The sequence below is a fragment of the Staurois parvus genome, unplaced genomic scaffold, assembly GCF_062004578.1.
Source record: "Staurois parvus isolate SC_StPar_1 unplaced genomic scaffold, SC_StPar_1.0 ptg000420l, whole genome shotgun sequence".
Lineage (NCBI taxonomy): Eukaryota > Metazoa > Chordata > Amphibia > Anura > Ranidae > Staurois > Staurois parvus.
Window position 1 is genome coordinate 1,944,471 of NW_028318216.1, and position 144,179 is coordinate 2,088,649.

The 144,179-nt window shown below is 42.1% G+C and overlaps 3 protein-coding genes across 3 annotated transcripts; 2 read left to right on the plus strand and 1 right to left on the minus strand.

Annotated features, from left to right (window-relative positions):
- The first annotated feature begins 20,905 nt into the window (after nt 1-20,905).
- On the plus strand, nt 20,906-57,502 carry LOC149454702 (prenylcysteine oxidase 1-like). Its single transcript, XM_089687188.1, has 6 exons — nt 20,906-21,140; nt 26,035-26,241; nt 27,861-28,035; nt 45,470-45,681; nt 46,581-46,733; nt 53,263-57,502. Exons 1-6 carry the CDS (start codon nt 21,059-21,061, stop codon nt 53,922-53,924), a joined length of 1,491 nt encoding a protein of 496 aa, XP_089543314.1. The 5' UTR covers nt 20,906-21,058; the 3' UTR covers nt 53,925-57,502.
- An 8,749-nt stretch (nt 57,503-66,251) lies between these two features.
- Nucleotides 66,252-74,657, minus strand: SNRPG (small nuclear ribonucleoprotein polypeptide G). The gene is made up of 4 exons (XM_089687189.1): nt 74,523-74,657; nt 72,306-72,328; nt 67,710-67,831; nt 66,252-66,428 (listed from the first exon to the last, which is right to left on the minus strand). Exons 1-4 carry the CDS (start codon nt 74,552-74,554, stop codon nt 66,378-66,380), a joined length of 228 nt encoding a protein of 75 aa, XP_089543315.1. The 5' UTR covers nt 74,555-74,657; the 3' UTR covers nt 66,252-66,377.
- A 321-nt stretch (nt 74,658-74,978) lies between these two features.
- On the plus strand, nt 74,979-89,923 carry TIMCC (TIM double twin CX3C motif chaperone). The gene is made up of 3 exons (XM_089687190.1): nt 74,979-75,125; nt 86,399-86,539; nt 89,265-89,923. Exons 1-3 carry the CDS (start codon nt 75,039-75,041, stop codon nt 89,460-89,462), a joined length of 426 nt encoding a protein of 141 aa, XP_089543316.1. The 5' UTR covers nt 74,979-75,038; the 3' UTR covers nt 89,463-89,923.
- Nucleotides 89,924-144,179: the final 54,256 nt, after the last annotated feature.

The window sequence follows — 144,179 nt, forward strand, 5'->3', positions numbered from 1 at the left end:
TTCAGCTATTGAGAGAGGTTGAGATGTGAAGGGCAGACAATGAATTGCCCTCTGCAGGCTCTGTAGTCCAAACTCTGTACGGGCAGGTAAAATATGCTACGTGTGGCCATTGTTCACCAGACAGCAGCATTAACTTTCACATCATAGATACTGCAGTCTTGTCTTCAAAGTGCTCTAGGAATTGTTAGGACACTGACTGTATTGTTTGAACATGTACAATGGAAATGTACTTCACTGTGCAGTAAGCCAAACTTTTATTTTTTGCATAGAGACAAAAGAGAGAGATGAACACATAGAAAAACCACGAGGGCCGATTCACACCATGCCCGCAAAGTGCACCCCAAATACACACGCAAATGCAGTGTGTTTACCAAGCAATCTGGTTACAGTGTGTTTTAAAAAAAAATGAATGGGCTGGGATCACACAGGAACTGCAGAGTGTTCCTGTGCATATCGCATGCAGTTTTTGGTGTAAACCGACACTGAACTAATGAAGTGAGTTTAAATGAGGATGAAAAAAAAGAGGGAAAGAGAAAATGAGAGAGAGGGAGAAAGTGGGAAGGGGAGATAAATGGAAAGAGAAAAAGAGATGATGGAGAGAATGAAAGAGAGAATGAGATAGAAGTAATAAGAATTTAAGTGACAGAGGCAGAAAGAGGAGTAAAGAGCAAGAAAGGAAGAGAGAGGAAGAAAGAAAAGAGAATGATAAAGGAAAGGGAGAAAAAGAGAGGGGAGAGTAATTATTTCACTCGGCAGATGTGAATAACCAAAGGTTGTAATATATTCATGCAAGGGTTTATACATTCTACACTGGGGTACCTCAAGACTTTGCATACTTTTAAAGGGTGCTGTGGCAGAAAAAAGGTTGAAAAACACTGGGATAAAGGTTCTATTCACACTAGAGTGGACAGCTGCCAGAAGGCTTTACTTGTCTGGCAGCTGTTCACTCCCAGCTGCGGTAGGGGCAGTGTGGTGTGCGATTTAGTGCATCACACGGCTACCTTTTTTTGTTTTGGACCAACTTTATTTGAAATTCAAATTAACACATTTTTCATGGGGCTGTACAGCAGCTTGATGCACTGCTGTACAGTGCCATGAAATTCTGTACAGTGCGCATTTTATTGCAGCACAGTTCCGGTGCTATGTTGCAGTGTGAATGGGACACACAGGAAACAATTGTTTTCTGTGTGCCCTTGCAGTGACAGGCATTTTATAATGTAGTAAAACATCTGTCACCAAACAATGTGTGAATTAGCCTTTGCACTGTGTCCCTGGGGAAAGCACTTGCCATGTCACCCTGAGCGGGTGATTCAGTAAACTAAGATGGCCTGGGCCGGGATCTGCTTACATGTATTAAAAATAATTGTAGAGGTACAGTTAGGTCACGGGTGTCAAACTGGCTGTCCTCCAGCTGTTGCCAAACTACAAGTCCCATGAGGCATTGCAAAATTGACAGTTACAAGCATGACTCCCAAAGGCAGAGGCATGATGGACTTGTAGTTTCACAATGGCTGGAGAGCCACCAGTTTGACCCCCCTGAGTTAGGTCCATATACAGTATATTTGGACACGGGCCCACTTTTCTTACTTTTGGCTCTGTATGCCACCAGAATAAATTAAAACAATTCAAATGAATTTGAAGTGCAGACCTTAAGCTTTAATTCAAGGGGTTGATCATAAATATCAAGTATAAATTTTAGGAACTGCAACCATTTTTATACACAGTCCCTCCATTTTCAGGGGTTCAATTGAAATTGGACAAATGAATATAATGATAAATAAAATGTTCATTTTTAATATTTTGTTGAGAATCCTTTACTGACAATGGCTGCCTGAAGTCTGGAATCCATGGACATTACCAAAGAATGGGTTTCCTCCTTTCTGATGCTTTGCCAGGCTCTAACTGCAGCTGTCTTGTCAGTTGTTTGTGGGTCTTTCTGCCTTTAGATTTGCCTTCAGCAAGTGAAATGCATGCTCAATTGGGTTGAGATCAGGTGATTGACTTTGCCATTGCAGAATATTCCACTTCTTTTCCTCCAAAAGCTCCTGGGTTGCTTTTGCAGTGTGTTTTGGATCATAGTCCATCTGTACTATGACGTGCCGTCCAATCAACTTTGCTGTATTTGGGTGAATCTGGGCTGACAGTATATCTGTAAACACTGCAGAATTCACCCAGCTGCTTCTGTCACATTATCAATAAACACCAATGACCCAGTGCCACTAGAAGCAATGCATGCCCATGCCCTCACACTGCCATGTTTTACAGATGACGTTGTGTGCTGTGGATCATGAGCTGTTCCAAGCCTTCTCCACACTTTTTTCTTCCCGCCATTCTGGTACAGATTAATCTTAGTTTCATCCAAAGAATGCTTTTCCAGAACTGGTGTGGCTTTTTTAGATGTTTTTTGTCAAAATCTAATCTGGCTTTTCTATTCTTCAGGCTTATGAATGGTTTGCACCTTGTGGTGAACCCTCTGTATTTACTCTCCTGAAGTCTTGTCTTGATTGTAGACATTGACAATGATATGCCCACCTCTTGGAGAGGGTCCATAGAGAGGATCCTGCGATCATCCACCACTGTTGTCTTCCGTGGACATCTATGTCCTTTTATGTTGCTGGGTTCACAAGTGCGTTCTTCTTTCCACAGAATGTACCAAACCGTTGATTTGGCCACTCTTAATATTGCTGCTATCTCTCTGATGGATTTGTTTAGTTTTTGAAGCCTTACAATGGCCTGTTTCACTTGCATGGGCAGCTCCTTTGAACGCATGATGTAGGTTCACAGCAATAGATTCCAAATGCAAATACAACACTTAGAATCAACTCCAGACCTTTTACCTGCTTAATTGATGACGAAATAATGCAGTAGCCCACACCTGGCCATGAAACAGCTTTTGATTCAATTGTCCAATTACTTTTGGTTCCTTGAAAAAGGGGGATGGCTACTCTTAAGAGGTCCTAAACCTTTCCTCCAATTTGGATGTACATACCCTCAAATTAAACCTAAGAGTGTGCACTTTCAGCCCATATCCATTATATAACTATAGCTTGAATAATTTTTGGTAAATACCTGAAAAAAACTATTGTTACGCCTGTGTCCAAATATATATGGACCTAACCGTATGTCAAAATGTGGACAGTTTCTCCAAGATTTCTTAACTACCCTCTCAATATGATCTGAAATAACTTGGAGTATCTTTGTATGTGGTGGGAGTATCTTGGAGTCTGGTGTAAGTAGTGGGGGGCCCCAGGTCAACTTTTGCATTGGGGCCCACAAGCTTCAAGTTACACCTCTGCAGTTAACCATAGGGACTGCAATCTTTTAGAAGCTCTCAACTCTTCTGCACCCATCCTCAGCCCTACCTTGTTCTCCATAGTTTGGAGTACATGAAAAATCCAGCAAAGGAGAGATAATTGACCAGTATAGATATGTAGACCTCAGAACATGGGTGCATGCCTTTCTGCTATATTGGGTGGCCTAAACCTTAAATGGTTTTTCCATTTTTGCAGCCATTATAAGATAACACCTACTTTATATGTTACTTGTATTGTTGTATGTGAGTATTAAAGGACTGAGTTGTGGTTTTCTTTGCTATGGGCTTTTGTATTATATATTTTTAAAAACAGAATATTCAGTGCTGCATGGTTTCTTGCAGAGTCAGATGTTTTGGTGTAGCGTTCAGTGCTGCGATAATGAAACTGCTTCTAGGCAGAATGTGTGCAACTGTATAGAGCGCTCCACATGCCACTAGCTCAAGCCCAAATTCTGACCACCAATGAGCTGGAGAGGTCTCAGGTGAGTTCTGAAATTTACTGGCTTTTTAGCACCTTCTATTATTATCCCTAGATCAGTCAAATTATTGCAGTGCTTCCAGTATTCCACCAGATGGCAGCAAATCACCACTGTTAAAGGAGAACTCCAGCATACAGTATGAATTGGCTTTAGCATTATTATTATTATTATTATTATACAGTATTTATAAAGCGCCAATAGTTCACTCAGCGCTGTACATTACAAAGGGGGACAGAACATGTGACAGAACAATACCAATACAATGCAAAACATGAGGGGATTGAGGGCCCTGCTCTTTCGAGCTTACAATCTAGGAGGGAGGGGATAGTGGTACAGGAGGAGATAGCTGTGGGGGATGGAGTGGTAGGAAGAATGGAGGAGGTCGGCAAGTTAGCAGGGGGTGGGGTAGGCTTCCCTGAAGAGATGGGTTTTCAGGGTGCGCCTAAAGGAGAGGAGAGTAGGTGATAATCTGATGGGTTGGGTCAGGGAGTTCCAGAGGATGGGTGACACCCTGGAGAAGTCCTGGAGGCAGGCATGGGAGGAGGAGACCAGGGAACTAGAGATAAGGAGGTCTTGTGAGGAGCGGAGTGTGCGTGCTGGATGGTACTTGGATATTAGGTCAGTGATGTAGTTCGGGGCAGTATGGTGGACAGCTTTGTACGTCAGTGTTAGGATTTTGAATTTGATCCGTTGCGCAATTGGAAGCCAGTGGAGGGATTGGCAAAGGGGGGTGGCGGAAACGGAGCCCAACCCCTCTCAACCCCCCACCTCACCCCCTCAGTCTCTGCCCGAATCACACACCCACCGCGCGACACACCAGACTGGACGTCGCTCCACTTCCCCAAACCGAACCTCTCCAAAACCGAGTTTCTTGTCTTCCCCAAAGCCCGTGCAGACTGCACCTCCACAACATCGCCAAAATCCGCACGTTCCCAACCCCAGAAACCACCAAACAGCTCATCCACTCCCTCATCATATCACGACTCGATTACTGCAATTATCACTGTGAAGATTTACAATAAATGTTGATGTAAATATTTAAGGAAAGTGATGTAGCACAGAGCAAACATCAGTCACTTTTCAATGCACTTGTACCGTCCAGGAGACTGGAACACTTTGGCAGACTTAAAAAAAAAAAAATTCAGCCTCATGCTGTTATAGAACCTAAAGCTGAATTCCTGGTGTGGATTTATGGCATAGTCATATTGGTCCAGCTTGAACCGATGTAAGTATACATATGCCATAATTGCCTTGGAAGTGGTGAGTCACTAGTAGTTGCTGCTGTCTTCTGGGTCCCGTTTTGAGCAGCTGCCCTGCTGCATAGTAACCACAGGGAGTCACTTGCGCAGCACAGGCTTCATTCACAGACATGCTTGGCAGATTGGACGAAATGGTCGCTGATGGCACAATCTCCACTTCATCCAATCAGAAAATGCTTTGCACTCATTGAGACATGCAATGCGTTTTGTGAATGGCATGCGTGTTGAATGAGTGACTCCCTATGGTTACTATACAGCAGGGCAGCTATTTTACACTAGACCTGGAAGACAGCTGTAGTAGCAGCGGTAGTACTACAAAGATTCTCCACTTCCACAGCGGTCCCACAGCATATGCATGCTTAAATTGGTTTAAATTTCATCCACGTAAGTATGCAATGAAATCCATACCTGGAATTCAGCTTTACAATTCTGTGATTTTCCAATGCAGAGTAAAGAAAATAGTTTAGTTTAATTCAGCCCTCCCCAGCACATATTCTTATCTTACTTTTGTTCCCCTGCTGCTCTGTACAGCTATTGAGTGGGCAGGAAAGCTGTTTATCAGCTATAGAAGGGGTAGGGGATTAAAGCAAATCCTAAATGGGCAGAGCACAGATCGGTTGGAGTCGCACCAAGTAGTTCCAACACTACTTTTGGTAATTTTGGGTGCAACTTGCATACACATCTGTGCATGCAGTCGCACAAATGTCTTACAAGTCGCACTGACATGCGACTTTGAAATTGTGCAAATTTAAGGTCATATTCAGTGTCAATCCGGGATTATGGATTTTTATCAAAGTTCATATACAGTACATAACTCTGGATGTGCTTACATATAAAATTGATGTAAAATTAAACCTTGAATGTGCTTTATAAGAAATGATGAAAGCTCAAGGTAATGAAAGTAATCACCCCAGAAAAGCTCAAATACCAATGATTTGAGGCAATCAGCAAAAAAAAGCAAAAGAAATTCAGAATTTGGGGTCTTCATGGATGCATTGTGTGGTGTGATGTAATGTGAAAAAAATATATCTACTGGAAGAAATACATTCGTATAGAAATACATCATACAGTAGTCTGCTTAAATAGGCAATCTGGCGCCCACAGGCACTGTGTACATTCCCGTGCGCATTCCACGCACAAACATGAACCTGGTCACCATTCTATGGGACATGCCATGTGCATACGCATTCCTGCATGCCAGACAGTCTCACAGAAATTTCCAGACAGGCACCTAGGAAGATGGAACAAAGTACTAAATGAAGTGAATACTGGAAAAAAGTGATACTTTTTCTTTTAGGGCCAGTTCACACTACATGCATTTCAGTTGCTTTTTTTCTGTATCAAAAATGCACAGAAAGTAGGTTATATGGCTATAAATGTCATAGTTCACATCATTGCTTGGGCAGCACAGTGGCTAAATGGTTAGCACTTCCACCTGGTAGTACTAAGGTCGTTAGTTAGAATCCCAGCCACAGCACCTCCTGCCTGGAGTTTGCATGTTCTCCCTGTGCCTGTGTGGTTTCCTCCGGGAACTCCGGTTTCCTCCCACACTCCAAAGACATGCTGGTAGGTTAATTGGATCCTGTCTAAATTGGCCCTAGTATGTGTATATATGAATGTGAGTTAGGGACCTTAGATTGTATGCCCCTATGTGAATGTATAATATATATATGTAAAGTGATGCGTAAATTGACAACGCTACATAAGTACCTGGAATAAATAAATAATTGCTTGCAGTTTCAGTGCGTTCCAGTTGCAGAAAAAAAAGTATAACAAGCTGCATTTTTCCTGCACAGAACTATACTGGAACGCGGTAGAACGCACCAAAAACGCACTGGAACACATGTCCCTATTTTAATTGAAGAAAAGGAGTGTAAAAAATGAATCAAAAATGCACTGGAGTGTGTCAAAAATGCGCATGCAGAAATGCATCCGGAACACATCTGGACTGCGTTTCTAGGGTGTGAACCGGCCCTAAGTGTATGTATAGCTAAAAAAAAGTTTATTAACTGGATGGAGAGAAATGTCTGTATCCCAATCACTTCCTGTCCTGGAGGAAATTTCCCCAAACTGAGGAGAATTTCTCCCAAAAGTTGCCACTGACTCAGGTGTCCCAATTGAAGGTACAATATTACCAACTTTGGTCTGATGGCACCTCAGAATTTCTGGATTTCCCTTCACTTTCTGTATCTGAGACAATGGTTACTAGATAAAAAAGGGAGAGTAAATCTACTTAGCCAAGACACTTTACAAATACATTCCTCACATCTCTCGTGTCCAATATGGATCTGTAAGCCATGATAGCAATGGCTTTACTAAAGAAAAACCCATATGAATTTGAATTCTGCTGATGATTTTAGCAATCGCCTACATCCACACAGTTGGTTACGCACAAATAAGAAGGTCTGATGGAAACAATGTCAATATAGTTCTAGGAAACAATAAAAATGTAAACAAAAACATTCTGAAACGCTTATCTGCTGGTTTGAACATCATCTTTCAAAAACAATGGAGGAACAATCTTGATTGTAAGAGATGCAGATCAAATATTGATATATCAATTTTGACAGACAATCAGTGTAAGGAAAACAAACAATTAACACTTAATATGATTTTAACATGCTGTAAAATTGCCATGAATTAGAACCAGCAGTTTTGGTACTTATGTGTGCAGTCATCCACTCAGCTTAAACTTTTCCACAATCTTTGTCATGTATTTACTTTATTATTTAGGTATTCTGTTATGGTATAATGGGTGATAATGGGGTGTATAATCCAATGACTTTACTGCCACTTTAAAGTATAGCTGAAAGTAGAACTATAGGCAAAACTTTTATTTTTCATTTGGGATAGAGCAAGGGACGGTTATAAATTTTTTTCACCATCTGTGTTCTATTACGGAGATTTTCCTTCTCTTCCTGTCCCATAGCCTAACAGGAAGTGAAAGGAATTCCTGCAAATTAACCACTTACTGCCCGCCTGCATAGTACTGTGGACCGGCAGCAGCCCTCCCCGGTCATTCGTTGCAAGAGATGTTTGTCAGCAGGTCCCTGCTGTGACGATTGTGCGCAAGAGAGACATGGACACTGTATGCGACAGCCATCTTGTTAAGGTCTCAGCAATGTTCATTTACAATAGTCTCTCCTTTCCTTCCTCCTCTTGAAATGGAATTTGTAGCTGTAAGTTGTAACAGACTTCAAAAGGGCCTCTTATCTTAAATAAAACACAGATAGAAGAAGCTCCAAGAGCTGTAAACCGCTAATTAGGCTTGGCAGGATGTCTGTATGGCAAAGACACTTTCCTCTGCCCGATCATAAAACAATAACTGTCAGCCATGACCTGTTAGGCAATTAGGGCTCTAGGATGCAGAGTGTGCCATAAAACGTCCATTCTACATGTCACAATTTCACATACAATTAAAAAAATTCAACAGGAACTGGGCACATTAATATTAGGTATATATTTGGAAAGGTAATTTTGTGTTGAGTCAAATGAGGTCATACGTGACTATGTTAGCACATAGGAAGGGGAAGAAAGCAGTCTCTTCCCTCCTGGGTAACAAGGGTACGCTGTGTTTGGTATCCCTGGGTTTGAAATATAATTCTGAATATTAATCTGCCAGTTGCTAGAATACCACCTGCACCTACTGGAAGTTATTAATATTAGTATGAAACTGCAGTTGGGACTTGGTCATTAACTTGGTGGCAGCCTAGCACCCATCCCCAAACTGGATGATTGGTCATTTGTTCTCAGGCGACACCCCTTTAATACCATAGAAAACGACTGATAGGCCTGGAGGAGAAAGCTCTCATTTAACATCAATCAGGAAATATCTTAATGGACTCAAGAGCCAAGGCAAGAATTTTGTTCGGACACTTGGACTCTGCTTAAACCAAAGACATTGAAAGTATTCTGCCTTCATAACTGCTTTCTTTTATTTCTCTGTTGCATTACTGTTCTCTTTATGTCTTTGTAACATCTTTTTCTGTGAATATTTTAATTGCATCATTTTGACCTTTTTAGTAATAAACCCTATTTTGAAAAGTGTTGAAACGGTCTTTAAAGCTTTTAATGCAAAGTAAAGAATCCCTGTCTCTTGAAGAGTGCTACTGTATGTAATAACCCTCTGAATATACCTGTCTATGGTGACAGTGTGTATTACAGACATTTATGCTAATATCATAGTGTTACTGCTAAGATTTGTGAGTTTCCTCCTTCTCTGTAAAAAGTTGGTGGTGGCAGTGTGAAGGGTTAATTGCGTAATTAACCTAACCCAGTAACAATCATTCTCAGGCAGCTGGCACATAGATTGTGGTTCCGCGAGCTGGAAAATCTTTGTGCAGGGCGCAGCTGACAGTTGCATTGTTAAGCAAGTGACAGTGCGGTGTGAGATTGGCTGGTCTTTCGGCCACAAGCTGGTGAGAAGGGCAGGGGTCGGACGCGTTCTGTCACACCTGCCAATGATTTTTGGCCGGGACACTGCTGATCCCATGCATCGTATGCAGAAGCAGAGCTGTGCCTGTATTTGTAAATACAGGCATATAATCTAGCTCGATCTTCTCTCCCTGGAACCTTTTCGTTCCAGGGCGAGAAGAAAGACACCACATAGAAGTAAAAGCAACACATTTGCACCAACACATCAGTTAGACACATTTTAACCCCTTGATTGCTATTTTTAACCCTTTGATCATCCCTTCACCCAGCAGCTCTGAGGAAGAAGGGATCTCCCTTTGAAACGCATCAGCCTTTTATGAGAGTCTGCCTGTCAGTGGGATTCGCATGCTACTTGATCTCCTGTGATCTTGGATACTATACGCTTTTTATATTACTACGTTTGTGAGTACACATTTTATTTTAATAAACTCTTATTGCTGAGCCAGTGCCATTAATACAGTGTCAGTGTATAGTTTTTTTCCCTGATCACTCTATTACTGGCACTAGTGCCGTTAGATAGTGCTAGGGTCAGTTAGCGCCCCACCCAGCAGGGTCAGCTAGCACTAGCTTGCCTGCACACTATCTCACTCATGCTAATGGTTGCTAATCAAGGCCATTACTAGTATAGTGTTTGTATGGATCAATATATTGATCACGAACAGAACTATACTAGTGCCCCCTTCATATTAGTGTCCCCAAAAATGCAGTGGTAGCAGGATCAGCTTGTTTGCTCCCAGTATTTGCGTTTAGCCCCTCCACACTCCCACCCCCAAAAAGAAGTGCAGTGTCAGTGTCATTTCTGATCACTGTCACCTGTGATACATTGCACACAAAACCACAACATTAGCAGAATTAGGCCCGATTCCTGCTATCATAACAGGGAAATTTTATTGGGAGCAGTTCAAGCTGACAGTCAGGTGCCCTTTTTCCCGTGAGTTGCACTGGGTACCTGTAAATTTAGAGCCCAAAATGTCCCAAAAGAGGTACAGTAGTGAAGAGGTCTACAGGATTCTGAGGATGCTAGATGACAGCAAAGGAGAAGCCTCTCTGACAGAATCCTCCTCAGAATATGAACCTGTAGAAAGCAGCGGCACCCTGACAGGTAGCTCGAAGATGGAGAAGAGGTCCCTGTTAAGAACAGGCGTACCCAACCCCATATAGCTGAAGTGCTAGAAATGCATATGCAGCATGGAGCCAGTACTAGTGCCACACTACCTTTTGGTGAACTGGCATTTCACATACCAGCACTGCAGTATCACTTGGTGACATGGTGAGTCCCATAATTGCAGTGCAAGCTTGTGCAGTGGCTAGCAAAAGTAGCATCCTCCAGCCACTACGAATTCAAACAAAGTCCCGAAGAGCCCACAGTGTCCTTCCAGGCATACTTGCAAATCCTGATTGGTAGCCAACAGATTCTGCAGCACTTGTACTTCCTCCATTTACTGCCCAGCCCAGAATTCAGGTGGAAAAAGCAAATCTAACTACTCCCCTTGATTTTTTAGCTGTATTTCATCTGTATAATTTGATTGTGGGCCAAAGCAATTTATACACACAACAATATATCTCCGCCAACCCAAATTCAGCTCTTGCCAGACCAATCACATGGAAACCTTTTGTGGTTTCTAAATTTAAAGTTTTCTTGGGGCTATTCCTCAACATGAGCATTACAAAAAAGAACGAGTTGCGGTTGCCCATGTTCTCTGCTGCCATGGTCAGGAACAGATATGAGACGATAATGCATTTCATGCATTTCAGTGATAACACACTCTGTCGTCCTTGGGGTGACCCTGAAAATGACCAGCTACACAAAATTCGGCCCCTCATAAACCACCTCACTGAGAAATTTGCAGATGTGTATACGTCCCAGCAAAACATCTGTGTGGATGAGTCCCTCATTCATTTTACTGGCCACCTTGTATTCAAACAGTACCTCCCCAGCAAGCGTGCCAGATATGGGGTCAAACTGTATATGCTCTGTGAGTGGCCCATAGACTATACATGTAATTTTAGGGTTTATGAGGGAAAAGACAATGAAGTAGAGCCCCCGACTGCCCAGACTACATGGGGAGCAGTGGCAACATAGTATGGGTCTTGGTGTCATCTTTGCTCCGCAAGGGGTACCACTTATATGTGGACGTCTTTAAAAGCATGCCACTGTTTAGACATTTATACAATCTTAGAATTTGGCTTATGTGGTACCATGCAACCTATTTGCCGGGGCTTCCCTATTGAACTGTAAACTTAGGGGGAGAAAGCCTGCTTGAGAAATGATGAATTGCTTGCAGTGAAGTTGAAGGATAAATGGGATGTTTTTGTAATGTCTTCCATTCACACAGACATGATAGCCCAAATTAGCACAGCATCTGGTGTTGTTGAGAAACCCCTCCATGATTATAACCTTAACATAGGAGGGGTGGACTTCAATGACCAAATAATGAATCCATACCTAGTTTCCCAGCAAAGTTCGAAACTCGTACAAAAAGGTGTCTTTTTTATTTAAATTGGCTATATATAATGCTTTTGTAATTTACAAAACAACTGGATGAAGTGGATCCTTACTAAAATTTCAAGAAGAGATCATCATGGCCCTTTTGTATCCAGAAGGTGCTGTGGCCCAATCTCCAAATCCAGATGCAGTGAGCCGGATGCATGAGAGGCATTTTCCAGAAGTCCTTTCTGGTATCCCAACTCAAAGGTCACCCCAAAGAAGATGTTGTGTCTGTAGCAGGCATGGAATAAGACGCGAGACTCGCTTTTTTTATCCCTCCTGTCCTGACCAACCTGGTCTCTGCATCAAGGACTGCTTCCATCACTACCACACACTAGTGGAGTATTAGTATAGGGTACAGCACAGCCCAGTCTAGGGCACATTTTCACAATTCTCACACAAGGGTCACTAAAGATATTAGTTAGTCAGGAAACTATCAGATTTTGGGAAACCCTAAACTTGGAGGCTGTTCTGCTACAAAAAAAGTTACAAAAAAAAGTAAAAAAAAACAACCATGAAAATATAAAAAAAAGTGTAGTTTTATTGAGTTAATGTTCTATTCTTACTGTGTTTTATTGTTAACTGTTGTTTGCTTTCCAAGAACGTCAATCAGCTGCAGCACTGATCTGTTTTTTTCTGACAGCAACAGGGTGTTGCTCTCAGAATATATGTGTGTGCAGCGTTGCAGGAGGAGATTTCTCATCCACAATTAAAAAAAGAATGTACAGTGCTCAGCATAAATTAGTACACCGCTTTTGAAAAGTAAGATTTTAATCAATATTTCAATGAACACAAGAACAATTTCCAAAGTTTTAAAAAAAACTGAGTTCTATAGAACGTTTGTTTAGCTCATTACATAAAAGTAAGGTTAAAATTATAACTTAGATTACATAATGTTCAGTTTTACTCAAATTAACTTATGAAGAATTAATACACCCATGCCCCACAACAAAAGCTACTACATCTAGTATTTTGTATGACTTCCATGATTTGTAAGGACAGTACCAAGCCTTCTAGGCATAGAATGAACAAATTGGTGACATATTGCAACATCTATCTTTTTCCATTCTTCAAGAATGACCTCTTTTAGAGCCTGGATGCTGGATGGAGAGTGATGCTCAACTTGCCCCTTTAGAATTCCCCATAGGTGTACGATTGGGTTTGGATCAGAAGACATACTTGGCCACTGAATCACATTCACCGTGTGCTTTTTCAGAAATGCAACTAGATGTGTGTTTTGGATTTTGGAGTGATGGTAGCATCTTTTCTTTCAACATAGAGCAGTACATCTGTGAAGTCATGATACCATCAATGAAATGCAGCTCCCCGACACCAGCAGCACTGCAGGCCCACAGGAGGACACTGCCATCACAATGTTTCACTGTAGGCACCATGCATTTTTCTTGGTACTCCTCACCTTTGCGACACCATACAGTTTTGAAGTCATCAATTTGCAAAAATATTTTTCTTGATCTCATCACTCCAGAGTACAGAGTCCCAGTAGTCTTCTTCTTTTTCAGTATGGGCTTTAGTAGAGGCTTCCATCGTGCAAGACACCCATGCATGTCATTCCTCTTCAGTGTACGCCGTATTGTGTCACGGGAAACAATCTCCCCAGTTTGGCTTTCTATTTCATTAGCTAACTGCAGTGAACTTGCATGGCGATTTTCTTCAACCCTTCTCATAAGATTCTCCTGTCGAGGTGTTTAACTTCCGTGGACATCCTGGACGTCTCTGTGAGATGGTCACAATTCCGTCTTTGGTAAGTCTCCTAAGACTTTCATTGGGGTGTATTCATGTTTGCAACATGGTCTTGAATTTGTTAGGATTACCAAATCTTGTTTGCAATCAATGGCCCATATTTGTGGGAGTATTTTGTAGTATAGTGTCCCAAAGAAAATGTTGATTCTGAAAGGAAAGGTTTCCAGACAAATCTGTTGGGGTGTACTGTATATGCGCAAACATACATATATATTCCCAACAAGGACCAGTGACATACTGGTATGTCACTGGACTTTGAGTGGTTATACCAGGAAGATTACTGCAGCTGCAGGCATCATCCTGGTATTGTTTTTTTCAGCCAGAGGTCATGTAAAAGCACTCCTAGAGGCTAATTAGCCTGTTCTCGGGCTATTCCGTCTCACCGGGGAACTCTAGAATGCAGCTGGCAGTTCTGCCTGTTGACCATAGAGCTGATCAGAGACCGGAACGGCTCCAATCATCTCTACAGTCTAAAAAAACAGAAACTACGAGCATTTCATCACTTCGGTTTCACAGGATATAAACAGTGCCATTTTTAAATTGGGAAAGTATCTGATCACACTAGTCATGGAGTGATCAGATGCTTTAAGGGCAGAGAAGAGATCTAGAGTCTAATAGACCCCAGATTTCTCAGAAAATAGTACCTGTCACTGCCTATTGCTATTGCAGGGGATATTTATAAATTCCAAATAACAATAAATATAAAGAAAGCAAAATAAATAATAATAAAAAAAATATTAAAGAACCCCCGCCCCCCTATGCTCACGCGCGAAGGCGAATCCAGCATCAGTCTCATGGTGGTATGTAAACAGCAATTGCAGCATGCATGTGAGGTATCGCGGTGAACGTCAGATTGAGGGCAGTAATTCTAGCATTAGACCTACTGTGTAAATCTAAAGTGGTAACCAGTGAAGGCTTTTAAAGCGCCGCCTCTGGATGTTAAAAATGTACGTAGTTTGTTGCCATTGCACGGGCGTGTGCAGTTTTAAAGCATGTCATGTTTAGTATCCATTTACTCAGCGTAACATCATCTTTTATATTTTACAAAAAAAATTGGCAATATATTGTGTTTTTGTGCATTAAAATTGCGTTTGAAAAATTGCTGCACAAATACTGTGTGACATAAAAAAATGTCAATAACCACCATTTTATTCTATAGGGCATTTGCTTTAAAAAATATAATGTTTGGGAGTGTAAAGCAATTTTCTAGCAAAAAAATACTGTTTTTCCATCTGAAAAAAATGGGTCAGAAAAGGCTTCATCTTCAAGTGGTTAGAAGAGCGGGGGATTTGTGCCATAGGCTTCTAATGTTGGGAATACAATGCCAGGACATTTCAAACACCCCCCAAATGACCCCTTTTTGGAAAGCAGACACCCCAAAGGTATTTGCTGAGAGGCATGTTGAGTGTATGGAAGATTTTATTTTTTGCCAAACGTTTTTGAAAAATGACAATTATTCTTTTTTACACAAAGTTGTTGCTTTGTGTATGGGAATATGTGGTATCCCCATACTCAGAAGAAGCAGAATTATTGTTTTGGGGTGTAATTCCACATATATCCATGGTATGTGTGAGCAATGTAACATTTAAGTGAACTTGTGGCAAAAACTAAAATCTTCCATGGACTCAACATGTCTCTGAGCAAAAGCTTGGGGTGCCTACTTCCTGAAAAGGGGTCTTTTTTTTTTGGGTGGGGGGGTTGCGCTATCCTGGCATTTCAGGGCTTCTGAATTTGTGATAGAACTGAGTGTCTACTTTCCAAAAAGGGGTCATTTGGGGGATTTTGTACTCCCCTGACATTTTAGCACCTCAAGAAATGTGGCAGTCACAAAGTAAAAGCTGCGTAAATTCCAATATATATATCACAGTTTGTAGACGCTAAAACCAATTAATATACACGTATTGGGATATTTTTTTTACCAAACACATGTATATCATTATACATTTTGGCCTATATTTATGACTAAATTTTAGTTAATTGGATATTTTTAATAAACTGGTATATATATTGGAATTTACGCAGCCTTTACTTTGTGACTGCCACAATTCTTGAGGTGCTAAAATGCCAGGGAAGTACTAAAATCCCCCAAATGATCCCTTTTTGGAAAGTAGACACACCAAGGAATTTGCTGAGAGGCATGCTGAGCCCATGGAAGATTTTATTTTTTGTCACAAGTTTTTTAAAAAAATGACAAAAATAGTTGCCTTTTTTATTTTACACAAAAGTTGTCACTTAAATATGTGTGATAGTAGATATATTGCTCACACATGCCTTGGGTATATGTGGAATTACACCCCAAAATACATTATGCTGCTTCTCCTAAGTAAGGGGATACCACACGTGAGACTTTTTGGGAGCCTAGCTGTGTAATTTTCTCAGTTCTATCACAATTTCAGAAGCCCTGAAATGCCAGGATAGCACAACCCGCCCCCCCCAAAAAAGACCCCTTTTCAGAAAGTAGACACCCCAAGCAGATTTGCCGGTCCATCGTTCTGATCTCAGCTGTCCGCACTAACTGGGATGCTCTTCCCTCAAGGGAATTTATGCTTCTCTCTTTAGACTTTCATAAGGCTTTTGATAGCCTAATTTCGGAGTATTTGTTTACTACCTTACAGGCCTTTGGATTTGGTCCTCCGTAACATCTCCAAAATAGGTCCGTTCCTAACCCCGGAAACTACTAAGCAACTCATTCGCTCCCTTGTCATATCACGACTTGACTACTGTAACTCCCTCCTCACCGGCCTACCTCACCACAGGCTATCCCCACTTCAGTTGATCCTGAATACTGCGGCCAGACTCATCCACCTTACAAACCGCTCCGTATCCGCCACCCCCCTCTGCCAATCCCTCCACTGGCTCCCGGCTGCCCAACGGATCAAATTCAAAATGCTAACACTGACATACAAAGCTGTCCATAACACTGCCCCAAACTACATCACCGACCTGATATCCGAATACCACCCAAAACGTACTCTCCGCTCCTCACAAGACCTCCTTTTTAGTTCCCTGGTCTCCTTCTCCCCTGCCCACTTCCAGGACTTCTCCAGGGCTTCCCCCATCCTTTGGAACTCCCTACCCCAATCCATCAGACTTTCACCTACTCTCCTCTCCTTTAGACGCACCCTGAAAACCCACCTCTTCAGGGAAGCCTACCCCACCCTCAGCTAATTGCCGATCTTCTCCACTCTTTCTACCACTCCATCCCCCACAGCTATCCCTCCCGTACCACTATCCCCTCCCTCCTAGATTGTAAGCTCCAAGGAGCAGGGCTCTCGAACCCCTTGTGTATTGCATTGTATTGTTATTGTACTGTCTTGTGTATTGTCTCCCATTGTAATTTACAGCGCTGAACGAACTGTAAGCACTATATAAATACTGTGTAATAATAATGTAATAATAATATGTTTCTTGCTTTATTGCATTTATTATATGATACTCCCTCGGCTCAAGTTTTCATTAGAGGTTATAGATCCCCTGTGTTCCCAATTCAACGCAGCACTAGACAGGGTTGTCCACTTTCCCCATTGCTTTTTGCCCTGGCGATCGAACCCTTAGCTATGGCAATCTGTTCCCATCCTCAAATCTATGACAACCGTTGTGGACAACAGGAACATAAATGTGCTCTCTTTGCTGACGATATCCTTATGTATATTACCTCCCCTTCAATCACTGTACCTAACTTACTGTCTCTGTTGCAACAGTTTTCTGCTCTTACTGGGCTGTCCCTGAACTCCCAGAAAACGACAGCCCTTAACATTTCCTTACCTGTTTCTGTATTTTCAATGGGCAAATAACTCTTTACCCTATTTAGGAATCCACTTAGCCACTTAAAAAAACTTAAAGATGATCTTCACTGTTGGAATGACTACTTGTCCTGGTTTGGCAGAGTCAACTGGATTAGAATTAAATTTTTGCCCCGATTGCTACAGTATATTAACTTAGAACCCTGCCGATACCAATTCAGAGACGGGAGCTGGAGCATCTACAAGCTGAGGTTCTCCGCTTTGTTTGGAACAATAGAAGACCTCGGATATACAAAAGACATTATATGCCTCTAAACTGCGAGGTGGGATTGGCCTTCCTAATCTTCATGCGTATTTCGAAGCTGCTCAAATTTTTCAGCTGGCCTACACCACTGCTAAGGGACCTACCCCTTTCTGGGTTTCAATCGAAGCTCTTTCCTGCCACCCCCTAGCAGTCGGCTCATTACTTTGGCTTCCTAATCGATCACGCCCTACTTTGTCACATTCATTGACAGTCTGGGACAGAGTACACCATCACAAATCATTAGCATCTCCACCTACACCTTTGGCTCCAAACTTTTGTATCCCTGAATCTGTACCTGGTTTAGTACTTGCCCCTTTTTAATGGTGGATCAATAAAGGATTGTTGTGGATAGGTGACTACCTTAAGGGTGACCGAATACAATTTTTACAGTATTTTAAAGATAAGTTGCAAATGCCTGCTGTCGAAATCTTCAGATATAATCAGATGGTTTCATTTATTCGCTCAAAGCTTACTTTATTGGATGAACCACTCTTACTTACTAATTTAGAACTCTGTCAGAATAGGGATTTCCCTAGAGGCCACGTCTCCATAGTGTATGCTTTCCTCACTGATCCAAACTGTAAGCTTCCCTAAGCTTTTTTTCTCTTTTTTTTTTTAAGATTTTTATTTCATATTACACTATGACCAAAGTAGTATAATGTTACCATATTAACATTGTACTATTTGGGGAAGTGACCAGTATTTTTTTACACAATTTGATTGCTTATAGCAAAGAATTTCTTTGCTATAAGCAAGCATTTAACTGAATGAAATCGATTCAGGTTTTTTTGTTGTGATTAGCTGTGATTGGCCACGGCTAATCACATGACACAGATGGGCTGTGATTGGCCCAGCCTGTGCATGTGATCATTGTGACCATTCCAAACAAAGGAAGCTATCCATTGTTTACAACTGTCATGTGACCTTCTGTGATTGGTCACATGCTACTGGCAACAGGCCAGTACACAGATCTGTCATCAGCTGTGTCCGAGGTACACAGCCAGTGACAGATCTCAAATAAATAAAATATAGATGCCGCGCTCTATCAAGACCTATTACCTGTATATAGTATAAAAACTGTATTTACATTAAATCTCTAATAGCTGCATGATCTCTTATGTGTAACCATACATGATTGTAATGCCAATCAATACCCAAACATGTGTTGATAATAATGAATAAATGAAAAAAATATATATCAAAATTGGTGATAATAAAAAAAACCCCACAAACAATAAAAGTCTGTGTGCAAAATTATTCAAATTTGTGTCCTTCGATGATTAAATAAATAATCCAATTAATAAATAAATATCAAAAATAAAAATTGAAAAATATGGAAAATAAATAAAAGGTAAAAATTCAATGAATTTTGTGCAAAAACGCAAAACAAACTTGGTGCAGAGTTCAGCAGGGATGAAATATCTGTGTGCTCTCCTTCCAATCAGCCTGAGGTGGGATTTTTTTTTTGCTTTCACTTTCAATGACAATGCTAAACAGGACAAATAGAGAGTGTGAATCTCATTAACGAGGGCACAGACAGCAATAAAAAAACTGACAGGGATTCTAATCTACCTACACTCTATCCAAAACTAAAAAAGGTTTTGCCTTTAACCACTTACCTGCCGCCCTATAGCAGATGTACTGCTACAGGGCGGCTTTGCTGGGCAAAATTGTGTAAATATACGTGATTTTACATTTCTGGGTAAGGGGTGCGCACACCGTCCTTCCTGCGCTGCTATTGGCTCCTGAGGATGTCAATCACCGGCCAGGACTCAGTGATTGTCAGTAAAGCTGAGAGGGGAGAGATCTGTGTGTAAACAACACAGATCTCTCTCCTGTCAGAATAGACCTGCTGTTTTCTATCGCTCTGCACAGCAGAGCGATAGAAAGCAGCAGGTCTGCTTAGTAAAACACAACACAGTGCACAATAAAATCACTCCCTAACACAGTTAACATTTTCATGGCCCCACATGTTAACCCCTTTCCTGCCCAGTGTCATTAGTACAGTGTCAGTGCTTTTTATTAGCAGTGGTCACTGTATTGGTGTCACTGGAGATGTCGGTGGCAGTCAGTTCCCCCCAGTGTCAGATTGCTTGCCGCAGTCCTGCTATGAGTCGCTGATTGCCGCTTTTTTAATATATAAAAAAAACAAACTAAAAATTCCAGTATATATCCCGCCATTTGTAGACGCTATAACTTTCATGCAAACCAATTAATTTACACGTATTGGGATTTTTGTTAGCAAAGACATGTTGCAGAATACATTTTGGCCTAAATTTATGATGAAATTTGATTTTTTTTATTGGATATGTTTTATAGCAAAAATTTTAAAATATTGTTTTTTTCAAAATTGTCAGTCTTTTTTGTTTATAGTGCAAAAAATAAAAAACACAGAGGTGATCAAATACCACCAAAAGAAAGCTCTATTTGTGGGGGAAAAAAATCATTTATGTAGTGTTGCATGACCGCGCAATTGTCAGATAAAGTAACGCAGCGCCGTATCACTAAAACTGGCCTGGTCAGCAACGGGAGTAAATCCTCTGGAGGGAAAGTGGTTAATTATACTTGAAGGCAAAACTTTTTTTTTTTAAATAGAGTGTGGAGTGGAGAGGGATTAGAGGACCTTTTAGTTCTCATTGCTGTCTGTGTCAACTAGGATGATTCACCCTCTTTGACTTTACCATTATAATCAAATGCAAAGGAAATCCCAGTAATAGAGAAGGAATCTTCCAATGGGGACACTAGTTCTCATGACCTGGGGTTCCCTAAGGGAGTTCCTTAATTTGCAGGGATTTCCTTTCACTTCCTGTTTTGGATATTGGACAGGAAGTGAAGGTAAATCTCCCTTATGGGGCACAGATGGCAAAATCAAAACTGAGGGGTTTTAACCCTCCTGTACTTTATCCAAAAATAAAAGAAAAAACCATTTCTAGCTGTAGCTGTACTAGAATGGAGCAATCATCAGGAGAGGAGCTGGGTCCCTCCCTTGTTCTAGGTGACCCCTGCCTTATACAGTATATTACCAAAACTGGTCAAAGGTCTGTGATAGTCTGTCAGGCTCCGCCCCTCACAGCCCTCTCCCTCATATAACTTCTCTAGATTTCTTGTCATTCAGGTCATATAGCACAGCTCAGCTCTGCGCCCGGCCATTGTACATGAGAAGTATACCGCCTTCCCTCATACAGGCTGTGCCCACACTCCGGAGAAACACACGTGGGAGGGGGAGAGGGGATTCGGTGCATGCGCAGAGAGCATAGAAAGTCACCCGGGCAGCAGAATGTATCTTATCGCCGCCGTTATACTGTGCAGCCTGAGGGTTGCAGCGACTGAACAGCGCCACGACCCTCCGAACAAGATAGGTGAGAACCGGGCGGGGCTGTGCATGGCGGGTAGGCGGCGGGCTCTCCTCGGGGTTGTAGGCAGGAGCTGTGCATGGGTCTAAGGGAGTGCTGTCAGCGGAGGGGGCGGGGCGGAGGGACACCTAGAGGACCTACAGGGACATGATAGCGGGAGAGGTAGGGAGGCCACGGTGTGTTCAAGGTTCATCAGACCCCATGGAAACAACAATGCCTACCTGTGATCAGGGGCTTCCTGTGAGGTGGCCATGGAGCAGGGCTTCCCAACGTGGGGTGGAGGTAGTGCCCGGAATCAGGGAGGAGACAGTCACCAGAGCCGGGGTGGAGGTAGGCACCAACACTAGGCTGGAGGTAGGCACCGAAACCGGGATGGAGGTAGGCACCGAAACCGGGATGGAGGTAGGCACCGAAACCAGGATGGAGGTAGGCACCAGAACTAGGGTGGAGGTAGGCACCAGAACTAGGGTGGAGGTAGGCACCGAAACCGGGGTGGAGGTAGGCACCGAAACCGGGGTGGAGGTAGGCACCGAAACCGGGATGGAGGTAGGCACCGAAACCGGGATGGAGGTAGGCACCGAAACCAGGATGGAGGTAGGCACCAGAACTAGGGTGGAGGTAGGCACCGAAACCGGGGTGGAGGTAGGCACCGAAACCGGGATGGAGGTAGGCACCGAAACCGGGGTGGAGGTAGGCACCGAAACCGGGATGGAGGTAGGCACCAGAACTAGGGTGGAGGTAGGCACCGAAACCGGGATGGAGGTAGGCACCGAAACCGGGATGGAGGTAGGCACCGAAACCGGGATGGAGGTAGGCACCGAAACCGGGATGGAGGTAGGCACCAGAACTAGGGTGGAGGTAGGCACCGAAACCGGGATGGAGGCAGGCACCGAAACCGGGATGGAGGCAGGCACCGAAACCGGGATGGAGGCAGGCACCGAAACCGGGATGGAGGCAGGCACCGAAACCGGGCTGGAGGAAGGCACCAGAACTAGGGTGGAGGTAGGCACCAGAAGCAGGCTGGAGGTAGGCACCAGAAGCAGGCTGGAGGTAGGCACCAGAAGCAGGCTGGAGGTAGGCATCGAAACCGGGATGGAGGTAGGCACCAGAACTAGGGTGGAGGTAGGCACCAGAACTAGGTTGATGGAGGTAGTCACCGGAACTGGGGACAAGGTAGACATCAGAGCCAAGATGGAGGTAGTCACCGGTACCAGAGTGGAGGTAGGTACTGGAGCTGGGGTACAGGTCGTTGCCAAAACTGTGGTCGGGGTGGCACTGGGGCCAGGGTGAAGGGAGACAACAGAGCAGAATTATGGCAGAAATGGGTGTCAATGGTGTACCTTGGGGGGGCAATTGCAGCTTGTGTCAGGTACCATCATTTAGGACATATATGGCCCAATTTTTTTTTTCTGCGGCTATAAACAAAGTCTCCCTTGGTTGTAGGGCAAGACTAGGCCTCCACTTACCCACGTACAGCAAGAGCGCAGTGATCTGTCCTCCTGTATAAAGTGGAACTAAGGTAACCTGTGTTTTTTTTACACTGAATAAACACAGGTCACCGATGGGGAACACAGAAAACAATTGTTTTCTGTGTGTTTTGGAAGAATGCAGAATATCTGCATTTTTTTTGACAGCACACTGGATGGTACCACATGCAGTGCTTAGCAGTAACATGAATGAAATGTCACTACGTGATCAAAGAAAGTTTTTTTGAAAAAAAGAAACAAGCAGTGCCCAAACACACACTGCATTCAGGGCTATTCTCCTGCATGGATGTTAACTTGTGTCCATGCAGCTGGTGTGTTCCAATTGACATCAGTGGACTCGGATCTCAACACGCCTCTCAATCCCTATTCTGCAGCAATGAGCAAGAACAAGCATGTAGCAGACATAAGAAAACAGCCTCATCTCTATTCTTGTGTCGGCTACTGACTGAACAGGCAGCTTGTGGGGACTACTGCTAGCCAGGCAACGTCACTAGACGGCTTCATTTCTCTCCTTTTGAAATGAAGTACCAATCAAGTATCTAAATACACAGTTGAAATACATGTTTATTGATCTGTAAAATTCAGTTTGCTTAAGATTTGCATGCGATGAGGTACACCTGAACCCGTTCATTTAGAATGGGCTGTTTAAAGCAGCGCGTTGTAACTCCGTGTTCTGATGTGAATGGGTGTTAAGGGTAAGGCTCCACTTTTAAGAGGTCTATTTAAAAACAAAAAAAAAACAAATTCTGTGCAAGTTTCTTTTGCACAACTGTTTCGAATAATCCCCATAATGTGTCTAATATGTATGAGATGTCATTTTCTATTTATATCCTATGATTGTTGGTGCCATCTAGTGGCAAAAATACAGCATTTCCCTGATTGCAATACTTAAAGCTTTAATACTGGACACTTTCACACCCTTCCTGCCCAGGCCAATTTTGCCAGTTTTCAGATTTCATATAGCATTTTGTTCACACAAATAAAGCTTTCTTTTGGATGTATTTAATCACCACTGTTTTTTTTTTTCTAAATAAACGAAAAAATTAGTTTTTCTTCCTTTCTGGTATAACATTTTGCAAATAAATAATCATTCTTTATAAATGTAGGCCCAAATGTGTTCCGCTACATTTCTTTGGAGAAAATAACCCACATCGGCGCATAATAGTGGTGCACCAAAATGAAAATTCTGGTGCCGAAACCGATACAGAGAATTCAGAATGCATGTGGCCAAAAACCGAACCGAAACCAAAATGTGTGTGGGGAGGCTCCAATTTTTTTTTTGTATTTTTCATGTATATATATATATATATATATATATATATATATATATATATATATATATTTTTTTTTTTTTTTAACTTATGATTTTATTGCTATCACAATAGTCCCCTATGTGATAGCATATGAGTGACAGGTCCTCTTTGTAGGGGGGAAGGGGTGGGGGGCAGTGTGTGCAGAGAGGCTCCCTCCCTGGCTGTCACTATAGATCCGTGCCGGTTTTTAAATGCAATTGCTGGCTTTTTTTTTTTTTTCTTCACTATAGCTCACAGAATTAGCTGTCGCCTTCCCGGAGCTGAAGGAAACTGTTTCTTTTATCTCTGGGAAATAAACTAAAAGGAAACTGTTTCTTTTAGCTGGGGGGAAGTGACAGCTAATTCTGTGAGCTATAGTGAAGAAAAAAAAAAAGCCGGCAATTGCATTTGAAAACCGGCACTGACATATAGGGGTTTATTTACTAAAGCTGGAGAGTCCAAAATCAGACTCCCTTCTGCATAGAAACCAATCAGCTTCCAGGTTTCATTGCCAAAGCTTCATTGAACAAGCTGAGGTTAGAAGCTGATTGGTTTCTATGCAGAAGGGAGTCTGATTTTGGACTCTCCAGCTTTAGTAAATAAACCCCATAGTGACAGCCAGTCACTGTATACACTGCTCCTCTCCTGCCTTTCTCAGCCGCCCCCTCACATCTGCACACAGTCTCCTGTATCAGCATCTGTATTGGCTAAATTTTTCCTGTCGGCAAAATGCCGATAGGGCTATTTTCGCCCGATATGTTTTCGGTGGCCGAAATTTTGGTGCATCCCTAGTGCATAATATTTAGTCTGTAGGAAAGTTATGGAGTCTACAAACTATGATGTGTATATAATTGATAATTTCTTTTGGACTGATGGCCAATCTAATTTCTTAAGGCCCTAAAATGCCTGGATAATACAAATACCCCCCAAATGACCCTTTTTGTAAAGCAGACAGTCCATTTAGTACAAAATAGTATTTATGCATGGTGACTTTTTTGAAGTTGTAGTTTTTTGTCACCATTTTTTGTAAAATGAACAAGTTAAAAATGTTCACATTTTGTAAAGCATCATCATATGATGATTAGGGACACTGAATGGTGATGGCATGTAAAAAAAAACATTTTTTGTTTTTATTATGATTTAATGTTTCCGTGTACACTGTTATTAGCTGTGATTGGCCACAGCTAATCATATGGTACAGATGGGCTGTAATTTGCCCTGTCTGTCCCATGTGATCATTGAGACAAATCACAGAGATCAACACAATAGTACATAATGAATGGAACCCATTCATTGTGTACAATTGCCATGTGATCTGCTGTGATTGGTCACAGAAATCACATGGTAGCAACAGTGGCCTGGTACACTGATCTGTCATCCACTGTCTCTTGACACAGAGGGTGACCGTTCACGGTGTAGCAAGGCCTGATCCTGGCAGAACGTTATATAGCATCCATCCAGGATGACCGCAATCCTGCCCGGCTGTCATGCTTTAGTCTGGGCAGGAAGTAGTTAAGGAAAATAATGCATTATAGCTACTAGATGGAACTGACAATCATAGAAAATAAACTTTTTTTTTTCACAAATAGACCCCCCTAAGTGAATGTATTTGTGAAGTTAAATCGGAGCTCCACCCAAAAGAGGAAGTTCTGCTTTAAGCCTTTGTCCCCTGCTCCCCGTTGAGGATTGGCACCTTTTGGGGAGTGGGTACCTGAATTTGACAGGTACCCGCTCCCACTTCTGCTGTGATTGCCTAAGGATATTGGAAGCGGAAGTTGTCCTCCCCCCCCTCCCCGTAGTCTTCTGGGACATGTGACAGGTCCCAGAAGACTACGAGACCATTCAGAAAGTGCAGCGCTTCTCGCATGTGCAGTGGGCACCCGGCTGTGAAGCTGCAGGCTGTCACAGCAGGGTGCCCACACTGAAGATGCCAGGGAGAGAAGATGGCTGGTGAAACCAGCTGTGGTGAGAACACCGAGGGACAGGTACGTGTCTGTATTTTAAAAGTCAGCATCTACAGTTTTTGTAGCTGCTGACTTTTATTTATTTATTTAAATCAACTGGAACTCCGCTTTAACTTTTTTGAAGCAGAATAATGAAATATTTTTGCATGTCTCTTAGCAATTGTTGGAGCCGGAATTGGAGGAACATCAGCAGCCTATTACTTACGTCAGAAGTTTGGGAATGATGTCCACATTGATATATTCGAGAAAGATGATGTGGGTGGCCGACTGGCTACAATCGAGATGGAAGGGAACCACTATGAGGCTGGAGGGTCAGTGATACACCCCTTGAATCTCCATATGAAAACTTTAGTTAAAGATCTGGGTAAGTCCAGTGTACAGCAATCTTATTACTGCATGTTATCCAGATTATTTTAAACATCATTAAAAAGTAACTTCTTTAATTTTATCTAAGAGTTTCTAAATACAACTAAGCCGATCTCCTGGAACTGGACACCTAGAATGATTCATAGATTGTGTTCACTGTGGCCATTGACTGCATATGCTGATCAAATGCTGGTTTTCCAGCAGGACTGTTCAGCCAAAGCTGGTCTGTTCTGTTGAACAGAGACACTCACAATGAAATTCGGTTGGATCCTGCTGAACCGGCTGAATTTCAATTTGTGTATACCCTGCTTTATAGAAGTCAGTGAGAGCTATTTTGTATCTGTGCCTGTCATCAGGATATCTTCATTATGACTAAGGATAGAAGCTTTGTTCCTCATTTCTGACATGCTGAGGAGGAATGGCCACAGGGTCTCATTTTATATGCTTCTACATACATAAGGATCTTATAAACCAGTGTTTTGTTTTATTTTTTTACTAAATCTGTTATTTTATCTAACCAGTTAATGTCAGTTAGCTTGTGACTGAGCTCTTTAACATGTGCTCTTTACCTGGGAATCAAGAAAAAATGGTCTGCAGTTTGTCATACTTGGAGAGCTTGGTTTAGATTAGGTTCATACTGGTGCAGGTGTGGGACAGCGTGTAAATTGCACGTGTTGGCACACCCGCACTGAAAACGTTCTGCCATTTTTCAGATGCGCAGTGGGCCATTAATTCTTAATGACATCTAGAGACAGTGGAAAAAAAAGTGTTCATGGCAGGGTGGATTTGATTTAAATCCTGATTTATATCACTAGTGAAAAGGCTCAATTTAAATTATTTTTAAAGAACTGTCATCTTTGTTCCGCAGCGGCTCCTCCTCTGACCCACTGTTGACTCACCAACAGTCCCATGCACTTTAATGGGACGGCTAGTGATGCGGCAGTAACGAGGGACGTAGCAGCAGGTGAGTGGATGCCCGCTAACAGGCGCTGCCATGATGGATCTAAACTGACAGGTGCTCTTTAAATGTAAGGAATCCGACTCATTCTTGTGGTAGCCAGAATCTTTAATATTTGCAAACCAAATGAAAGTTTCCTTTTTAGAATAATAAGCTGTCAGGTTAGTAAAACAGCGATATCAGAACCTATTATAGGTTAATCACACATAGCTGGAGAACTACTCAAATTCTTTTTTTTCATGTTTTTTCTCATGGTTACTGTGGAAATTGTGTGAATGCATCAATGCAGTTCATGTTATCTCAGCTTGCAGAGCTTGGATTAATTTGAATGAGTTTACTAAAATATTGTTACTGAATATTGCAGAATATTGAGCCTCATGCTACATAACATACTAGATGTTTACCTCAAAAGCATTTTATTAAAATAAATTTGATTAAAAAAAAGAAAATCCGTTTTTTGTTTTTTTTTCCCCATCTATTTTTATCCACCCTGGTTCATGGTACACAGGTCTCAGCGCCCTTAAAAACAAGGCCAATGCATCTATAGACCCAAGTTATACAGTCTCTCTGCTTATCTGGTTCTGTCAGTCATAGAGTGTACCAGTTGTCAGTTGACATACAGATTGGTACTTTACTAGCTCACTCTGCATTTGTTACAGGTCTGAGTACATGCACATTATCTGGAAATCTGCTGGGAATTTACAATGGGGACGATTTTGTTTTTCAAGAAAGTGAATGGTATCTTATAAACCTTATTAAAAAGCTGTGGTATTATGGACTGAATTTCCTTCGAAAGTACATGTGGGCGGAAGACCTTATGGATAAGTTCATGAGGTACGTGGTAATAATTCTGCTTTGCTAGTTTGAAGATCTGCATACAGATTTATTATTGTTTTGTAAAGCACTGCAAAAACTATTGGCACCATATATATCCTGTATTGTAATCTATATTGTGGTGTCAGGAGTCAGAATATTGAATATTCCTGCTATACTCTTCCATATAGACTTTGGTAGGCTTACCTATACATGTGCACGGGGACATGCACCTGTCCTTGCTTGGCTGTCTGTGCTGCTGTGTGTCTCAATAGACATCTGTGGGACTTCCGGCACAGGGTTTGGAAGTAATTGTGTGAAAGTTATAGCGTCTACAAACTATGGTATAGATACTGCAATTTACGCTATTTTTTTGCTATAGAGCGCTACGCTAGTTTAACTGACAATTGCGCGGTCATGCAATACGGTACATAAATAAAATTTATGTCCTTTTTTTCACACAAATAGAGCTTTCTTTTGGTGGTATTTGATCACCTCTGCGCTTTTTATTTTTGGCGCTATAACCAGAAAAATTTTGAAGAAAATTTTTTTTTGAAAAAAACCCAGTATTTTCTCATTTCGGTCATAAAAAATATCCAAAAAAAATAAAATTTTCGTCATAAATTTAGGCCAAAATGTATTCTGCTACATATTTTTGGTTAAAAAAATCCCAGTAAGTGTATATTGATTGCTTTGTGTGAAAGTTATAGCGTCTACAAACTATGGTATAGATAATGGAATTTACACAGCTTTTACTTTCTGACTGCTCATCACATTTCTTAAGGTGCTAAAATACCAGGATAGTACAAACACCCTCAAATGACCCCTTTTCGGAAAGTAGACACCCTAAGCTATCTACTGAGAGCATATTGAGTCCATGGAAGATTTATTTTTTTCCCACAAGTTTCTGGAATATGACAAAAACCTTTTTTTTTACACGAAGTTGTCATTTAAATGATTTATTTCTCACACAAGCCATGGGTATGTGTGGAATTACACCCCTAAATACATTCTGCTACTTCTACCGAGCATGGGGATACCACGTGTGTGAGACTTTTTGGGAGCCTAGCCTCATACAGGAGCCTGAAATCCAATAACCACTTTGAAAACCTAAAGGTGCGTAACTTCCTTATTACACTTCCTCACTACCTATCACAGTTTTGTGTTCCCCGACATGCCAGGATAGCACCAAATACCCTCCCCCAAATGACCCCTTTCTGGAAAGTACACACCCCAAGAAATTTAAAAAGAGCTATGGTGAGTATTTTGCAGATCTCATTTTTTTCTCACAAGGTTTTGAAATATAGAAAAAAATGTTTGTGTTTTTTTTCTTCATTTTCCAAAAACTTGTGGCAACAAATGAGATCTGCAAAATACTTACCATGCTTTTTATCAAATTCCTTGGGGTGTCTGCTTCCCAAAAAGGGGTCATTTGGGGGGGTTAGGTGGTATTCTGGCATTTCAGGGCCTCCGAAACTGTGATAGGTAGTCAGGAAGTGTAATAAGGAAATAAAGCCTGAAAGTGCTTATTGGATTTTGGGGTCCTGTACTTGGCTACGTCTCTCACATGTGGTACCCCCATACTTGGGAGAAGTAGCAGAATGTATTTTGGGGAGTAATTCCACATATACCCATGGCATGTGTGAGCAGTAAAGCATTTAAGTGACAATTTTGTGTAAAAAAAAAAAACAAAAAAACAAAAAAAAAACTTGTGGTAAAAAAATAAATTCTTCTATTGATTCAGCATGCCTCTCAGCAAATAGTTTGAGGTGTCTATTTTCCAAAAAGGGGTCGCTTTGGGTGGTGGGGGCATTCTATGCCCAGCATTAGAGGTCTATGCCACACATCACTCACTCTTCTAACCACCTGAAGACCAAGCCTTTTCTGACACTTTTTGTTCACATGAACAAAATCAGTATTTTTTGCTAGGAAATTACTTTAAACCCCCAAACATTATATATTTTTTTAAAGCGGACACCCTAGTGAATACAATGATGGGTACTACAATTTTTTATGGCACATAGTACTCGCGCAGCGATTTTTCAAAAGCAAATTTTTTTTTTAAATACACTTTTCTTTTACTTTTAATGCACAAAAACACAATATATTGGCCAATTATTTGGTAAAATATAAAAGATAATGGTATGCCGAGTAAATAGATACCAAACATGACATGCTTTAAAACTGCGCATGCCCCATGCAATGGCGACAAACTGCAAACATTTTTAATATCCATAGGCAACATTTTAAAAGCCTTTAAAAGCTACCATTTTAGATTTACAGAGGAGGTCTAGTGTTAGAATTACTGCCCTTGATCTGACGTTCACGGCAATACCTCACATGCATGGTGCAACCACTGTTTACATACCGACACAGGGTCAAGGCTTGTGCACACAGGTGTGTGCGCATTGGAGGGGCAATTTTTTTTTTTTTTTTTAATTATTTTTACATTGTGCCTTTTTTAAATTTTTTTTTATCACTTTTAATGCTATAACAGGGAAGGCAAATATCCCCTATAACTTCAATGGGTATTGTCATATATTCTTTTTTGAGAAATCTGGGGTCTATCAGACTCTGGATATCTCCTCTGCCCTTACATTATCTAATCAAACCAAAATCGGTGTGATCAGATGCTTTCCCAATTTACAAATGGCGCTATTTATATTCTGCGAAACTGAAGTGATGAAATGCTCGTAGCTTCCGAATTCTTAGACTATAGAGATGATTGGAGCCATTCTGGTCTCCAATCAGCTCTATGGTCAGCTGGCAGAAACACCGGCTGCATTCTCAGGTTCCCCTGATGGCACGAGTTTGCCCGAGAAGGCCGGGGGAGGGGGGGGGGCATCATCTATCACTGCTTGTAAAAGCAATCCTGCAGCTAATTAGCCACTAGGATTGCTTTTACATGAAAGCCGATCGCTGGCTGAAAAAAACAATACCAGGATGATTCCTGCAGCTGTAGGCATCATCCTGGTATAACCATTCAAAGTCCAGTGATGTACCAGTATGTCGCTGGTCCTTGTTGGGTGTATATACTATGTTGTGTTTTTTTTTTTTTGTATGCAGCCTGTGGGCTGAATGAAAAAATTAGAAGAAATCTCTGCCAGAAAAAGTGTGTGGTATGCCCACCATTAGAATATACCGCCCTGCATCCACCCACTTCTAATGGTGGGCACACATTAGGTCACACTTTGCCACAAGCACCAGTTCCAAGATTGAATAAATGTCTAAATAGTGGCACGCTTGAATATAAATTGTCCACGTATAAGTGGTACCCCATATGGAAAAAGGATGACACCAAGTCCCAAACTATCTCTCCTCTGCTCCTCATGTAGTCTGGGCATCCGGGGGGCTCCACGTGACTATCTTTTCCCTCGTAAATCCGAAACTTATAAATATAGCCTGTTGTCCTCTCACAGGTCTTCTACATCTTGACCTCATATCTGGCACGCTTGCTGGGGAGAAATTGTTTGAATGCAAGGCGGCCAGAAAAATGAATGAGGGACTCATCAATGCAGATGTTTTGCTGGGGAGTATAGACATCTGCAAATTTTTGGTTAAGGTGATTTGCGAGGGGCTGAATTTTGTGGAGCCGGTCAAATTCAGGGTTACCCTGAGGATGACAGACTGTATTGTCATTGAAATGCATAAAACACATTATACTCTCATATCTATGCCTGGCCATGGCAGCAGAGAACACGGCATATGATGAATCGGGTCTGCGGACCAATACAACCGCAATTCATTTCTTTTAGTAATGCCCATGTTGGGGGTTAGGCCCCAAAAAAATGTATATTCGAAACCGTAATGAGTTTCCATGCGAATGGTCTGGCAAGGTTTGAATTTGGGTTGGCGGCGATAAATTGTTGTGCATATAAACTGCTTTGATCCACAATCAACGCATACAGATATTCCGTGAAAAACAGCTCCAAAAATCAAGAAGGTATGTGAAAGACCAGGATGTACTAGACCGCTGGTACTCGCCAGTTCACCAAAAGGTAGAGCGGCACTAGTACTAGCACTCTGCTGCATATGAGAGTCATCAAAATTTACCGGCAAGTGCTAACAGAGATCAGGCCTGATTCTGCGAACACTGCGGTTTTGTGTGCAATGTATCAAGTGACAGTGACCTACTGACACTGCACTTGCTGGGGGAGAAAGGGGGGGGTAAGCGTAGGGGCTGGCAGGTGCCGGGACTGATCCCGCTAACGCTGCGTTTTTGGGGACGCTATACTAATGTGAATGCTGGTATAGTGCTGACCTGATCAAAGATATTGACCCGTTCAGACAGTATACTAGCAATGGAGGTTTATTGTACATGAGCGTGCTCCTGGCAATCAAGGGGTTAAATGTGATGACTGGTGTCCTGATGGGCAATCTGACGCTATCTGGGAGGGGCGTGAAAACCACGGGAGCGCGAATCACATATGTATATATATTTATATGTGATTTTGCGCACCCATGCCGCCTTGTAGCAGTATTTCTGCTATAGGGCGGTCAGGAAGCGGTTACAGAAGTGGTTTGTGTTATGTCGCTGCGTTACTTTAACCTCCCTGACGGTATGATTATTTCAGATTTTTGGTGCTGAAAGCGGTACCATTTTTTTGCATGGAAATATGTATTTTTTTTATTGTAGGCTGTAATTTTTAGGAAAAACTCACTGAAATCTGTCCGAACAAGAGTCTAGTAAACATCCCGGGTATGATAAAATTTGAAACACAAAATCATAAATTATAATTTAATAAATAATCATAAAAATAATATAAAAATAATAAAAAATTTAATTCAATAATATAATCAAACCAAAAACACTGAAATGTGAAATAGAGCGCCAAGTTCGCACATTGCTGAGCTCAGTCGCAAAATCGTTTTCAGTTTCTGATGACGAATTTCCCCCACGAATCATTATCACTCAATTCTGTAAGTGGTTCTGATTTACTATCGCTGTTCTCTAGCTGATCTAAACCGCTTTTGACCTAAAGGGACACTTTTTGGACGCCATGGACATTTCTCAGTTTCCAGGCAGAAAGAACAGACAAAATGCAGGCAGGGCGCAGGACAAAGCACTAGGGACAATATGTATGTGAAATAGGTTGAAACAGCAATGTTTTACTGTGTAAAATGAAAAAAAAAAAAAAAGACATTTTTTAAAATTTTTAAATTTCCCGCCGCCGGCGGCGGCGCCCGTACGTCCCGACGTCACAGGGACAGGACACAGAAGCCGGATGCCGGCATCGGCCGGAGGAGATGGCCGGGGACGCTGCAGGGGACACATCGTGGGAGCGCAGGGTAAGGTAAGTGAAGAACACATGCCGGAGCAGCGCCGCATGGTATTCCCGAGTGTAGCTCGGGGTTACCGCTTTTGGTACTGAAATGTTACCCCGAGCTACACTCGGGAATACCGCCAAGGAGGTTAACTGACAATGCAACCCAAATTAAATTTATATCCTTTTTTTCCCACAAATTGAGCTTTCTTTCGGTAGTATTTGATCACCTGCGCTATAAAAAAAAAAGGCTGACAATTTTGAGAAAAAAATATTTTGGACTTTTTGCTATAAAACATGTCCAGTAAAAAAATTTAAAAATCAAATTTTTTAGTCATAAATTTCTGCCAAAATGTATTCTGCAACGTCTTTGCTGAAAAAAAATCCCAATACATGTAAATTAATTGGATTACATGAAAGTTATAGCGTCTACAAATGGCAGGAAAGATGCTGGTATTTTTTTTTTGTTGTACTAATAATGGCGGCGGTCAGCGACTTATGTCAGTGATCAGCGATTTATGACAGTGATCAGCGACTTACGGCGGGACTGCGGCGGTAATTTTGACACTGGGGGGGAACTGACTTGGGATCACTGACATCTCCAGTGACACCAATACAGTGATCAGTGCAAAAAAAAAAAAACACTTGACACTGTACTAATGGCACTGGGGAGGAAGGGGTTAATTTTTTTATAGGTAATGAAAGGGTTAACTGTGTGAGGGGAGTGTTTTACTAGGGGGCGGGGGTGTGTACTTCACAGGAACACGCTGATCCTGAAAGATAAGCTCTTCTCCCAGGTTTAGCGTGCTCTGAACTGACAGATGGCAGAGCTGCAGTGTAAACACTGCAGCCCTGCTATCTGTCAGTGATTGCCTGTAATCGCCGGGACCCGGCGGGTAATGACCCGCTGGGATCTGGTGATGGACACCCGCTGCCGCGATCGGTGGGACGGTTAGGGCGGGCACACGCCTTGCGCGCGCCCTCTACCTGTTTTGCACAGCGATGTTATAAACGGCGCTGTGTACAGAAGGTGCCGCCCTGCTGCAGTAGAAACACTGCGGAAGGTCGGCAACTGGTTAAAGTGCAAGTAAAGTCCACTTTTTAACTTGTACCTACAGGTAAGCCTATAATGGGGCCCATCTGTAGGTACAGTGAATGTCTCCTAAACTTGCACCGTTTAGAAGATATTCACACTGGATGCAGCTGGTGACATCACTGACACATGCACTTTGAGGAAATGGCATACCTGTGCCATATCCTCAGAGCTCTGTGCCAGGCGGCACGCGCAAAAGTGATGTCATTGGTACAGGTGGCCCTGGTCATTCATACAGGTGGACCCAGTGAACCTAGAATGAAGATGGAAGTGCCAGGGAGCCGTGGCAGCGCTGTGCTGCGCTGGAAGGCCCTGTGTGCAGGTAAGTTTGTCATAACGTGCTAGTATGTGATACATTATGACTTGAACCTGCAAGGGGACCTGATTTTTTTGTTTTATTTGTGGCGGTTTACTACTGCTTTAAGTATTTGTAGCTTCTGACTTTTAAAATATTTTTGGGAGCCCGGAGCTCTGCTTTAAGAATAATTAAAGGGGAATTCCAGTCAAAATTGAAAATTTGCCCACTACAGCTGCTTGCCCTAAGGGCACCCCAATATGCTCACTCTTGAGCCGCTGCTCTGTGCGTCCATAAGACACAGACCCGCTGCTCGACAACCCCCCCCCCCCCGCTCTCTCCTCATTGGGTCACTGGCTGTGATTGGCAGCGGCAGCCAATGGGCTCCTGCTGCTATCTCAGTCATTGAGGAGGGAGAGAGTCCCCAGACAGCAGAGCCTGTTGAACGTCACTGGATTGGGGGGGGGGGGGCTCAGGTAAGGTAAAAAACCTTGAGCCTTTAGAACCACTTTGAGGAATTGTGCTCATTGTAGACTGTGAGCTGAGTTGAGACCCCAGAGCACTTCCAGCTACACTGACAGTTCCTCCTGCGTCCAGCTCCCTTCTCCTCTAGTGGACTTGATTCAGAGCCCTGCACAGCTATACTGTATGTGCGCACTGAACCCTCCTGTGTGAATTGTGTAGTTTTATTTTTTTGGGTTTTTTTTTTTATTTCTTAGCCACTTTAAGTTCAGGTGTTTTCTAACACTTTTTGTTTACATGTAAAAATCAGTATTATTTGCTTTAACAAAAATATGTTTGGGAGGCTCTAAGAATTTTTTTTTTTTAGCAGAGACCTTAAGCTGGCCATACATGTATAGATTTTTGTTTCAAGAATTTTAATTTCAAGAATATTCGTTTGATATTCTAATCGTTAGTGGGGTCAATTTGATGTTTGTTTTTTGAACGCAGTAACCGGAAAATTCAAGGGGGAAGTAAGGAAAACTTTTCTCGATCAAACGAAGTTTCGGCCAGTATATGTGGTTATCGTTCAGAAATTGCAAAATACAATTTTCAAACGGCATTCGTCCATTCACCGAATGTTCAAAGAATTTTTATACGACTTTTCTTAGGAATATTCTCGGTCATAAATCTACACTTGTATGGCCAGCTTTAGAGAATAAATTTGCAGGTGTTGCAGTTTTTTGCCACATGGCATTTGTAAGAAAGAATACACTGTTTTGAATTTTGGTGCATAAAAACAAAACATAATTCCCAGTTGTTTGGTAACATTTAAAAGATGATGTTACGCCTAGTAAATAGATACTAAACATGTCACGCATTAAAATTGCATGCACAGGCAACACAAGCGACAAAACGTTTACTATCCATAGGCAACACTTTAAAAGCCTTTACAAGTTACCATTTTAAATTTACAGAGAAGGTCTGGTGGTAGCATAACTGCCCTTGATCTGACGTTCGTGGTGTTACCTCACATGTGTGGGATGATCGCTGTGTGTGTCCGTGATCGACATGTGCTTTTGCCTTTGCACACAAGCATAGGGGATGGAGTTGCTTTAAAACTTTTTTTATTTATTTTTTTTAATTATTATTTTTTTGAACAACTTGACAATCGGGCTATAACCGAAGGACGGCTACAGCGCGGTTGTCCAGTTCTGGGAGGGCATCCTATAATGTCCTCCCAGAACGCGCCCTCCTGCGCGGTGCGCACCAGGCGATCTCTGTGATTGCTGTGTCCTACGAACACAGCTGATAACATGATGTGGTAAAAGGCCAATCACAGCAGCCTTTTACCATGTGATCAGCTGTGTCCAATGACACAGTGATCACCGGGTAAATGCAGTTACCAGTTGTCAGCTGCACTTTCCTCACGTTGTCACAGCGTGAGGAAAGTACTGAATTGTCAGAAAAGAGATCGACACTGATAACCAGTGCCACCCACCAGTGCTGCCCATCATTGCTGCATATCAGTGCAGCATCCTCAGTGCCGGCTATCAGTGCAGCCTCATCAATGCACATCAGTGAAGGAGAAAATTTACCTGTTTGCAAAATTTTATAATAGAAACAAAGAAACTTTTTTTTTTCAAATTTTTTTTGCTCTTTTTTTTGTTTATAGCGCAAAAAATAAAACACCCAAAAAGAAAGCTCTATTTGTGTGAAAAAAAGATAAAAATGTCATACATGTACAATGTTGAATGACCGCGCAATTGTCATTCAAAGTGCGACAGCGCTGAAAGTGGAAAATTGGCCTAGGAAGGGGGTATAAGTGCCCGGTAGGAAAGTGGTTAATTATTTAAAAATAAAAATTTCACACGGTCTCTTTAAATTTTACTTTTTTAATCACTTTTATTGTTCTCGCAGTAACAATAAACTGTAAATATCCCCTGTGATAGCAATAGGCAGTGACAGGTACTTTTTATGGAGAGATCTGTGGTCTATTAGTTCTCAGATCTGTTCTCTGCCCTTAAAAGCATCTAATCACACCAAGATCAGTGTGATCAGATTATTTCCCCTATTTAAAAAGGGCACTGTTTACCAGAAGTGATGAATGCTCATTGCATCTGGTTTGGTATACCATATAGGTGACCAGAGCTGTTCTGGTTTCTGAATACCTCTATGGTCAGCTGGCTGAAGTGCCGGCTGGTTGCTCAGGTCTCCCAATGGGATGGGAGAGCCCCATAGAGCCACGGGACGTCCCCTCCCACTGCTTTTAAAAGCAATCCAGTGGCAATCTAGCCACTAGGATTGCTTTTACAAGATAGCTGAAAGTTGGCTCTAAATATCAATACCGAGATGATGGCGGCTGCTGCTGCAGGCTTCATACCAGTATAGCCACTGATGATGGTCGTAAAGAGTTGAATTATTTCATAAATGAAGATGCAAAAACATTCTTACTCATGAGATCACTGACCAGGGAACCTATGATCAGCTCCTCCCATCCTGTATATGCTCACTGGCTACACAGGAACAGTGTCACTTCTGGAAGTGATGTCACTAGCCTTCAGTAAACATGCTCACTGGCTGCTCTTAGACTCGGGGGGGGGGGGGGGGGGGAGAGGGGATTAAAGTTATGTGACAGGCACTGGATAGTGCAAAACAACGATATAAAAAGTGATTTTTTTTTTTAATTCATTTTGACACATAAGATTGAACTTAATTAATGATTGCAGGGGGGAATTTAAGTATTAGGCTTTCCCTCCACTTTAGGTTTAGTACATAAATCTGTAGTTTAATATTTGTAGGATATATGTATTCGTATTTAGCCACTTGTCCCTCTACCTAATTGTAAGCCCAGTTAAAAATTGTAATAGCATATCAATGTATCTGTTTGCTCTACCTATTTGTTCTGCTTGATTAAATATAAAACTGCTTAGAAAAGCACTTACTATACTGACAAGAATATGTACTTTGAAATCTCATGTTATAATGTAATATATTTTGCTGAACTTTGAAATGCCACGTAGCAAAGAATAGTCATGCTGAGTGATGGAAAATACTGTTCTTAAATAATTATCTTGATACCCATTGTGTGACCATAGCATATCCATATTGTAATGTATTACATATTGAATTATTATATTGTCACCTCCATATTGTTAAAGTGGATATGCAGTCTACCAAAAAAAATTAGTGTTACTAGACCCACAACAGTAAAATCAGTCTGTATATGCAGTAAAACATGCTTGTTCTACTCGCTTTGGAATTTAAGGGGTTATTCCTCTGCATTGTGTAAAAAGGATGTTTGATCCTGTCTTCTCTTGTCCTTCCCTTCTTCCACATTCCCCATTTCATCTCCTGATAGAACACAGCCTCGTGGACACTCTGCACTTATCAGTTTGGTTTGTATTTCTAGATAATTTTTTATTTTTCTTGAGAGAGTGCATGTTATCAGCACAGGGCCAATCGGCACTGTCCAGACAGAGGGTCAGGGGTTATGCAATTTCATAGGGCAGTCATAGTAGAATTAAAACTGCTCCTACAAGCTTTAACCAGTGCTCAGCTGGACACTGATAGAAGTCACAAGATTGCTCTAACTGCTAATAAAAGGTATTTAGCAGTTTATAGTTACTAAAATAATTGCATTTCCGTGTACTGTGGGAGACCGGATATAGTGAATGCAGGGTCCTGGGTTTAGTGACACTTTAAGTCATCAGCTACAAATACTGTAGCTGCTGACTTTTAATATAAGGACACCTACCTGTCCAGGGATCCAGCAAGCTCCTCTCCCGATCTGTTTCTTCAATCCACTTCGGGTGCAGGAGGCAGCATCTTGGGTAAGGGAAACCAGCAGTGAAGCCTTCCAGTGGGGAGGTCACGTGACTGGACTGGAGTGCCCGGGGAATAGGTCAGTATACACTTGTTTACTCTACAGGCTAGTTAATATAGCGTTTAGAATGGAGGTTTTTTCTGTAGGAGTGTCCAGCATTTGAACACATCTTCTGTCATTCTCTCATAATGTCTTCTCTGCTCTTTCAAATGTATTTTGTTTTTATTTCAGGTACTTTATTTAGTGCTGTCAATTTACGCAGCGCTTTACATATACAGGTGAAACTCGAAAAATTAGAATATCGTGCAAAAGTTCATTTATTTTAGTAATGCAACTTAAAAGGTGAAACGAATATATGAAATAGACTCATTACATGCAAAGCAAGATAGTTCAAGCTGTGATTTGTCATAATTGTGGTGATTATGGCTTACAGCTCATGAAAACCCCAAATCCACAATCTCAGAAATTTAGAATATTACATGCAATCAATAAAACAAAGATTGTACATAGAACAATATCGGACCTCTGAAAAGTATAAGCATGCATATGTACTCAGTACTTGGTTTGGGTCCCTTTTGCAGCAATTACTGCCTCAGTGCGCCGTGACATGGAAGCTATCAGCCTGTGGCACTGCTGAGGTGTTATGCAAGGGGGTTCAGGTCAGGCGAGTTTGCTGGCCAATCAAGCACAGCAATCCTATGTTCATTGAACCAGGTTTCGGTGCTTTTGGCAGTGTCAGCAGGTGCCAAGTTCTGCTGGAAAATTAGGTCCGCGTCCCCATAAAGCTCGTCTGCGGAAGGAAGCATGAAGTGCTCCAAAATCTCCTGGTAGACGGCTGCGTTGACCCTGGACTTAATGAAGCACAGTGGACCAACACCAGCAGATGACATGGCTCCCCAAATCAACACAGACCGTGGAAACTTCACACTGGACTTCAAGCATCTTGCAGTGTGTGCCTCTCCATTCTGCCTCCATACTCTGGGTCCTTGGTTTCCAAATGAGATGCAAAAGTTGCTCTCATCAGAAAAGAGGACTTTGGACCACTGACCAACAGACCAGGTCTGTTTTTCTTTAGCCCAGGTAAGACGCTTCTGACATTGTTTGTTGTTCAGGAGCAGCTTGACATGAGGAATATGACATTTGAAGGCCATGTCAAGGATCCGTCTGTGTGGTGGCTCTTGATGCACTGACTCCAGCCTCAGTCCACTCCTTGTGAAAGTCCCCAACACTTTTGAATGGCCTTTTCCTGACAATCCTCTCCAGGCTGCGGTCATCCCTGCTGCTTGTGCACCTTTTTCTTCAACACTTTTCCCTTCCACATAACTTTCTATTAATGTGCTTTGACATAGCACTTTAGGAACATCCAACTTCTTTTGGAATTACCTTTTGAGGCTTTCCTTCCTTATGGAGGGTGTCAATGATGGTTTTCTGCACAACTGTCAGGTCAGCAGTCTTTCCCATAATTGTGATTCCTACTGAACCAGACTGAGAGACCATTTAAAGGCTCAGGAACCCTTTGCAGGTGTTATGGCTTAATTAGCTGATTAGAGTGGGACACTTTGAGCCTAGAATATTGCACCTTTTCACAATATTCTAATTTTCTGAGATTGTGGATTTGGGGTTTTCATGAGCTGTAAGCCATAATCATCACAATTATGACAAATCACGGCTTGAACTATCTTGCTTTGCATGTACTTAGTCTATTTCATATATTAGTTTCACCTTTTAGGTTGCATTACTGAAATAAATGAACTTTTGCACGATATTCTAATTTTTTGAGTTTCACCTGTATATTGTACATTCACATCAGTCCCTAACCTTAAAGGAGCCTATAAAATCCATTTAACCATCTCAATGCTACATACTGACACTCTGCAGTCATTATGGTAAATGATCTAAGCTCTTTTTTAAACTGTATATCTCCCTCACCTCTACCCTCTCCCTACTACTGCACTCATCACCTCCTATACAAATACTTCCTACAACTCCTTCTCTATTCTCTTTTCAGAAGAGAGTCTGTTTTCTCTAATTTCTCTTAAGGATTGCAGTGATCAGCCTCCTGGACGGGAGTCACATTTCCTTGATGACTTCTATGCCTGGCTACCCCACTTTCTGTCTTCTGAAATACCCACTAACATTCTTGGTGACTTTAACATCCCCATTAATGGTAACAGTCTGGCTACATCTCAACTTTTCAACCTAACTTCATCTTTTGACCTAACATGATGGACACAGTCCTCCACTCACTTTGATGATAACACCCATGACCCTGTTTTTGCCCATTTTTTTGCACTCCCTACAACCTCACAAACACTTGCTTTCTTTTCTCTGATCACAACCTCATTCGTTTCACAGTGTCCCTGTCTCCAACCACCAGTCCCGCCAAGCAGTAAAAATTACTCCCAGAAAACATTGCCACTTGATCCCTTCTCTTCTCTATTCTTCTACAGACATCCTCTTTTGATAAAATCTTACCCCTTTTCTGCCCTGCCCTGGCCTCTTCTGTCTACAGCCATTCACTGTCATCTTCATCAGACACACTTGTTCCCCTTACTACATGCAGATTCAGAACCCTGACCATTACAACCTTGGCAAATTGATGACACCAGAAATCTCAAGAGACCTAGCCGTGCACTGGAGCAATTGTGACATAAAACCAAATCCCAACAAGAATTCACCCTATTTAGGTCTGCCTTCCTAAAATACAATTCCTTCCTCCATGCTGCTAAACAAGCCAGCTTCATCACTGTCATTAACCCTGTCATCCAGTCCTCGTCATCTCTTCTCTACTTTTAACTCTCTGCGTTCTCCATCACCACCTCCATCTAGTAACTCACTTATTGCTCATGAGATTGCCAATCACTTGAAAAACAAGATTGATGTAATTTGTGGGGACATCTCCACTGCACAGATGGCTGTACCATTTAACATGCCCACCTTACCACCTGTCCGCTGGACCCGTTCCCTCACAACTACTACGGTCACCCTCTTCCTCTATCCTATGCTTCCTCACTCATGTCTTCAATCTCTCCCTCCCCCATACTTAAAAAGCACTCGCTGGACCCCACCAGCCTGACCAACGTAAGACCTCATCTCCTTGTTCACATTTACCTCCAAACTTCTAGAACACTTGGTCTACAACCATTTGAGCTCCTACCTCAATGATAACAACCTTCTTGACCTCTTACAGTCTGACTTTCGCTCACTCCACTGAAACTGCCCCACCAAAACTCGATGATGATTTAATAACTGCTTAAAAAAAGGGCCACTACTCCTATTCATGCTATTAGCTCTTTCTGCTGCCTTTTTGATACTGTTGAACATCCCCCTCCTCAAAAAAACTCCATTCTATTGGCCTCCAAGACTCTGCTCCTTCCTGGTTCTCTTCCTACCTATCACAGCTCTCCTTCAGTTTTGCCTCTAACTCTGTCTCCTCCTCTCTACTTCCTCTTTTTTGTAGGGGTCCCCCAAGGTTCTGTCCTTTTCGGGCCCCTTCTCCATCTACAACTCCTCCCTTGGTCATTTGGTAAACTCACACTGCTTCCAGAACCATCTCTATCTACCAAATCTATCTCTCTACTCTTCACTTCACTCCTTCAGTCTCCTTTTGCTCTGCTAACTTACTATCTGACATATCTGCATGGATGTCACGTCACTTCCTCAAACTCAGTCTTTCTAAAACTGAGCTTTTCCATGAAGATCAATAGTTCAACTATCTGTCCCGCTCCTCATGCCAGGGTACTAGGTCTTATCCTGGACTCTGACCTGTCCTTCAGGCCCCTATCCAATCACTCTCCAAACGCTTCACCTTCGTAACATCTCCAAAATAAATGTTGAAATCACTAAGCTACTCATTAATTCCCTTATCTCTCACCTTAACTATTGTAACTCCCTTCTTACAGGCCTACCTCTATGCAGACTATCCCCCCTTAAGGCTATCATGAATGCTACTGACAGACTCCTGCAACTTACCAGCCGCTCAGTGTCCACCATCCCTCTCTGTCAATCCCTCCACTGGCTTCCGATTGCCTAACAAATAAAATTCAAAATATTCACAACAACATACAAAGCCATTTACAACTCTGCCCCAAGCTACATCACAGCATTTCATCTCCAAATAACACCCAAGCCAGCCTCTCCGCTTCTCCCAAGACCGTCTGCTCTTTAGCTCTCTGGTCTCCTCCCTACATGCTCTTCTCCGGGATTTCTCAAGAGCCTCTCGTATCCACTGGAGCTCCCTACCCAAATCTGTTCTGCTATTTCCTACTCTGTCCAGTTTTAGGTACTTTTCAGTTCATCCTTCAGTTATTACCTTTTTTTTCCAGTCCCCCCCCCCTCCTCATTAGATTGTAAGCTCCCAGGAGCAGGGCCCTCCTAACCCTCTTTTATTGAGTTGTATTGTTGTACTATCTCCCTTTTTTATATTGTAAAACTATGTATCAGACTGTTGGTGCTATATAAATTCTGTGTAATAATAGTAATGATTGTGTGAAAGTAATGGAGGGGAGGGGGGCTCTGGCAGTATAAAGGTTAAAGAGGAGCTAAACCCCTCCTATCCTTTGCCATCTTCCTCTGCTGTATCTTTGCCTCTGATTAAGGACACTGTACTCCCCTCTGAAACTGGAATACTACTTACCTCTGCGTGTCATGTAATGCCATTTTGCCCTTTGCTGCCAGATACTGATTTTTATTGCACGGTTTAAAATGCACATTTTAGGCCAGAAGATTGCTTAATACCCCGAATACAGTAAATATTTCCTTAAAGCAGAGACCCTAGAGAATAAAATGGTGGCCGTTTTTAATTTGTTAGGTCACATGATGCTAGAGCAATGGTTTATCAAATACATATTTTCAGTAAAAAAAAACATACTCTAAAGTTTATTTTAGTGCTCACAAGTACAATATATTAAACAAAGATTAAGGTTTTGTCCTGTAAATGGATATCAAACTTGTCAAGTATTAAAACTGCATGCACCCATAAAGCAGAGACAAACAAAGAAATAAAGTCCCAACCAATATGGTGGGGGTTAAATTTCACTGCCAGGCCCACTTGTAGGAGGGGGGTGTTCTCTTTCATAGTCCCTGACCACCAATATGGGGGGTTTAATTTCACTGCTACTGACCATCAATGTGAGGGCGATTAATAGTATAGACACCAATGCTCGAGACTATTGCATTCACTGACACCAATACCAAGAGCAGGGCTTGAAAAAGCTGCTCGCAAATGCGAGGAGAAATTCGCGAGCGGCGAGCACAGATGGACGTTCCCTACATTTATTTTGATGTTGGTCATCCATATTTCAAACAATAAATGCTATCTGTTCTCTTCAATTACCTTTCTAGACCCTAAAATCACACTTTTAATAATTTTTTCCTGAAGCTTTAGTCCCTGTTCTATCCCACTTATTACTTATAAGATTGTTGTTTCGTGCCTGTATATTACTTGCACAGAAATGGATGTCTCCCACTCCTCCATTGTTGCACAATGGAAAGATGTAGTAAACAATAATCTAGAAAGGGAAATATTGACTCTTAAACATACCTTCTACTCTATTTAAGAGTCTTAAAAAATGCGTTAAATTGTGGTCCCTGTGGTTATCTTTCCCTGGTATGGTCCCCTCTTACTCTGTATTGGTCCATCTATTGATCAACTGTTCAACTAGTTATTATACCTACTGTGTAACTGCAATGGATGTTGTGATGCAATCACCTGGCTGTGGTTACTCTTACTTAACATTCTTTGTACCTTCTCTGTTTATCTGTTGTACAATGTTTGATGGAAACTGTAATGTGATGACTTGTAATACTCCTTTATCATCCAATGTGGCTACACTCTTTGATTGGAATAGTTTGTAATTTGTATCTTGTTCATTATCTTTTTGTACTTTTTTGAATTTGTATAACAGATGTGAAAATTAAAAAGATCACAGGAATAGCATGAACAGTATAGGTTTAGACACATGATCTCTACATGCTTGTTTAAATCTATTTACACAACAAAGGAAGTGATTTGGTTTTAATGTTTATTAACACATGATTTTAAAAGCATAGTACTGCACCTTTTTCTCACACAATGTTCACTTCAGTGTCGACCCCACCTGCAGCTGTCTATACATACCTTGTTTTGCTATCCAGGTGCCCCCATGGGAGGCAGACTGACATAACCTGTACTCCTGGAAATGGGCAAATGATTGACTGGCTGCTATGCTGAAACATCAGATTCAGTACTTTGTCATTGACCCAGAAAAGTATGCAGATTAGTAAAGTCATAGAAAAGTCATCATCTACATATTTGTTCTGGGTAATTTTGATCTAATTTTTGAACCAAGAGAACCTGCATGACATTTTCAGAAGGCTGGGTGAACAGTGACAGCCTCCATGTTTCTGTCATCACATGTTACCCTTTAAGGCTGTTTTAATGGTAAAATTGTCACAGCTTTTTTTTTTTTTTTTTCCTCCAGCTCCTAGAAGTAAAATGTGATTGGTTATAGCATCATCTTCACCAAGTTTTTTTTTTTTTTTCCTATTATTGGCAGGATTTACCGCTACCAGAAGTTTGATTATTCTTTCTCCACCACGGAATCTTTACTGTATGCTATGGGTGGGGATGACTTCACATCAATGCTGAACATGACCATAGATGAAGTAATGCAGAAGTCTGGCTTCACAAAGAAGTTTATTGATGACATGGTGGTTCCAGCTATGAGATTCAACTATGGGCAAGGAGTTGATGTTAATGGCTTTGTTGGTGAGAAACTGCGCTGCTGCTGAAGGATTTTTCTGATTGTTGTCTGTACAAAGCTAGAGAGATGTGAAGTAGGGACAGTTGACTGAAATGTTTTCCTTGACTGATATGGCGAAAGGGAAATTCTAATTGTTTTGTATACAATTCTACATTTTAAAAGCTAATAATTTTTAAACACTTTTTAAAGTTTTACAAATAAACATTTACTAAAGGCAGCACCCGTTGTCATCTGGAAATATTGGGTTTTGTAAGGGGAATGCAGAACAGAAGCTGTTTTGGTTTTCAGATTGTTGCTGAACTTCAAAATCTGACTTACAAAGGGTGGGCGGAAGAGGGTTGTGCCACTTCTCTGAATAAATTAGCGGTTTTTAAGAATAGTATTACAACTAATAATTTAACCAGTCTGAATTGATTTATTTTTGTATGTGTGTGTTATTGTGGTACTTGGAAGTAAGTGAAAGAGTAGTGGCTGGTTGCACCGTGCTAATAAAACACCGTTCCCTGCAGCTGTAAGATTACAACTAGGATAAAGTAATTGACCTGGAATGAGTATGCATGATCTTTGACATCATCCTGATATTGAGATAGACATATACATACATACATACATACATTATATATATGAGATATATTCAATTGCTTTTTCTAGGTGAATGCATTCCATTCAGGGCTGGAATCCGAGACAGATGGACAGAATTTTATGGGAGGACAACATCTTTGGCTTGGGGGTGCTATTTTAGTTTGGTTGTCTTTGAATTCTAGGTAGATGTACACCTTTCTGACTGTACATATCCTTTGTTAATGAAGGTGCCTACAGGTCTGAGCCATGAAAGATTGTGTGAGCCCAATGTTACTCTTCTGTCACTGTTCATGGTTCACCATTTTTTTTTTTTTTTTCCTAGGTGCTATCTCTTATGCTTGGACTGACTCTGGACTGTGGGCAGTGGCTGGTGGTAATAAACTGGTTTGCAGTGGCCTGCTACATGCTGCAAAAGCACAGCTAATTCAGGGCACTGTCACGTCTGTGCAGGAGAAAGTTCACTCTACAAAGCCTGGTGAGTGTGACTGGCATGTTTTCAAATCCACATAATTCAGATAAATCTGTTCATCTGCTTTATACTTCAATATTGTCCATGTTATCGCAAGCTGGCATGAAATCATAAATGCTACAAACGTGTAATTCTATGTCCCAGTGACCCCTAATCCCTGGCCTGAGAGTAAAATATTGTTCTCTTTTACTTCGATCGTGCACATGACAAGTACAGGTCCAGTTTTTAATTTGTGATATACTATACACTTGCTATAATTATAAGCCAGCACAAATATTATTTAGTTGAAATCATTACCCTTATCATTAAAGAGGTTCTTTTATTTTGCCCTGTTAGAGCAAATTGACAAAATCAAGCACTAATGCCTCTGCCCCACTTCTCGAGTCACTTGTATTCGCCTTGACTGCTCTTTGTTGTGGTGTTCAGCCCAGACCCTGTGCAATGTAAGCTCTGTGACAAATGGTGCTGGAGCTCAAGAAAGTTTTGATATTGTCCTCCTCACGTGACAGGAAAGAATACCTATGTTAATAGACATGTCCTAAATTACTGATCTTGGGGTGTAGCGAATAGCTGTTAGATTTTTAGGTGCTTGCCAATTTCCCAAGGAAACCCTGAGAAGATAAGTGCTGGAGGTAAGTTTTGTTTCCCTATGCACCTACATAGCAATCAGTATACATGCATGGGTGATCTAATTGTGCATGTTACGTGACAATACACAAAACCGTCACGTGTCCAACTACACTCTAATGTCTGTGGTCAGTTAACAAGTGAATATGAAACCCATAAGCGTAAATCAGGTGTGGAAACGGCCTAAAACAATCTTAAAGTGGTATTAAACCTAAAAGCAATAATTTATTATATTGCAGCTTACCAATTCTTGCATGTGGTGGCTGTATTAGGTTTTTTTTTTGTTTGTTTCTAGGCTTTATTTTATTTTCACTTGGTGATCTGGTTGGTAAGTCGTCTTCTTTTTTTTTTTTCCCCAAAAGAACAAGCTGTCCTACAAATGTATCAGTTAAGAGGATTGAGACAAACCATTTACCACTGGCATGGGTGCTTACAATGATCAGCCTGTTTTAATAAAATCTTTATCCCAAAAGGAAAAAAAAACTTGCTGTAACTGCAGTGTGAGCTGCAGTTTGGCTTCAGTTTTTATTAGTATCTTTAAAGTTGAACTTCAGCTTTTGGTACACTATACATAGTTTGTTTGGGTCAGGCTGGCCCAAACAAACCATGTCCCTCACTAATGTGAGTCCGCTGGATGTGCTGTAGAAACTGTATGTAGCTGAGGCTACATAAAGCACTGTGTTCTGGAGCTGGTCGAGACTTTCCAGTCTAAGCCCCAGAATACGATATTCTGTCTGATCAGTGCTCAGCCACTCATAGAAAGCGATGTATTCTATCAATTAATACAAAGCTTCCTCTGATTGGCTGACATCATCAGCCCTCCTCTCGGAGGCAGCCAATCAGAGGAAGCTTTGTATTCATTGATAGAATTAATTGCTTTCTATGAGTGGCTGAACGCCTCTCAGACAGACTCTATTGTGTTCTGGGTCTGAGGCAGTAAGGTCTTGGCTTGCACCGGAACACAGTGCTGTATAATGTATGCACCCTCACATGTTAGTGGGGGACATAGTAAATGTGTGCCAAAAGCTTTGAGTTCGACTTTAAATCTGCTAGTACATCTAACACTCTCCCCCCCCCCCCCCCCCCTCCTTCCCTCCCTATCCAGATTAACAATGCTGCGGTCTGCTGTGTCCCTGTGCTCCTTCATCCAGGGTGGGGGCATGCTTAAACAGGCAGTGTGTTACTGGTCAGATCACCAGGTGAAAACAAAAGGAAAATGCCTAAGGAAAAAAAAAACGGATGCAGCCACCACATCTGATTGGTAAGCTGCAATATATTACATTTTTGGCTTTTAGTTTAATACTGCTTTTTCACTGCCGGAGAATTTTTGGACGTTTAAAAAAAATCATTTTAGTGCTCAAAGTGACATAAAATGCCCAAAACATATATTTTCTGAAAGCAGACACCCTAGAGAATAAAATAGTGGTAGATCCAATTTTTTATGTCACACAAAATCACTGCACATATCAATTTTAGGGCACGCAAATGATCAAATTATATGGTAAAATATAAAAGATGAGGTTGCAAATGTAAATGGATAACCAACTTGTCAAACCGTCCCCATGAAATGGCGACAACTTCAGTACTCAATATTTTCCATAGGTGACGTTTTAAAAGCCCCCTATAGGTCATCAGTTTAGCGTTACTGAGGAGATCTGGTGCTAGAAATATTGCTCTTGCTGCGGCATGCACGACGATATGTAACATGTTTAGTAATCAGCATTTTCATGCATAGGTGCACCCGACGCATGCGTTTTGTGTTTGTGCTTATATGTCGGGGTGGGGGCACAAAAATGTGGGGGGGATTTTATGTGCTTGGGTGTAACTTTAATTGTCCCATGTGCTCCACTGAATCTAATGCAGTGCAGATCGCACTGCATTAGATTTTTTTTTCCCGACCGGGAACACTGACAGGGGAACCCAGACGTTGCATGAAACACGTTGCTTCCAGGTCAGCAATAATGAGGGGAAGAGAGCAGTGTGTCTGCTCTGCTCTCTGCCACTAACCGGCAGCACCTGCTATGCTGGTCCTGGGCCTGAAGATGGGCAAGCAGAGTCCGGGATACATGGCTCACACATGCTAGGTGTGTGGAAGCAATCTGAAGGCAGTGCAGCAGCCAGAATGCTTCCATCTGACAGAGTGTGCTTCAATCGGCCACTGGGGAATGTTTGTAAAATCCTTGCTTTCAGGTCCGTACAGGATATAGAGCTGGCAGGGAAAGGGGTAAAGGAGAATTAGAATCAAAGCTTGTTTGGCTGTAATTCTCCTGTATATCACAGGAGTGCAATTTGTTCTGCATTCCTGTGACCAGTTTTCAGCCAAGCGCAGGCTAAAGTCTGCTCTCAGCTGGTCCAGGCTGGGGAAAGATCCTGACCCACCCAGATGTCTGGACCGGCACCTGGCTCATCCTCTCAGTGAGCCACTTAGAGCCTGAGCCAGCGGCTCCTGCTCCCTCCACAGCCCAGCGCTCCAGTGAGTTCTAGGGGGGCAGAGCAGACAGCGATGCCTGACAGACAGCAGCAGGGTGGTGTCTGATCGTTCAGTCCTCACCCTTGGAGCCAGCGGGGGACAGATGCAGCATCGAATCAATGCTGCATCCACCTAGGTAAGTATGATAGAAGAAAAAAGACAAACTTCTGTTTTTTAATCTTTTAGCAGAGAAAGCCATTTCATTATACCAGTGTCCAGAAAGAACTGCCCTGACTGTTCTAGTCCATCAGTGAGATTTAAATGCTCACATACCTAATATCACTTAGTTAATGGCTACAGTGGGAAAAAAAATTTGATCTAAGTACTAAGTCATGTTTTGCTTGATGATCAAATACTTATTTTACTCATTAAACTGCAACTCAATTTATAACATTTGATTGTGTTTTTTCTGGATTTTTGGTTGATATTCTGTTCCTGTCATTTAAAATACACCTATGATAAAAATTGTTTCTTTGTAAGTGGGCAAACTTACAAAATCTGCAGGGGATCAAATAATTTTCCCCACTGTAGACCATTCCCATTTAGTACAGGACTTCTCTGTAAATGAGGATTTATGTTTTTTGTAGTTTGTAATGGATACAAGTACAAGAGAACCTATCACATATGGGCTTGTCCATAGATCTGAACATTTATTCTTAATTGGTAAAATTGTAGGTTTGTAATAACAGTTTTAATAAATGCTGTATTTCCTTTGCCTTGGAATGAGTAGCTAGGAGTCAGAGGTTAGAGGCCCCTCAGTCTGAGAGTTGCTACCCTGTCAACTACTGGAATACATTCTGTTTAATACACCGTATTCCAGATCCTAATTAACCAAAAACAGAGCCCTATAGTTGCATACATTACATAAATTAAGGGAAAATGTTTAAATATTGCACACAAAAAAGTCTACTTGATATCGCTATTACATTTGTCAGTTAATATACAGTACCTTGGAAAAGTGTTCATACCCCTTGAAATTGTCCGCATTTTGTCATGTTACAACTAAAAATGTAAATTTATTTTATTGGGATTTTATGTGATAGACCAACACAAAGTGGCACATGATTGAAAACCATTTATCATTTTCCTTCCACTTCACAAAGTTTTTTTTGTAGAAAAAAATGTGAAAAGTGTGGTGTGCATTGTATTCAGCCCCCTTTTACTCTGATACCCCTATCTAAAATCTAGTGGAACCAATTACCTTCAGAAGCCACCTAATTAGTAAATAGAGTCCACCTGTGTGTAATTGAATCTCTGTATAAATACAGCTGTTCTGTGAAGCCCTCAGAGGTTTGTTAGAGAACATTATTGAACAAACCGCATCATGAATGCCAAGGAACACACCAGGTAGGTCAGGGATAAAGTTGTGGATACGTTTTAAAGCGGGGTTAGGTTTAAAAAAACAAAAACAAAAATCCCAAGCTTTGAACATCACATGGACCACTGTTCAATCCATCATCCAAAAATGGAAAGAGTATGGCACAATTGAAACCTACCAAGACATGGCCATCCACCTAAACTGCCAGGCCGTGCAAGGAGAGCATTGATCAGAGAAGCAGCCAAGAGGCCCATGGTAACTCTGGAGGAGCTGTAAAGATCCACAGCTCAGGTGGGATAATCTGTCCACAGGACAACTATTAGCCGTGCACTCCACAAATCTGGCCTTTATGGAAGAGTGGCAAGAAGAAAGCCATAAGAAGCCTCATTTGCGGTTTGCGAGAAGCCATGTGGGGGACACAGCAAACGTGGAAGAAGGTGCTCTGGTCAGATGAGACCAAGATTTAACTTTTTGGCCTAAAAACAAAACGTGATGTGTGGCGGAAAACTAACACTGCACATCACCCTGAGCACACCATCCCCACCATGAAACATGGTGGTGGCAGCATCATGTTGTGGGGATGCTTTTCTTCAGCAAGGACAGGGAAGCTGGTCAGAGTTGATGGGAAGATGGATGGAGCCAAATACAGGGCAATCTTAGAAGAAACCTGTTTGAGTCTGCAAAAGATTAGAGACTGGGGCAGAGGTTCACCTTCCAGCAGGGCAACCACCCTAAACATACAGTCAGAACTACAATAGAATGGTTTAGATCAAAGCATATTCATGTGTTTATAATGTCCCAGTCAAAGTCCAGACCTAAATCCAATTGAGAATCTGTGGCAAGACTTGAAAATTACTCTTCACAGACACTCTCCATCCAATCTGACAGAGCTTGAGCTCTTTTGCAAAGATGAATGGGCAAAAATGTCACTCTCTAGATGTGCAAAGCTAGTAGAGACATCCACAAAAAGACTTGCAGCTGTAATTGCCGCAAAAAGGTAGTTCTAGAAAGTATTGTTTCCGGGGGGGGCTGAATACAAATGCACACCAAACTTTTCACATATTTTATTTGTAAAAACGTTTGAAATCCATTTATCATTTTCCTTCCACTTCCCAATTATGTGCCACTTTGTGTTGGTCTATCATATAAAATACATTTAAGTTTTTGGTTGTAACATGACAAAATGTGGAAAAGTTCAAGGGCTATGAATACTTTTTCAAGGCACTTTAAGTATTAATATATGTAAATTTAAACAAAAATGTGTCCACGCAATAAAAAAATAAATCTGCATCCACTGCGTTAATGATCGGGATGGGACAGAGCAAACGAGCCGCTGAACAGAGTGTAAGCCGCATGCGTGATATCACTCCATAACTCTGCTCTGACACATTGCATCCCTGGAAAGGGACTTCTTCAGAGAGCCCTCTGAAGCAGTACCCTCCCATCGACGCAATGTGCCAGGGCACGAGTTACCAGAGTTGCAGAGTGACATCATGCATGCGGCTTACCCTCTAAGTGGCAGCTTGTTTGTTCTGTCCCATCCCGAACATTAAGGAAGCAGATCCAGGTTCTAAGTGCTATTACTTTGTTGGCTTACAAGTGTTTTATTTGTATGTACATTTGTTTTTCAATGTAATAAAGATCTTTTCAGAGAGCACTAGCAGTGATGATATTGCTTTTGCTATGTGTTGGAGTGGACTTTATGGACACATTTGAGATTAAGCTGTGAAGGATTTCTTTGCCACTATTGAGAATTATATTGCAGAAATGTTGGTGTTCAGATCTTTGGTGGAATTAAATCTCTTATAATTTGGAGGGTATAATAAGGCTAGCAGAATTGCAAGCATTACTGCAGTGTTGGAAGAGGTTCACATCGGATCACTGAAAAGAAACAATGGTTTCAAGTGCACTATTGTAGCGGTGATTGAACTTTTTCACTATATGATCGCTTTTTCACATGGATTTTGGTGGAAATTCTTTGAAGATTGATTTACCCTGCATTATTCAATTTTATTGTCATTTGTGCACCACAATATTTATGCTATGTCCATTAAGGTTATGAACAATCTGGTATATATGTTTTTATTAATATAATTTTTTTTTGGGGGGTGGCATTGCAGGAAATACAGTGAAGCTGTATGAAATAAGCTATGTAACAGACAAAGGACCTGGGTTGGACTTGTATGACATCGTAGTCATCGCAACACCACTCAACAAGAATCTTGGTAACATAGAGTTTGTGGGCTTTGACCCACCAATCGAAGCCTTGTATGGACCCTACCAGCAGATGGTGGTCACATTTGTTCATGGACGGATCAATACTTCCTACTTTGGATGCTCCAAACCATGTCACTTTCCACTGTCAGACGTATTAACTACGTATAACCCCAAACTTTTTATCCACAGTATTTCAGCCGTGTCTCCAGCCAATCCAGTCCCAGAATCTGACACATCAAAGGCTTCAGGTCTCAGAGTCTGGAAAATCTTCTCTCCGGAAGTCCTAACTGATGAACAGTTGCATCAACTGTTTGAGTCTTATGATGCAGTTAAAGTGAGAAATTGGTTGGCTTATCCAAGATACAGCCCACCAGAGAAAATACCACCAATAGAACTTCATCGCTCAATTTATTACGTGGATGGTATTGAATGGGCAGCCAGTGCCATTGAGATGTGTGTCATCGCTGCCAAGAATGTGGCTCTTTTATCTCACCATCAGTGGTATGGAAAGAATGATCACATTGACCAGCAAGATTTGGCAGAACGTCTAAAGTCTGAGTTATAGACTTTTTTTTTTTTTTCTTTTTTATGTCTGACATCATTATCTCTATTATAAACTACTGGAGACAAAACCACTTTATATTGAGATATCTCCTTAATGGTGTGTGTTTTTAAACCTACCTAAAACTTCACAGCAGGTATAGTGGGGCCAGATTCTACTCCCTTGCTGGGTCCCCTCAAAGTTTGGCAAGGGGATACAGAAGAAACATGAGTACCACACGTCCAGAAAGGTATGTTTGTTTATTTCCTTATAAAACCAATGCCTATTTTTTATATTTGAGGAAATAAACAAACATATTTTGAACTCCAGGTTTACTTTCACTCTAAATAGTTTATTTGCCTAATTTGGCCCAGATTTTCTTTATTAATTGATGCGTCTGCTGACAGCATTGTATGAACTATATGTAGCATCAGCTACATACAATATACAATACTGTGTTCCGGCAGCAGTATGGGGACTTCTGGTCTGCTGCTGGAACAAAATTTGGCTGAGTGCTTCTCAGTCACAGAAATCTTTGTATTTTTATCATTGAACACAAGGTTGGCTGAGGTGGAGATCATGTCATCCTCCTGCCTCTCCACCTCTGCCAACCAGAGGAAGCCTTGAAATCATTTATAAAAATACAATGATTTTTGTGAATGGCTGAGAAGCACCCAGCCTGGATTGATTTTGTTTCGACAGCAGATGAGAATTCCCTGTGCTGTTGCCGGAACACAGCACTGTATATAGCTGATACAAACAGTTTATGCAGCCGCAACAATTAATAGAAAAAAAGTTTGTTGGGACCAGCCTGACCAAACTAACTATTTTAAAGTGAAAATAAACCTAGAATTTGGCTTTAAACAGTGGTTTGGTGCTCCTGTTTGTTCTGTACTTCCTATGAGAGTTGCCTAGCCTAGAAAAACTGTATTCTGTATCAGACTCTCCTTTTTACTGTAAGATCTAGCATATTTTGGATACTGCAACTCCTACCTATACCTAGAAAAGTATAGGGGTCATATAATCGTAATTGTATCACTGGTAAGCTGCTAATAACAGCAGTCACATGCTCCTACAGCATCTCTACTTCACTGGTTCAAATGCAGCAGTTTGGTTGTCTGTGAGAGAGTAGCGAAACTTCACTGGTTTGGCAGGCAAGAGACCTCTCTTAGACCCTGTTCACTCCAGTGTGATTTAGTTGTGTGCTTTATGCAACTTTGTTGCGCTTTCATCAAAATATATGTTACATAGAATTCAACAGTAATGCATGGAATATGCACCACACTTAAACTGGTCCAGTATGAACTGGACCAAAGTGAGTCTGCAGGCAACTCATAAGGTTTTGCTAGTTTGACGTGTCCCAACTTTGAGCCAAATATCCTTGTTTTTTTCTATACTTGTGCACTAGGGGCTGTGTAGTAACATCCAAAGGGCTAGAAGTTTTTTTATTTTACCAAAGAGTTGGGCAAATCTTGGTTGCAGTCTGCTGTAAAAGACAGCAGCTTATGTCGTGCTCCTTCTGTAACTAAAAAATATTACAGGAGGAAACTTCAAGCAGCATAATATAAAATCCCAGGTATGATGTGAAATTCATTTCACATCATAATTGGGCATTGTAATAGCTACAGATCAGTTTTAGGCTGGTGGATGGAAGAGGGAAGGGGCTTTTAAGGCTCCATGCACACTGGCTTAACAAAGAAAAAACGCTAGTGCTTTTGGCAGACAAAAAAGAACTAATTTTGAGTTTTTTGTACTAGCATTTATGAGTGTTTAGCATTTTTTTTTTGTTTTTTTTTCCTACCAGAAAAACACTCTCAAATGCAAAACAGAAGGTTTTTTTTTCTTTGTTTCTGACTCTAAACGCTGAGCTTAGAAAACTCCCCTAGACTACAAACTGTGTATGGACACATAGGATAACGTTAGTTGCCTCTACAGGCAAAAATTCTAAACTCCTCTAGGAGAAGAGTATTTTTTTTTTTTTTGCCAGTGTGCATAGAGCCTAAAGCTGTGCAAGGGCAGGATTGTGGATGACTTGAATTCAGGTCCTTTACTATCACTGCTGATAGTTAAACCAAACATCATAACATAATCAAACATTTCACTGCATACAGTAATCTAACACTACTTTTTTTTTTTTTTTTTTTTTAAGAATTGCATTGTTTAGTTGTTGAAGAATCTAAATATTTTTGGGGTCCAAAGTCGCATAACAAGTCACACCCCATGTTTCCCAATGAGTATCATTCATATCTTATGACTTCAAGTTGCAGCGACTTGAGAGTATTTCCTGCACTACTTTTGGCCCGACTTTCATGCAGCTTGTAAACCCTTGAAAGTCTCACCAGAATGTTCTACATGTGACTTGTGTGCGACTTTGTACAGCATAAACAATCCTCCTTGGTCAAAGCCAAAGTTGCAATGAAAATTGCACCATTTTTAAGTCACACGAGTGTGAATGGAGTCTAAATGTATGCTACTGTGGAAACATACTTTTCTGCTCAGTTTATATTCTTCACACAATTAAAGGACACTATAAATAGAATTTTTTTTTTCTTTTTTTTTGTATACATAAAAATTGAAAGATAAAGAGAACACTGCACGTGGTATTTATAGGACATTGAATGTTAAAAGAGAAGTATGGCCAAATCTCTTTTGGTCATACGTCTTCTCTGGGTCTCAGGAGTGCACCTACTTTTGCACTCCTCTGACCCAGAATCAACTGACAGTGGGCTAAAGCCCCGTTAGAGCAGCACTAAACACCTGTGTAGGAGTGTGGTGGTCTAGCACTCAGTCTTCAGTCCTCTGCTTCTTGATGGGAACCAAGGAAGCATCACCCCTTGCTGCCCTCTCAGGATTGGGGATGCCCTAATTAGCATACTAGAAAAACCACAAAGGAGAGGAGGCGCAGCAGCCTAGGACATTATCCCATTAAACCGTTTTTAAAACCAAGATAGAATCCACTCACAAACCTTGCTATAAACATCAGCATCATAATTGCTCAATCCACCATGCATGCTCCTATGCTTGAAGGGTGCCACCTAGATGTTAACTGGCATACGCGTTTTGAGGCTAAAACTCCCTTGTTTGGAGATAAACAATTGAGCTCCCTATACAATACTTTTTTATATCCAACTAAAGATGACATGAGAGCAACATGAGTTGCCTTAGGGCATCCAGCCAAAGTTATTTGTGTCACATGACTCTGAAGAGATTGAGCTAGCCTGTGTAGGGGGGAAGAGCTAGGTGCTGCTATGTTAGCTTTAGTTGAATACAAATATTAATGTGTAGGGATCTGAACTGTTTGGCTTTTCAAGGGTAGTACCCACTTCTTTAGAGCCAGTTAGGATCCTGGTACTGTTTGCTCTTGCACTATTCTTTTTCTGATTTTTACTTTCAGTAGCGTGCTGGTGAATCAGCTACTGTCATGTTTTTACTTTTTGTCAATACCTACTGTATCCTTAATTCAAAAACAGATTGTTACTTAAACTAATTTGAGCAATTTTATTAAACCAGAAGGTCTAAAAAAGCATTGATATTTGAAATGGTGTAAACGAATCCTAGGTTTCAAGATATACAGTATATTTCATTAAAAAAATATATATAAACCTGTGTCAGCCTTCGATAATCCCCTTTACAACAGCACTTGGACTAGAAAGGGGCATGGAAAATGCATACAGGCAAAATTACTTCTATAATGTAAATTACTTCTATAATGTTCTTCTGCACCTTCATTGGCTAATAGGCAAATTATTGTCAAAAAAGGCATGGCACTGCCATTGGGACATTTAACAAAGCAAAAAAAAGTTTTTTCAATGTCATACAGTGGAGAGAGCGACCTTTTTTTTTTTTTTTTAATGTGACTTTAAGACCTCTGTCAGGTGGTTAGGGGGGTAAACGTAGATGGTTGAGCTCCCTCCGAAAGCCTACCATACAGCTGGAAGTGGCTGTTTACATGCAGGCAAATTTAGCCCCACATTAGTCCTTTTAAAAATTGAAATTGGGCAAAAAAGAAGGGGGGGAAAAACAGGAGGATCACCTTCTGAATGCCTGATAGAAACTACTTAGCCCCACTCTGAAGGATCACTTTTCAGAGAATCAGCAAATGTAAACTTAGCCTGGGGCAACAGTAAAAACACCAGTCTCTGAAATTGACATGATTGAGAGATACCTTTCAACTATATGTGGTGTTATGAAACAGTACGATTTTGACAGTGACCCATATTCTGGCATCGCATGTGGATGTGTAATTGATTTTTAACTTTTACAGTTAGATTGGCATAAATACAGTAGCAACACTCCAATCTGATTTTTTTTTTTTTTTTTTTTAATACAGCAGTAACAGGCTTGAATAGAATGGAAGGTAGGTACCATAGATGTAAAAACAAAAAGCTATAGGAAAGTTTACTCTTTAAAAAAAAAAAAAAAAAAAAGCTAATATGCACAATTTCATACAAATTGGCCAGTTGTAAAACAATTTAACAGTGAGGTTTGAACTTTTTTCGCAGTACCACCCTTCATTGCCTTAAACGTTTAATAAAATGTGAAAACAGACTGCATAGAAGCTGGATGACGCTTTAAAGTTTAGTGCATAGCATCAGCAGCATTGCTGCTGTAGTCATTTGTAATCCTAGAATGGTTCATATCAATAAAAGTGAGCCAGCCTACACTGTTTCGGGGCTGGCTGATTCGATTTTCTGTAACAAAACTACCTGCTGTGCCGAAGGCCCTCTCAGCACACTGGTTGCAGGGCAAGCCAGAAGCTCTAGCGAATACTGTGCAAGCTCTGGACAGTGGTTAAGCCTGGGCATAATAAGCCAATCCTCATTTCTGAGTGTCTGCTGCAGCCTTGAACCCAGTTTAGTTGGAAATCATGTGGGTTTGGTGCTGCCTGCAATCAAGCCTGGCTGCTCTGGTTTAAAAAAAACTCATAAAAAGCAGTCTCAAAGCACTTGCTGCAACCGCTGTGCAGTATAGGATTCAGCACTGATATTCAAATTCATAGAGCATGGATTAAATGCAGGCTTCTGCAGGTAATTGGACACTGGCAAAGAACTTTGCTAGAGCCACCCTTCGTGCATACTCATACAACATCACCCACTCCATGAGGTTTCAGGATTTTTTTTTTTTTTTTTAAATGAAGGGGTGGCCACAGCAATCAAAGAATAGTCCTGTGTTGCTCTCCTTCAAAAGGAATTTCCAGGTAAGTACAAAATCCATTTATCGTAATTGTAGAGTACAGGGATGCTTGTAGTCATAGACCATGGGACTTCCCTAAGCAATAAGCTGAGGGGTGGACAACACATAGCAAAAAGAACTACCAACAGCCCCACACAACAAAAATGGGAATAACCTGAAAAAAAAATGATCAGATGACAGTGTGAAGCATTTTACATCTGAAACTCACTTCAGTTGAGGTCTGAACTTCTATGTGGTAAACCTGGAGAATGACTGAACAAAGGATCAGATTGCAGATCTGAGATATGGATGTTGGGTAGAAAAGGTCTTGGTCTCAACACCAGCTTGTCCCTGTAAAATACAAGAAACTGCATCTTCCAAGGATGGGCCCGCCAGCTCAGCTACATGGCTGACAGATGTAATTGCCACTAGGAAGGCAACCAATGTGATGTCTTCAAAAGGGTTATCTCCTATCAGGCTCAAGGGGGAGTCTATAGAGCAGGGGGTAGGCAACCACTGCCATGTGTGTCAGACATGGGCACATGTACAGCAGCACATGAAAGAGGCCTTGGGCACCCTTTCACAAAATAAAAAAGCCGGCCGGCAGTTGGTGCTAGCTATACAGAAGGGAGCAGGCATGTTTTTCCCCATCCACCTTATTTGGCCAATTTAGATGTACGTCCGGGCAACCCTGTTGCTGACAGATTCCCTTGAAAACCTCTTCCCCTGGAATCAACCGCCAGTGACTCAGATAATCCGCTTGCCAATTTTTCACCCCCTGAATAAACACCAAACGTGGAACATATCTCTATGCCCAAGTCAGAATGTAATTCACCTTCCCCTGAGCCCCTCGACTCCTAGTACTGCCCTGGTGGATGTATGCCACTGCCATGGCATTGTCAGACTGAATCTTTACAGGTCAACCCTGAAGCCTGGATGTCCAATACCTCAGCCAGCCTCACTCTCCGAAGCTCCAGGACATTGATGGGTACAACCCTTTCCCATGAAAGCCACGGCCCCTTACCTGAGAGGCTGGCATCTGTGGTTACCAATTTCCACACTACTGGCTGAAAGGATCTCCCTCTCTCCAAAGTGTGAGTTATCAACCACCAATTCAGGCTTCACAGTACCTCTGGAGATAGAGAAATACAGTAATCCAGGGCCGGAACCTTCTTGTTCCAAACAGCCAGAATGTTCCTTTGCAGCAGTCTAGAATGGAATTGGGCATAGGAAATAGCCGAACGAGGATGCCATCTTCCCCAGCAACCTCATACAGAGACGAATTGAAGGATACCTTTTGGCTTTTAGAGCTGTTCCAGGATCTGCATTTTAAAGACCACATCCTGCTTCCAACCTGGCACTGACCGACCTCTGAGCAACAGACCGTCTAGAACAGCAATGGGCAAACTACGGCCCGGCGGACCTTTTAATCCGGCCCGTGGAGCGTGATGCTGTCAGGATGTGTGTAGGCGGGGCAGCGTGACGAACGTGAGGGGAGCTAGGCTCCTCTCACAGTCCGCCCTGAAGACCGGAACGGCGCGGGAACACGGCGAGAGGAACGCGCGGAGCAAAGGTAAGTGGATGAATTACTATTGGGGATGAATTACTATATGGGGGATTAATTACTATGCTTACTATGGGGGAATATTACTATACTTACTATGGATGACACATACACATCATTCATCTACTCTTGGTCCAGCCCCCGGGTCCAATATATGAACCCATTGCGGCCCTCAAGTCAAAAAGTTTGCCTACTCCTGGTCTAGAATAACCTATGACCGATACCCCCCGAGTTCTGAGCAGCCCCAACACCGGAACAAGAATGTTTGTGAAAACTCTGGGAGCTGTGGTCAGCAAAAGCGGTAGTGCTATGAACTGGAAATGCTGAGCCCCTCCTGCAAACCACAGAAATCTTTGGTGGGGAATAAATATCGGCACATGTAGCTAAGCGTCCTTGATGTCTATGGATGCTAAAAAAAAATCTTCCTGTAAAGAGTCCACGACTGATGACCTTACATCCCCATTTGGCTTTGGGATTGTGAACAGGTTTGAATAAAATCCCTGAAACCTTTAGTCCACTGGAGCCTCTGTGATCACCCCCTGAAACAATAGACGATCGACTGCCTGAAACAAAGCTCTTCCTGGATTCATCAGTAAATTTGATTTTAAAAACTGGGGAGGGGGAGGAAGGCCCAAAATTCTAGTCTGTACCCCAGAGAATCCATAGAAATGACTCACTTATCTTGGATTAGAGCCCTCCAGGCAGCAAGAAAATTCAAAAGCCTTCCCCCCCACCCGAGTGGGGGTGCCTCTTCATAAGGAGGCAGACTTTGGATCTTCCTTGGATGACTTTTGCACCCAGTGCCTCTTTGGGTCTTGATTCTGAGTTCTACCCTGGAGGCTGGGGCCTGTGTGCGGCAAAACGACTGCCAGGTAGATGAGGGGCCAGCAACCTTAGCCCATTATTAAAATAAGGGAGCTTGGATCTCCTTATAAAGGGTAGAAGAGAACTCTTTCCCCCTGAAATCTTTTGGATATACCTGTCCAAATCTTCCCCAAACAGCAGCTCTCCATGAAAGGGAAAACATGTCAATAATTTTTTGCATGGCAGTTCTGCCGCCCAATTCTTTATCCACAAAACCCTGCACATGTGTACTGATGAGAGGGCCAACTGAGAAATTTGCTGAATTGAATCCTTAAGAGCATCAACCACAAAACATAAAGCATGTGGAACATCATTCAGATCCTCGCCGGAACAATCCCCATGCCCTGAAGACCTTCCAAGGAACCACTTGACCTGGACATTATCTACAGGACTTATTTAGGGATGAAACCACCACATTCACTACAGGCATACCCCATTTCTTAAACTTTTTTTTTTATGGGACACAAAAAGAAAATTTTTTTGCTGAACCAAAACCCTGTCTGGGTGATACCAATCAACATCTGCTCCAGGAGAGGATGTACTAGAGAGGCCTGAACATTCTGGAGGTTTCAGAGAGGAATAAGTAATCTCAGAGATTTCTACTAGAGGTAGCCTGAAACCAGAGTGTACCATATCAGTGAGGTATTGCACCAATAACCCCTGGGACTGAGATGCAGAAATTGCCTGCTCTCTTCAGGCTGTGACCCCTCCAATAGAAAGTCTACTGCCTGACCTTCCTCCAGTTCATCATCCTCAGGTTCCACCCATTCCTGCTCCAGAATTGGTGGGTCTGTTGATGGGGACCTCTCCTGCTCCTTAGCCCCTTGTGAAACATCCCTGCAATCTTTTCCTTTAATCCTGCTAAGGTTGAAGCAAGATCTTCCTTGGTTACATATGCTGATGCAGAAACACCAGTAGTAGCCACAATGCCAGACAACTGCAGTGGCTCAAATTGCCCAATTACCTCTGGCCTTCCAGGAGAGGATATCACAGCAGAACTTCGACTAGGTTCCTCAGGACCTGATGGCAGTGAATTAGTGACCCTTCCTATCGTGCCTCCCCCACTCCACTTTCAGTAACCATTTACCTTACAGATAGTGGTAAAAAAACTGGAGTACTTCCTGTGTAGGAGGGGTTATGGAGGGGAGGACCTCCTCTCAGATTGGTTTCCCAGTGTCCATTCACCTAGAGGTGGTATATAACCCACATAGTCATGAATAGCCTACTGTGTCCTGTGATGTATGGTCAAGAAAATGATATAAATTTCATTTGGGTAGTGTTGCATGACTAATTTCCAGTTAAAGTAGCACAGTGCTGAATAGCAGAAATGCTCTAGTGCTGAGCAAAAATAGAAATTCTTATTTTGTACCCCATTGACAGATTGGACCAAGAGGGCTGGAATATCTCAGATCTTTACTGCTGAAAATGCCAGTAGATCCCCCCCTTCAAAAAGTGGGCTTACACCTTCACTGTGAGCGGGGCTTCTGGGCAGGCTTGGTGGACTTAGTGGGCCAGGGCTTGTAACAAAAGTAAATGCTAAGCCTAGGGTTGGGATTGACACCTGGGGAGTGTGACTGGGCCACGTTCACAGCAGAAATAGCATCTGTAGGAATATGAGTCCTAGGCTTTTTCTTATTGGTTAGAAACAGCTTTCCCCTAGTCACTTCCATGATAAATTTGTCAAGAGATGCCCACCAAATAGGCATTCACCATCAAAAGGCATGTGTAATAGGTGCCTTTTACAAGCAGGTTCAGCAGCTTTTAGCCATGAAAACCTGCTCATGTACACAGAAAAGAGACAAGTCTGGAGACTTAGCATACTATGTGCTCTAGAGCAGGGGTGTCAAACTCAATTGCATTACAGCCACATCAGCATGGTTGCCTTCCAATGGCCAGATGTATCAGTAGGACTCTATATCTACTCTTTTATTATTCAGGCATACGCTACGTGCAGTTTTGGGGTAAGTTACGTGCTCAGTATCATGCTCTGAAAATTTCATAAACAAAAACCTTCAGACATTTGCTCAAAATCAAACCAGGTCAGGAAAAAAAAACCTCTGAAAGGTTGATATGTGAAACTCCTCCTGACACATTAGCATTCACAGGACATTACCATAGTAACTACAGGAGCTCAGTTCCCAGCTTGATGAGCCCCAACATATGCAGAAACCTCATGTTCCAATGATTTAAAAAAAAAAAAGGTTCCATACGCCTGCCTCTAATTGGTCGTGGCTTCATCAGCGGTGGCCTGAACTGCCGGGTCTCATAATCAGAGCAACATGTCGAAAAGGAAGTGGCAGGTGAGGAGAAGCCGCAGTAGTAGTAGTAGCTGCAGCAGCAGATTGTCTTCCGCTATTTCTACCAGCGAGGATGAGAACAATTGCAAGTGACACAATCCAGCTGCAAAACTGGATTTGATGACCATGTGACAGGGCCTGGTGGCCTAAATTCATCCTGCAGGCCTTGTTTGACATACACTATATTGCCAAAAGTATTGGGACAGCTGCCTTTACACACACGAGCTTTAATGGCATCCCAGTCTTAGTCCATAGGGTTCAAAATGAGTTGGCCCACCCTTTGCAGCTATACCAGATTCAACTCTTCTGGGAAGGCTGTCCACAAGGTTTAGGAGTGTGTTTATGGGAATGTTTGACCATTCTTCCAGAAGTGCATTTGAAGTCGCACTGATGTTGGACGAGAAGGCCTGGCTTGCAGTCTCCACTCTAATTCATCCCAAAGGTGTTCTATTGGGTTGAGGTGAGGGCCCCAAACCTTGCTTTGTGCACTGGTGCAAAGTCATGCTGGAACAGGAAGGGACCATCCCCAAACTCTTCCCACAACGCTGGGAGCATGAGATGGTACAAAATGTCTTGCTATGCTGACGACTTCCCTTCACTGGAAATTAAGGGGCCAAGCCCAACCCCTGAAAAACAACCCCACACAATAATACCCACCACCAAACTTTACATTTGGCACAACGCAGTCAGGCAAGTACCGCTCTCTTGGCAACCACCAAACCTAGACACATCCATCGGATTTCCAGAGAAGCATGATTTGTCACTCCAGAGAATACGTCTCCACTGCTCTAGAGTCCAGTTGCAGCATTCTTTACACCACTGCATTCAACACTTTGCATTGCACTTGGTGATGTAAAGCTTGGATGCAACTGCTCGGCCATGGAAACCCATTCCATGAAGCTCTCTACGCATAGTTGTGCTAATCTGAAGGCCACACGAAGTTGGGAGGTCTTTAGGTATTGGCTCTTCAGACAGTTGGCAACTTTGTCGCACTGTGCTCTTCAGTATGTGCTGACCATACTCTGTCATTTTACGTGGCCTACCACTTTGTGGCTGAGTTGCTGTTCTCAGTTGCTTCCATTTGTTTATAATCAACAATTGACCGTGGAATATTTAGCAACAAGGAAATTTCACAGATGGACTTATTGCACAGGTGGCAAACTATCACAGTACCATGCTTGAATTCACCGAGCTCCTGAGAGCAACCCATTCTTTCACAAATGTTTGTAGAAGCAGTCTGCATGCCTAGGTGCTTGATTTTATACACCTGTGGCCATAGAGGTGATTGGAACACCTGAATCCAATGATTTGGAGGGATGTCCCAATACTTTTGGCAATATAGTGCATGTGCTTTAGAGCAGGGGTGCCAAACTGGCAGCCCTTCAGCTGTTGCTAAACTACAAGTCCCATCATGCCTTTGCAAGTCATGCTTGTAACTGCCAATTTTGCAATGCCTCATGGGACTTGTAGTTTGGCAACAGCTGGAGAGTCGCCAGTTGACACCCGTGCTCTACAGCAGTGTTTCTCAACCTTTTTTCAGTCAAGGAACCTTTTTAAAATTATGGACAGTCTTGAGGCACCACATTTTAGAATGGGATGCCTCGGGACTGTCCATAATTTTAAAGGGCACCACATTCTAAAATGTGAAAAACGATTCTAATAGTTTTATAGAACGCAGCAACATCCATATATGTAGGAAACCCAATACTGAAGGTGATTTATTTTTCCAATGCAAATACACTTTTGCACACTGACTAGTATTCCAATGAAAATGCCAATTCAGTATCCTTTTATGCGGAATTAGACGCAAAGCAAAAACACTCAGTAAATACTGCATCAGACTGTCAATTCACTACAGGAAATATATGCATGGGGAAAATAAGTGGTCCAGGCATGCAATAATTAAAGAATGTGTTTATCATGAACAACCAGTAAACAGCTGTTTGTCAAGGAGTGGGCGGATGTCAGCATCTTTAAAAACAGTAAATAGTTACCGCCTGCGTTAAAGTACCGCTTAACTTTCATTACTAAAATACTGCATCACTTCATATAATAGCTTGTGCACTATTTTAGTAGTGTTAAAGAATTGCAACAATATTTTTTTAAAACGCTAAAAGAGGTATTTTACTACAGTTCTTAAAAGCGGCAGATACCCCTGTTCTGTTCTTAAACTTCCTTAACTATCAGTCAGGCCCGGTTGCTGTACCTTAAGGTGACCTTGTCACCACTTATCTTATACCCTGGGAGTGAAAAATAAAACCCCGAACTGTGACTCATTCCCATCCCGCCCCCCCCGAATATGAGGGTGCTTTTGCTTGGCAGCTGGTTGTCAGGCAAAGAACTGTAATATGGGGAGGGCGAGTCTCCTGCACTGCTAAAGTTTCAACCTCTGACTCAAAGCTTACATAGGGTTTCAGTAAAGCATATTGAGCTCATTGAAACGGACAAACATAGTGTAAGTGAAAACATTTTAATACAAAAACAAAGAAATGAACAGCACAACAAATGTGAAGGGTATGAATCCAGTAGGATGACTGAGGGCTGAGATCATGGGGAGGTTAGGCTCATCATATCCTAATACTATACTCGTTCCAAAGCTTCCAACATAATAATGCTGTTCCCTCGTATGACCTTGGAAAAAAAAAAAAAATGGAATATTAACTTACACTTCACAGTTATTCACATAGTATTATGATTTTGTGCTCTGTGCAAAATTTCCAACAATAATAAAACCACTATAAAAGTAAAATTGGCAGGCTGCCACATACAATACCATGATATAAAAAGGTATAAAGAATCTTATAAAAATTAAAAAAATGCTGTACTTCTTTAAAATCATACCTATATAATCACCAAATCAGACATTGTGCATTAACCTCATTAACTCTTGAGTTCCATACTTTTTGGCAAGGGTCATTTTTTTGCCATGGAAAGTAACAATGATGAGGAATAAAGGCTAAATTCAACTTGTTTTTTTCCACAGGAGCCTGTAGAGTTGTGCAATGTCAGGCTCCTGTAGAGAAACCCTACAGCTTTCTGCACAAACGTCCGTATGGGTTGTCAGTCTGAAAGCTGCAGGACTTGTGAACGAACTACAAGCCATCTGCCAAAGTGGCAGACAGGACTTGTAGTTTTCTCATTCACAGACTGCTGTAAATGAAAACACTGATGTGCGTGCGGAGTCCCGCCAATTTTTAAGCAAATGTGGCAGCAGGTGAAGGGAAAGGATCCCCCGTCCACTATCAAAGAAAGTGGGGTTCTGGCAGCAGGTGAACAGGAGCATGTTATACCCTAAATACAGGTGTAAAATAAACATGGTCCCAAAAGCGAAGTTATCCTTTAAATCACTGCGCCTTTCAACTTTTCTGGTTTTAGACGTTTGCACCTTGATATGAGATTATATTTTACATTCGCTGAGTTAATGCAAATAATTCCTAAAGACTGTTTGGTATTGATAAAATGTATCTCCCTTTACTCACCCATCTGAAAACACAACGCCAAAATCCCTGAGAACATAAAAGTTAAAAAATTCTGCTTAAAGCAGGCATCGTTGAGTGCCTCTACAATTTTTTTTGCTATAAAAGCTTTTCTGTGCCCCTCTGTGAATTAGTTTTACTGTGTTAAAAAAGGACCTGAGCAGAATCCTTCTGTCCAATGAGATTGCCCAACAAGAACACTCTGAACTGACAGTGAGAATGACAACTTAGAAGAATGTAGGAAGGCATCATGTACATCCATAAATAAGTCACTGTCGGGAGGAAAAAAAAACTGCACCTGGGCACCTTTCATTTGCATTAATAGGTGGGCTTAGCTCTGTCAGATAAAATGGTTATTTGTGAGTTTCACCAGTTATTGTGCTGGGGCTATTTTCTTCAGCTTCAAAACAGACATACTCGTGATCTGCATACTTACCACCATGCCAATATTTTGATGCCCGCTTGGTGACACTTCTGTGCATTCATCTACCACAAGATTCATGAATGGGTCAAATCCTCGAAGTATTCCCTGAACATGTCTCCCTCCGTTTAACTTTACTGAAAGCACATCAAATTTGAGTTATTATAGTGAAATAAACACAAGCTTTACATAAAGTCCTCCCTCTTGGACTAAGTTCTAACAAATAGGACCCTCTGATTCCTGCTGTATTAAATTGTATTGTAATTGTCAAGTTCCTCCACCCCAAACTTGCTCATCCACGTCTTTATGGACCTTGATTTGTGCACTGGTGCGCAGTCATGTTGGAACAGGAAGGGGCCATCCCCAAACTGTTCCCACAAGGTTGGGAGCATGAAATTGTCCAAAAAGTCTTGGTATGCTGATGTCTTAGGAGTTCCCTTCAATGGAATTAAGGAGCCAAGCACAGCCCCCCCGAAAAACAACCCCACACCATAATCCCCCCTCCACCAAACTTTGACTGCATTGTGCCAAGTGTAATCAAGTACCGTTCTCCTGGCAACCGCCAAACCTAGACATGTACATCGGATTGCCAGACAGAAAAGCGTGATTCGTCACTCCAGAGAACCCGTCTCCACTGCTCTAGAGCCCAGTGGCGGCGTGCTTTACACCACTGCATCCGACAGTTTGCATAGCACTTAGTCATGTAAGGCTTAGATGCAGCTGCTCGGCCATGGAAACCCATTCCATGAAGCTCTCTATGCACTGTTGTGCTAATCTGAAGGCTGCACGAAGTTCGGAGATCTTTAGCCACTGACTATGCAGACAGTTGGCGACATCTGCACACTATGCGCTGACCATACTCTGTCATTTTACATAGCCTACCACTTCGTGGCTGAGTTGCTGTTGTTCCCAGTTGCTTCCACTTTCTTATAATACCACTAACAGTTGACCGTGAAATATTTAGTAGCAAGGAAATTTCACGGATGGACTTATTGCACAGGTGGCAACCTATCTTGGTACCACGCTTGAATTCACTGAGCTCCTGAGAGCGACCCTTCTTTAACAAATGTTTGTAGAAGCAGTCTGCATGTCTAGGTGCTTGATTTTATACACCTGTGGCCATTGAGGCGATTGGAAACAAACTGAATCCAATGATTTAGAGGGGTGTAAATGTGTTAGGAACGTAATGATTCTCCATTAGTTGATGGAAATTAAAATCAACTTAGAGGATTGAATTCAAAGACACCCTGAAAATCAAAGTGAAAACATGAGCAGTAGCAGGCTAGTCCATTTTGCTGAAATTTCATTGCAACTCAAAATGGTACTCAGTAGTTTGTATGGCTGCCGTGTGCTTGTATGCATACCTGACAGTGTCAGGGCATACTCCTAATGAAACAACGGATAGTGTCCTGGGGTATTTCCTCCTAGATCTGAACCAGGGCATCACGGAGCTCCTGGACAGCATGAGGTGCAACCTGGTGGCATTGGATGGACCAAAACATGATCTCAGAGATGTTCTATTGGATTTAGGTCAGGCAAGCGTGGGGGCTATTCAATGGTACCAATTCTTTCAACCTCCAGGAACTGCCTGCAAACTCTCACCACGAGGTTTGGCATTGTAGTGCACCAGGAAGAACCCAGGACCCACTGCACCAGCGTAGGGATACTGACAATGAATCCAAGGATTTCATCCCGATCCCTAATGGCAGTCAGGGTACCATTGTCTATCCCAGGGGTCTCCAAACAATGGCCCTCCAGGTGTTGAGGAACTGCAAGTCCCATGAGGCCTTGCAAGACTGACAGTCACAGGCAAGACTCCCAGAGGCATGATGGGACTTGTAGTACTTCAACAGCTGGAGGATCATAGTTTGGAGACCCCCTGGTCTAGCCTATAGAGGTCTGTGCGTCCTTCCATGGATATGCTTCCCCAGACCATCACTAATCCACCACCAACACGGTCATACTGAATGATGTTACAGCCAGCATAACATTATCCACGACTTCTCCAGACCCTTTCACATCTGTCACATGTGCTCAGGGTGAACCTGCTCTCATCTGCGAAAAGCACAAGGCACCAGTGGCAGACCTGACAATTCTGGTGTTCAATGGTAAAATGTCAATCGAGCTCTATGGTGCCGCAAAGTGAACATAGGGCCCACTAGAGGACATTGGGCCCTCAGGTCACCCTCATGAAGTCTGTTTCTGATTGTTTGGTCAGAGACATTCTGCTGGAGGTCATTTTGTAGGGCTCTAGCAGTGTTCATCCTGTTCCTCCTTACACAAAGGAGCAGATACCAGTCTGCTGATGGGTTAAGGACCTTTTACAGCCCTGACCAGCTCTCCTAGAGTAACTGCCTGTCTCCTGGAATCTCCTCCATGCTCTTGGGACTGTGCTGGGAGAGACCGCAAACCTTCTGGCAATGGCACGTATTGATGTGCCATCCTGGAGGAGTTGGACTGCCTGTGCAACCTCTGTAGGGTCCAGGTATCGTCTTGTGCTACCAGTAGTAACGCTAACCCTAGCCAAATGCAAAACTAGTGAAAAAGTCAGAAAATGAGTATAGTAAAACAATGTCAGTGGCTTCCACCTGTAAAACCATTCCTGTTTTGGAAGTCATCTCATTGTTGCCCATCTAGTGCACCTGTTAATTTCCTGAACACCAAAGCAGCTGAAACTACTTAATTGACCAGATCAATATCCCAGGAGTTTAACTGACGTGACGAGATATACGCACACAAGCACCCCAACAGATTTGTCAGAAAAACTACATTCCTTTCAGAATCAACATTTTTCTATGGGACACTATACTACAAAATTCTCCCACAAATGCAGGCCATTGATTGCAAGCAAGCTTTGTTAATTTGCACACACAAAAAAGTATCTTTCCTAACAAATTCATTCAAGACCATTTTGCAAAAAGGAATACACCCCAATGAAAGTCTTAGAAGGAAAGCTAAATTTTAGAAAACAAAATCCTAATTAACAAGAATTCAACTACAGGTGAGTCTAATTTTTCATTAAACGGATGTCCAGTAGACAGTTGATTATAAAAGAGCATTACTTAAAGAAAACCCCTTCCCATTTCATGCCGTCAATGGCACCACATGGAAGAGAAATGTCACAAGGCCTGAGAAAGAAAATTTCTTTACACAAGAAAAGGTGAAGGCTAAAAGAAGATCAGCAAAGCTTAACTTCTCAGAATACTGTAGCAAACGTGACACAAAACTTTAACCATCTCAAGTCCAGGCAGTCCACAAAAGTTAATACCTCAAAAAGAGAGTCTTCTGATGAGAAGGGTTGAAGAAAATTTTAACTGCAAGTTTACTGCAGTTAGCTAAAGTAGAAAGCCAAACTGGGGTGATTGTTTCCCGTGACACAATACGACGTACGCTGCAGAGGAATGGCATGCATGGGTGTCGTCTGAAGGAAGTCTCTCCTAAAGCCCATGCACAAAAAATCCCACCAAGAATATGCTAGGGCCCATGCTGAAAAATAAGACTACTGGGACTCTGTACTCTAAAGTGCTTAGACCAAGATAAATGTTTTTGGAACTGATGGCTTCAAAACTGTATGGTATAGCAAAGGTGAGGAATACAAAGAAAAATACATGGTGCCTACAGTGAAACATGGTGGTGATAGTATCTTTGTGTGGGGCTGCATGAGTGCTGTTGCATTTCATTGATATAATGAATTCACAGATGTACTGCTCTATATTGAAAGAGAAGATGCTACCATCACTCCATGCTCTTGGTCGTCGTGCACTTTTCCAACATGACAATGATCCAAAAACACATCTAAAGGCCACTGTTGCATTTCTGAAGAACAGGATGAAAATGATTTAGTTGCCAAGTATCTCTCCTGATCTGAACCCAATCGAACGCCTATGGGGAATTCTGAGGAGACAAGTTGAGCATCCACTTCATCCAGCCTCTAAAAGAGGCTGTGCTTGAAGAATGGAAAAAGATAGATGTTGCAATAGGTCACCAATTTCTTCATTCCATACCTAGAAGACTTGGTGCTCTCCTTACATATCATGAAGGTCATACAAAATACCAGATATAGTTTTTGTTGTGGGGTGTATTCATTTTTGCATCAACTAATTTGAGTAAAACTGAAGCTTTTGTAATCCAAGTTATATTAACCTTACTTTCATGTAATGAGCTAAGCAAATGTTCTATAAAATTCAGTTCAGTCAAAATTTTGCTTGACGTGATTGTAGCCGTATTAGTGCATTTGCGACAGAAACAATTAAGTACTATCCGTGATACTTTTTTTATTTGCAGTCTGTGCTTTTTGCCGTGTCTTATCTCTAGTCTCTTTTTTTTTTTTTCATTCCCCACATCTCTTCTAACATTCTGCTAAAACTTTGTGATTAGTACTGCTTGGATCTTGAAAAAGGGGACATTCCCCGAAAGCTTGTCCTCACAATTGTATGTTAGTGCAAATAAAAAAAAGTATCACGGAAAGTACTCAATTGCTTCTGTCAAAATTTTGGTAATTGTTCTTGTGTTCATTGAGATATGAATTAAAATTTTACTTTTCAAAAGGGGTGTACTTATTTATGCTGAGCACTGTATATCACCACCTCAGTATTGCAGCTAAATACTTACAAGATAATTTTTTGTCCATGAACCTAAAAGAAAGAAAACAGGATATTTTAAACCAGTATTAAAAACATTAGACCATTAACACAATCATTCCTACTATACCTAATGGCATCCTTGGCTAGCAATGCGGCTGACATTTATTGACTAATGCAGACATAAGAAACAAATGATACTTAGCACCCTGAATTGTGTACCGTGAGAAAATTTTTTTTGCTCTCACTGAGAAACAGGAACAAGCTGGTCAGCTTTGGATTAATAAAGGTCCAATCCAACCAAAACTTATTTCATTTTGGGTAGACCAGTGAAGGATTCGAGCCTCTTTCAGGGTTTTGTTCCCATCTGTCTTCCTACTTGGATGATCCCCATAACCTCCTTTCATTACCAATACAAAAAGGCATTTTTAGTAAAACAAGTTAGGATTTAACAGTCCTGCATTATTCCACATCGTTCCTGTATGCTGGAACAAATGATCTCCTGTGCATGTGTGGAAGTTGTGCCATCCTGTACTGGCTAGTCAAAACTGCTGAAAACCCAGCATCCTCAGGAAGCCATGGAGAAGATGCCAGCGAGGGACATCACAGGTGTTGGTTCACTGGAGAAGAGGCAAGCAGTGCAAACTTTGGTTCTGCTTTATATAAACCTGTGCTTTTACTGCAGAGTACTGAAGGGATAGAGCAGCAATGGGCAAACTACGGCCCGGCGGACCTTTTAATCCGGCACGCGGAGAACGTGAGGGGAGCTAGGCTCCTCTCACAGTCCGCCCTGAAGACCGGTGTAGCATGAAAATCTGTCTCCTATGAGGATCTGTCCCCCTCGACGTATCTGCGCATGTGCCGAAGATCGCCGATCGGCTGCTAATGCCTGAAACTGGCACATGCGCAGATACGTCGAGGGGGACAGATCCTCATAGGAGACAGATTTTCATGCTACACCGGACCGGCAGGGGAACACGGCGAGAGGAACGCGCGGAGCAAAGGTAAGTGAATTGACACAGGGGGGACTTGGGGACTTTATATGGGGGATGAATTAATATGGGGAATGAATTACGGTACTATATGGGGGATGAATTACTATATGGGGGATGAATTACTATATGGGGGATGAATTACTATATGGGGGATGAATTACTATGCTTACTATGGGGGAATATTACTATACTTACTATGGATGACACATACACATCATTCATCTACTCTTGGTCCGGCCCCCGGGTCCAATATATGAACCCATTGCGGCCCTCAAGTCAAAAAGTTTGCCCACCCCTGGGATAGAGCCTCTATCACATTTTTATTTCTGTCTGTGTCCTTTCTGGGGAGATTCACCCCTATTTGTTCTGTGACCATTACCACCAAGACCAAGCAAGCAAATTACCTCACTTTGGGAAGATTTTCAATTAATTCCTGCTGTGGTTTCAGGCCAGGAAATAATAAAAAAAACAAAAAAAAAAACTCCCCAGTGGAAAAAAATAAATAAAAAATGATAACCTGATATAGGTTCTAAATCGGACCAAAAAAAAAGAAAAGAAAAAAGGGCCGTCGAACCCCGGTGCTCTGTTCCCTTTCATGTTGTTCAGGTATCTCTCCACCTCACAAAGCTTGCCTACCCCTGGTCTAGATGAATGACAAGCACAGTGGTCGCTGGGCCTCCTGGGATATGTACATCACATATTCCAGGAGGCCTTTGGTCATTATGTTGGAAGGTGGTGGGCCGAGCGGCACGTCATCTCGAGATCTTCCCGGCTAAACCCAGAAGAGCCAATGGGCATCTCAATGATATCACAAGGAAGATGGTGGCGAGGGACCCAGCAATGTCTGTTGACCAAATCATGTCAGCAGGGCACTGAATTCGCGGGTATAAAAAGTGTGCTTACAACACCACAGGGTATGTAGGGGGGCATAGAAAACAAGTTGGTGGGTGTGCAAGCTGATGGTCTTTATGTGTACTCAGATTGATCCTGAATGCCATGTTAATCTCCAGTTTTATCATTGTCACTATAGTTGTGGATGATAGTATATATAAAACGTATATTGAATAAATAAACATGGCTGTCTCGGCCCCAGTCCAGGATGTAACATGGGGCTCTATGCAGGGACTGGTCGGCCTCCAGCGCTGCACAATGGAAGGAGTATGATGAGGGCAGGAAGGCCGCAGCCCGATGACTGATCCAGGACATATCCCTGTGGAGGCCTCTCCCATACCCCACCCCGGTTCCCGACTCACTTCTTTAACTCGGGTGGGTGCGCTTTGCTCATGGTGAAGCTGTGTCCTCGCTCCTCTCCGCACACACAACGTTCTCAGCACACGGTGCAGCGCGCCGAAACAATGGGAACCCAGTGATGACGTTCTGAGTAGGTGGGTCTTCCGCACGAACACCGCCATCTTTGTGTAGGTCTATTCCGGAAACAGGGCTAATTTGAGCAATATGAATTTCCTACTGTGACTGTGTATATGTATACGTTCATAAGTCGGTGCAGTGGTTCATTACTGGGAACATATCCTTTCTCTGATTTCGTTGAACATTTTGCTGGGGTATAGTCATTATTAGGAAAGGACAGCATGCCCAGAAGAAAGATGGCGCCCGAATAAGGCTTTCCTGCTGTCTTGAAAGTGACGTGCTGAAGGCGGAAGTAGAGTCTCATGCCCTTGGAGCGCATGGTGTTGCTGTCTTGGAAGTGACGTGCTGAAGGCGGAAGTAGAGTCTCATGCCCTTGGAGCGCATGGTGTTGCTGCACAGAAATGGCAGAAGAAGCTCAGAGCCGGCTACAGAATGCGGTAGATGGGATGGTGAAGAACTTGGAGAGGGAGAACATCCGGAAAATGCAGGTGGGGGCTGTGTGCAGAGGTTATTGTCACTTTGTATGGTCCTGGCTTGCATTTAGAGCCCTTTCACACTTGTGCAACTTTGCATGCGACTTTGGGGTCCAAAGTCGCATTCCATGTTTCCCAAAGGGTGCCATTCATATCTGTGCAACTGCAAAGTGGCTCCTGCAGTACTTTGGTCCGATTTTCATGCGACTTGAGGACAATAAACTTCAGTGTTATCCCTCCAAAGTTGCATGAAAATTGCACCTGAAAGTTGTACATGTGACTTGTGTGCAACTTTGTACAGCAGAAACAATCATATTTAGTCAAAGTTGCACTTGTCCAAAGTCGTGTCAGACTTACATAAAATCGCAATGAAAATCGCACAATTTTGGAGTCGCGCAAGTGTGAATGGACCCTACATGATCTTTTATTAAAGTGACACTAAACAACATGCTTATTCTTAATAATGACATGCAATGACAAGCTGCGGTTTATAAAGGGAGCAAAATCCTCTCTTGTATTAATAGAGGTATAGACTCCAGAGAGAGATATCATATTACCCCTGTACAAATCATTAGTAAGACCTCATCTGGAATATGCAGTTCAGTTTTGGGCACAAATTCACAAAAAGAACATTGGGGAACTGGAGAAAGTACAGAGAAGGGCAACCAAACTGATAAGAGGCATGGAGGAGATCAGCTATGAGGAAAGATTAGAGGAACTGAATTTATTCTCTCTTGAGAAGAGGAGATTAAGGGGGATATGATCAACATGTATAAATACATTAGTGGTTCATATAGTGAACTCGGTGTAGAGTTATTCACCCTGAGGACATCACAGAGGACAAGGGGGCACTCTTTATGTCTGGAGGAAAAGAGATTTAATCTCCAAACACGGAAAGGTTTCTTTACAGTGAGAGCTGTGAAAATGTGGAATAGACTCCCTCAAGAGTTGGTTCTGGCCAGCTCAGTGGATTGCTTCAAAATAGGCCTGGATTCTCTCTTAGTTACACAGAATATAACTGGATACTAACATTTATAGGTAAAGTTGATCCAGGGAATATCCGATTGCCTCTCGGGGGATCAGGAAGGAATTTTTTTTCCCAGCAGGAGCAAATTGGATCATGCTTTGCTGGTTTTTTTTGCCTTCCTCTGGATCAACTGTTGGTGTAGGATTATAACTTTTTTTTTTTTTCTTATGGTTGAACTGGATGGCTTTTTTCTTTTTTCAGCCAGACTAACTATGTAACTATTAGTAACATTCTCCATGAGCTCCTGAACCTCTCCTTTTCCCTCTCACTTCTGTTTGTTTGGAATGACCAGTGTACATTATTTGCCGTCGTGCACATGCTCTATGCATTACAAACCCCATAGTCCATCTCAGGAGTGAGCCACAGAGGGTGTCTACATTCCTATATACAGTGGGACCATGGAGAATGAATATAGTCGCTCTCTAACAAGCTGTCAGATCACAGCAGCAACAAAAATGGGAGTAGGTAAAGGTAATAGAAGGGTATTTTTTAAATTAAAAAAAGAAATCGAATTCTGGCTAAAGCCTGTCTAGTTCTGCTTTAGCCCTGGTTCACACTGATGTAGTTTTGGATGCGTTTTACACTGCTCTGAATCGCATGACATGGTAAATAAAATGTTTTCCTATGAAGGGCATTCACATATATGCAGTCTACACGCAGTGCAGTTTTAAAAAATGGTTGTGTGCGAGTTTGGAATGCTGCGATCTGATTTTTGCGCTCCATAGAGTTGATTGTGAACTGCATGGGAAATGCTTATCTGTTCACATGCAGTGCCATTCCAGTGCATTTTTGCTAGTTGTGCCCCATGTTTCTGACCTGCATTCCAGGGTAGGGAGAGGAATATATAATACTGAGCACCAGGCACAGAGGGAGTGGGCTGTCCAGGTGTCACCTATAGATGGATACCCCATATGATTTCACAGCCATTATCACCCCCCCCCCCCCCCCCCCGCACCCTCATACTCACACCTTCTGCCAACCTGGCCAGACTTTGTACTGAACTTCCCAGCAAGTCCGATCACCTACGGGATGTACATTTGTAGTTTTCTCGGCAGATCTCTTCTGCACTTATGCAATTCAAGCGGAGAAGGCGCGACGTGCTTGGACCACGCGAACGGCCAAGGTTGGCTGTACATGACAGAGATATGACTACAGCCAAATCGCACCTGTATGAAATGCATTGCAATCACAGCTGAACCTGCACCTGATTCACACCATAGGTGCTACTCAAATCGCATTTAGAAACTGACTAAACTCGCAACGTCCCTGTGTAATGCTAGCGTTACAGTTCATCTCCAGGCACAAAGCTTAAAATGGAATTCCAGGCAAACGCTAAGTCGCCTTAAAATGGGCCCCTCCTAACACCTATACTAACTAAGCTGTGTAATCAAAATTCTGTATACTTACCCATTTTCAGATCACTCTGGTCCAGTCATGTGATCTCCCCTGCATTAGCCAGTGGCGGCTGCAGGGGAGAGGAGCGAGCAATTGACAACAGCTAGGGATTCTGGGAGTGGTAACGTCACCCATAGGCTCCTCCCTTCTGCAGCCACCATTGACTGACACGAAAGATCACCTGACCAGACCGAAGTGGCCTACCTGAATACAAATGCATGCCACACTTTTCACATACAGTTAGGTTCATATATATTTGGACACAGGCACAATTTTAGTTATTTTCAGGTATTTACCAAAACATATTCAAGCTATAGTTATATAATGGATATAAACAGTGCACACTCTCAGGTTTAATTTGAGGGTATGTACATCCAAATTGGAGGAAGGGTTTAGGAATTACAGCTCTTCAGAGTAGCCATCCCCCCTTTTTCAAGGGACAAAAAGTAATTTGACAATTAAATCAAAAGCTGTTTCATGGCCAGGTGTGGGCTACTGCTTTGTTATTTCTTCATCAGTTAAGCAAGTAAAAGGTCTGGAGTTGATGCTAAGTGTGGTATTTGCATTTGGAATCTATTGCTGTGAACCTACATCATCGTTCAAAGGAGCTGTCCATGCAAGTGAAACAGGCCATTGTAAGGCTTCAAAAATGAAACAAATCCATCAGAGAGATTGCAGCAACATTAGGAGTGGCCAAATCAATGGTTTGGTACATTCTGAGGACAGATGAACGCACTGGTGAGCTAAACAACATAAAAATGCATGGGTGTCCACGGAAGACAACAGTGCATTATCACAGGATTCTGTCTATGGTAAAGAAAAACCCATTCACAACATCCATACGAGTGAAGGACACTCTCCAGGAAGTAGATGTATCATTGTCAAAGTCTACAATCAAGAGAAGACTTCACGAGAGCAAATACAGGGGGTTCACCACAAGGTGAAAACTATTCATAAGCCTTAAGAATAGAAAAGCCAGTTTAGACTTTGCCAAAAAACATCTAAAAAAGCCAGACCAGTTCTGGAAAAGCATTCTTTGGACCGATGAAACTAAGATTAATCTGTACCAGAATGATGGGAAGAAAAAAGTGTGGAGAAGGCTTGGGACAACTCATGATCCAAAGCACACAACTTCATCTGTAAAACAAGGCGGAGGCAGTGTGATAGCATGGGCATGCATGGCTTCCAGTGGCACTGGGTCATTGGTGTTTATTGATCATGTGACAGAAGACAGAAGCAGCTGGATGAATTCTGCAATGTCTGTCAGCCCAGATTCAGCCAAATGCAGCAAAGTTGATTGGACGGCGCTTCACAGTACAGATGGACAATGATCCAAAACACACTGCAAAAGCAACCCAGGAGATTTTGAAGGAAAAGAAGTGGAATATTCTGCAATGGCCAAGCCAATCACATGATCTCAACCCAACTGAGCATGCATTTCACTTGCTGAAGGCAAAACTAAAGGCAGAAAGACCCACAAACAAAGAACAACTGAAGACAGCTGCAGTTAGAGCCTGGCAAAGCATCAGAAAGGAGGAAACCCAGTCTTTGGACCCAGACTTCAGGCAGTCATTGCCAGTAAAGGATTCTCAACAAAATATTAACATTTTATTTGATTATATTCACTTGTCCAATTACATTTGAGAACCTGAAAATGGAGGGACTGTATAAAAATGGTTGCAGTGCCTAAAATTTGTACTTCATATCTATGTTCAACCCCTTGAATTAAAGCTGAAAGTCTGCACTTCAAATTCATTTGGATTATTTCATTTTAATTTATTTTAGTGGCATACAGAGCCAAAATTATGAAAATTGTGCCTGTGTCCAAATATACAGTCAGGTCCATAAATATTGGGACATCGACACAATACTAACATTTTTGGCTCTATACACCACCAGGATTGATTTGAAATGAAATGATCAAGATGTGCTTTAACTGCAGACTGTCAGCTTTAATTTGAGGGTATTTAGATCCAAATCAGGTGAACAGTGTAGGAATTACAACAGTTTGCATATGTGCCTCCCACTTGTTAAGGGACCAAAAGTAATGGGACAATTGGCTTCTCAGCTGTTCCATGGTCAGGTGTGTGTTACTCCCTCATTATCCCAATTACAATGAGCAGATAAAAGGTCCAGAGTTCATTTCAAGTGTGCTATTTGCATTTGGAATCTGTTGCTGTCAACTCTCAAGATGAGATCCAAAGAGCTGTCACTATCAGTGAAGCAAGCCATCATTAGGCTGAAAAAACAAAATAAACCCATCAGAGAGATAGCAAAAACAGTAGGCATGGCCAAAACAACTGTTTGGAACATTCTTAAAAAGAAGGAAAGCACCGGTGAGCTCTGCAACACCAAAAGACCCGGAAGACCACGGAAAACAACTGTGGTGGATGACCGAAGAATTCTTTCCCTGGTGAAGAAAACACCCTTCACAACAGTTGGCCAGATCAAGAACACTCTCCAGGAGGTAGGTGTATGTGTGTCAAAGTCAACAATCAAGAGAAGACTTCACCAGAGTGAATACAGAGGGTTCACCACAAGATGTAAACCATTGGTGAGCCTCAAAAACAGGAAGGCCAGATTAGAGTTTGCCAAACGACATCTAAAGAAGCCTTCACAGTTCTGGAACAACATCCTATGGACAGATGAGACCAAGATCAACTTGTACCAGAGTGATGGGAAGAGAAGAGTATGGAGAAGGAAAGGAACTGCTCATGATCCTAAGCATACCACCTCATCAGTGAAGCATGGTGGTGGTAGTGTCATGGCGTGGGCATGTATGGCTGCCAATGGAACTGGTTCTCTTGTATTTATTGATGATGTGACTGCTGACAAAAGCAGCAGGATGAATTCTGAAGTGTTTCGGGCAATATTATCTGCTCATATTCAGCCAAATGCTTCAGAACTCATTGGACGCCGCTTCACAGTGCAGATGGACAATGACCCAAAGCATACTGCAAAAGCAACCAAAGAGTTTTTTAAGGAAAAGAAGTGGAATGTTATGCAATGGCCAAGTCAATCACCTGACCTGAATCCGATTGAGCATGCATTTCACTTGCTGAAGACAAAACTGAAGAGAAAATGCCCCAAGAACAAGCAGGAACTGAAGACAGTTGCAGTAGAGGCCTGGCAGAGCATCACCAGGGATGAAACCCAGCGTCTGGTGATGTCTATGCATTCCAGACTTCAGGCTGTAATTGCTGCAAAGGATTTGCAACCAAGTATTAAAAAGTGAAAGTTTGATTTATGATTATTATTCTGTCCCGTTACTTTTGGTCCCTTAACAAGTGGGAGGCACATATGCAAACTGTCGTATTTCCTACACCGTTCACCTGATTTGGATGTAAATACCCTCAAATTAAAGCTGACAGTCTGCAGTTAAAGCACATCTTGTTCATTTCATTTCAAATCCATTGTGGTGGTGTACAGAGCCAAAAATGTTAGAATTGTGTTGATGTCCCAATATTTATGGACCTGGCTGTATATGGACCTAACTGTATTTATTTGTTAACAATTTTTTGAAAACCATTCATCATTTTCCTTCAACTTCACAATTATGTGCCACTTTGTGTTGGTCTATCACATAAAATTCCAATAAAATACATGACAAAATGTTGAAAATTTCAAGGGATATGAATACTTTTGCAAGGCACTGTACATAAAGCAGTGTATTGGATGCCAAGGATTCTTCTACTGCCAGAGCTCTTCAAGAGAGCAAGGATCCGAGGTAGAGTTAAGTTTTTTTTTTTTTAATTTGTTTTATTTTTTTAATGTGGGGACAGCAAAGCTTTAACTATAAAATGCTTTGCATGTGTGAATAAAACTCTTCCTTGCCATTTATATCTTCTCACCCATTGAGGGACACAGGAACGCAAAACCAGTTGGGTTAAACTGCAGCCCAAAGGAGATTAGGGCACTTCCAAACAGAACAATTGTAAACTAGTCCCCATATAACCCCTTCCCTACTCAGCAGGCCTCAGTTTTCAGCTTCAGTCTAGATTCCTCACTGACATGGCTGCTTGAACTGGCCTCTATACAGTAGCTGTCAGAATTAGCCTTGGTGTACTTTCTAGGTCCATAGCTCTGGCACAGCCTCAGGTGTGACCCTGTTTCTGAAGACTCACTTTGTAATTTGGGGTGTCCGTGCTAAAGCAGGGGAGCTACCTCACTGCACCGCTTGGCACCTTTTCAATTTTCCTGCCAGCACTGATTTTACTGTGATAAGGGTTGAGGCTGAGGGACCAAACGCTGATGTCATCCGCTGGGATGAGCAACGCGCACACTTTTGCTCACAGCATTCAGCCTGGAGGAAGCGCTATCCCACTACAGTTCCTGCTCTTCAAGCATTGAATGGATATCCAATCTCTAATTATGTGAAAGACCTCCTGCGCTTCTAACTAAAACCCTATAAACTAATCACAAAGGTAAAGCTGCCAACATCCAGTCATATACCTAATGACAAATGAGAAATAACAAAGAAAAATAAAGTGGCGCTAATACCATATAAACCCCACCACAAATGGCATAAAATGAAATCAATATACCAATATGCACATAAATAATATAAAAAAAATGTGTAAGTGTAAATATGCGCATATATAAATATACATAAAACAATATGCAATAATAAACAATATAAATAGTGATGCACATGAGTATATCACTCACTCAATACACGTGCGACAAAGTGCCACCTACCAGGTCCAAATAGAGACCAACACATAACAGTAGAGCCCCAAATGATCCTAAACAGATCTAATAGTGATATACAAACAACAAACCAAACAAAAAGTCCAAAATTGGACTAAACCCAAAAAGTTGCGCTCCAACCTCCAAACAGAAGTGCTCCAGGCACAAAAACCACATAAATAACCACTGTGTCATCAATATACAGAGTACATCCAACCGTACATAAAATGATGTGCTCAATTGTAAACGTATAACAAATATAAAATAGTTAATATGAAAAAGGTCCCGTGAGGTGAAAAAATACCTAATTGCAATAAGCAGTACAGTCCATAAAAATTTTAATAAAAATATCCAATCTCTGCTGCTTCTGTTGCCTACCTAAAGCGACCTTGTCACCTCTGGCCACCTAAATCCCTCATTAGCACCAGCTTTCCGGGTTTGTGAATATTGGAAGTCTTGCTTCTCGTTGAGCCTAGTTGCATTACTGCTGTGTGAACACGTCTTTGCTACGACACACGGAGGACAGTGTAATTGCAGCAGATGACCTCCATCCATGCTTCTTTATCTGGAACCCCTTTTTGTTATAGGATCGTGCTTATTGGAGTTGTCCTTGGCTTTGTTTGATGAGACCGAGTCCTCTCCCATGTCCACAGGGACCACCATGTTCTCTCAGGACTTCTTAGCTGTTTGTGGTCAGTTACTGCGACGTTCTGCCCACAGAGGCTCGTGGCATACTTTGGCACCATCCTTGCAAAATGTTAATCTTGCTGTCCATAGTCTTTCAATCAAATTGGGCCCCTATCATCATCTCTCTGAGTTTTGCAGACAGGCTGGTTAATTAGGACAGGTAGCAGAGCGTGTTTTACCGTAAAGTATATGATGTAAAATGCAAAAAAAATTAGATTTTAGTACTACTTTAGTCTGTCACACCTTGTCAGAATAGGTAACTTCCCTCAAGAGGGATCCCTGCATCTCCACCTGCCCCATTTCATAGAGAGGTGGAAGCAGTTATTTAGTTATTACAGGTACTTGTGTAGCGAAGGTCCCTAACTCACATTCATACATACACATACTAGGGCCAATTTTTACAGGAGCCAATTAACCTACCAGCTAGGGATGCACTGAAATTTCGGTGGCCGAAACGTTTCGGCCAAAAACACCTTTTTCAGCCATCAGCCGCCATGAAAAAAAAAGCAACGATACAGGTGCTAAAAAAACCCTGCCCCTCGCCGCTGCCTGCCTCTCTGAAGTTCTCAGCCTTACCTGAGAAACCATCGAACGATCCCGATGCTGGGTATAGAGATGAGTGAAGGAAAGATGGCCTCCACTCATCTCTATGCCCTTGGAGGACTGGAGCAATGTCATTTTTAAAAATGTTTTTTTTTGTTTTTTTTTTTTTTTGCTTAAAGCACTAGATCAATGCTTTTTTTTGATCCAATGCTTTACATTGCAGAGGAGAGATGACCCCATATCTCTCCATAAAGAGGACCTGTCACTAACTATCACAAGGGATACATGCATTTCTTGTGATAAAAATAAACGATTGCAAATTTTTTTAAAGGGACAGTGCAAAAAAAAAAAAAAAAAAAGTTTAAATCGCCATGCCCACATATGTAAATGGTGTTCAAACCACACACGTGAGGAATCGCCACGAGCGTCGGAGCAAGAACAATAATTCTCACACTAGACCTCCTCTGTAACTTTACACTGCTAACCTGTAGAAATTTTTAAAGCGTCACTCATGACATGTTGGGTATCTATTTACTCGCCGTAACATCCTTTTTCATATTTTTCCAAACAATTGGGGTTTATATTGTGTTTTGTTTTTTTTTTTAATCCAAGTTTATTTTTTCCAAAAAATATATATTCATTTTTAAAAACTGCACCTTTCTGTTTTCGGCCAAGTGCATTTTGAATTTTCGGTTTCGGCACCAGAATTTAATTTCGGTGCACAACTACTACCAGCATGTCTTTCGAGTGTGAGAGGGAACCAGAGTATCCAGAGAAAACCCAGGCAGGCACAGGGAGAACATGCAAACTCCAGGCAGGTGGTGTTGTGGTTGGGATTCGAACCAACAACCTTAGTACTGCTAAGCAGATGTGCTAACCATTTAGCCATTGTGCTACCCATTTTTCTGGAACTTTGTGCTTTACTTGTGATTGTTTGCTACAAGCATCTAATTTTGTGTATCATATAGGGCTGATGTCCGTACAAATGCAAAGATCACTTGGCTGGCTTTGTCGGGATGATATTGCTGCACCCAAGGAGTATTTGATTCGATTAATCTTTTAGGATAGGGTTTCTCCAGTCTTTCTCTTGGCACTGTGACTAATACCACAGATAACCAGAGTGTGCACCTGCCTCACTGCATGAGGTATGCAGAAGTGTTGAAGATGTCCCACCCTTGTCCATCATCTACTTCGGCAGTAAGTACTCTTGGGCCTTCAGAACTCCCACTTGAAACCAGGGGTCAGTTAACCCCTCTGAAAAGTCTGCTGCATGGATGTGCGGCCTCACTTCTGTAAGTGGAGGACTGTTTGAACATCTGGACCAGTCTTTGGGTAGTTGTCTTCTCAGTACTCATTTTAGTCCACTGGCCCCTTGATATCTTTTTTTGTGCTATTACACAAAGCAGTGCAACTTTCCAGGTCTCATGGGTTACCTGCACCCTGGGACTCTTTTGTCTCTGTCCATCTGGAATTTCTGCTGGTAAGTGAAAATGTTAACATAGGTACAGTTAAAGCAGAACTCCTGGTAAAAAAAAAAAAAGGATTAAAAAAATAAAAAGCTCAGGAAATGATGCCTTCAATTTTGGAGCTGACCCATGCAGTAAATTCTTTCCCGCCCCTAGATGTTGCCATTTTGCCAGGTTTGAATGATGGTCAGCATCATTTAACCCACTTCCTTTGGACCTGGACTTTCATGGTTCCTCATGGGGGGATGTCATGGGGGGACACCATACTTCCAGCTGGTGCTCAGCCTATTGGCTTCTTTTGTTACATATACTGTCAAATCCAAGGCAGTATTGTACAATGATGTTGACGTGTACAGCTAACCTAGGGATTGCAATCTTCTAGAAACTGCCTCTACCCTCAACCCTACTTTTCCCCCATAATTTTGGGGTACATGACAAGTCCAGTTAAGGAGAGTGAATCGGCTCGGTCATGTGATCAGCTGTGTCCAATCACAGCTGATCGCATGTAAATAGGGAAATGCAGGTTATCGCCATTTCTCTCCTCACGAGCCATCATGCTGACCGCTCGAGAGGAGAGGAGAGATGGTAATCGGCATTCCTCAGAGGGCACATGTACACTGATCATCAGGGCACTGATAATCAATGTGCCCTGATGATCAGTGTAGTCCCAGCAGTGCCAGCTGTCAGTGCCTCATCAATGCCACCTGCCAGTGCCCATCAGTGCCTCATCAATGCCACATGTTAGTGCCTACCAGTGCACATCAATGCCACATATCAGTGCCATCTGAGCTGCCTTTCAGTGCCACTTATCAGTGCTGCCTATCAGTGCCAGTCAGTGCTGCCTACCAGTGCCAGTCAGTGCCGCCTATCAGTGCCATATATGAGTGCTGCCTTTAAGTGCCCATCAGTGATGCCTGTCAATGCCCATCAGTGCTACCTACTAGTGCCTCCTCATCAGTACCACCTATCAATGCCTATCACTGCAGCCTCATTAGCGCACATCAGTGAAGGAGAAAAATCACTTATTTACAAAATTTTATAACAAAAACTAAGAAAAAACGTTTTTTGGTTTTTTTTTTTCAAAATTTTCAGTTTTTGGTTTGTTTAGCAAAAAATAAACCCAGAGGTGATTAAATACCACCAAAAGAAAGCTCTGTCTCAAAAAAAATGCTAAAAATTTCATATGGGTACAGTGTTGCATGACCGCGCAATTGTCATTCAAAATGCGACAGCGCTGAAAGCTGGAAATTGGCCTGGGCAGGAAGGGGGTATAAGTGCCCTGTAGGCAAGTGGTTAAAGGGTATGTCCACTTTTGCAAATAAGAAAACACCTACTTTTTATTTGTTACTTGTATTGTTACATTAAAGGACTGAGCAGAGGTTTTCTGTGCTACAGATTTTCTATTCAACATTTTTAAAAACAGTATTCAGTGGTGCATGGTGCTGTTTAACTTTTTTTCTTCCTCCTTCTGTTTCTTGCAGAGTAAAATGTTTCGGTGTAGCGCTCAGTGCTGTGATAATGAAACTGCTTCTATGCAGACTGTACACAACTGTATAGAACGCTGCCATTTGCCACTTGCTCAGGCCCAAAGTCTGGTCACCAATGATCTGGAGAAGTTTCAGGTGAGTGCAGCAAATTACAGACTTTTTATCAACTATTTGTCCCTAGATCTGTTTAAAATGATTGCAGTGCTTCTGTTATTCCACCGGATGGCAGCAAATCACTGTTAAGTGAGAACTGCAACATACAGTAGAGTATGCGTTGGCATTATCACTGCAATGATTTGCAATGATTGTTCATGTAATTATTTGGGTAAATGGAGGAAATTGATGTAGACCAAAGCAACCAACAGTCACTTTCCAGTGTATCCTAGATAATTGTGAAAATAGGGAAGAGTCTTGTATATTCAGGAACATTTTATTTATTGATAAAAGTTTGAACCTTCACATATACCTGGAACACTTGGCAGACTTAGGCTGGCCATACACTATACAATTTTCTGTCCAATTTCCTTTAGATTTACCTTCAACTATGTAGTGCAAGGGCCTGCCTAATTGGATACAATTGAAAGTGTTGTTTAAGTTTGACCTCGTATTATATGGTTTTTGGTAAATCTAAAGCAAAAATCTCAAGAAAATTATATAATGTATGGTCAGCCTTTGAAAAAAAAATCTGCCCTGCTGTCCTTGCCAAACTTAAAGCTGAATTCCTGGTATGGATTCTATTGCATAGTTACATTGGTTAAGCTTGGACCAATGTACGTATGCATATGCCATAACTGTGGGACTGCTTTGGAAGTGGTGAGACTGTAGTAGTTGCTGCTTTCTTTTGGGTCCCGTGTTGAACAGCTGTTCTGCCTCAAAGTAACCACAAGGGGTTGCTCACTCGGCACAGGCATCATTCACAGACATGCCTGGTGTTTCCAGATTGGACAAAGTGGTTGGTGATATCACAGTCTCCACCTCATCCAATCACAGAATGCTTTGCACTCATTGAGACAAATGCAAGGCATTTTGTGAATGGCATGCGTGCTGAATAAGTGACTCCCTGTGGTTACTATGCAGCAGGACAGCCATTTTTTGCACAGGCTCTGGAAGACAGCTGTAGTAGCAGTACTAATTACTACAGTGATTCTCCACTTCCACAGTGGCCCCATAGGTATGGCATATGCATGCTTACATTGGTTCAAGCTTGACCAAGGTAACTACAACAAAATCCACATGTGGAATTCAGCTTTAAAACTAATCTGTGATTTTCCAATGCAGAACAAAGGAATCGGTTTACTTTGATGCCACCCTCCCCAGCATCATATTCTTATCTTGCTATTGCTGCCCTCCTGCTCTGTTCAGCTAGCATGAATAAAGGAAAGACCGAGTAGTAGCTGACACAGGGCTGTGGACTGACCCCTGAGACAGCTCTGATTTCCACTGCACTGTTTCATGGAGTTAGCCACACGCTCCTTCATTCCCAGATGTACAAGATGTTTCGTTTGACTCCCAGTGACGTACAGAGTGGCAGGGGAGCAAAGGAGAGGTAAATATTTGCTGGGGAGGGGTGGGGGATTAAAGCAAACCCTAAGTGGATTTGCTTTAAAACTGGTTGGTATGATGCAACTTGTTCTTTGGTATTTTTCTGAATTATTGTTTTTATATAATGCTTGTGTACAGTCTTCTTTTTTTTTTTTAATTTAAAATTTAAAAACACATTTAAAGTCCAGTTGAACCCTCAGTTTAAATGAGCTAAATACATTCCAGGTGCATCACAACAAAATGCCTTTAAGGTACATACACACTTTCAATTATACCCAACTTGATTGGATTAGAGAGCCCCAGCAGGGGTTCCCTGGCAATTAGCTGTGGGAGGCAGACCCACTGAAAGCAATTGTAGGCTGCTGGCTCCCACAGCTTATCATGACCTCTCACGTGATCACTCAAGCAGCGATAACCTGCGAGTCATTGGAAATGGACACAGACAGGCTCTGAGCTCTTGAGCCAGGGGATGTGTTGGTCCTCTGTGCTTCTACACAGAGAGTAAGGGTCCCACTTTGCAGCATGCTGGCAGGAGATAGGATTTTTTGCTCAGTCTGTGGCTGATCTAAAAAGTCAGTGATCTGTAAGACATTGAACACATTTTGTGTTCATGAACCAAAAAAATCAAAACTTTCTAAAATGTTGGATTCTGAAGAGTCTTCAGTGCTGTGCAGGTCATTGTATGGGTGGTAGGAGAGGTGATGTAGAGGGAAGAAAATGTCCATATGAGCTGCACATCTCTGCAAGCCCCAGGTAAGAAAGTGTAACAGTCTCAGCCTGGGCTGCAGCCAGGCCATGCCTCCAGTGTGTTTCAATCTGCCCTTGGCATTCCCCATAATTAAGCTCCAAGGCAAAATGAAACGTGTTGAGGCATGGCCTTGCTGGAGCCCTGACTTACCTAGGTTTTGCAGAGATGTGCGGCTCATATGGACATGTTTACCTGTGCATTGCTGTATGGAGAATGGACGAACTCCGTCCTAGCCTGCATTCACAGTTGTTGGCTTTTTTGATTGGGATCGTTACAGCCTGAGCAGCATCAACAATCTTGTTTGGGGTCAGGAGTAGGTGGTTGGAGAGGTATTTACTGTCATTTTTGAAGCGTAAAATTGTGTTTTTGTTTTTTTTTATGACAGTCACTTTAACTTTTTGCCTTTAGTGCAGGGTATTTTGTTTTAAAGTGTTTTCTGACTCCCAAATGGGATTGAATGGTGAACAGCCTCTACATGTATTTGAAGCCCCTGGCTTACCTGAAGCACTTGTTTAAGTCATACAATGATGCTGTATATTATGCGACAGTAATAATCTCATTTCTCATTAGGACCGCCTTGGTCGGTGCACCATGCACTGCAATGACAAAGCTAAGGACTCCTTTGATTCTGGCAATAAAGAAGTAAAAGTGAGGGCTCAGTTGGAGACCTGTGTGATGAAGTGCGCAGAGGAACACATGAACCTTATCCCCAGTATGACCAAGAAACTGAAGGAGGCTTTAATTGAGGTTGACAAGAAAACATCCTAATATCTGGAAATGTTTGTTCCAGCCATCCTTCCTGCTGGAATGGGCAGTGGCAACAAAGTCCTGAGACAATTAGATGGGGACTAAAAACTTCCTTCATCTGACAGGAAACAGGATGCTGTGAAGCCAGAAAACAACAGCATCATCCAAGTCCAGCTCAGGGACCAAGCTAACAGCCAGTCATTTATGAATTTTTTACCTCCTCAAAGTTCATATACGTAACCCTGGGTGTGCTGACATACTTGATGTAAAATTAAACATTGAATGGGTTTTTTTATTTTTAGAAACTATGAAAGCTCAAAGTAATGACAGCAATTACCCCAGAAAAGCTCTAATACCAATGGCATGATAATGTCTTTGTAAAAAAAGCAAAAGAAATTCATACTTTGGTTGATGGGTAGATTGTGTGATGTAATGTGAAATAATAACGTGCAATGGAAGAAATACATTCTTTGTCCTTTTAAGAGTCTGCAGTAGATTTGTAGCAAGTATTCCTCTGATTTTAGGGCAAACATTCCTTACCTTCTCACTCTACGTTTTGTTTTGTTCAGTGTTTCAAATTGAAATGTGTTCATTGTGGAAAAAATTAGTTATGTCCTTCCACATCCTCAGCATCTTTTGATGTCTTGCACATAGATAGTAATGGCCATTTCTAGTGGTTGGTCAGCACATGTCCCTGGCCATTCTTTATAGTTAGAGCTGGAGTGTGCCCAGAATATCAAAGAATGCTGGAAGCACAGGATGTAAACACAACTGTGCTGGCTCTAACCAAAGCGGTGTCCTCCTTCAATATCCATGATAAGTTTCTGAAATGTGAACATTTTCGATGCATAAGCTTTTTTAAAAATATTTTTGGTATTAATATATATGTATTGGGGAAAGAAGATAGATAAATAAATAAAATTTTTTTTTATATATATATATATATATATATATATATATATATATATATATATATATATATATATATATATATATATATAAATTTATTTTTAATTATACATACCCCTAGACCAGTACACAGAGCTTAGTTCTGTGTGTTCTATCTGTAGCTCCACCCTAGGCAAATGCCGAAATTATGGGGAAGGTACAGCCAGGACTGCAGCTACAGTCTTCTCTCTATTCTGCAAACCTCCTTGCTGTGCAGCCTTGTAACTCCTCTGCTCCCTTTGTACTAAAAAGTCCCATAGCCACCAGTTTTGAGGGAGATTACTACAGTAATAGCTGGCAGCTTGTGTTGTGATTGAGCACATCTGGAGTGGAGCATAGTCTTTCACAAAAACACAAGCCACCAGCATCACACATCAGCAGTAACTACACTAGTCTTTCTCTGGCTAATGTAGCTGTATGCTTGTGGTTTTGTGGGTGACCATAAAGTCGGATAGTGGTGTGTGTATGTAGGTGGGTGGTGGCTGTCTTGGAAAATATTGTGGGTTTTAAAAGGGCCATGAATGCGGGTACACACGTAACATGCTTCTGCCTCTACGATTAAGCCCTGAAAGAGGTGAAACCTGTCTGCGGAGTTCTCTACAGATGGATAACAGGCGCTGAAGTCATCTTTTACCCATCGCTTTACATTTACGTAACAGGTAGTCGGTGTCTGTGCGCAGATGACCGCCATATTTTTTTTTAAAGTCTATTGGAGCCTCACAAGCTGATTCTGTTAGTCTTGCACCAATCTTTCCACACGCTGATCCGACTGACACAGATTTGAAGGGGCATTTGAGCAGTATTATTTTCATTGTTTTACGCTTTTGAATAAACATACTAGGTACAACATTTCTTGGTATATAACATAATCTTAAAGAGAAATAACACAGTACTCTCATGAACAAGACCTGAATTTTATCCAAATAAGATGAATGGTAAGTCTGTTTTCTGCAGGTTTACTACATCAGAGTGTAAAGCAAAGATATTTTTGTTATGTTTTGGCTAGAGGAGGGAATGATTCAAGGATTTGTTGTTTTTAGGGAGATTTCCTTTCACTTCCTTTTGCAGAGACTCATCAGAAAGTGAAGGGAAATCCCTTAGCCAGTTTCTGTCAGAACAAGTGTCCCCATTAGAAGACTTCCTCTTATGTCCAGTTCCAGTGCCAACTGTAAACGTTGCCAATTTTGTTGCTCTCTGTCTCAGTGTTCACCAGCACAAAGGGGAAAATCTTCCCAGGCATTGGCATAGGCAGCTTTAATAACCTGTGAGGTTTACTTTGTTGTTTTTGTGGTTGAAATTGCCAGATCATGCGTGTGTGTGTCCAGCATTAGGTACTTGGTTTGCTTTAAAGGGAACCTGTTTTCCTGCAAGCAGCAGATGTTTTTTTTTAATGTGGGCCCCTGCACCAGGTTATTCTAACTTTCCCTTCCATCTTCACACCTATTTGGGCGAACAGTGTGGCCAGAAAAGGGCTAAGTATTAGGTACAGAGAGGCTGGTATTAGTTAACTTTTTGTTTTACAGGTTTGCTTTAAATTACAGCTGAGTTCCAGCCGTTTTTGTGTTTATTAAATGTCAGCAGCTACAAAAACTGTAGCTGTTGACTTTTAATAAACACACTTTTCTGTCTCGGAGTCCAGCAACGTTCTCACCTGCACTGTCCCTTCTCTCCTCCAGTGTGCCAGCATCTCAACTGTGGGCACCAGGCTGTGACAGCTTGCGGCTTCACAGCCCGGTGCCCACTGTGCATACGCAAGTCGCACTGTGCCTCCTAATTGGTCTGACAGTCTTCTGGGACCTGTGAAATTTCCCAGAAGACGTGAGTAGGGGGCCGAACTTCTGTCTCACTTCACCATGGCGACCTGAGCCAGAAGTGGGAGCAGGTACCTGTCAAAACCAGGTGCTTGCTCCCCCGCAAAAGGTGCCAAATATGGGAGGGGGGAGGCAAATAAGCGGAGCTTCCGCTTTTGAGTGGAACTCCGCTTTAAATGTGTTAAAGCGTTGCTGAACACTCCTATCTTTTACAGCCAAGGAAGCTGCTATCTTATCCTCTGTTTGATTCACAGTTGCATGGTTGCTGCACGTCTGATCAGTTATAACACCAGCCACTTTTATGGGTTGACAATTCGCTTGAGAGCACAAGCAATTGTGACCGTTCTCATTCACAGCATGCCTTGAATGTAACTATTTTGGGAAACCGTTCAATCAGTGAGTTTGGCTTGGCTTTAAATGTGATTATAAGTAGAAGATACAATATATTTATATGTAATTTCCAGAGTAAAGCTGGCCATACCCATATAAATTTCTTTCATGTAGTCTGCAGACAGATTCCTCATCCATGCTAAAGAGCGCAGATGGGTTTTCAACCAGACTCCTTCAAGCAGAGTTCCACTTGAAAAAAAAAAAAAAGTCAGCAGCTACAAAAACTGTAGCTGCTGACTTTTAAAATACAGCCACTTACCTTTTCCTCAGTCCAGCTGGTTTCACTGCCCGTCTTCTCTCTCTGGCATCTTCAGTGTGGGCACCTGGCTGTGACAGCTTGCGCCTTCAAAGCTGGGTACCCACTGCGCATGCGCTAGAAGCACTGCGCTTTGTGAATGGCCCGTAGTCTCCTAGATTGTAAGCTCGTAAGAGTAGGGCCCTCTTACCCCTCGTACATTGTTTGTTGTTGTACTGTGCCATGTATTGTCCCCCCTATTGTACAGCGCTGAGCAAACCCTTTGGCGCTATATAAACTCGTAGTAATAATAATAGTAGTCTTCTGGGACCTGTCACGTGTCCCAGAAGACTACAGGGAGGGAGGGGGGAGGACAACTTCCTCTTCTGATCACCTTAGGCAATTGCAGCAGAAGTGGGAGCAGGTACCTGTCAAATTATGGTACCCACTCCCCAAAGGTGCCAATCCTTAATGGGGAGCGGGGGACAAAGGCTTAAAGCGGAATTTCTCCTTTTGGGTGGAGCTCCACTTTCAAAAAAGTTTTCAATTGACTTTTATTGATTCAGGTTTTCCCAACAGCACCACCCACAGAGTGAAATTGAATTCATGTGTAGCTAGCCTAAGATAAGCACAGTTGTAATGGTTATTACTTCACGGTAGCAGCATCTAGCTTTCGGCTGTACACTCCTTATCTCTGCCATCTGCGTATTCAAGCATATCACAGTGGTTTCTTGTCTTCCGGATGCCGCCCTTGAGTGGGCTCGTCTAAGATCCTGAAACTCTCAGTGACTCTTCTGTTGCCCACGTGGATTCTGGTTCCTAACATGCTGAGATATGAAACGATTGCATTCCTCTGAGCTACTGTCACCCAGTGGGTGAGTCATAAGGATCTAATTCCCTCTCACTGTACACAGCAGTTAACCTGCTATTTCCCTGCAGCAGAGGAACATGTATGCTGTATTCTTGGAGGAAGCACAGCTTCATTGTTTTATTTGCTAAATGATGTGTAACTATGTACATACAATGGTGTAGAAAGGGCCGCAGTGTAACTGAGATCAAATTAAAGCACTGAACTGAAGGATCTTTCTCTGAAAAGGTTATATATTCAACACAGGACTATTGTGTGGAATAGACCATATCTGAAGGCCTTTTCATCTGTTCTCTATTTCCCAATCACAACTAATGGCTTCTACATTCTGTGACTGCTGAAGCTTCATTCATGTCTCCCCTGAGTGTGTAAATGCAATTAAAAGGACTACATTCATTCTAAAGGTGTCCATGCTTTATTTTTATTTTTCGTTCACCCAGCTGGTGGAATGGAGAAAAAAAAAAAGGACTTGATTACCCTATCCACACATTCAAAGTGGATGGGCGAATCCTCACTGCTGCACTATTGTATTCTGACAGCTGGGAAACCTCCCTGCTGGCTGTAGCTTGTGGTGTGCTGACTGGAAATTTTCCAACAGGGCGATTGTTCAGAGGTTGATCGGTAGATCAACATCTGTACAACCACCCTGTCCCTACATGAACTGAAATTTGATCGGTTCCTGCTGAACCAGCCAAATTTTTATTTTTTATATCTGTTCACTGTTCTCTCATGGTTTAATCCTGTGTTGAGCCCTGATGAAGGGGGAGTGGTGTTGCTCTTGGAACAAGTTGGATGTTTTCATATGACTTTTTTTTTTACCAGAAATTAAAATGATCTTCATCCAGTTTTAGTCTGGCACCCCTTTCTATGTAGCTTCCTATGGCTATTGTATTCTGACAGCTGGCAGCTGCGGTTGACAGTCTACCAACACAGTGGCTACATCTGATTGGACTGCTGTTTGACAATTTTCTGCCCAGCTCCTTCCATTTTGGAATTGAAGAATATCAGGTGGGAGGATGCTGACAGGGCCACCCATGACTTTTGGCAAGTTCATCAGGAAATGGATGAAATTTGCTACTTGTATGACCAACTTTATATTGACAAGACTGTGCAAATAAATAGAACCTTCCCAAGAGTGGTGGCCAGATGAAAAGTATTTAACATGAATTTTAAAGGTTTCTAAACCAAAAACCAAGAATGTAAAGAATGTAATATATTGCAGCTATCCATCCGTAGAGGTGGTGCCTGTATTAGTTTTCTTTTTATTCCTTTGTCTTGACCAGATGACCCTGCCATGAACACACATCCTGTACTAGGACTGTATGGAGGAACAGTAATGTCACCCTAAAACAGGTAGTGTGGTAGGATTACAGAACACCTCTCCTTTCCTCACCTCCATAACATAGATGGAAGTGTTCTGTAATCCACAGAGAGAACCTGGAACAGCGATAACTGATAGCACCCTGGATTTTGGGCAGGGTCAGCAGGTATAAAAACTCAACTTTGAAGCTATAACAGCTTTTTTTTTTTCTGGGATGGCCTGCCATATGGTTTTGGGGGGAAATAAAGTCTGCATTAGAGTAAATTTGCTGCTTTTCCCCACATGGCAAAAGTTCATGTCCACTTTGTATGACAATATTCATTTCAGAACCTTTCATGATCTGTGTATGGTTAGATACATGATTGGGTTGTAAACTTATGTGTTACCCCGAAGGCTGGTTCAAGTTTAGGCTTGGTTATGTTGGAATACATATTCTATGCTTCCTGTGTGATTAATGTGTGGCTAAATGTCTAACCTGCAAGTGGCACAAAAGCCATGGTCTGTAAGGTTTCCTCCCTTCAAAGTAATTACAGACTAAGAGAAGGATCTCGACTGCCTGGACCTAAACAAAGGTGTGGTTCAGCCTACACTGTCTAGGCCAGCCAGGGTACAAATAACTCACGACTACATGCAGAAGTGGTGCAGCAGCTGTGCTGATACAATTCACTGTCCTGTCTTGGCTTTCTGCTGTACATTTAGGTTCATTTATTCACTGCCTAGATTTTTAGCCTAAATATCAGATTCCTCATTTTCCATCTCTCCAGACATACTAAGTGACCTTGGTGCATGATACAATCCACAAATAAATGTTTTTCCCAGCGTGAATCAGCAAATAGTTCTTAAAATTCACAGAGAAATTATTGATAAGAAATGATCATTGTAGCCTATTCTTAGATGGGCTTTTGGGTATTTTAGGAGTTTGTCAAGGGACTTTTGGCAAGTTTTAATTCACATTGTGCTTATTTACTGTTGTTCCTGTGTGTTCTTTTCTGTCTTTTATTGTAAATAGTTTAAAGGCTGCCATAGGTAGCTTAAATTTCAGTCAATTCCCACTGAATCCGATAATATTCAAGCCATGGTCTGGCCCTGTTAGCACCATCCAGCTTGACAAAAGTTGATTTTAATTTGAATGGGTAGAAAATGGTCAGCCTTGACTACATCCAATCAGGATTGTATGGTACTGATTTTTTTTTTCTCAAAAGCCTGTCCTTGGGCGTGTGTGGTCTGTATCCTCAATACATTGCACTGGCATGTTTGCAGTAAGGCTCATTTCATTAAGGCCACCTATTCATTTGAATGGGCTGCCTAATGCACCAACAAAGGTGGATGTAGCACTTTCAGCAGAACACTGGAACCCACATTACACTCACCACATACAATAGAAGTTACACTTTTCTATAAAATGATCATGCTGCCTACACCAGCTTCTGAATCAGATGCTTTTCATCTGATGTTACTGGAATACCCTTCAGGGGCACAGTACAAATAGTCCAGCGTACATTTCCTTCCTGCATCAATTGCCAAGCCCTGCTGAAAGACCCTTTGAATCCCTGAAATGCGTTGGATTTAACTGAATGTGACTTTTAATAAAAAGTGCTTCTGGTACTTTTTTCCTGCACAATAGTCAGTTCAAGATGTGCACAGGTTCATGGCTGGTACTGTGGAAAGCTGCCTAAATCATAATTATCCTTCAATATCGGATATCGTTTCCAATTAGAGTGTCCTCTATAAGAGTGGTTCCCAAACTGGCCTGCAGATCAGATGCTGCCCTTTGCACTTGGGGCACTGTTCCTCTCACTGAAACCAACAATGAGGCACCAATCCTTCCACTAACACCAATGAGGGGGCACTATTCCTCCCACTAACACCAATGCAATGATGGGACACTATTTCTCCTACTAATACCAATGATGGGACACTATTCTGCTTACGGACCAAAGGTGCTACATAATTTTTTTACTCCCAATGATCACCAAGCTTGGCCATAGTATGGCCCCCCTAAAGTAGGCCTTTGTTTAGATTGGAGATCCCTGGTCTATAATAAAAGATCCAGCACCTCCTGTATCTATTATAAGCAAGGAAATGTGTCTGCATTTTGTGTGGGGCTGCTTGGTCTTCTCAGAATGATCTGAACATGGAAATTAAAATTAAAGCTCAGATTCCATTTTTCAATTCCATTGTTTAGGAAGCTGTATGGTCAGCAGAATGGGGTATAAAGTTTCCATATTTTTAAGAGTGTCAGCTATCGGACAACAAATTATCTGTTCTTCCATTGCAAAGGAAGTAAATAAAACCCTATGTGTTTCCAGAAACTGCTGTCAGTCTCCTCAGTGTTAAAGCCCTGCCAGAAGTTACCAGTTTAGGTGGCTTGGACAACATCCATGTTAATACCCCTGGAAAGCTCTCCTGAGATTTGCTCCAGATATGTCCAACTGTAAGGCAGATTCATAACATACTAAGAGAAACTGCGAGTTGACATCTCATATCTATAATTACTAGCATGGAAAGTACAATTTTCTATGCAATATGTTTGTGCAATTGAAGTATACCTGCTAAGAAGTTTGGAAATTTAGACAGCATAATTAAAAACAAGTTACCATGTTACCTGAAAGAGACAGGCAGCAGCTAAATTTAAAAAAATAAGCCTGCTTTCTGATCATGTTTCATGTTGCTCTCATATTTAGGGTGTAACATGAACCATGGTCTGAATTCCCCAATCCCCAAACTGTCTTCTCCCTGCAGGCTCTTGTCATTTTTTGAATTTGGCTGCACAACTAGATCATTCATTAACAGAGATCTGATAATGTAAAAATTACAAGTCCCGTCCGCCACCATGGCAGATTAACTCATAGCTATGAGTGGAATACAACTGCGGTGATGTCATCACACGTAGTCTATTAATAACTTAATCTAACCCTGTAACTGAAGGTTCATACTGGTATGGACCCGCACTGAAGGAATAGTCTGCAGGAGTCTGACCATTGCACCAATGATCCCAGTTCTAATGCTTCACATGCTCCAATGCAAAAAATAAATAAATTCACCCTTTTTTTAATATGGGTGAATTTTTTTCCCCCCAAAATGTGAAATTAGCCTTTAAAGTCTACCTCTAGCCAAAACTTTTATTTTGGTTTGGATACAGTGTGGAATGATTAGAACCTTTGTCATATCCTGCACCTGGTTGTTTAAATTAAATCGCTGCTGTTTGTATATCTGTTGGGGAGATTCACCATCTCTGGTTTGGTGATCATTGTCACCAGAACAGATAACGTTGGGAAATCTGACATTGTTCAGTTGTCTCTGGAACTGGAGCAGAGGGGAAATCTTGCAATAAGGACTATGTAACTATGTAACCATTACTTTGGACAGATTTCCTCTAGCTTTTTATTGTTTCCCGGACGTAAAGTAAAGAGAAACTTACCCAATAGAACCAAAAAATCTGATAGTGATTTTCAACACCTCAATTCAAAGCAAAAAAATTAATTATCTAGTGACATGTTAAAAGCAAATCTCATGTCTTCCTGTAAAAATTTAAATTAGCTCAGCTTGCTTTTATGCTTCTCAAGGCTCCCTTTTGGATTAATGTGATGGGCAGCCTCATCAACCAACTAAGACACATTATGGAGCAGTGCCAAGCTTGACTTTTACAGGAATACTTGAGATTTGCTCATAATTTTATTTGCCTTTATCTTTGGATCTACAGATTGTTTCGACATGAGGTTGTCACCAAATGTAAACCCTGTTAATGGATTTCTTCATCATATGTTCAGTTTTAATTGCCGATGTTTGTGACAGGTTTGCTATAAGTAAAAATGGACTAGTAACTGACAGCTGCATGCTTAGTAACATGACCCAGTTGCCAAAAGGAGATTAAAAAGATGGATCTTTTCAAGCTATTTGTACAGTTCAGAGCATTGGATTTACTTTCAGCAGCTATATTTTGCTGTTACAGATGTGGTGATTTTTTTGGCAGGGTACTAGAATATGTTGTCATAAATGTGGCATTCTTGATGTGTGTGTTTATATATAGAATGCAAATAGCCAAACACCAAATCATGAGGCTGTGACATAAAGCATGTAGAAATTGTCAAATGATACAAGTATTGTTTGACCAATTATTGAAATGAGGAATGTTTAATCCAAGTGGCTTTGCTCATAGAATGTTTGTTGGTGCCAGATACATCACATTAGAGTCTCTAGAGCCCTAGTGCACAACATGCAGCCTATGGACCACAAGCTGCCTGTCAGTTCTCATCCTGTGGCCTGCTGTGTTTCAAGTCTCAATCCAGTGCTAGAGCACAATGGGCTGCATGCTATGTACCAGTGGCTCCATTGGGATTTGGCGATGGCACCACTGGCTGCCTCTCCCAGCTGGAATGCTACATAATTGATCTATTACCTGCTGATAACAGCTAGTAAGATATCCTGTTTTAGAAGTCATCTCTTTCTCCAGGGGTGCATGGGTAGGGCTGAATCAAGTCTTCCCTGACCAGATCCATACCTCGGCTCTTCAGATAGCATTTGACAGGTGGTATGTTGTCTCCCCACTGCATGCTTTAGCCCCTAAAGGTCTGCACTAGGGATCCACAACTGTGCAAATTGCAGTGAAGCTTCCTGAAGACGCCTGTTTGTTAAAACGCGTTGAGGCAGAGACTTCAGCCGCCACTTCCGGTTTCTGGTGATGTTACATCCATGTGCGACATCTAGTTATATGGAATGCACACTGGCTCCGGTGAGAGCGGATGCGTTCCTAGTCTATACTACTCAGGCTCTATATATTGGGTCCTACTTCGGCATCTGATGATTGACATGGGAGAGAGGTGACTGTGGATCTTAAAATCTATTTGAGTTCCCTGGGAGCTTTCCTTTATCTGGGCTGCAGGAAGAATGATTAGAGCATAAACTCACAAGCGCTTTGTGACTTTCTTGTATTTAAAAGATCATTCATATCTGGTGAGTGAGCATTTTTTCAGCATGAGGTGGTCACTTTTGCATGGTTGGTGTGGAGTAAAGAAGTACCTGAACACTACAGTAGAATTCATTGGTGTGGGGACACACAATTCTATATGATTCATGGACTTGTGTGAATTCTTGGATATTGTATAATGATTGAGGACTTAACACGCATGCAAGTTTCTTATTCAATTTCCTTTAGATTTACCTTCAACTATGTAGTGCATACACATTTAAAGTGTTTAGGTTTGACCTCATGATATATGGTTTTGGTGAATCTAAACTAAAAATGTGTAAGAAAATTGTATAATGTATGGCCAGCCTAATTTTTTTTTTGGCATATTATTTTTATTATTTATTTTGGTATAACAATTCTTAGTGTTAAGCAACACTTCCAAGTGTTTCATTCTCTATTATCCTCTGCTGCTCTCAATGGTTACTCCTGCTGACCCCAACGTCACTACCCTTTCCTGCAGTGAAGTCCGGTCACTAATCAGACTCTTCTTTGCAGGTACTGTATATACTATGCTGTAAGAGTTTTATTATGTGACTTGGAAAAAAAAAAAAATCCCTTTTCTCCATTAATGCTGGGGTCCCAGAGTATAGGTCAAATGTTTTGAATGAAATTAAGAGTTCTATGTCTTCCTGAATTTTAATAATCACAGATGTAACAATGTCGACGCCATGCTAATTTCTGCACACACAAACCTGACTTAATCTTATCTCAATGTTACATTAATTTGCATTATTTTTTCCTGGGTGTGTCGCATTGTAAAGGGGGAAAATGCTTTCCTAAATGAAAACTTTCACTTTGTTGTAATGCCGTTCAGAGAAGGAAATGGGGCAGATAAATCCACAAAAATGCAGCAGTCTAGCAAAGAGGCAGTCTGTAAAATAGAGGCAGAACATGATTAAATATTATATACCATACTTATTAATATTTTTTATTGCCATTCCAATTACCAATAGAAAATTCACACACAATAAACGATTGTGCGGTCTTCTGGACATGTTGGGGCCACATTTGAGGCCCCCTATACTTACTATATATTTACATTCTACTACATTCTCCATTGCTGCTCTACAGTTTGAGAGTGCAAAAACTTCTGTTGGCAAACTGGTCAGAGAAGAATGGCCAAACTTATCCAGGTAGATAGCTAATCTACAGCTATTCAAATTACTTCTCTTTGTTCCTTTATTCATAGCTTCTACTTGAAATGAATGGAGGAGCTGTAGGGCAAATGTCCCGTTGCAATGCTCCAGCCCAGCTGTCTGTTTCAGCCATGGAAGGTCACCCTTCAGCTTTAAACCAGCCCCGTTGGAAAAAATGGGGTTTTTTCTTAAAGCGATTCTAAAGGATTTTTTTTTTTAATGACAAACATGTTCTACTTACCTGCTTTTGCAATGATTTTTCACCCCTGATCCTCCGCTTCTGGGGTCCCCCACCAGCGCTCCTGACTCCTCCCCCCTGCCGAGTTCCCCCACAGCAAGCTGCTTGCTATTGGGGTACTCGCACATGCTCAATCCTGAGATGTGCCCTGTTGTCCATTGACACACAGAGTGCGCCTCTCCCAGCTCCCTCCCCACTGGCTGTGATTGGAAGGAGCCAATACCTCCCAATGCTGCCTCTCTGTCCAGTGAGGAGAGAGAGAGGCGCTACTCTCATGCACAGAGCTGGATTGAGATTGGGCTCAGGTAAGTATAGGGGGAGCTGCATGCAGAAGTTTTTTTACTTTAATGCAGAGTATGCATTAAGGTAAAAAAAAAAAACCCATTTACCTTTAGAGCCACTTTAAAGTTATTTTTTTATGTGCCTATAGCATGAGTTTTGTTGCATGAAAACAGACAAGTGTAGCACCCTCCTAGACAGGAGCTAGGATTAGTTACGTTTAGTTGTGGGCTCACTGTATTCAGTGTGGCTGTCTGTGATTGTTAAGGTCTGTTCTGTGATTCACAGGCTGCAGGTTTGATTACTTCTGCAAAACAACTTTCTGGGTCGTTATGGAACATAGGTGTGGAGCAAGGCAAATAGGCAGCATGAATATTTATACTGTCTCAGCCAATCCCTGTGGGAGACTACACAGATGGGTGCTAGGAAGGTGTATAAATAATCTGGGACCTGGAATAGAGGTGTCATGTCCCTTGGGAGGAGATCATGGCAATTTTCGATGTAAGTTGTTGAAGCTGACTGAGGGGCCTGTTGTCTGAGGATCTAGTCTGGTATCATTGGGGTGAATGTGTCTGGAAGATATTGGAAAGAGGCAACTAATCATTTAAGGACATTTGTGAGTACAGACTGGTGTGAGAGATCCTTGAGACTGTGCTGTTGCCACCCCTTTTGTAGTACAGAGTCAACTGTGTTCAAAGGTGACATTGTGGCCGGTGTCCTTAAGAGCTTAGTCTATTTAATTCTTAGTGAAAAGACTATGCTCTGGTTTCTTGAGTTACTACTAAAAGGCTCAGTCCATCATTTACTTGGCTTACAGCTCTAAAAAATAAAGTCTCATCCTGTTGGTATATAGTTTTGAAGTATCCCACTCAGTTCCCTATCCCTATCCAAGTTACCCAATGATAAAAACACCAGAAAGAGAATACCACTGGACTGTTTATTGAGTCAAAAGATTGACTGTGACCATGTACAGTTGTGTTCAAAATAATATCAGTGTGTTGAAAAAAGTGAATAAAGCTCAAAATCCTTCTAATTTCTTTTATTTCCATACACACAAATGCATTGGGAACACTACACATTCTATTCCAAATCAAAACATGAAGAAAAATATATCAAATTTGTGTTGTTCCTCTAAATAAATTGAAGAAAAGTGAAGATTAGACTGTTCAAAAAAATAGCAGTGTTTGTATTCTTCTTTACAAACTCAAACATTCAGTATAAAAACTGAAAAATGTTTGAAGATTTTGCTTCCCTTTGAATCATTTAATTAATATTTAGTTGTATAAGCACTGTTTCTGAGAACTGCTGTACATCTGTGTTGCATGGAGTCAACCGACTTCTGGCACCTGTGAACAGGTATTCCAGCCCAGGATGATTGAACTACATTCCACAGTTCTTCTCTATTTCTTGGTTTTGCCTGAGAAACTGCATTTTTGATGTCACCCCACAAGTTTTCTATTGGGTTAAGATCCGGGGATTGGGTTGGCCACTCCATAACGTCAATCTTTTTGGTCTGGAACCAAGATGTTGCACGTTTACTGGTGTGTTTGGGGTCGTTGTCTTGTTGGAACACCCATTTAAAGGGCATTTCCTCTTCAGCATAAGGCAGCATGACCTCTTCAAGCACTCTGATGTATTCAAACTGATCCATGATCCCTGGTATGAGATAAATAGACCCAACACTGTAGTATGAGAAACATCCCCATATCATGATGCTTGCGCAACCATGCTTCACTGTCTTCACAGTGTACTGTGGCTTGAATTCAGTGTTTGGGGGTCATCTGACAAGCTGTCTCCGGCCACTAGACCCAAAAAGAACAATCTTACTTTCATCAGTCCACAAAATGTTGCGCCATTTCTCTTTAGGCCAGTCAATGTGCTCTTTGGCAAATTGTAACCTCTTCAGCACATGTCTTTTTTTTCAACAGTGGGACTTTGTGGGGGCTTCTTGCAGATAGCGTGGCTTCATATAGGCGTCTTCTAATTGTAACAGTACTCACAGGTAACTTTAGACCATCTTTGATCTTCCTGGAGCTGATTGTTGAGTCCTTGCCATTTTGGCTATTCTTCTATCCATTCGAATGGTAGTTTTTCGCTTTCTTCCACGTCTTCCCGGTTTTGGTTGCCATTTTAAAGCATTTGCGAGCAGCCTTTCATTTTCTGCACTTCTTTATATGTTTTCCCCTCTCCAATCAACTTTTTAATCAAGGTACGCTGTTCTTCTGAACAATGTCTGGAACGACCCATTTTCCTCAGAATTTCAGAGAGAAATGAACTGTAATCAGCATGTACAACATTTTCTGCCTTCCTTCCTTAAATAAGGGCAATAATCGCCACCTGTTTTTCAAAGAATGAATGACCTCACTAATAGAACTCCACACTGCTATTATTTTGAACATGCCCCTTTCAATTAGTGATTCAATTACACAGAATCAGCAGCATGCATGTCATGACTGTTGGGTCTGTTGAATTTCTATTACTCTACTACACCTGCTAGTAAATTATTTGCCATGCAGAAATATCATTTCTACCAAAAACAGTGATTGATCAGGTTAGTGATGTCTGACTGCTATTATTTTGAACACAACTGTACCTGGCTGTGGGGCAACTATTTGGAAAAGCCCCCTGGGCATCTCTCCAGTGACTCCTACGGGGAAGGGGGGGGGTAGCGTTACACAACTATAAGTAGGTCTTAGGTGTTTTTATGATAACTCATGCCTATTTAACCAAGCCCATTCACAATAAGCCATGTCTACTTTCCGATGCATGCAGGGCCGCTGATAGGGTTCAGCCAGCCATCCTGTACTGGGTCCAGGTCCCAATAGGTAAGCAGTCGGGGGTCCTGGTTTCAGCTGGAAGCATGGATGAGTCTGATTGGTAGGGGACACCATCAGACTTGTGCTGGCCCTGCCCATTGCATTTCATGCACCAGGGTCTGTCAGGTAGGCTGTATGGAGCCCCTGGTTTTTAACAGTGGCCCTGGATGCACACATAGGTGTTATCTCATTCTCAATTGTGACAGGTGCCAGGTGTTTCAGTCCACCTTCACAATTCTGTAAGGATTTTGGTAGGGGGATTTGAGAAGGGAGCATCAGGTACAGAGTGTGTCGGAAACCCTGCATCATGATATCTGTCCTGCCTTGTCTGTTCACCTACCTGAACTACTTCTAACTACATTACATAACATTTTATTTTTTTTCTTCAACAGTGGAATAAGGTGTGCCAGGTGCCCAACCATGTTGAAATGCACACCTTTGGTCAGCATCTGTAGCCACATTGGTGATATCATGGGCAGAGCTTTTAATTATTCATTGCATTTTACTTCTGGAATTTGGGAGGTGTGGGAAAGTTGTGACCTATGGATCCAACCAGACGTGTATTCTCTTGTATCTAGTGAGAGCTGGGACTATGCTGGGTGTGTGTGTGAACTGATGCAGCCTACTTACTAGGTAAAGCAGCATATCAGAGCCCAAAATAACTTGTTCCAAGAACAGCTCAGGATAATTAGCACTGTGACACCTATTACTGTGTTTATGTTTGAAACACATTGTGTAATGCAGCAGAAACCCAGTCCCAATCTCAAATAAATTTATGGAAATTAGGTGAGGGATTTACACTGTCATACATTACTTCAGAAGTAAAAAGCACCAACCACCAAAAAAGTACCAACCAACAAAAGTACATATGGTGGTGGGCATACAGAATTCTTAACATACCATAAAAAAAACAATATATAATATGCACTGCTCAAAAAAGTAAAGCAACACTTTGAGAATACATCAAATCTCAATGGGGAAAAATATCATGCTGGATATCTATACTGATATGGACTGGGTAATGTGTTAGAAATGTAAGGATGCCCCATCGGTTGATGGAAATTAAAATTATTAACCTACAGAAGACTGAATTCAAAGACATCCCAAAAATCAAAGTGAAAATATGATGCAGCAGGCTAGTCAATGTTGCTGAAATTTCATTGCAGCAATTCAAAATGGTACTCAGTAGTCTGTATGGACCCCATGTGCTTGTATGCATGCTTGACGTCGGGGCATGCTCCTAATGAGACTATGGATGGTGTCTTGGGGTGTTTCCTCTCAGATCTGGACCAAGGCATCACTGAGCTCCTGGAGAGTCTGAGGTGCAACCTGGCAGCGTCAGATGGACCGAAAAACATGATATCCCAGAGGTGTTCTATTAGATTTAGGTCAGGGGAGCATGCAGGCCATTCAATGGTATCAGTTCTTTCATCCTCCAGGAACTGCCTGCATACTCTTGCCACATGAGCCCGGGCATTGTCGTGCACCAGGAGGAACCCAGGACTCACTGCACCAGCGTAGGGTCTGACAATGGGTCCAAGGATTTCATCCCAATACCTAATGGCCGTCAGGGTGCCATTGTCTAGGCTGTAGAGGTCTGTGTATCCCCAGACCATCACTGACCCACCACTAAAATGGTCATGCTAAACAATGTTACAGGCAGCATAAAGTTCTCCACGGCTTCTCCAGACACTTTCACGTCTGTCACTTGTGCTCAGGGTGAACCTGCTCTCATCTGTGAAAAGCACAGGACGCCAGTGGCGGGACCTGCCAATTCTGGTGTTCACTGACAAATGCCAATCAAGCTCTATGGTGCCAGGCAGTGAGCACAGGGCCCACTAGAGGACGTTGGGCCATCAGGCCACCCTCATGAAGTCTGTTTCTGATTGTTTGGTCAGAGACAATAAAACTGGTAGCCTGCTGGAGGTCATTTTGTAGAGCTCTGGCAGTGCTCATCCTGTTCCTCCTTGCACAAAGGAGCAGTTACCGGTCCTGCTGATGCATTAAGGACCTTATACGGCCCTGTCCAGCTCTCCTAGGGTAAATTCCTGTCTCCTGGAATATCCTCCATGCTCTTGAGACTGTGCTGGGAGACACAGCAAACCTTCTGGCAAAGGCCCATATTGATGTGCCATCCTGGAGGAGTTGGACTGCCTGTGCAACCCCTGTAGGGTTCAAGTATTGTGTCATGCTACCAGTAGTGACATTGACCCTAGCCAAATGCAAGCAAGTGAAAAAAATGTCAGTGGCCTCCTCCGGTCAAACCATTCCTGTTTTGGGGATCATCTCATTGTTGCTCATCTAGTGCACCTGTTGTTAATTTAATTAACACCAAAGCAGCTGAAACTGATTAACAACCCCCTCTGCTACTTAACTGACCAGATCAATATCCCAGGAGTTTAATTGACTTGATGCTATACTCTGATCAAAACATTTTCTTTTAATTTTTTTGAGCAGTGTATAATAACTTTATTATCTTTGTTGTAGTTAGTTATTGGGGTCATACACAAGCAGAGTGTGGTTGCCCATACTACTCGATGGAGGACTAATATGTCCAATATGTTGTGCAATTATGAACCTGTTTTGCTTAACCTCCTGTTTTTTTGGACTGATAGTAGGGAACCATGGTCAGACTGACTAATTTGTAGGCTGCCAGTGATTGCTATAGGCACATAGCTACCTGACCACATTGTTTGCATTGGTGAAGGTGTAAATAGAATTAATTCCAGAATGTATAATGCATTATGTATTGCATTCTCCCCCGCCTGTTATGGACGATTTTAAGTTGAACTTTACAGTAGATATGGCTTTTTTTACATAGTGACATTGGTCCAGCTTTGACCTGTGTAAGTATTAATATGCCATACCTGGCTAATACCTATGGAAGCTGGAAATCATGGTGGGAGGCACCACTACAACAGTGATTGTCTGTAGCTTCTGGGTCCAGGGCTGAGTGGCTGCCCTGCTGCATAGTGAACCCAGGGGGTTGCTCACTTGGCATGGGTGCCATTTAGAGAACACTGCATTTTTGCAAAGTGTTCTGTAATCAGTCAAAGTGGGGAGGCAGGGTTGTAAAGTCACAATCTCCACCCAATCTCCACCTCCTCCAATCAGCGAATGCCTTGTATTCATTAAGAAAAATTCAAGCCATTCTGTGAATGGCTCACGTGCCAAGCAAGCGACCCCCTCACTATGCAGCAGGGCAACTGCTCAGCACTGGATCTGGAAGCTAGCAACAGTGATTTCTAGCTTCCATGGTCAAGGGCCAGATATGGCACATACATACTTACATTGGTCTGAGCTGGATCAATGTAACTACACATAAAAATAGTCACACTTAAACTGCAGCTTTAGGGTTTTGGAAATCTAGCCTCCAAGTACTTTAAAAATGCTTTAGAAGCTTCAGTCACATGGTCTGCAGAGCACCTTGTGCCTCTTTCTAACATTTACTGTTGGAAAGAGTTTAAAGGCACCTCTTGCAGTAAATTGAAGAAAAGTACTAGAAATTCCCACTGGTAATGGGATGACAACAACCCTCTGTGAAGACTGTGAAGGCCTCTGTGAAGAATCTATGAAGACCTCTGTGAAGACTACAGGGTTGTGTTTATGACAGCCATAGCAATGACCAGCATCATAGATGTTGTGAAGGCAGGAGGACTGTCAGCCATTGGAACACATGGTTGAAAAGGTGCACATGACTGGATGAGGAGGGGGTAACAGAGTTGCACTCAAGGCCTAGAGTGCTACAATTCAGTGAAAGATGGGAGAAGGGAGCTAGGCCCCAATGACTTTTGCGAATGGGGCCATTAGTAATTGCATCCTGGTGGGGCAGCTAATTGTGTCTGCTAACATGTAATCGCTCATGGAGCGATTACCTGGGACTGATTGGCCCTGGCATGGCAGCGTCTAGCTGTGGGGCTTTTGCTCACACCTAATATCCTGTGACCCCCGCTGGGTCTGTGATAAAAAAAGATGAAATCTGTATTTTATAGTTAGGGTTCCCATCTACATTAATACAGCCTGTGCAGAGACCAGTGATGATGTAAAATCATTTTTCTTAGCTTAGTTCTGTCCACCTGCAGCACTGTTCTGACTCCAAACAATTTCATGGCCTATTAGTGGGGTGTACCCACCCAAACATTTGTGATCATTCTCATGTATCACACACATTATAATGATACATGTTAATCCAGTGCATTTTCTTTTTCATTGAGATTATGTGATCGGGGACTAGGTTATAGAAGATCAGTTCTATTTTTTGCCCAGAAGAGGGTGGCATGCACCTGGAAATGTACATATTTTTGTAATAACCAGCACTGAGAGTGATAGAGAACCTAATCTCAAGGTCAAAGACATCGAAACATCTTTACACATGCTGCTTTTGACCCCTCTTTAAGGCCCCTGTATGTCATATTTATTGAAGCACAAATGATTGGTGTACTTATCATTACTCATCAGAACCCTTTCGGATCGTTTGTTGTATTTATAAAGTATATGTGAGATCTAAGCACAGCGATTGGATGGATGCACCATTCTCCATAATATTGCTATGTTACATTATAGCAATTGGCTCCAATCTGTCATGCTGCAGCTGCTGGCCTTGGTCTGTTTCTAATTTTTGTTCTTTGCTGATTTTTTTTTTTTTTTTGTAGCATTTGTACAGGTGTTTTTGTTAACATCTGAGGCTTGAGTTTTTTGTTTCTTTAGTTATTCTTAGCCAATGTAAAGCTAGGTGCTTCTGAATAAAAATGTGCAATAAGGACGGTTTCCTTGTTTGTGCATTTTTTTTCAGGTGTTCCCTTAGAAGCGTATTGGAGCCAAAAACATAGGCAGCTTACAGCTCAAAAGAAGCTGATCTACTTTTTTGATCTACTGATATTATTTATTAGTGTGACTACTGATGTCAGTGTCAGTCAGTTAGTGTACCTCCCAGCAAGGGTCTGTTAGCTCCAGATTGCCCGCCACACTATCACAGTCCCACTATAGGTCGCTGATCACCACCATTACCAGTACAGCATCATATCTCCGTAAATTGCAATATATATACCATAGTTTGTAGGCTATATAACGTTTACACAAACCAGTTAATTTACACTTAATTGGATTTTTTTTTACCAAAAACATGTAGGAGAATACATTTTGGCCTTTATGAATAGTTTTTTATTGGATATGTTTTATAACAGAAAGTAGAAAATATTGGGGTTTTTTTTTCAAAATTTCCGGGCTTTTTCATTTATACAATAAAAAATAAAAAACCCAGTGGTGATCAAATACCCGCAAAAGAAAGCTCTATTTGTGTGAAATATAATTGCATAAATTTCATTTGGGCATAGTGTTGGATGACCAAGCAATTGCCAGTTAAAGTAGCACAGTGCTGAACAGAAAAAAACAAATGCCCTGGTCAGGGGGTAAAACCTTCCAAAGGTCAAGTGGTTAAAGTAGTCAGTAGTAGGTCAAGAGCTTTTTTGTTTTTTTCATTTTGAATAAAGTAAGGGAGCGTTATGAATCATGTCAATTTCTTTTTTTACCATCTGTGTCCCATTGTGCAGATTTCTCTTTACTTCTTGTCCCACAGCCAAAACAGGAAGTGAGAGGAGATCTCTCTAAAGTGAAGGAATCTCTAGTTGTCACCAGGGTCACCAAAACTAGTGTGATAAATAGAGAGGATGAATCTGCTTAACCCCTTGGCACTGGAGCCTCCTGGCCCTCCTGGCACCAGGAAGGCGGAGTTTAGGATCATGTGACTGCTGTAATTGGCTGCCACAGCGGTCACATGATCGGAAACACTGAATTGCAAGTAGTGATTGGGACCTTTCTGTGAGGTGCCGGTAATTGTGCAGGGAACGCGAAGGGCACACACTATTAGCACTGATTTATTTACATTAGGTACACAAATATGTGGCCTCCTGGCCTCAAGGCCCAGCTGCTGAGAGGCCGCATATTTGCATACTGCATATTTGCATGCGCCAAGGAGTTAATGGGGCCAAACAACAATAAAAACCTGACGGGTACTAATTCCTCTCCACTCTCTCCTGGTTAAGGCTCCATTCACTCTAGGGTGTTTCAAATCACAGGTGGAATACCTCTCTGCACATGCTCAATTTGGTGTGTATTGCTAGAGTGACTCCACATGATATGTCTTATCAGGTAATAACAGGGGGGCACTGGAAGAAGGTGAGGATCAGAGAAGTCAGGATCAAACAGCCTTTTTACACAGTGCAGAGGATTAACCCCTTAGGTTCCACAGTGAGTATAACAAGCATGCTTTACTGCATATACAGACTGATTTTACTGTTGTGGGTTTAGCAACACTTTAAGAGCCAGTTCACACCACAAAAATGAACTCCAGATGTGCTTCGGATGTGTTTTTGCTTACACTTCACACCACACTCCATTCCAGTGCATTTTGATGTGTTTTGCTGTGTTCCAGTACAGTTTTGTGCAGAAAAAAATGCAGCTTGTTCTACTTTTTTTTCTGCACTGGAAACTGACTAGAACTGACAGCACTAGTGTGAACTAGGGCCATTGGAATACATGAAAAACCACTGGACTGCATCTAGTGTGAAGCAGCCCTAGAAATAGATCTTTAACAAAATCATTTTTTCAGTGTTGGTTAGACTGGGGAAAAATTAGAACCACTGTCACAATTTTTAAATGCTGCCTGTGTCCTTGTATGTAAAATCTGTCCTCACTATTTGTCCTGTGCCCATTCTTCGTAAGATAGAAAGTAAGGGGAATCCAAAAATGTACAGTTTTGCCTGGAGCAGGCACCCCTATCAGGATTTCCTCTCTAGTTAAAGAGATACACACTCTATTCCTGTAGCAAATCTGCCCAGTGGGGACCAGGGGCGGACTGACAACTCATGGGGCCCCCGGGCAATAGGGGATCATGGGGCCCCTGTGTTCTTGCCCAAACTCAAAAAAGCCTATGAAAAAGGTACCAGGGGCATCTCATAGGGCCCCCTACTGACTCCAGGCCCTCGGGCAGTGCCCGAGTTTCCAAATGGTCAGTCCGCCCCTGGTGGGGACACAGATAGCATTAAAAACCTACTAGAGGTTTTAAACTTTCCCCAGTGTGCCCAAACTTAAAAAATAAAAAGTTTTTGCTGAAGTTACACTTTTAAGGTTATACTGTATTTTTGAAAAGAGATCATCATTGCTAAATATGTCATCACTGTTATTTAATCATAGTGCTAGTCTCCTTTTTGTCCCCTTGGGACAGATACCAGTTCAATGTTTAGTCCAGCCCAGTCCAGATGGAGAGATGTCTCATTCAACCTTTGAGAGTTGCAACCAAAATTGCTAGGACCACATCAATCTAGAACCACCATCCCTTACTGTATTTTACTACAAATGGGACAAAAATGTTGACGGGACTTTTACGGTGCCGATATAAATTTATAACACAGACAATATATAAAAAAAATCTTAGCAACTTTTATTATCGTTATTTAAAAGCTGATCCTTAGAACCCATCATTTCTAAGCCTCCTTAAGGCTGTTAATAATATATTACCATATCCAACACATACACTTATAATTTCACAGTCATGTTCAGGCATTCTCATGTTTATTTCTTTTGTTTGCATTGGTATGACATAAAAATTTAAGAAACAAAAAGCCACAGCCAAACCCCAAAATGGACTGGACTAACTATTGGCACCCTTAATTCAATGTTTGGTAGCACGCATCTTGCAAAAAATAACTGAAATCGCTTCCTGTAACCATCAATGAGTTTCTTACACGTCTCTACCAGAATTGTGACCCACTCTTCTTTTGCCAACTGCTCCAGGTCTCTCAGATTGGAAGGATTCCTTTTCCCAACTGCTGTTTTAGATCTCTCCACAAGTGCTCTATGGGATTGAGATCTGGACTCATTGCTGGCCAGTTCAGTACTCTCCAGTGCTTTGTCTGAAACTATTTCTGGGTGCTTTGGGTCATTGTCCTGCTGTAAGACCTATTCTGATGGAGACCCAACTTTCTGACACTGGGCCATATATTGCACTGCAGACTTCTTTGGTAGTCTTCAGATTTCATAATGCCATGCACATGGCCAAGACATCCAGTGCCTGAAGCAGCAAAGCAACCCCAAAACATCAGTGAACCTCCACCATAGTTGACTGTAGGGACTGTATTCTTTTCTTTAAAGGTTTCATTTCTTTTTCTGAAAAATATAGAATGATGGGCTTTACCAAAAAGCTGTAATCTTGTTTCATCTGTCCACAGCACATTCTCCCAAAAGGATTTTGGCTTCCTCAGGTAAGTTTTGCAAACTCCAATCTGGCTTTTTTTATGATTCTGTGTCAGCAGTGCGGTCCTCCTGGGTCTCCTCCGATAGTCCCTTTTCATTCAGATTGTGATGGATAGTCTGAGATGACACAGTTGTACACTGTGCCTGAAGGTCAGCTTGAATTTGTCTAGAAGGTGATCAAGGTTCTTTATCCACTATTCAAACAATCCTTTGTTGCAATCTTTGATCAATTTTTCTCTTACGTCCACATCCAGGGAGACTAGCTACAGTGCCATGGGCTGTAAACTTGGAGGAAGGGTTTAGGAATTACAGCTTCTTCCAGAAGCGCATTTGTGAGGTCAGGCACTGATGTCAGGCAAGAAGGCCTGGCTTACAGTCTCCACACTAATTCATCCCAGAGGTGTTCTATTGGGTTAAGGACGGGACTCTGTGAAGGCCAGTCAAGTTCCTCCACCCCAAACTCTCTCATCCATGTCTTTGTGGACCTAGCTAAGGACCTTCAAACTTCATGTGGCCATCAGATTAGCACAACAACAGTGCATAGAGACCTTCATACAATGAGTTTCCATGTCCGAGCAGCTGCATCCAAGCCTTACATCACCAAGTGCAATGCAAAGCATCAGATGCAGAGGTGTAAAGCATGCCACCACTGGACTCTAGAGCAGTGGACGACCTGTTTTCTGGAGTGATGAATCACGCTTCTACATTTGGCAATCCAATGGATGTGTCTGGGTCTGGCGGTTGCCAGGAGAATTGTACTTGCCTGAAGGCATTGTGTCAAGTGCAAAGTTTGGTGGAGGGAGGATTATGGCATGGGGTTGTTTTTCAGGGGTTGGGCTTGATACTTTAGTTCCAATGAAAGAAGTTCTTAAAGCATTTCATGCTCCTAACTTTGTGGGAACAGTTTTGGAATGGCCCCTTCCTGTTCCAACATGACTGCACACCAGTGCATAAAGCAAGGTCCACAAAGACATGGATGAGCGAGTTTGGGGTGGAGAAACTTGACTGGCCTGCACAGAGTTCTAACCTCAACCCGATAGAACACCTTTGGGATGAATCAGAGCAGAGACTGCTAGCCAGGCCTCCTCGTCCGACCTCAATGCCTGACCTCACAAATGCTCTTCTGGATAATCGGTCAAACATTCTCATAGACACACTCCTAAACCTTAAGGACAGCCTTCCCAAAAGAGTTGAAGCTGTTATAGCTGCAAAGGGTGAGCCAACTCAATATTGAACTTTACAGACTAAGACTGGGATGCCATTAAAGTTCATATGTGTGTAAAGGCAGGCGTCCCAATACTTTTGGCAATATAGTGTGTGTGTGTATGTATATATATATATGTATATATATATTTTTTTTTTAGGGAGCTAGAACCCCTTTCAGCTTTTTATTGCTGCCTGGCTTCCTTTTGCAGATTTTCCCTCACCTTCTCTCTGATTAAATTGTTGTCAATGAGATAGAAAGGAGAAGATATCAAGTCCCAGATACCAGTATAGCCCAGCAGGGTTTTTAATCCTTCAACCACTATCCAATACATTATAAAAAGTGCTGGCCTCTGTTTTAAGTTCCTAGTACACTTGAACTGCATCGCGAGATCATGAAATATGGCAGTGAGGAGTTGCTAGTAATAGGGTTGCAGGCTCACTTAAGATGTGGGAATTCCAGGCCCGTGGCTCAGGTGCATATCTTGGCGGCAAAACTCTGCTCGCTCCCAGTGAAGTTCCTTTACTAGACATATATTAAATAGTTAATTTATAAAGTGGCAATTAGCATCATGTGACCTCAGGCACGTGTGAGGAGCATTATTAAAAAGCCAGTCATATTTGGGTATCAAAATAAAGAGGTTAGCTTGCGTTTTTCTTCTGTTGTTTATATTCGTCATTCCAATGCCATAATTAGCCGTGTGCCGTATGCTCCTGGAATGTCGCTAGGAGGGGCCGGCCTGTCAGAGTCAAGACGTACTTAGAAGTTATTTCGAACCATTATCTTATGGCCCCAAATTACTGGGCTCAGCAAAGGGAGTGCACTGTGCAGACTTGTAATAAATACAGGAGTCGGCATTGTTAGAGTATAACATTCCTGACATGACTTCTGGAAGGCGGTCCAGTTAAACTGGATCTAAATACCAAACCTCTTACATCCCCTGTGGAGGCTTTGATATTATAGGGTACAAAGCTTCTACAGGCAGCAGTTCAGCTGAGGTGGCGGAGACCAAGTCACACTGTAAATATTATTTTCGTTTGCTGGCATCCAAGATGAACATTGCTAGCAAGGAGAAGTAAGAACTTAGATATTTAGATAGTTTTTTTTTTTAATTTAAAGGGTAAGTTCACCTTTTCATGAGAAATTGGATCAGTTTTTTCTTTCTCCAACCCGCTGGTTGAAAAAACAAAAGGACTCATGTTTGACCAGCCCTAGAGGCCGTGATGCCCCATGCTGCATATGTAGTGGTCTGTACACTGTAATACACAGATCAGGAGTGAATATCCATCATAATGTTCACAATGGCAAGAGCTCATTGGTCAGTGTGTGACCACGTGACTGTGCTGATCGATAGAAACACTTCTGAGGCTTTTGCTTCCACTAAGGTCTGCATGCTACTGGGGGGGGGGAACTAGGGCTCTATACTGCAATGTACAGATAGCTACACAGGCACCAAGGGGCATCATGGCCACTATGTGCACCAGATTTTTTTGCGTTAGTCCACCCTTTAATTTTTTTTGTCAAAATGTTTAAGAATCCAGATAACCTCGCAGCTGATCCCATGATCTCCCTTTCTTTTTACTGGTCTCTGGGTGGGGCTGAGCCCCGGTACTTTCTTCTGTCCTGGGCCATACAGAGTGGATTAGAGCACACATGGTCACCTAATTTCTAAAATAAAAAAAAAAAAAAAGATTGTTTTATATATATATATATATATATATATATATATATACACACACACAGTGTATACCTCTTTTGAAAAGATTTTAATCAATATCGCAATGAACACGAGCAATTTCCAAAATTTTGACAAAACTGAGTTTTCCAAAACTTTTGACAAAACGGAGTTTTATAGAACATTTGTTTAGCTCATTACATGAAAGTAGGGTTAATATCATAACTTGGATTACAAAATCTTTAGTTTTACTAAAATTAGTTGATTGAAAAATGAATACACCCCACAACAAAAACTACCACATCTAGTATTTTATATGACCTCCATGATTTGTAAGGACAGCACCAAGTCTTCTAGGCATGTAATAAACAAGTTGGTGACATATTGCAACATCTATCTTTTTTCCATTGTTCAAGAATTACCTTTTTTAGAGCCTGGATACTGGATGGAGAGTAATGCTCAACTTTACTCTTCAGAATTCTCCATAGGTGTTTGATTGGGTTCAGATCAGGAGACATACTTGGCCACTGAATTACTTTCACCCTTTTCTTCTTCAGAAATACAACAGGGGTGTTTTCGATCATTGTCATGTTTGAAAAGGTGCATGATGACCAAGGGCACGTGATTGCAGCATCTTCTCTTTCAATATAGAGCAGTATATTTGCAAATTCTTGATACCATCAATTAGGCACCATGCATTTTTCTTTGTATTCTTCACCTTTGCAACACCATACAGTTTTGAAGCCATCAGTTTCAAAAACATTTATCTTGGTCTCATCACTCCAAAGTACAGAGTCCCAGTAGTCTTCTTCTTTTTCAGCATGGTCCCTGGCAAATTCTAGGTGGGCTTTTTTGGACCATGAGCTTTAAGAGAGGTTTCTTTCGTGGACAATACCAATGCGTGCCATTCATCTGCAGTGTATGCCATATTGTGTCACGGGAAACAATCACCCCAGCTTGGCTTTCTATTTCTTTAGCTAACTGCAGTGAACTTGCATGGTGATTTTTTTCAACCCTTCTCATCAGAAGATGCTCCTGTTGAGGTGTTAACTTCTGTGGATGGCCTGGACGTCTCTGTGAGATGGTTGCAGTTCCATCTTTGTATCACTTTTGCTACAGTATTCTGACTGATAAGTAAAGATTTGCTGATCTTCTTGTAGCCTTCTCCTTTCTTGTGTAAAGAAATTATTTTTTTTCTCAGGCCTTCTGACATTTCTCTTCCATGCATGTGATGCCATTGTTGAAAGCAGGGGCGGACTGACAATTCATGGGGCCCCCGGGCAATAGGGGATCATGGGGCCCCTGTGTCCTTGTCCACATTCAAAGCACACCCAAAAAAGCCTATAAAAGGTACCAGGGGCATTTTATGGGGCCCCCTACTGACCCCGGGCCCTCGGGCAGTGCCCGAATGCTCGAATGGTCAGTCCGCCCCTGGTTGAAAGCATGAAATGGGAAGGGGTTTTCTTTGTTAAGTAACGCCTTTTTATAATCAACTATCTGCTAGACACCGGTTTAATGAATAATTAGACTCACCTATAGTTGAATTCTTGTTAATTAAGTTTTTGTTGTCTAAAATTTAGCTTTGCTCCTAAGACTTTCATTGGGGTGTATTCATGTTTGCAACATGGTCTTGAATGAATTTGTTATGAAAAATACTTGTTTGTGTGTGCAAATGAACAAATCTTGCTTGCAATCAATGGCCCGCATTCGTGGGAGTATTTTGGAGTATAGTGTCCCATAGAAAATGTTGATTCTGAAAGGAAAGTAAAGGTTTTCTGACAAATCTGTTGGGGTGTACTCATTTACACTGAGCACTGTGTATGTATGTGTGTATATATATATATATATATATATATATATTTTGTAATATTTCTTTCCTGCCAATAAAACAATCTCACAAAGCAGTGCTGGTTTGTTCTGCTCCTGTTTTGACAGTGTGGCTCCCTGAGGGGGCTGCTGTGAATCATGTAGCTGAAACTACCCAGCCGGGCTGTCCAGGAAAGAAAGACACGGGCAAGATTAGCCTGCAGAGTTTGCCTTCAGGAATCAGGAAGTGTTAGTAATTGTCAGGATCACCACTCTATAGTGTATATAGTATTTGCAGTGTGAGATCTAAGGCACTGCTGTCTTTGATTTCTAGTCTCAAGAAATTTGGAGTAAGATTTGGTGATGTCACTACTGTACTGCTCCCTGTTCTCTTTGCTGGAGGTTCTGACATGAGGAAACAAAGCCCTGCCTTTATGAAAATGGTGGCCTCCACACAGAGACATAGTGCAGAACAAAGCTTAATAAGTCATAGTGGAAAAAGGTAATCAGCAGAGAGACCATGGGCAATACTGGTGACTAGTATTTGGTCCTCTGCCTGTTTTTGTTTGAGAACAGCTTTCATAATCCAGTTCCTGTTTAATGTGTTTTTTGTGTTCGGGATTGGTTTGCGTTAAGGAAAAAGAAAAAACCTTTACCCGGCAAACTATAAATCTGTCATGTTCATGGATTATCACTAAACCCTGTCCATGTTCAGCCTGGGATGAAGAGCTGTACAGTTAGGAAACCCTTCAAAGAAACTTCTCACTGCAACTGCTCCTTTCTTGTGTGTGTATCCTGTTATTCTTGGCCCTTAGGACAGATCGCATCTAGCAATAACATGACACAATATTGCTACCAAATTTTCTACAAGGCCATAACAACCTCCATGCTTTTCCTAATTTAAAGACTCCTCTAAACTCTGTTGTCCCATTGTTTGGACATTTTTCTGTTAGACATGACACGATAAGTTCATGTCCACCATCAGGTTGTGTGAAAGGCTCAGTATTTGCTCACTTCATTGAAATGTTTGCTCCCAAAACATAAAGTGTTCCAGTGGCCAAGGTACTGGAGAAAAAAAAAAAAAAGAAAAGAGAGAGACTGTATATTGAATGGGCCAACCTGTGCTAGAGGCGGTGGATCAGCCTCACTGCGGGACGTTTGGAAGCGTTTAATCCTCGCTGACTCAGAGCCAGTATTTTAGGATTCAACTTAAAAGGAACTCTGTTGAATTCAGCGTGCCAAATTAATTTTTGGAAACTTGGCAACTTTACTTTCATTGGCACGGCAGCTCAGAAGTGTATTTAAAGGATGAAAAAAAGCAGAAGATTTCTTCTATCTTGGTGCTGATCTACTCCGGTGAAGAGATGGGATTATCCAATTGAGCATAGCAGGATCGTTACGCTCTGAAGTCTTCAGCTGATGCTTATGGGCTGAATGACAAACATTGACACTGATGTGAAGTGCCTGGCACAGATGTTAACATGGACAGATTATTAATAATGTAACGGGACACTTTATAGCTATTTCATCTAAATACACTGTACTGCCTTAAAACAGAACTCTGCAGAAGGTGGGGTGTCTGTTAGGCTACGTTCACACTAGCCTTGTGTGCAGGCGGCAGAGAGGCGTTTGGGAAGCGTTTTTACCGCTTCCCAAACGCCTCTGCCAACTCTGCACATTACAGCACATGGTGCTGTTCTAACAGGAGCGTTTGCGTCGCGTCGCGTTGCGGCAAAACGGACGCCTCTGGTCGAGTCAGGAGGCTTTGAAGCCTCCTATTCTCGTCTATGGTGCCGCTCCGCAAACGCCTGGCCGGCGTTTGCGGTGCGGTTGCGACGCGGTTGCGGGGCGTTTGCGGAGCGGTAACACCACTCAAATGCATTATAGGCGTTTGTGGGGCGTTATTAACGCTCGGCAAACGCCTAGCAACCGCCGCTAAACCGCGCATGCGGCGTTTGCGGAGCGTTTTCCGAGCGTTAAAAACACTCCGCAAACACCGGACCAACGCTTGCCAAACGCTATAGGGGCGTTTGGCAAGCGTTGGCAAAACAGCCTAGTGTGAACGAGCCCTTAATAAGCATGTTAGCTGATCTCCTAAACTAGACACCAAGAATAATTTTATTCCTACCCTCCTGCAAAGTGAACCTGGCCAGTCTACGTAAGAAACATAATGTGCTAAACCCTTCTGTAGGTGGGAATTTAGATAAAGTACTGAGAGGATTTTACAGTTCATTGTGGTGTGGAGCATATGTTTAAGGAGCCACAGGGCCCCCAGGGGGTACATTTCGGCAAATAGAAGGTACTGCATATACAGCCACATTATGGCATTGTTAATAGCATCAAATTGGTACCTAACACAAGGTGGCCTAACAACAGGTCTATCCAAAGAACCCCAGAATGGAGGGGGGAGCTATGTGCCTACCCTCCATTTACAGCAGGAGGGAGAATGGCACCACATTCTCTATTAATTCTACTAGGTGGGGTAAAACCATGGCTAGATTTTCTAATAATAATACAGAGACACAGTGCAGAACAAGGCTTGATAAGCCATAGTGGCAAATGGTCATCTGCAGAGAGACCATGGGCAATACTGGTGACTAGTCTTTGGCCCTCTGCCTGTTTTTGTTTGAGCACAGCTTTCAGAATTCAGTTCCTGTTTAATGTTTTTTTGTGTTTGGGATAGGTCTGTGTTAAGGAAAAAAAAACAAACCTTTTTCCCTATGTTTAATGCTTTAACCTCCCTGGCGGTATGATCATGTCAGGAATTTTGTGCTGAAAGCGGTACCATTTTTTTGCATGGAAATATGTAGTTTTTAATTGTAGGCTGTAATTTTTAGGAATAACTCACTGAAATCTGTCCGAACAAGAGTCTATTAAACATTCCGGATATGATAAAACTTGAAACACAAAATCATAAATTATAATTTAATTAATAATCATAAAAAATAATAATATAATAATAATCAATTTAATTCAATAATATAATCAAACCAAAAACACTGAAACTTGAAATACAGAGGCAAATTCGCACATCGCTGAGCAAAGTCGCAAAATCGTTTTCAGTGTCTGATGACGAATTTCCCCACAAATCATTATCACTCAATTCTGCAAGTGGTTCTGATTTACTATCGCTGTTCTAAAACCGCTTTTGATGTAAAGGGACGCTTTTTGGCCGCCATGGACTTTTCTAAGTTTCCAGGCAGAAAGAACAGTCAAAATGCAGGCAGGGCGCAGGACAAAGCAGTGGGGACAAAATGTATGTGAAATGCAGTGAAAAAGCAATGACAGCAAAAATGTCATTTTTTAAAAATTTCAAATTTCCCGCCGGTTCCGCCGTCCGAACGTTCCGACGTCACGGGGACCGGAACACGGAAGTCAGATGCCGGCATCCGCCGGAGGAGATGGACGGGGACGCTGCAGGGGACACATCGTGGGAGCGAAGGACAAGGTAAGTGCTGCAGGGACCCCCAGAGAATGCTGCATGGTAAGCCCGAGTGTAGCTCGGGGTTACCGTTCTTGGTATAGAAATTCTACCCCGAGCTACACTCGGGAAAACCGCTAAGGAGGTTAAAAGGGACCCCACGCTAATTCTCTAACACCAAGAGGAAATGTATTAAATCTCCCCTTTTCCCTCACTATCTTTGTGTTACCATCTTGAGGAACTATATTTCACACCTCAACTCAGCTTTATACAAACTGGGCCCCAACAGGCACACAGAAGACACTATTGTGCTCTTAAAGGGACATTGCTCAATTTCAAATGAGAATTCCCTTTACTTCACATATAAACCTTGCCTACTAGTTCTGAGGACCTACAATGATCTTACCTGTTTCTTGATAGTTGTTCTTGCTCACTGGGGATTCAGCAATTCCTTCAGATTGAAGGCAGTGGATTATTTCTGAAACAAGCCTGCTAACAATTGTTGTTTTACAGTGAATGTCGTTACTTTTGCTCACATTTGCCAAGAGTGATTATATTTGCTGCACTTATCAGTGTCATTTTGTTCTTCTTGACTAAGTTATCTTTAATTCCAATATAAAGTTTCTATTGGTTCATACTAACTTGTGTGTGAGTCCATTCTATAGTTGTGTTTTGATTTGGTCACAAGAGCACGGTAGGGTCAGCATAGCTTGGGCTTTCAGCAAGAGGTCCAGATTGACAGGGAACCCAAAAATTACTAAGCAGCCCTTAAGGGGGTAGTGCTACATATCTATAACTAAAAAAGTTATTAACTTGGATAGAGTGGTGAGGAACGTTGCCTGTGTCCCAATGGGGACATTTACCTTTACTTCCTGTCCTAGAAGAAATTTCTGAGGAGAATTTCTGTATTACACAGTTGCCATGGAATCAGGTGTTTCAACTGAAGGTATTACCAACCTTAGTCTGGTGACAGCTCTACATTTGGATTTTTCTTCACATTCTGTATTGGAGACAACGGTCACTAGGACAAATAGAGAGAGTAAGCCTACCTAGTCAAGACACTGACTTTACAAATATATTCTTCGCATCTCTCGTGTCCAATATGGACCTTTAAGCCATGGCAGCAATGGCTTTGCTATAGTATAACCCATATGAACTTGAATTCTGCTAATTTTTAGCAATCCACGGAGCTGGTTACATACAAATAGGATGTCTGATGCAAACAAGTGTGCAGACATCCACTCATACCATGGCTTAAACGTCACAAAGGATGCTTAGATTAATTACATTGCTCGTGCTGATTGATGCATCTATAGCTGAGTTTAGGTGAACCTCACCTTAGTGCTAAATTAGTTTCTTATCACATGCAACGCACAAGATGGCTGAAGACAAGAAGTTTTAGGATGAGTATTCTAAAAGGCTTTCATTTTCTAGAGAAGATGGCAATATTCCACATTTCTTTTTCAAAATATCTATTGATTTATACAAAGAACATAAAAAGGTGCCACACAGTATTATACACTATGTTTATTCCAGCATACTTACAGTTAGGTCCATTTATATTTGGACACATGCACAATTTTCATACCTTTAGCTCTGTATGCCACCAGAATAAATTAAAACGAAACAATCCAAATGAATTTGAAGTGCAGACTTTCAGCTTTAATTCAAGGGGTTGAACATAATTATCAAGTACAAATTTTAGGACCTGCAACCATTTTTATACACAGTCCCTCCATTTTAATGGGCTCAAATGTAATGGGACAAATTAATATAATCATAAATAAAATGTTCATTTTTAATATTTTGTTGAGAATCCTTTACTGGCAATGACTGCCTGAAGTCTGGAACCCATGAACATTACCAAAGAGTGGGTTTCCTCCTTTCTGATGCTTTGCCAGGCTCTAACTACAGCTGTCTTCAGTTGTTCTTTGTTTGTGGGTCTTTCTGCCTTTAGTTTTGCCTTCAGCATGTGAAATGCATGCTCAATTGGGTTGAGATCATGCAATTGACTCGGCCATTCCAGAATATTCCACTTCTTTTCCTTCAAAAGCTCATGGGTTGCTTTTGCAGTGTGTTTTGGATCATTGTCCATCTGTATTGTGAAGCGCTGTCCAATCAACTCTGCTGCAATTGGCTGAATCTGGGCAGACAGTATATCTGTAAACACTGCAGAATTCACCCAGCTGCTTCTGTCACATCATCAATAAACACCAATGACCCAGTGCCACTGGAAGCCATGCATGCCCATGCCATCACACTGCCTCTATCATGTTTTACAGATGACATTGTGTGCTTTGGATCATGAGCTGTTCCAAGCCTTCTCCACATTTTTTTCTTCCCTTCATTCTGGTACAAATTAATCTTACTTTCATCCGTCTAAAGAATGCTTTTCCAGAACTGGTCTGGCTTTTTTAGATGTTTTTTGGCAAACTCTAATCTGACTTTTCTATTCTTCAGGCTTATGAATGGTTTGCACCTTGTGGTGAACCCTCTGTATTTGCTCTCGTGAAGTCTTCTCTTGATTGTAGACTTTCACAATGATACGCCCAGCTCCTGGAGAGTGTCCTTCACGTGTCTGGATATTGTGAATGGGTTTTTCTTTACCATAGAGAGAATCCTGTGATCATCCACCACTGTTGTCTTCCATGAACGCCCATGCCTTTTTATGTTGCTGAGCTCACCAGTGCGTTCTTCTTTCCTCAGACTATACCAAACTGTTGATTTGGCCACTCCTAATGTTGCTGCTATCTCTCTGATAGATTTGTTTCATTTTTGAAGCCTTACAATGGCCTGTTTCACTTGCATGGGCAGCTCCTTTGCACGCATGAAGTAGGTTCACAGGAATAGATTCCAAATGTAAATACCACACTTAGAATCAACTCCAGACCTTTTACCTGCTTAATTGATGAAGAAATAATGAAGGAGTAGCCCACATCTGGCCATGAAACAGCTTTTGATTCAATTGTCCAATTACTTTTGGTCCCTTGAAAAGGGGGAGATGGATATTCTTAAGAGCTGTAATTTCTAAACCCTTCCTCCAATTTGGATGTACTATACCCTCAAATTAAACCAGAGAGTGTGCACTTTCAGCCCATATTCATTATATAACTATAGCTTGAATATGTTTTGGTAAATACCTGAAAAAAAAAAACTAAAATTGTGCCTGTGTCCAAATATATATGAACCTAACTGTATATACACGAAGGCATGCATTCACAGATATTCTGTTATCTATAAGAATCCATATAAGTAACAATCTTGTCTCATATGGTCAAAAAGGGCAGTTACCAATACATAGGTGAAAAGAAAAGAAAAACAAAAGAATGGGAGGAGAAGAAGAAACACCCTCCAGTCATCATGCATTCCAGAGCTGGTACCAAATAATGAATTCTTCATTAGAGCCAGCAATGTGTTGCTCAAGACCCAGTCAGGATTTCCTTCTAAACCGTAGATGAGGTAATTTCAATGCAAGTAGACCATGACTTTTTAAATTGCTCATAGTGGTCCTGCACTTTATTTACCCACTTCTCAGCTTCCTTAGTATCTTGAAGTCTATAGTCTGAGCCATCTCCTCACTGTTGAGACCTTGTTTTGTTTCCACAATAATGGTATCAAGCTCTTTGTAGTATATAGAAGGTGCAGTATTGAAGATATCCCATATGCTCCAATTGACTTCAGAGTGGCGCAGAGCAGGATTAAAAGAGGATCAACCAGGAGGATGTACGAGGTGGTATCAAAAAGTTTTGAGACTAGCTTTGTAACACGCCAACAAATGGAAGCACAGGGCTTCACACACAGTCACAGGGAGCACCCACCTTCATAAGTCAATCTGCCAAAAGACATCATCCAGTGTTCATCGGGAGCTGTGCAACTAGTGCTATTCTGACCACATGCATTACCACGTCTGCTATTTCATCATGGACAGCAAGTTAGAACAAAGAGCAAAAGTGAAATTCTGTGTGAAACCCATACGCCCAAGTTTCGTCATCGGTAATGATCCTCGTCATGAAGAACGGGTCATCCACGCCAGGGTGATGGAGTTCTTGGCAGACATCGATGCGGTGTTACTTCTGCTCCTGGGTCAGCAGCCTGGGAATGAACTTGGTAGCAACACGGCACATGTTCAAATCACAAGTGAGGATTGCCTGGACTGTTCTGTGTGACACACCAACAATTGCAGAAATGTTGTGGATTGTTCTCAAGCGATAATCATGCACAAGTTGCCGAATGGTTTTGACATTTTCGGGGGCTGAGCTCGTTGAAGGTCTTCCTGATCTTTCGTCTTCCAATGATGTTCTTCCACTCTTGAAGCGTGCGTACCACTCAAAACACCTCAAACGACTCATTACAGCATCATCGTAAACTGGGCAGATTTGCCCAGTTTCAAACAGAATTTCACTTTTGTAGTGTGTTTTAACTTGCTGTCCATGATGAAATAACAGAAATGGTAACACACACACTTTCTAGAATAGCAGCAGCTGCACAGCTCCTGATGTACACAGGACAATATCTTTTGGCACACTGACTTATGAAGGTCGGTGCTCCCCAATCCTCACTTGTGATTTGAACATGTGCTGTGTTGCTACCAAGTTCATTTCCAGGCTGCTGACCCAGGAGCAGAAGTAACTTGGCTGTAACTTGGCTGTCTGCCAAGACCTCCATCACCCTGGCGTGGATGACCTGTCCTTCATGTCGAGGATCATTACCGATGACGAAACTTGGGCGCACGGGTTTCACACAGAATTTCACTTTTGCTCTTTGTTCTAACTTGCTGTCCATGATGAAATAACAGATATGGTAACACACACACTTTCTAGAATAGCACCAGCTGCACAGCTCCTGATGTACACAGGACAATATCTTTTGGCACACTGACTTATGAAGGTTGGTGCTCCCTGCGTCTGTGCGTGAAGCCTTGTGCTGCCATCTGTTGGCGTGTTACAGAACTAGTCTTGAAACTTTTTGATACCACCTCATATTGTAAAGTCTTTGATATCAGCTTTGCTATCAACCCGCAGTCCATCACAGATGTAAAAATGTACCCATTTGCATCCAGTATTACCAAACCAGATTGCTAACCAATGACCCCCCTCCCCCCAACTGACACCACTTAAATTGAATATGCTTTATAATCTAATGGTCGATGCCTCCCTCCTTTTTCCTCTGCCTGCTAATTGTTAGACTGAATGCAATCCATCCAGGTGCTTATCAAAGTGGTTGTAAACCTCAGACATATAATATGAACAAAGCATATCCCTCTATAGTGTGTACTTGTCTCAGTTAAGAGCACTACTGTAAGTGTAATTTTTGTCTGCTTCTTCGTTCCTCTGCTATCTGCATGAATCACTTCTGACAATTTTTCCTGACACCTAGAGAAAAATGGTGACGATCAAGGATCTCCAGCAGACTGACAGCCTCATCTCTGTTCCTGTGTGCTGTGTAAAGGGGGTGTGTCTTTTCACTCCAATCAGCTCTCAGAGCTTTCCTCACTGAGTTCTGCAGTGTTCAATTTCAGCTCTCCGATCCATTTTTTCCAAACTCTCCGACAAGCTTTATAAATTCTGCACTTTGAACTGATGTAGAGAGAGATAAACAGATACAACTTATGTTGGAGTCTTCATTTCATCTTTGTGTATCATCTGAAGCCAGTCACTTCACTGGGTATATGTAAGGGTTTACAGCCACTTTAAGGTTCATCCATAGACCCAACACTGCTAGTTTGTTCTCATACTGTATTAACAAACTGTACTTTGGCATTCTTTTTTCTCATTGGCCAAATGTTGTGTTACTGTTAACCACATAAATAAAATAAACGGAAAAAAAAGTACCTCTTCTACCAAAACCCCTCCGACACACTACGGGTATATCGGAGCTAATTTCATAGTGACCCTATATAATATCCAAATTTTAACTGGAAATGTACAGAGAAGGATCATATGTTCAAGTTACAGTCCAGTTACCATGTAAGTGCTTTCAGTCATTGGTACAAAAACCTGACCAGTTACCCAGGGACTTCTACCACCATGTCATCTAAAATGCAGCAATCAACACTTGCTTGCTAGTAATAATAATGGGGTAAAAAACAAGCTATCATATCTGTAGAATGAATATTCCAGCTGAGCCTGTAGTTCTATCTGATGCTTCCTGCTTAGTTGTCTCTGTGCTGTTTCTGTGCCTGGGTAAATATTGAGAGTTGTTTGATCCACCTATTAGAGATGAGGAAAACTGTACATGAAAGGGTAATTTCCTAAATGAGTTTTATGCAAATAGATATAGCTCTGATCTCAAGCCAAAGTCTTGTGATCTCAGCAAACATGGATTGCCATATTTATCTAAATATATACTCAGCAACAATAAAATGTGGGGCTGATGTCTGATACACCTCTCTATGGGTGGCAAGGTCTCCTGTAAGAATATTCCAATAGGAATGAGAAAAATATGTGAGGTCAAGAGGACATTGATGACAATCATATTGCATCCATGTGAGATTTGTGATCCTTCCAAAGCTTTAGTGGAAGTGTTATTGACTACAACCAAAAATGTTTATGTTGGTCTGAATAATACTTCTATAGAAAACTACTTACAGGGAGGTTCAGCGTGGTGCAGGCAGAGAATACATAGTCCGGTTGCAGTAAAACTTGTAACTTTTATTGAACAGAATGCCAACGTTACAAACACCCAGGCGGGAGAGTACTGCTAGGAAAATATCTCACAATTGAATGTAGTCAGATGTAGAAGAGGAGAGGTGCAGTCAGCATCTGCTTCATGGGGTGAAGTACGGCCTGGTGGGTCTGGACCCAAGAGGGAAGCTCCTTTCCATGGTAGTCATTCCCTAATCTTTCCCTCCTCATCAGGAACCTTTTCTTACCGCTAGTTACTTTCGCCAACAAACGGAATCTCTCCCCCTGCACTAGCCACATGCCAGAGGCATTCCAGGACCTAGGGGCAGGGACTTAAATAAACTCTGCTGACCCAAGATGGCAGCTGAGGGTCTCATGGATACAGCATAGCCAACCAGAACTCTGTTCCATTGACCCAGGAAACCATAGAGAAATGTTTCTCTTGGGTTTCCTCTCTAGGCTGAGGTGCCACTCGATTTGAGCGCCACCTGCAGTGGAGAAAACAGCTCTGATGAAGAAGGGACCCCCTTCGAAATGCGTCAGTCGTATTTTGAGAGTCTACCCCTGTGATGTGACTCGCACTGGTTCTACACTTCTAAAGTTCCTTTGAGGACCTATATGCTTGATTTACTTTGTTGTTTGTGAGTATTATTCCCAATTTAATAAAATCACAGTTTACTGAGGTAATGCGCAAGGTTGGTGCACTATCTTTGTGTTTCACTTTGCAGTACTGGTCGGGCTTACCCAGCCTTGTTTAGAGCTGCACAACCTTCTATGCATTGGTGGTCGAATTTTTCAAGTTCTGTTTCCATCCATCCACTCTTGCTATGGTTCATAGCGCGTAGGAGAGGTCGTTTCTGTTTCTAGTGGAGAAAACAAACCATACGTGCCTACATACTGTACTTTACATGACTTCCTTGGGAATATGCCCCTAGACAAGGCAACAAATTCCTGTAATATAGCATTGATCACTGGGTTTTGTGTGTGATACTCTCCAGCACCCTAGACTCTACTTGTTCATCAGAGTACACTTTCCAGGCCTAAAAATGATAAGTATTTAGTCCTCTCATCATGTCGCACTGTCTTTTCTCCTGGCACAACTTTTTCCCTGAAAGAATTAACAATGCTGAAGAAATAAGTACTGCATCAATAATTGCAACAACTGTAACTGTTGCACTCACACTTTACACTATTTCTTCCTGTCAAGGGATACAAGTGACAAGGGTCACACTTTTTTCTTCAGTTTGTCCTTGCTTCTGTCTACAGTGAAATAGTCACCTCCAGCCATATAACCTCCCCTGCTTTCAGCAGCTGGTTCGTGAGTATTCAAGCTCTACCCCAGTCAATAGGCCATGTTTTCTTTATATAAAATAGCTGTCATTAATACCAAGCCATTGACATTGATTTAAAGCACATGTGCAAGGTGAAGGAATTCCTGAAAATATGACCTATTGGGGATATTAGGGGACTGAGGCTGATAACCACTGGGTAATGATACTGTTTGGCTCATCTCCAGAATGAGTCTCCTATTTGTTAACACTCTGGCTCAAATCTTGATCTGCAGATCAACAATGCACAAAATGCTTTCTGCTTTTGCCCTTTAAATCTTGGCTTCAAATTGATAAAGCTCCTCCCACCACTGAAGCCAAGAAGAATTCCTTTTGTTTCTAATTTAAATTTTCCCAATTCACTTCAGACCATTGCAGCTCTGCACTCTGGCTGTGTAGGACAAGAAGGTGCAAGCCCTGGATTAACCAATGTGCCGGACAACCAAGACCAGGTTATCTCTGGCCTGGTGAATCAGGAATAAAGCTCTGGAGTCAGGTGGGTCCTTCCTTGCCATGTCTTGGAAGATTCTCATGACAGATGCCAGTATAGCAGGCACAGATGGAATCCTAGAAACGTCAAAAGCGCCTCTTTCCATCAACACGCTGGATCTTCAAGTGATCTAGTTGTCCCTACAACACTGGACCTCTCGGCTGCAGGACCATCCAATCAGAATTCAGTTGGACAACACCACAGCAGTGGCACAGATGAATCATTAAGGAGGAACCAGTAGTTTCTCTGTGGAAAGAGAAGTGTAAAAGGTTCTGTCTTGGGTAGAACTTCAGGTTAAGCCTATTCCAAAGTTCACATTCCAGGCAAACTTCCTCAACCAACAGCACTTGGATTCAGGAGAATGATATCTTTACCTGCAGGTGTTTCAAGACCTCTCTCACAATTGAGGGACACCGAATGGAATGTCTTCGCCTCCAGATTAAAAAACAAACTGAGCAAATTTGTATACAGAAGCACATATTATTTGGCAGTGGCAGTGAAAGCTTTCTTTCTTTCTTTCCCTAAAACCCCTTCTGTGTCTGCTCTGCCAGATCAAGATGGAGAGCATTCAGGTAATTTTTATTGCATTGATCTGGCCCAGGTAGATGTGGTACTCTGACCTCATCAGACTCTTGGTAGATGACCAGTGGGTTCTTTCAGAATGGCTAGATCTTCTATCCTAGGTCCTGGTTTACCACCATTTTATAGTTGCTGGCTTTGACAGCATGACTGTTGAAGCCCAGGTCCCAAGAGATAAGAGCTTTTCTGATTCAGTGATTGCTACACTATTAAAAGCTAGGAGGTCCAAGTTACATAAGTTTAGTATGGCACAAGGAAAGCATACTTTGCCTGGTGCAACACAAGACAATTTCATCCCAGGAAATACTCCATGGGAAGGATCGTAGCTTTTTTGCAGTCCAGTCTGGATCAACATTTGGCCCTAAGTGCCATCAGGCTTGGGACAAACATAAATCTATACTTTGACAAAAAGCTTAAAACAAAGAAAAAATCCCAAAAAAAGAGCAGACCCAATGAACCATTTGGTCTACTGCCTATATCTGTACTTATAATAAGACTTTCAATGCCAATTACAAAGCATGATATACTAGCCTGGAAGATATGCATTCTGGGTGCAATTATATGTTTTAGATATGTTGCAATAAGAAGAAACTCTGTTCTACTGAAAAACGTATGACCTGTCTCATTCCATCTAGCAGGAATTGGGAAAATCCCATTGTAAAAATCTGAGTCTCTATCCCCAGTGGTCCTCCCGTAAACCTAGGTTGCTCATAACTTGCCAGACCTCGTCAGTAACACACAAATTTCAAGAAAACAATGACTAATTTATAGATGATGTTTATCAACGTAGGTGTGCCACTAGTTTAAAATCAGAACTTTAAAACTTGAAAAATTAATCAGCTGATTAGATTAGATCATTTCCAGAGACATATTTCTAGATTGGTCAAAATTTGCAAAGAATGATGTCTTGTGACTGTTGACACTTGGTGGATCATGGAAAATCTCCATAAAACAGAATTGGAAGTCATTTTACATACTTAAAAACTCAAACTTATTGCCTGTAGCAAAAACAATCCAGTACAGTATGTTTGCATATACAGAAGAAAGTTAGCTAACATTTGGAACCCAATTTACTAAATTTTGAATAGAGGTGATAGAACATTGCTCTGGGCCACACTTTACATTTTTTGCATATATGTGTATTAAAAGTTTCTGTAATGCAGTAAAAAATTTTAGCACATTATTTGGAATGCACAGAAAACCTAATTTAAGGTCTCGTTCACAGTGTGTGCAGTGAGCTATGTTTTTCCACCCTGGATAAATGCAAGTCTCTGTTAGGGCACATAGAAATGTTATTTGCCACACTAATTCACCACTTCTGAATGTGTTAGATAGTTGGTCCACCTCTGGGCACTGTGATTCATCATCACAAGCCACCATCATTACAGGACACAGTACTAGATGGCTCTGTTGCCATTATGGCATGGTAAGCGGAAAGCTATAAGTAGGTGTTAACTCTCTTTTAAGAGAATTCACTCTGTAGTGATGTAAGGGGTGGGGTTAGTGCCCATATAAATGCCAGCTGTGGGTGGAGCCCAGTTAGATCGCAGTATGAGAACAGGACACCCCACAGTGACCGTAATGTAGTCCTACACAGAGCCCGCCTTGCAGGGTTGAATTCCCAGGTGAGGTGGTACAGATCATGTGAGGAGAAGCTGTAGTCTCCCCTGACCTTTCTCTGCAGGTCCCATAGTAAGATCATTGCTGCCCTGTGAAAATGATATGGACCTACCTAAATAAAATAACATGCCATTATCACAAATAATTTTTATCCTGCAGCTTCCTTGTTCCTAACAAATGAACACAGTCCTACATTCTTCCAGCTTTGACTTTCTTTACAGATCTCTGCATTTGATCACATGACATCTCAGAACTGAATGGGAAGTTGATGTTGAAGACTTCCCTCTTCAAAGTGTTGAACTGAAGATCTGAACGGGGAGCTGAAAGTTTTCTATATACCCCCCAGCATGTGTCACTGACTGTGGTAGAGCAGGTCCCCTTTAAGCTGCCTCTTCCCTCTTGGAGAACGTTGGGAGTTTAGGCAGGACCGGGAATGTCAGACTGCAGAAGAGGAGGAAGGAGCACAATCCTGCTGCTGTGCTTCTGCTCTCCTCCCTCCTGGGGAAGGGTAGGAGACCCTGGGGTTTCCATTCCTAGCCTCATGAGAGATTGAGAGACAGTTACAGTGGGTCAGTGCAGGCCCCAGGAGATGACTTTGGAAGCTGGTATACCCCTCTGTTCCTACCTTCCTTAGCCCAGGAAAAAACATTAAGACTACAGCCAGTGAGTGTCTTCTGCAGGGACACGAGCAGCCACCAGAAGGGCCTGGGACAAAGATTCCGCATTGCTGTTGTAACTGTGTTAGGGTCTGTGACCCATTGAAGTCATGTGACTGATTGAGGCTTTCAAGTATAGAATCTTAACCATATCCTGTCTCGTAGTGCCTTTATTGGGTCAGAATGCTTCTATGAAGAGAGTTAGAGTGAGTACTACTGGTGTCACCTAAGTGTGAGGCCTGGAAAAGGTAGGGCCAGCATCAGCAACCCCTGGGAGTGACGCACAGCCATGAGGGTGGCTCAGGGGTCAGTCTCTATCCACCAATCACACATCAGGGAGAGTCGTGGGCAAAGGTGTTGTATTGCCTGGAAGGTCAGTTCTATGTTGGGAGTTGGCTCAAGTGATTGTTGTATCCATGTGTGAGGCAGCCCACTACCCACCAACAACCATTCTGATATATTTTATTTGTACTGGATTTAAGGCAAATTCTGAAACCCAGCCCAACCCTTACCTGCTGCCATGAGCCTGCAGCAGGGTATAAAAAGGTACATTTTGGAGGTATGTAAACATGTAGAAATAAGAAAGGAAGTTGAGGTTTTAGTATATAAAATCTTGTTTTGCTTTATGGTGGTATGATGGGTACGGACTATGAAATAACTTTTTTAGTTTTTTCAAAAAATATAATTTTACACTTGTACTTTACACTCACCGGCCACTTTATTAGGTACACCTTGCTAGTAATGGGTTGGACCCCCTTTTGCCTTCAGAACTGCCTTAATTTTTTGTGGCATAGATTCAACTCAAGGTGTTGGAAACATTCCGCAGAGATTTTGGTCCATATTGATGAGTTACTGTTGCCTTTCTATCATCTCAAATCAGTCTGTTTATTTTCCTCTGACCTCTGACATCAACAAGGCATTTTCTTCCACACAACTGCTGCTCACTGGATATTTTCTCCTTTTCAGACCATTCTCTGTAAACCCTAGACATGGTTTTGTGTAAAATCCCAGTAGAAATACTCAGACAAGCCTGTCTGGCACCAACAATCATGCCATGTTCAAAGTCACTTATATCCCCTTTTTTCACCATTCTGATAACTTCAGCAAGTTGTCTTCACCATGTCCAGATGCCTAAATGCATTATGTTGCTGGAATGTGATTGGATGATTAGCAATTTGTGTTACCAAGCAATTGAACAGGTGTACCTAATAAAGTGGTCGGTGAGTGTTTATTACTAAAAATCAAATATGACCATGCAACTGAAAGGTTTTCCTGATGATCTGTAAGAGTGCTATCATAATTCGATATTTATAGACTTGATGCTGTATCCTTATAATTAGGCCCTTTACACACACATTGATACAGACACCCTGTGACTGGAATTCGCCTCTTCTGAGTGTCTCCGATCAATGACTCATATACCTAATTCACAATCCAGGTCTGTTTTTTTTTTTTTTATTAGCCCTCTTATAACTCATAATTCTGTCAGCAATCCTGTATTACATCCCAATACTACAATCCTCCCCCCTCTGTACTATTACAATGAACACACCTGTCTTCCTGCTCCATTGTTTGTATAGGTGGCTGTGTTTATCATTGCAAGTATGAACCCGCATCCCAGTATCAGTGTGTGTGTGTGAATTCCTGGCCTGGGGTGACTGCGCGTTCAGGTCTATCCTTAGAACTGATCTAAAAATAGCAGCGCTACACTCCATTTGATCCCAGTGCTGGAACTGGGGAATCCCTGTCATCTTATCCCCCTGATGTTACACAGGGCCTGTAGGTTTAGACTTCACGCAGCTGTTATCAGGGTACCTGTCTTCCTTGATGTTCACCTAGCATGGGCAATTTTCAGAGCATTACCGTCCTTTAAGGTGTAACGAGAGACTCCGCACCTTGAAGAAGCCAGGGAGAAGATGTAACATTGATAAAAAGAGTTTACAGATGTCACACTGCTGGCGTGGGGTTGAGTATTTATGGACTTTAGTTCTGCTTTGATAAGGTGGACTTTTGTCAAAGAAGCTTTGTGGAAAACTGCCATCTGAAAATTGACGGTATCCAAACAGTACAGTCACATATTCTGACAACTGCAGAATACAATAGCCAGCAGGGGGGACTCCTCTATCCATGCTCTTTAGTGTGGATGGAGGAATCGATTTTTCTTCAACCTGTGGGGTGGACAAGAGAAATATATTTCCAACAAACAAAATAGAAAAAGCCACTCTCCTTCAGAAAGCCCAGAATGAACTTTAATACCTATAGTCCAGTGCAAGACTAATCCGCCTGCTCTTCTACTGCGTTTCATAATCATAGAGTGACTAGCTCCTAGCTAAGTGAAGCGTGTTAGTGGAAAAGGTGCATTAGTCTTGTACCAGACTGTATCTATTAAAGTTCGCTGTGAGCTTTAAGAAGGAAAGCAGCTTTTTCTTATTTTGTTGTTAGTTGGATATTGTGTATAGATTATGGAAAGTCTGGAGTCAACACCCATCGGTCAATGGACCGGAGGACTGGACAGTGTGGAGTGAAGTGATTAAGTTTGTCTGCAGGAGAAATATATATGTGTATGGCTAGTTTAAGCAACATTATTGTTCTTCACATGACGCAAGTAAGAAATCTTGAAGACGTAACATGCTAGTGATGAAACGCATAGGGCGGGACTTCAGTTACGTAATTTCCATTTCACCTGGAACTCACGCTGGAGCGCAAAGCAGTGTGCTATGAACTGGTAATTAGTACTACACTATACGACTGCTATATTGTCTATATTAGGAGCTCACTTAGCTCAAGGTAAAGTCTGGAGTCAACACCCATCGGTCGGTGGACCAAAGGACTGGACACCCTGGAGTGGAGTGATTAAGTTTGTCTGCAAGAGAAATATGTATGCGTATGGCTAGTTTAACCACTTGCCTACCAGGCACTTATACCCCCTTCCTTACCAGGCCAATTTTCAGCTTTCAGCGCTGCCGCACTTTGATTGACAATTGCGCGGTCATGCAACATTGTACCCATATGAAATTTTGATCATTTTTTTCTCACAAATAGAGCTTTCTTTTGGTGGTATTTAATCGCCACTGGGCGCTTTACTTTTTGCGCTATAAATTAAAAAATGTGCAAAAAATTTTAAAAAAAAAAAAAGTTTATTTGTATCTTTTATAAAATTTTTCAAACAGGTATTCTTTCTCCTTCACTGATTTGCGTTGATGAGGCGGCACTGATGGGCACTGATAGGCGGCACTGATGGGCACTGATAGGCAGCACTAAAGGGCACTGATAGGCAGTACTAATGAGGTGGCACGGATATGCGGCACTGATAGACAGCACTAATTAGGGGTCACGGATAGGCGGCACTGATATGCAGCACTGATAGGCGGCACTGATAGGTGACACTGATGATGGGTACTGATAGACGGCACTGACTGGCATCACTTCTGGGCACTGACTGGCGGCACTGACTGGCACAACCCCTGGGCACTGACTGGTGGCACTGACTGGCAGCACTGCTGGGCTGCACTGGTGGGTGGCACTGGTGGGCAGCACTGGTGGGTGGGCACAGGTGGGTGGCACTGGTGGGCACAGGTGGGTGGCACTGGTGGGCACAGGTGGGTGGGCACAGGTGGGTGGCACTGCTGGGCACATGTAGGTGGCACTTCTGGGCACAGGTAGGTGGAACTGCAGAGTGGCACAGGTGGGTGCACTGCTGGGCACAGGTGGGGGCACTGCTGGGCACAGGTGGGGGCACTGCTGGGAACGGGTGGGCGGGGCTAGTGGGCGCACTGCTGGGCGGAACTTGCGGGTGTCACTGCTGGGCACCGATCATCAGGGCACTGATCATCAGTGCCCTGATGATCGGTGCCGATCCCCGCTCTGACAACTGCCGGTTCTCGGCAGTACTTTCCTCACGATCTGACAGCGTGAGGAAAGTGCAGCCGAGAACCGGCACTTGCATTTCCCTGTGATCAGCGTGTCATTGGACACCGCTGATCACGTGGTAAAAGGCCGGTGGGATCGGCCTTTCACCACATCACGTGGTCAGCTGTGTCCGTAGGACACAGCGATCACGGAGATCGCCGGGTGCGCGCCCCCTGGGGCGCGCAGGAGAGCGCGTTCTGGGAGGACGTCATATGACGTCCACTCAGAACTGGCCGGCCGCAGTGAAGCCGTCATTCGGCTATGCGCGGTCGGCAAGAGGTTACGCAACATTATTGTTCTTCACATGTTAGGAAGCAAGTAGGAACTCCTGAAGATGTAACATGCTGGTGATGAAATGCATGGGGCAAGACTTCGGTTATGTAATTTACATTTCACCTGCAACTCATGCTGGAGCGCAAAGCAGTGTGCAATGATCTGGTAATTAGTACTACACTACACGACTGCTATATTGTCTATATTAGGAGTTCACATAGATCAAGGTAAAGTCTGGAGTCAACACCCATAGGTCGGTGGACCAGAGGACTGGACAGCCTGGAGTGGAGTGATTAAGTTTGTCTGCAAGAGAAATATATATGTAAGAACAAAGAGAGGGCGCACAGGCCTAGTGCATTACCATAAAAAATGTTTAATAAAAAATAAAGTAGGTGTTGTACTCACAAACGACAATATAGTCAAGGCACATCATAAAAGAACAGCTGGGTCAACACCGCGCTGAGTAACAGTCCGCAATAGGGAGTTTAGACATCCAAAAGGCTGACGCGTTTCGAGGACTTGCCTCTTCCTCAGAGCCACTTGTTTCGAGGACTTGCCTCTTCCTCAGAGCCACTTGTGGCTCTGAGGAAGAGGCAAGTCCTTGAAACGCGTTAGCCTTTTGGATGTCTAAACTCCCTATTGCGGACTGTTACTCAGCGTGGTGTTGACCCAGCTGTTCTTTTATGATGTGCCTTGACTATATTGTCGTTTTTGAGTACAACACCTACTTTATTTTTTATTAAAATTTTTTATGGTAATGCACTAGGCCTGTGTGCTCTCTCTTTGTTCTTTCCCCATTCAGTATATTTGCATTCCCCCGGTCCATTTGAGGGCAGCAAGGTGTGCATGTTCCAGGACATTCTTAATGTGGTTGTAGCCTGCATCAAGTCCATCGCAAGCGCAGGAGCATTTGTGTTTGCTAGAAATATATATGTGTATGGCTAGTTTAAGCAACATTATTGTTCTTCACGTTACGAAGCAAGTAGGAGCTTATGAAGATGTAACACACAAGTGACGAAACGCATAGGGTGAGACTTCGGTTACGTAATTTCCATTTCACCTGGAACGCACGCTGGAGTGCAAAGCAGTGTGCCGTGATCTGGTAATTACTACTACACTATACAACTGCTATATTGTCTATATTAGGAGTTCACATAAATCAAGGTAAAGTCTGGTGTCAACATCCATCGGTCGGTGGACCGGAGGACTGGACAGCCTGGAGTGGAGTGATTAAGTGTCTGCAAGAGAAATATATATGTGTATGGCAAGTTTAAGCAACATTATTTGTTCTTCATATGTTACAAAGTAAGTAGGAGCTCCTGAAGATGTAACACGATAGTGACGAAATGCATAGAGTGGGACTTTTGTTATGTAATATCCATTTCACAGTGTTCCATGATCTGGTAATTAGTACTACACTATACGACTGCTATATTGTCTATATTATGAGTTCACATAGTTATTTTTTAATGTGACTACATTTTAATAAATGGTAAACACTATGAGAGGTCCCTTGTTTTATCTTGCCATGGTCCACTTGATGTATTAAATCCCTTCTGGTATGCTGGATGAGTAAAGTGTTCATAAAGAGGCAGGACATCTGTAAGGAGGACCTGGACAACTGGAGGAGAATTGGTGTTCCCAAATGGTACATTTGATACCAGGATGAGTTTATTGACTTTCATGGAGACAAGAAGTCGCATACCATCTGGTGAGTGTGGTGAAGGGGCAGACTGACCATTCGGGCACTTGGGCACTGCCTGAGGGCCCAGGGTCAGTAGGGGGCCCTATGAGATGCCCCTGGTACCTTTCACAGGCTTTTTTTGGGTGTGGTTTGAGTGTGGGTGAGGACACAGAGGCCCCATGATCCCCTATTACCCAGGGGCCCCATATGTTGTCAGTCTGCCCCTGGTGTGGTGTGTAGTGGAGAGTTTTGTAGGCGCACGGGGTGATTCATTTGTTCACATAGGGTGGATTCACATGGAATCGTATTGATAATTTCTTGATTGATGGACTTTTTTTGATGGAAAGAGCACAAGAGCACTATTATATTATTATTATTATTATTATTATTATACAGTATTTAGAAAGCGCCAACAGTTCACTCAGCGCTGTACATTACAAAGGGAGACAGAACATGCGACTGTACGAAAACAATACAATGTGATACACGAAGGGTTCGAGGGCTCTGCTCTTTCGAGCTTACAATCTAGGAGGGAGGGGATAGTGGTACAGGAGGAGATAGCTGTGGGGAATGGAGTGGTAGGAAGAGTGGAGGAGGTCGGCAATTAGCAGGGGGTGGGGTAGGCTTCCCTGAAGAGGTGGGTTTTCAGGGTGCACCTAAATGAGAGGAGAGTAGGTGATAGTCTGATGGATTGGGGTAGGGAGTTCCAGAGTATAGGTGATGTCCGGGAGAAATCCTGGAGGCGGGCATGGGAGGAGGAGACCAGGGAACTAGAGAGAAGGAGGTCTTGAGAAGAGCGGAGTGTGCGTGTTGGGTGGTACTTGGATATTAGGTCATTGATGTAGTTTGGGGCAGTATGATGGACAGCTTTGTATGTCAGTGTTAGGATTTTGAATTTGATCCATTGTGCAATCGGAAGCCAGTGGAGGGATTGGCAGAGGGGGGTGGCGGAAACGGAGCCGTTTGTAAGGTGGATGAGTCTGGCCGCAGTATTCAGGATCGACTGAAGCGGGGATAGCCTGTGGCGAGGCAGGCCAGTGAGGAGGGAGTTGCAGTAATCGAGTCGTGATATGATGAGGGAGTGGATGAGCTGTTTAGTGGTTTCTGGGGTTAGGAATGTGCGGATTTTGGCAATGTTGCGAAGGTGGAGTCTGCATGAGTTTGTTAGTGATTGGACTTGGGGCTGGAAGGATAGGTTGGAGTCCAGAATGACACCAAGTACTCTGGCCTGAGGGGCGGGCCAGTGGCATTGTTGGACGTGATGGAGAAGTCAATGGGGGGTGGTGTGCGGGCTGGGGGGAAGACTAGGAGCTCGGTTTTGGAGAGGTTCAGTTTAAGGAAGTGGAGCGACATCCAGTCTGATATGTCGTTTAGTAGGTTTGTGATTCGGGCGGAGACAGAGGGGGTGAGGCGGGGGGTAGAGAGATAGATTTGCGTGTCGTCGGCATAGAGGTGGTAGTTGAAGCTGTGAGAGTGTATGAGTTGGCCAAGGGAGGAGGTGTAGATGGAGAAGAGAAGGGGCCCGAGGACAGAGCCTTGAGTGACCCCAACAGAGAGGGGGAGCGGGGGGGACGTGGTAGCATTATAGGTAACACTGAATGAGCGTTGTATTATATTATTATATTATATTGGAATATTTACTTATTTATTTAAGTTTAAGATAAGGTTCACATTTATGATATATGGTGTTTTTAGCTATGCCTTATTTTATTGTTTTTTGTTCAAGAGGAAAAACACACCTCAGCAAGAAATATAAAAATGCACCCAGTTATACTGTCAGTCAGCTTCCTCCTGAGAAGTCTGTACATCAAAAGGCCCAGGGAAGAGGGACAAGCTGCATCGAGGCCTCAATGTGCTGTGCAGTTATTGTGTCCTAAAGGGGTTACTGACTGGGGACACATTTTGTCTGGTTACAGCCTCCCAAAAGTGGGAACTGTCCCCAGTGGTGTATTTTGGTTTTGTGCTGCCCTTGGCAATAAAAAAATCACCCCCCCCTTCCCGGGGAGAGGGCCTGCAACAATACCCCCCCTTGGAGAGAGCCTGTCATTGACAAACAACACCCTTTCCCACCCCCCACCCAAGAGAGCCTTCCACTGACATACAACACTCCCTTCCCGGCAAGAGAGAGAAAGACACCTCCACAGCTCCGGACATTTCTGGAAACAAGAGTCAGGCTCTGCATACACCATCAAGCAGCCTGCAGCCTCTCTCAGATCCCACCTGGTTCCCATGCAACATGTGTCCCTTCTTCTGGGGGTGGTGCTGCTCCACTGAAAAATGCCGCCCTAGGCAAATGCCTTGTTTGCCTTGTGGTAAATACGCCCAGGACTGTCCCTAGAAACCTGGGATGTCTGGTCATCCTACTCCTAAACGCCAAAATATAGAAGGTGAATCCCTTCCATACTCTATCCAAAACTAAAGCTAAACATACACTTTAATCTCCTTAGCGGTAATCCCAAGTGTAGCTCGGGGTAAAATTTCTATACCAAGAGCGGTAACCCCCGAGCTACACTCGGGCTTACCATGCGGCGCTGCTCTGGGGTTCCCTGCAGCACTTACCTTGTCCTTCGCTCCCGCGATGTGTCCCCTGCAGCATCCCCGGCCATCTCCTCTGGCCGATTCTGTGTTCCGTTCCCTGTGACGTCGGGACGTACGGGCGCCGGAACCGGCGGGAAATTTGAAATTTTTAAAAAATGTCATTTTTGCTGTCATTGCTGTTTCAATGCATTTCACATATATTTTGTCCCTACTGCTTTGTCCTGTGCCCTGCCTGCATTTTGACTGTTCTTTGTGCCTGGAAACTGAGAAACGTCCATGGCGTCCAAAAAGCGTCCCTTTATGTCAAAAGCGGTTTTAGAACAGCGATAGTAAATCAGAACCACTTGCAGAATAGAGTGATAATGATTTGTGGGGAAATTCGTCATCAGACACTGAAAACGATTTTTCGACTTTGCTCAGCGACGTGTGAATTTGCCTCTGTATTTCAAATTTCAGTGTTTTTGGTTTGATTATATTATTGAATTAAATTTATTATTATATTATTATTTTTTATGATTATTTATTAAATTATAGTTTATGATTTCGTGTTTCAAATTTTATCATATCCGGAATGTTTACTAGACTCTTGTTCGGACAGATTTCAGTGAGTTATTCCTAAAAATTACAGCCTACAATAAAAAACTACATATTTCCATGCAAAATAATGGTACCGCTTTCAGCACAAAAAATCGGAAAGAATCATACCGCCAAGGAGGTTAAAGCCCTTGAAAATCAGTTAACCCTAACTTAGTTCCTCCTCTGAGTTTTCATAACTCATGGAGATAAAAAGCAAAGGTGTCTGCCAAATCTTATGTAACAGAAACATGGAAACAATGTTTCATAAAAGGGCTTATAAGGAGTATAAGTGATGTAAAAAATGTAAAAGAACCCATCCAGTTTAAAATAGAAATGATAGGCAAACCATTTGTATATACATACCAAAAACATTATAAATCTTTTTTCCCCTTTATTATTATTATTATTATACAGTGTTTATATAGCACCAAAGGGTTTTCTCAGCGCTGTACATTAGCAAGGGGGACAGAACATGAGACAATACAGTACAATACAATACACGAGGAGTTCGAGGGCCCTGCTCTTTCGAGCTTTTTTTATAAGTGATCACATTCCCTGAATAAGAGCTGGGGGAGGAGAAACAGCAGTACACTGATCGGCCTAGTTAATAGTGAAATGCTGAGCTGATCACTGGAGGAGAGCAGGCTGAGTTCCCAGCACAGCTAAAGAACTGACTACGGTGTGTTCTTCTGTTTAGCGTGGTCAGTTTTTAATAGGAAAGCAAAGGAACTGGCAGGAACACCAAGGATTTCACACAAAGAAAGCAATACAAAGAGAGCAGGATACTTTTTTATACAATTACATGGTACAGCAGACACATACAGTATCAGAAATATGAAATGTTGGGTTTACAAATTCTTTAGGTTGCATCATAAAGGACTCACAGACAAAGATTTGTTATGATGCTTTTTTTTTAAACTATGCAGTTTTTTTCTTTTACTTCATCAAGACTCAGAAGTGCCAATCATCCTTTGGTGCTTGTTCATTGGCCAGATTTGCCATTGATGTTCTAGCTGTCATTTAAAATACAACAAGCATCTGAGTGAATAATATAGACTATAAAGGCAGTTATTCATTCTTCATTTACAGTATTTATAAACCAGTCTATGCATTGCTTTGTCTGTACACTAGATACAGCCTTGGATATATTATCACAGGAGACGGGACGTGTGATCTGACCCTGGAGGGAATTTAGACCAGGACCCAGATGTTATCGATAAGAGAAAATATAAATCAATCTAAAAATAAATATATGTTCAGCTCTAGGCTTATTCAGTAGGGTCAGACACCGGCCTCGGTGGGGGGGAGTTGGGGAGATGCTGTAATGCATTACTAAGAATATCGGTGTCTGGCTTTTAATGGACCTGTACATATCCATACATTGCGTCTGTGTTAATCTATTCCAAGCCGTGCCCATTCTGTAATAGGATTGTGTTACACATTGCATCGTATTTCTGCAGTGCCATGATGCCATATCTGGAGGCCAGCGGCGTATGCTGGGATGAGTAAACATGTGCAGAGTTTGTTAGTTTCAGTAGTAAGGCTGTAAAAAGCTTTACTAGGTATGTGAGTAATTTTAGAGGCCCTATGCCCTATGCATTGTACAATAAGGGGGCCAGGGGAATATGCGTTGTGCTCCCTGAAATATACAATCCATTTTATGTGTCTGTCTGTGTTCAGATTTGTTACAGATCATCACAAGATTGTCTCTCTGGGTTAAAACCTCTTGGACTGTGTGACAAATGTTTGGTCATAGTTACTTAACCGCTTCATTACCGGGCACTTTTACCCCCTTCCTGTCTAGTCCAATTTTCAGCTTTCAGCGCTGTTGCACTTTGAATGACAATTGCGCGGTCATGCAACACTGTACCCATATGACATTTTTATCATTTTTTTCACACAAATAAAGCTTTCTTTTGTTGATATTTAATCAGCACTGACTTTTTTTAATTTTTGGTAAACAAAACAAAAAACACCTGAAACTTTAAATAAAAAACAAAAACGCACTTTTCTTCGTTTCTGTTATAAAATTTTCCAAATAGATAACATTTCTTCATAAATTTAGGTCAAAATGTATTCTGCTACATTTCTTTGGTGAAAATAGTAATAATAATTGAATTTGTATTTTTTTTTCAAATGTTTCTATTTTTTTTATTACATTTTTTCTTTTTTTTTACTATTTTATTTTTCAGCATACTGTGACCAAAGCAATAAAATGTTACCATAGTAATATTGAAGTACTCTGGTAAAGCGATCAGGATTTTTTTTTTGTAATCACATTATGATTGCTAATAGCAATGTATTTCATTAATATTTGCAATCATTGTTACTGAATGAAACTGATTCAGTCTTTTGTTGTGATTAGCTGTGATTGGTCAAAGTTGACCACATGATACAGATGGGCTGTGATTGGTCCTGTCTGTATCATGTGACTTGACCAGTCACAGCTAACAACATAATTGTATACAATGGATGGGACGACAGGAAGCCATCCATTGTATTGACATGTGATCTGCTGTAATTGGTCACAGCGGTCACATGACACTGGCAACGGGCTGGTGTAGTGATATGTCATTGGCTGTGTCCCGTGGACACAACTGGTGACAGATTGCATGGCCCGAGGACGCGTGAGCGGCTCGCTTTGACAAGACGTCATATGACGCCCAGACACAACGAGGAGTGTCCCGCCCAGCCGTCAATCTGCTATAGGTCAGGCAGGAAGGTGTTAAACAGTCTCACCATTTCACTGTAGGAGTCCCCCATTAACGTGAAGCCATAACTCTGATTTTGAATGTTCTTGCTTAGTGTCCTCAGGCTCAGGGTGGGAAAATGTCTTCCAGAAGGGTGCCCCTTGACATGACACATACACATTCACATCTGTACATAGCTGGGGTAAATTCACATAACAGCAATGTCAGAGCCAATTTACATTCATGGCTTGCGGCAATGCATGGCACATGCTTTCATGGCGTGCAGCGCTGTTCAGTTTTATTAGCACCCAAATGCACTAAGGAAAAGCACATGTATTGAAATGTGTTGCAACACAAAACATTGCACCCATGGCTGGAACTACCCTAGGCGAACTAGGCAACCAC

Coding starts and splice junctions, on each gene's coding strand:
- LOC149454702 (XM_089687188.1), top strand. CDS start 21,059: ATGTATCTTATCGCCGCCGTTATACTGTGCAGCCTGAGGGTTGCAGCG. Junction 21,141..26,034: donor CGACCCTCCGAACAAGATAG/GTGAGAACCGGG, acceptor CATGTCTCTTAG/CAATTGTTGGAGCCGGAATT. Junction 45,682..46,580: donor TGATGTTAATGGCTTTGTTG/GTGAGAAACTGC, acceptor TTTTTTTCCTAG/GTGCTATCTCTTATGCTTGG.
- SNRPG (XM_089687189.1), bottom strand. CDS start 74,554: ATGAGCAAAGCGCACCCACCCGAGTTAAAGAA. Junction 72,329..74,522: donor CACCCACCCGAGTTAAAGAA/GTGAGTCGGGAA, acceptor TCTTTCTTTTAG/GTTCATGGACAAAAAATTAT. Junction 66,429..67,709: donor ATCAAAATATTGGCATGGTG/GTAAGTATGCAG, acceptor TTTTTTTCCAAG/GTCATACGAGGGAACAGCAT.
- TIMCC (XM_089687190.1), top strand. CDS start 75,039: ATGGCAGAAGAAGCTCAGAGCCGGCTACAGAATGCGGTAGATGGGATG. Junction 75,126..86,398: donor AGAACATCCGGAAAATGCAG/GTGGGGGCTGTG, acceptor TGTTTCTTGCAG/AGTAAAATGTTTCGGTGTAG. Junction 86,540..89,264: donor ATGATCTGGAGAAGTTTCAG/GTGAGTGCAGCA, acceptor ATTTCTCATTAG/GACCGCCTTGGTCGGTGCAC.